At 38.6% G+C, this 103,364-nt stretch overlaps 1 protein-coding gene across 3 annotated transcripts; it reads left to right on the forward strand.

Moving 5' to 3' along the window:
* The first annotated feature begins 3,885 nt into the window (after positions 1-3,885).
* Positions 3,886-93,224, forward strand: cpne5b (copine Vb). 3 transcript variants are annotated; one of them, XM_086087092.1, is made up of 21 exons: positions 3,886-4,418; positions 25,323-25,363; positions 25,695-25,741; positions 31,064-31,167; positions 32,365-32,404; positions 33,586-33,600; positions 35,350-35,426; positions 58,523-58,586; positions 64,483-64,586; positions 66,770-66,874; positions 74,630-74,671; positions 74,758-74,833; positions 76,588-76,641; positions 77,227-77,288; positions 80,058-80,104; positions 81,562-81,743; positions 81,825-81,952; positions 82,687-82,789; positions 86,745-86,802; positions 87,253-87,326; positions 88,931-93,224. In XM_086087092.1, the coding sequence occupies exons 1-21, from the start codon at positions 4,300-4,302 to the stop codon at positions 89,120-89,122; spliced, it is 1,734 nt and encodes a 577-aa protein (XP_085943218.1). In that variant the 5' UTR covers positions 3,886-4,299; the 3' UTR covers positions 89,123-93,224. The 3 variants fall into 3 exon arrangements, with proteins under 3 accessions (XP_085943218.1, XP_085943219.1, XP_085943220.1); XM_086087093.1 differs by lacking the exon at positions 33,586-33,600; XM_086087094.1 differs by lacking the exons at positions 3,886-4,418; positions 25,323-25,363; positions 25,695-25,741; positions 32,365-32,404; positions 33,586-33,600 and having other exon boundaries at positions 31,062-31,167.
* Positions 93,225-103,364: the final 10,140 nt, after the last annotated feature.

Below are 103,364 nucleotides of genomic sequence, written 5' to 3' on the forward strand. Positions count from 1 at the left end.
CATTTTTAAGATGTAGGCCTACTTTAAATAGTATAATTAATTGGATTCACGTGTTAAATCTACTCAAATAAGCATCTTTGAACATACAGTATCTTGCTTGACAGGACATTCATCTGTTTGTGTCCTTGGAAAAAGACAGTATTTTTGGACAGCGTGACGCAAGAAAGCCTAAACATAGTAATTAGCTCTTACAAAGCTGCAGGAAGGCGGAAATAGGAAATAGATGGAGGGATGTGAATCCCCTACGGTGTTATTAATGTCACCACCAGCACAAAGCATTGACCACCTCCTGCTCCATCGCAACCGGATCGAGCACAAGCATTCCAAGGAGGAATATCTGGCATTTTGCTGATCGGTATGATCGATTACGCAACAGAACTGCTTGGCCTTGATTGCCGTTATGAATTGCCATCTGCATTTTGCTCTTCGCTTTCTCTGTAATAAGCTGTTAATTGCTTTATTTAAGTATTTTTTCCCCCATATAGTGTTTGTGGAATTGTTACAAAAAAACTGTATCTGCCATTCTGAAGGTCTTTCTATTCACATTCCTTTTTTTTTTTTTTTCCTATCCTGCCAACCTCAGCATTCATGTATGCATCCACACTGAACCCTCAAATACATGAATCAGAGAAAAAGGTGTGCATGTGGACATGTGTGTACTTCTTTATGGGTTGTTCAGTGACATGCCAGAAGATAAATTGTTTTTTATGTGCGAGTGTGTGTTGTGGATGTTAAGCTGGAGGGCTGTGTGGGCAGAGGCATCCTTTGCTGGCATAAATTGATTTCCAGAATCCAGACAACTATAGCTGCTTTTTGCAGGAAAGCCATGTGCTTCTCGATCCATTTATGAGTGAAAACTGTGCAAAGCTGTGTGTGACTTTGTGTGCGTGTGTGACTGTGTGTGTGTGTGTGTGTGTGTGTATGTCAGCAAGAAAAGAAGCTGGAGAAGCAAGACAAACTACAGATGTGTGGTCTCTGCTGCCGTATTAAACGGAAAATGCCAGCTGTGCTCGGCGTAGTCCTTTAAATGTGATGCTTTCGCCCAAGAGATTGTGTGTATGAGTGAGGTAACAAAAGCTAAATGCAGACTGGCTGCATGTGGGAAGTGTACTTAGCCCAATATAACAAACCCATCTCATTATTGGCAGGCACATGCACCAGTTTTGCATATTTATTACAATAGTTTACCGGGTCCAAAGTCTTAGCAGCAAACAACCGGCTAATGATAGATGCATGCCATTAAATATGTAATTCCCCTCCGTGTAATTAATATTGATTTTACCTCAACCTGCTTGAACATATTTTAATTGGTAACTGCACTTCTTAAAACTGCGTGGTCGGGTCTGGAAAGTGAGTACCACCTTTACACAGTAATGCTTAGCTTTAATTTGCACTTTCAGAGAAATATATTAATGTAAATAATATTTTTTTTTATTGTGGGTGTAAATGCAGTCTATCGTACAGAGAACTGTTGCTAACATCGTTAGCCTATAATAGCATAATTGCCCAAGTCGTATTTCAAGGTGTTTGGAAAACAAGAGAAACACAACATTCAAACAAAGGAAGAGTGCGGTTGCCTTAATTGAATTATCGTAGATTACCATTACTGAATCTACTCCAATATAATGGAAAAACATCATTTTTGTCATGATTTGTATTTTGTTGATTTAATAATTAAAATTTTGTCTGTTATGTATTTTCCTTGTGTGCTTTTTTTTTATTATTATTTTTGATCAATATCTGTTTTATTGTGTTCACCTGAGCTTGCCAACCTGGTCCCTTGTGTCATCCAATCAACTCCCTCGACCACATGTGACTTGTCCAGGTGTCTCTCGTTGTCTTGTCAATTTGTTTGTATTTAGGCCCCGTCTATACCAAAGCCAGTTTCAATGTATCCTCACAAGTTTCTTACCGTTTAAGCCGTTCGTCCACACGACGGCGCGGTTTCGGAGCTTAAAAGCCGATCACTTTTGAAACCGGGCTCCAGAGTGGAAAGATTTCAATACGCGCCCCGTACCCGTCCGTCTGGACACCATATGCAGGATATTCCTCCAGCGATGACGTAATAGTCGCAGCTCGATGACGACGCATTGTCGCAGATTGATGACGTATGCGCCAATTCTCGCGTGACCCGTCAGTCTGTCAACAACAATGGCGGATAGCCATGTCGTAGTCGTTTTGCGCAGCCTCCTTAGCTTGCTTATGCTTTTGCAGCAAAATATTTTGCTTCTTTATTCCCACCTTCAACAAGCGATGTTGTACTTGAATCACCCGCCATTGTCACTTCTCTTGTGTTCGTCTTTTTCATGTTTTTTTGATACATGCAAAGCCATGTTTGTTCTGTAGATTGCAATTAAGTTAGGGGGGGAAAAAAAGTGTTCGTCTTCTTCGCTGATTCTTCTCCTACGCTTTCCGTTAACTCCCTGTGGCTGCGCTACAGCGCCACTCCGGACTTGGCATATACATTACAGCCGTTAAACGTCCTTAGCGTCTTCTTTTGGACACATGCAAGTCTTGAAATGCTTCTGTGTGCACGAGATTTGTTTGAGGAACGAAGCCGGCTTTGCTTCCGTCTGGACGGGGCCTTAGTTTACTTTCTTTCTTTCAGTCCTCGAAGGTTTGTTGTACGTGTCACAAGTTGTTTTTGTTTGTTTGCCGTCTCCGTTTAAGTGTAGTTCGCATCCCAGTATTTGTTTGTACTTTGTATCTTGTTTTGTTGATTTTCAGTTTTTAGGAGTACACAATTACCTTGTTTGGCCTTTTTTGTTCTTGTTAAGTGAATTACTTTTTGTAAACACACTTGCCTTCCTGCCTTGCTTTCCAGCATTTGGGTCCACATCCACATGAAACGACATGATATGACAGTTTTGACAATATTTTTTGCTTAGCTATTTTTTCGATTTATCTTGGGGAAAAATGTGCAAGAACTGAAAAAATATACCTTGATATATTTCATGTTTATAGCAATATTTACAACACGTAGGTATGTCCATGTTCAGTACAAAAAGACGTAACGTGTATGTATACTCACTTGCCGGACAATAGTTCAGACAGACAATGGCAAAGAGAAGGACACAAAGAAAAGTAATGCCATAATTTTATGTTTCAAATTGGTATGTGTTTTGTGGTTTTTATTTTTGGAAATGTATCTTGATGTTCATCTTGTAATCTAATGTGTTTAATCATTTGTTCGCATCTTTAAAGCACTACCATAAAAAAATAAAATAAACTTCTCCTGTCTTACTGATCGGCATGGTGGACAAGTAGTTAGCACATCCACTTCATAGTTTTGAGGTTGGGGATTCGAACTCAAGCTCCAACCTTTGTGCATGGAGTTTGCATGTTATCACTTTGGGTTTTCTCCAGGTAGTCCAGTTTCCTCCCACATTCCAAAAACATGCATTAGGTCAATTAGAATTGTCCTAGGTGTGAACATGGGTGTCTGTGTGTGCCCTCCGATTGGCTGGCTTCGCCACTTACACAAGTCACCTGGGATAGGCTGCAGCTCATGTGACATTAAGCAGTGGCTGGTGGAATGCAATGAAGTAGTACAGTATTTATCATATTACCCAGCGTTTTTGAGGGCAGCTTCCCCACCCCCCAAATACATTGCATTTATCCATCATATAAAGACAATAGAATACTGTTAAACTAATATAACCTAATTTTAACAGAAATCCAATACTTATGCAACAAAGGCAAACCAAATGCACATCAAGCCGTTTGGCTCGTCATTCTAAGCTATATCCATTATTTGTACCAGCTGCAGACGCTGGGGAATGCCTTTTTAAAACGCGTTTAAAGCCTAATTGACAAACCGTTTTTTTGATCACGTCAAAGAAGTCCGCGCATAACCGAGCTACTATAGCGCGCACACTCGCAGCAGCATCAGCAGTGGGCTTTGCATGGGCAGGGTCGCCAACACTTGAGTGTGATTCATTCAGGGAGGAGGACGATACGTTCGAGTGCATCTGCTGCGTTTCCTCTCCACATGCTCCACTGTGCACACGGAGCAGCAGAAGAACAGTCATCGTCTCAGCGCACAACCACTCTGCAAAACTTCCCCGGCTGTATGGACACATAACCAACTGCTCGTCCCTCTTCGCGGTGTGTCCACCAGCACATTTCCTCACCTTCATCTCCTGACTCAACGTCTCTGAAGTGGCTGCCTCACCGGGTCGGACCGGAGGCCACCCGGTCTCTGATCTGGTCTCCGGAGTCGGTGGAGACTCGACGCGCTCCATCGGGGCCAGGCTGTGCGCCTCCCGGATCAGACCGGAGCCACCGCGCGCTCTCGAGATGGACGGGATGGAGAGGGAGGTCATAGACAAGCTGGAGGACATGTCATCCGTGTGCGACTTCGACCCCATCACCGGCAACATCCCCGCCACCAAGGTGGAAGTCACCGTCTCCTGCAGGTGAGTCTCACCGCTGGTGGGGAACGCAAAGTCGGGGGGAAAGTTGCGGGAGAGGCGCCGCACCCACTCTCAGACTTTTGCCTTCAATTCTTATTAAGGCACATAAAACCTATTTGCTTGAAAACGTTTGGTGTTTAAAGTTGATACATTTGACAGGTTCTTACGGTGCAAGAATGTAAATGAAGATGCAATAATTTAAAATCAACTTAAATCTGCATGTGTTGTGACTGATTGTTTGCACCTGATATATTCATTATCATACAGCCTTGCAGTTTTCATTCGGGCAAACTGTTAAATGTGAAACCAGAAATTACATCTGTCAAACACAACACGTGTTCAGTTAGAATAAATGTTGCGTTCAATAGTCAAAAGGTTTAGAAAGTCAAGGCTCTCAGCGAACCTCTCAGGCTTCCATGCACAGCACCCTCACTTGCATCCTTTCATGGTGGGTTTTTAGGTTGTTCAAGCGAGCCAGTTTGAGCTCTGTGTGCATTATTGATGTACTGTCTGACTTACAGAGAACTCTGTGCCACATCCCTCAGCAAAGAGTGATTTAAAAAAAAAAGAAGAAAAAAAAAAGAAGAGGCTGGGAATTTCATTTTAATGAGTGGACAAATGGAGGCTGTAGTCTTGCACTGAGAAAAAAAGAAGTGGGGGGATTTTATTTTTATTTTGGATGTATCATATGATATGATTCATATCGGACTGCAGAATTAAGAAGCATTCAGGTACATTATGAGTGCCGTTTCTTTTAAAAAATTTTTTTTTTTTTTGCAGCCCTGATTGTTAGATGGAACAAAAAGGTGATATATCAGAAAAGCACATTTGCTGCTGGAATCCCACTTTTGGTGATAAATAAGTCAATCAACTTTCATGTCAATTGAAACATACTGTCATGTATTGGGTGTGTGTTGGAGTGTTGTGGTGGAGTGCAGGCAAAACAAAGAATTGGCAAATTGGCAAATTTCCAAAACAAGATACAAAGTAACTCAAGGGAAAGACCAGACTGCCACCATGGAGATTGGAGGGGCTGTGCGGGCACTAAGATAAAATACTGGGTATGCGACAAGGTGATGAAACGGGTGACTTGGGGATGGGTTGTACGTGACTTATGCTGCATTCAAGGTCAGAAGTCGGAATTATCCCAGTTGGATTTTCCCAGATCCAACTTGAAAGCGTTTGAGAAAGTAAACAACCAAAATGGCGGATAGTAATAAATTGTTTTTGTTTGGGTCCTCGAAACACATTTTGACCTCCAGCAAACTTGCCTTCTCGCAATTGATCAAATAGAAGAGGAACAAATGAGGTAAATATTATGTATTTATTTATCTTATTTCGTAAACATTCCAGACAGTTCAGTAGTACACCGCATAATTTCATGCAGGGACAAATAGCGGCGTACTCTCACGTACATTCTGTTACGTGAAGTTATGTCGAATATTTTTATGAATGAAGAAAGCTATCCAGTCTTATACTCGAGTAAATTGTGTTTTACCATTCACGGTCTGTGTTTCGGTAGGTAGGGGTCGCCATTGTAAATCAACGTCACATTGAAGTCGGTTGGCGAAGTCGTGATCCTTTTTTCCCCCCAATTTCGCAAGTAGGATTTCCCAGTTCGAGGGGGCGTTCCCGTACTCACTTCCTGAGTTTGAAGTTGGAAAAATCCAACTTCCCACTTTCCTCGAATGCAGCATTAGATACAGGCATGGTATGACGAGGATCCAGACGTTGAAGGAATTTTGGTTGGATTGTAAACTTCTTCTAATGACGATTTTTTTTTTTTAGCTTAAAATGGCTTACCTTAACTAGTAGAGTAGAGTCTTGGTTGGTTATTGCGCATTTTGGTGCTATAAATAATCATGATGAGAAAACTGGGGCAGAACAACGTGACAAGAAAGGTGCAGTACGAGGGGAAGATGAGTCGGGGTCAGCAGAATGACAATGACCTTTACTTGGACACCTTTGTTGGCCACCATACGGTGGTCCAATATAAATAGCCGAACAGGTAACCAATTAAAAGGTCAGAGGGAAACAAATTTAGCTGGCTCAGTATTTGGAATATGTACGCAAAGCTGACAAGGAGTCGATAATAAACAACTGAAATATCCGGTAAAATCAGACTGAAAATGAAATGAAAATGTGTGTCGGTCGAGTTTTGAAAAGTCAACTAAAACATGCAACCTGGCACTTAGTTTTTTTTTCTTTTCTAGTTATGGGTGGCCTTGCCCTACCTGCCCATTCTTGACATGGCACCTTGAATCGCAGCTGAATAAAAGTGCTGTTGCTGTGTTCCATTCAGAGTCATCTAAAAGCTTTTGTGCGAATGTTGTATGAGTCACGATTGTGAAGAAAGGAGGCTTCCTGCGCATTTGTGTCATGTTCTCTGGAAGCTCTCCAAGCATGGTGATAGCTCTTCCCTCTTTTTGGTTAATACCCCCTATTACAAATTACAACCCCTGCTTTTGACAACACATTATTATCAGGACCAGTGATGGAGAAAGTGGGTGGACAGGGGATAAGTAAAATCAATCGAGATAATAGTAGGAATTTGTTGATCTTCAAGCCAGGGAGGATGCGCAGGATGTGGTATTCATTTGGTGGATTATATTCTTATTAAATTAAATGATGTTTTTATTTAAACAGTGCTAGTAGTCCTTTACATCAAACCTCAGTCGGCTCACAAATATACGTTCGTAAATGGAGCATCACAAGTAAAATGAAGAAAATATTCCAAGTTGTTATTTCAAGGTAAGATGACAACATTTTGAATAATTTCTTGATACTCTTTATATTTAATATTAGTCTCATACATGTCCCTGTCCTGGCTGCTCAGTACGATATTGAAGTATGTATAAAAAAAAGGATGTATTCACTTGTGTATCACTTTTCAAAAAGGAAGACTCATATGGCGTTACACAATTATAGATACATAATTTATTGTTTCAGTAAAAATGTTTCTATCTTTCTTACCATTTTTTGATCACCACAATTTAGCTTACTTAGCCTCTTGGGGGAGGGGCCAGCCTGTCAACTTAGTGCCAGTCACAAGCCTGGATGAATAAGAACCTGAATAAGAACCTGCGGCAAAGCGTCATCCAAAATGGTGAGCATGAATAGCGAAAAGCTGTGAAGAAGAACAAGTTGAGTGCTTAAAAGTGACTGTGTAATCTTTAGCGCCATCTAGTGGTGAATTAAAAATTCATTCAATTTAAAAACCCACTATTGATTTCAATAATATGCAAAACAATGTGTTATATCACATCAACGTACATTTAAAAAAATATATAATCGTAGGTCTAGTAATATGCCTTTGCTAGCTTCTCCCGCTAGCTGCTCATGTTAGCCACTCCGGCCGATGGTCAGACTAACTCCCGCTAGCCGCTTTTGTTAGCTGCTCCGGCTAAATCTGGATCACTCGGTCTTTCGGCGTCGCTCGCTGGGGTTCACCCCGGCTGCTAAATCGCATTCGCTCGCCGAGATGCTCGTTCGCTCACGCAAAATAACATTGCAAGGCTTGCAAAGTAGTGTGCATGCTTCGGCTGCATTCTATGATAGTGACATCTCGTGGTCACTTATTTCACACTGTCACTTGAAATTTGGAAATTAATGATTATATTTCTGTCATTTCTTATGAGATCAATGGGAGAGTCTTGGAATGGATTACGCTGGGGAGCAATTTGAAATGTCCTTTTTGTTGAGTTAGATATGTATTCTGATTAAAACTAAAATTGTAATGCTGATTCAAAAATTGCAGGTCAGTTTTTTTTTTCTAGTACGTCAAGTTTTTTTTCTGACCAATATGCCCTCCAGATAAACAAAATTCCACTGATTAACTGTAATAAGAACAGCTGATTATGATTGGACTCCTCTTCTACTACGTGGCAACTTGCCTGTGCCGTCACAATTGATACTGTGGTGAGAGGTGTGTGCAGCTCTACTATAGTGGTCGTCAATACTATCAATATCTGCAAACAAACTAGCTAACATAAAGCTAACATAGTAGGAATTAAGAGGATTAGTGTTGGCTTTTCTCTTAACCTGTAACCGTGGGCATACCATTGTCACTTCTGTTTCATTTTAATGCGTTTTCCCCCCCAAAGCCTTTGTGTTTTATTTACATACATACATATTTATTCTTTAAGAAAAGGGGGACGCTATATAGCTAAAAAAAAACGCAACATGATAGAGAAAAAGTGAGTTCATCAGTCAGACCTAACTCAACAATAATTGTGTTCCCCAGTGGTATTTTTAAACTTCCACGGTAATTTATGATGCCTACATATGTTTTAGCAAATCGCTAGTTCCAATGGACCAACTGTGCTTTGTTATCTCTGGGTTTGTTTGTCAACAAGCTTTGGATCAAAGTTCATAGTGAGTGAATGCAAAGTAGAGCCAATTAAGCCCTTACATGTAACGGATTGTCCTTTTCTTGAACGTGACACCTAATCACAACCGACCTCCTTGGGATGGTAAAGATTGATCATACAGTATAGCGGATGAATCTCACTAATTGGAGGATTGTGCTCGTCACGCGTTTTAATGATACAGTATACAGGTTCCCGTTCTCGAGCGCCATGTTTCCCCAAGAGGGGCGGGACGTGGAATTTCTCCACTTGTTTCTTTCACGCGAGCATCACACGGCTTTGATTAAATTCCTGTGCTAAATATCTGGATGGTCGACATTTGCATAGAGATTTGAGTTTATGAGAAGTCTGGTTTCCGCCTCGGATAGGTGCTTTTATGAATCTGGGACAGATATGAAAGCATTGCACTCGGTGTAGAAAAGCCCCGGGGAGATCCACAGCCGAGGCTTATCATCACTCTCATCCCCCTCACTCGCTTTCACGCCACATCTCTTTAGGTTAGAGCACTTCTGATGGGAATATTTCCTGCATCATAAAGAGATCCATGGTTCTAATTAACCATACAGAAAAGCTATCTACATATGTGGTAGACCTGTATAAGTTGATGGAATTTGATAGAAAACACCTTTCAGTGTCTTGAGGGGAATTTTCAATTGGGACTGGAAAAGCATAGCAATTTTTTATTTTATTTGATTTACTAATGTATGAGTGCACTTTTATATGCCATGAGGTTTGTTTAAAATGTCATTTAACTCATTAAATCTATAAGTGTGAGTCAAACTTCTATTTTTTATTTTTCTTTTTCTTCCATATCTTGACATGGATATATAACATTTCCTTGCCACACATGTGTCAGTGTTAAAGAGCTGGCGTGTGTGAAGTAGAAAGACAATCTTCACACCTGCTACACTGAAGCCAGTGGAGCCTCCATTTTCTTCACTGGGGGGCTTCACACAAACTTCAATGGTTGCACCTCCAACTTATGTATGTATATCCTCTCATTTTTATGATCAGAGAATTCTTCAGTTGTACTCTTCCTGCACTATGCTGCAGCAAGACTGTATAAGGGCAATATAAAGCTTCCTTATTAAATATGAATGCGGGTTTTCTTCTTGTTCTGTTCCCCCTTGATTTTGCCCACAAGACACACACTGTACAGTGTAATCCTTTTATAGAGCGAGGAATGACATTTGTTAGTTGAATAAAAACAGCACACAGAAGGCAGGAGAACCATGTGAGTTATCAGAGCCAAACAGCAAAAAAAATAAAAAGTAATCATAATGTCAGTATCAGCTCAGTTTTCTCACAAAATTAACTAGTGTGAAATTTGGGCCAATTTAGTTGAACACAACGGGTTCTATTTCCGCAGACAGGCGGACGTGCGCTCGGTGCAAAAACTGGCGCAATGTCATTTTTGTGCTGGGACAAGTCTGGCTTACAGAGTTTGGGAATTTCGCAGGCATGCTGAGTCTTCCGGCGGACCCTCGGTATTTTATTTGACATGTCCTCAGTGCACCTGAGACTAGACTAGACCTTAGACCAGTTAACAGGTCTAAGTTGTGGCACAAGTGGTGTAATGCAAATTTGGTGGATTGGATGATCGTATTTCATTCAAATGTGACAGAAATAAATTAATTGAATGCAATGTTTGGAGGTGGGGAGGTGGCAGACCCAAATGGTCAGGTTGGAAGGCACTCTAATTCTCTTCATAATGGTGATCTGTTGTAGCCTGACCTCATTTGCAAGTGGAGGTCTGCTTGCAGTTCCTTATAGTGTAAATGTACTTTTTGCGCTTTGATCTTCTCCATGGACACCACCGTGCACCTCTTCTGTTTTGAATTTAAAGGGAATGAATAGAGATACTTTCATTGGCCATGAAATAAGTCGACTGTGTTCATTCCCCCAACAGCACAAATGCCCCTTTCTAACCGCACCCGTCTACGAAAACACCAAAAAGGAAGAAAACTCCACCCATGCTGCACTTTGCGCTAAACTTGCCCTGGGCACCAATATATTGCCCAAAGTCTCTAAATGTACTTTACATTTTCTCACTGAACGCTTATGGAAAACTTGGCGACCAAAACTGACAACTGCTGTTGAACATTGAAGGGAACATAAACTAAATGTCCCCGTAAAACTTTCTGCAGCGCAGATTTTCCTTTGTCTTTCTTGTTCGCTTCGCAACAGCCTTGTTTCAATCCTAACTATTATGATAATAAAGAGATGCTTATTCTTATGTTGAGTTATCCATAATCCCCCTCCCGGGTCTGTCGGTAACACTGTTCAGCTGTCAGCGTTTTCACGCTTCAAAATTAATCTATTCTGCGAAGGAATTGTCTGATATCTATCAAATCTTTTGGATTAAGCCTACAAGATGTTTTACTGCACATAAACACGAGAGAGGCTGTTTCAGCAATGGGAAGCAGGTGATGTTTAAGAAGAGGAGGTGTGTATTGATGGCGGTGACATAAAGAGAGGTTGAAGATGTTTTGATCAATTGCTCTTTCTCTGACGCACACCAGCCAAGAAAAATACAAACTCAAAATATAGTTTACCAAGCAGCACTAAATATAGTATTGACGTCGGGCCGAAACCTCCTAAATCACAATTTGGTAACATTTCGCTGTCTCTGTCTCTCTCTCTAGTTATTTGTCCTTTTGAACAAAGTTTTTTTTTTTTTTTTAAATCTACTTACCTTACTTTTCATTTGTGTCATATTTGATACATCCGGTCACAATGCTTTAAATTCGTACATTTATAGCTATCAAAAATATAATAATAAACAGACATATCAGACATATTAATATTTCCAAAAATCAGAAAGAACATTTCCCACTATTATTTATGGTGTCTCTCCTTTTTTCAATTGGGGCGATCTTGCAAAAAAAAAAAAAAAAAAAAAGCCATCAGATGGGTGATACTGCCCTCTAATGGATTATCCGTGCTATGTCAGATCATATACGTCAGGGCTTTACTGAGAAAAAAATATTATACTTATAAAATAGAGGGCTCAGAATGTCTTCTATTTAATATGATACGTTTGGCTTTATCGGGTTAAATACAATATTGTTATTTAAATTAATACTTATTTCGTATGTTGAGACTAGTAAAATGATGAAATGTTGCATATGTTATGCAGTAATAGAATTAGAGACACATAAGTACTATATCAACATATAAAACAACATTAAAATGTGCGGCCTATCAACCTTCTCAGAAAGACAATTAGTTGTTTGAATCTATTGAGGTGAGTCAGGAGCATCAGCCCTCCACCTGACACTTTAATGATATTATATATGGTTAGTGAGAAGTGACACGTCTTAACCCTCAATACACTCTAAAAACAGTTGGATCAAAAGTAACCCAATTATGGATAGAAAATGGACCGATCCACTTTATGGGTCAATTTGACCCAACTATCTGGGCTGTTTTATACAAAATGGCCCAATTTTTTGACCCATGTAAAGGATCTGACCAATATTTAAGAGTTGTTTTACGCCGAAAGCTATTACATGACTCAAAATGGGTCAAATCGACTCAAGTAGATGATCGGTTGTTTTTGTTTTTAGAGTGTATGATACGATAAAATTGTAGGAGGGGTAGAGGAGCGATTTTTAGAAAATGAATGTGAACATAAATGCATAACACCCCGTCTTACTTCTTCTCTAATTAATTCACTTTAATTGATTTTAAAGGTGTCTGCCCACATGCAGCTTACATGCTGTCATTGTTTTATGAAGTCATGGTTGTTTTCTACCCAATTATGTCAAACTCGCGTGGACATCTTGTGTCCATGTGGAGGGTGTCAAACATACTGGGCTTTTTTTTTTTATTACATTATACTGTAATCACTAGAGACAAGTTAAGTAGAATGATTGATATGATATGACAACTCCTTTAACTTTGACACCGCTTGCAATAGAGTGAAGACACTGCAAATGTCATCTAGCATCTCGTAGTAAGCGATGCATGACTGGCTTGGATCGCATGCGTTTCGGTGCCTATTCTGAGCCTGTGCTGCTATTTCAGCTTTGGCTGTGTGCCCCTCTCTGCAGAATGGGATGATTGGGAAAGATGGTCCCGTGTGGGACAGCAAAGCTGGATATGTGTGAAAAAATGTGCGCGTGAGATGAGCGTATTTGATTATAGCGCTGCTGACACCCTGAGGGGAAATGGATAATGGATGAGTGGGAATTTTTTTTGCGTTTATGTGTGTTGGTGTATTGCCTCCTCTACTCATTATATTCATAAGGATGTCATTTTAAGTGTTGTTGTTGAATTCAATGGAACCGCTGTAAATAAAGCTGTAAATACATTTCCCTCTCTGATGTGGGGAAATTCCAAGCACATTTTCATTTTTTTCCATTCAGAATTTATAGATTTGCTCGTGATTTCAGCATCTTTGCACTCTATGTTGTGACATTTCTCTTTTGGACACATTTACAGGTCTCTGAGGAAGGATTCCACAGACAGTAATCATCTCGTGCCCTTTTTTTCACCACCATGAGATTGAAAAGCACCATGTGAGATCGACACTCATGTTTCATAAAAAAAGCACGTTTTCATTCCAAATTTATATGAGTGTGGGTGCGTATGGCAGTCAACAGAAACAGGTCACTTCGATTGGATATAGAAGAACAGTTTCAGATAATAGAAGACTACAGCAGTTACCATGGAAATATGCAAACTATATTAAACTATAACATATGGCGATTCATCAGTTTAAGAATATCTACTGCTACATCCATTACAAACTCTTTCCCAGTACATAAACTTATTTAGTGCTCTTACAGTCATCATATACTCATACTACAAAATATAAGCACATTTTCTAATTTGCTACTCATTTATACTGAAATTCCTTCTCAAGGGTGATTGTTTTGCTTCACATCTACTACTATGATTCAATGCATTTTGCTTCAGGGTGAAACAAATCGGACTAGTGAAGCATTTTTCTTCTTTTGGCCTCAGATTACACCATATCAAAGATTCTTGATGTATTTTACTGATCGTTTCTAGTTGCACTTTTTGAAATGACCCACTTTGGAAAAGTTGTTTTCGCTTAGTAAGAAAAATCGTTTTTATTCATTATCCTTTTAATCTCGCAATCAAATAAAGCAGCCCGTTCTCACAAGCAACTTTATAAGGACTCCAGGGCAAAGTTAATTCACTGTAAATTATGTTCATTCCATTTTTAGTAGTTATTTCTTACAATTTTATTCATGAATATATTATATCCTTTGTCATTGATAGAATACATACAACAGGTATACAACAAAACTGGTAGATGGGCTTGGAGCAACAGCCTTTTCATTAATTGTGCCACAGAGACATACAGCTACTGCCCAATCAGAGTTCACCTGTTTTCTGGGTCTGGTCATGTGACCAGCTGAGCTGATTGTGATGTCATTTTCAGTCGCAGCAAGTGGCAAAATGGCCGCTCCCTGAGCTGGATAAAAATGGGTGGATTTTTCTGCTTAATTCTTATTCCACAAACACAATATTAATGTGAATACTGTGTTACTGTTTACACAAGTGGGGGCATATCTTGTTGAAAGTATTTTTTGGGACTTTCCCTTTGAGGGGCGTGGCTTAGTAGGTGCTATCAGGGACATGGCTGCTGTTTGGACCATTTCATAAATAATTAAAGATTTATTAGTACGGAAACGTATTGCATTCACTTGAAAAAACAAGTCCTGTTTTTCTGACAAATTTTTGGGGGGAGCTTTGTGATTTTTTTTTCTGTTTTATTGAATATTTTCCCCCTGGTTTTTTTGTATTTTTTCTGTTTAAAAAATATATATTTTCTTCTGTTTTTCTGATTTTTTTCAGTTTTTCTGAGTAATTTTCCCCTGTTTTATAAAATAATTATTTTCTAAATATTTGGTTTCCCTGTTTTTCCGAATATTTTTTTTAAAAGGGGTTTTCCCTCAGAGATTAGAGAACAAACCACAACAAAGTATACACAGTCATTCCTTTATTATGAGCCAGTAAGTCAACATGACCATCTTATTGCATATGATATGCGGGAAAGTGTCCACTTCTCCGCTGTAAGCGAGTCTGCAACAAGTCACTTGGAATTCAGAGGTAAAAAAAAAAAATACTCCGAAAAACAAAACACCAGCTCTGTTTTTCTGAAAAAAAAATTCCCTGTTTTTCAGAAAAAAAATGTTCATCCTGTTTTTCTGAATAATTTTTGACGGAAATTTGTTTTCAGTAAAACAGAAAAAAAATATTCGGAAAAACTGAAAATAAAAAAAAATACTCGAAAAAAACAAAGCTCCACAAAAAAAATTGTCAGAAAAACAGGGTTTTTTTTTTTTTCAAGTGAATGCAATACGCTTCCGTACATTAGAGACTGTGGCTTTATTTATTTTTTGTTTCAATCCAGTGTTGATGCATCTGAAGATCACTCAAACTCAAATTTTGACTTGTAACATAAAGGGAAAAAAAAGACCAAGTTACTTCATTATTTTTTGTTTTTCATAACTCAAAACAACTTAATTTTCAGTATTTTGTTATTGGCCAAGTCATTTTTAATTTACTGTATTTTTATTTTATTTTCTGTGCTTTTGCTATTGGGCTAATTATTTTATACGGTATGTAATATTACTTTGGCAGCTTCAAGTTATTACAGCATCCACTGCTGGTTTTCTTAATCAGACATGTACCAACAATTTGGCCTACTTGTGCATAGCATTACCACTGGTTGGTTATTGGTATCACCTATCAGCGATGCACAATTAGCCATTCTCCTAATTAAACAACATGCACATATGCCTGATGGCTGACCTCTGTTGTGTTGGCCAGCAGCGCAATTTTCCCCATTGGGACTTACGGGATGGTCTTAAGCCTTCGCGCCAGGCAGCGAGCTCACTGTGACTGTCTGCCACACTGACTTGGATTCTCCCCAGAGGAAGTTCTGGCCTGAATAATTCAACAGCTGGTGGGATGAATGATCCTGCTTGGGTCTGCCATCGATTTGACACTCAAGTAATGCCAGCATTACAGTTAGGCTCAGGTGTTCAACATTGAATTGTTGATTTCAATTAAATTCCTGTATAATTTTTACATGATCTCTTGAAAATGAATGATGGATGATTATAACTCCATGTGTGTATGCTATGATTGCAAAACAAGGAATATGTTATTGAAATGGGTTAAATAATGAAGAAGAGATGATATTGCAGCAATGATGGCTGGCCCCTCCATGCTCATCCAGCATTGTAAACAGATTGCTCCTCTTTAAAACTTCCTTCTCAATCTGTGCTCCTTTTTTTGTTGTTCTCTTCCTTTTGCCCCCCCCCCCTTTTTTTTTACTTGCTTCGAATTATTGTGCCCACCCCAGTCAGCTCTGTCATCACGGTTACCATGCACACCATCCCTTTCATTTTGTCACACTGACATTACTTTTTCTGGGAGGGTGAGTGTGTATCACCTTCTTGTTATCATCCGTCGTTGCTTAAATATCCTTGAGGGCAACGCGTTATTTATTTATTTATTTTTTCTTTTAGCGGCAGGCTGTTATTGCTGAATGAAAACATCATTGCTCAATGAACTACTACCTTCACACATTCTTGGCCAAAATTGATTTGGAAAGGCTTGCAACTGGAAAACTAGGTCAAAAGTCTTCTCTCTATTTTCTATGGTGAACTTGAATGTGTCATTTTATAGGGCACTCAATACTTGGCATTTTTTCCTCTTGTATTATAATAATGCATCAATATTATTTCATTATTTTTCTGTTCTAGAAAAAAAAATCAGGATTCTACTGCCTCATCGGGTGAGGCATGCAGTGTCCATTGTGAAGACACACTTAAATCTAGAAATATGACTGCCAGCTGATTGCTTAAACATGAACAGTAGGTCACTGAATTGGTGCAAATATAAACTTGGATGATGATTATTTAATTTAATATGGGATACTGTATGTTACAAGACAACACTCTGATCCAGTACTCAGTACCTTTGGAATCGAGACCGGTTCTCAAGTAAACCAGTTTTTGGTAGTTTTGTACTCTCAACCCCCCCCCCCCCCCCCTATTAGATTTTATGTGAATCGGTGCTCAGAAGTACCGACCCAAATTGGTCCATACCACAAAAAGTATCGTCTTTGGTACCAAAGTAGTCTAGATTTTAGACTCACTAAAGCCAGGTCTAACTTGTGGCATGGGAGGTGTAACGTGATTTTTGTGTATTGAGGCAGACGGATTCGGAGCTCAAGCTCCGAGTACTTAAACAATGACTGTGTTTTCATTTTGGATAATGCATGATGTGTTTGATCACATGTTGCAAGGTTTTCTTCATACTTTTCTCGGCATTTATTTTCAAGTTAGCCGTGGTTTCGGTCCAAGTTAAGGTGAAAGCTGTTTACCTGGGTTTTCACTGCAGATACACACACATCTGCACTGATTTTTGGCTTACATTTCCAATAGAAATGTGTCATAATATTGATGAAGCTGATACACTTTGATCACTGACTTTAATTTTTATTTTATTTTATTTTTTTACATATAGTCAGTATTTGGGTTAATTAAGGTCAAAAGTCCAGAAACATTTGGGATAACCTGTTTACATGAAGACAGAGTTACTCCCGTATACATATCCTGATCTGTATTACGTAATATTATTAAGGTTTTTGCGCGTTTACACACAAAACTCAAATATTGCCAATATTGGGGTTTTGAAAGAGTTCGTGACTGCCTATAAATGTAGTCACTGTAATCGTGATATGAAATGTTCATACCAGACTTCCTTGACGCCACATACACGCAACTACAGTGAGCTCATGCTTGAACCTTAGTGTAAAGAATCCCACTACACCCACTCGTACAATACTTAAGCTTCTTCGATGTGCTGGAGGTGCTGGAGATATGAATAAATACTTGACATGGCAATGTAAAAATGAAAAAAAAAAGAAGATAATTGAGAAAGAGCCGCATCCTATAAATTTACTTCATTTATAACGTACTACATATTTTTAGTGCGTAGAAGAAGACTGCGTGAGTACAACCTTAGAGTCTGTCAGGATGAATTTATGCTCACTTTTAGTCTCGTCCAAGTCCCCAAATCGCATCATTTCAAATTTGCATGCCTCTTCAAACGGAAGCACTGATCCCTTGATATTTATTATCTCCTCCTCAGTTTGCACTGGCTGAGCAGAGCAGTTAGAGTGGGAGAGGCAAGAGGAGCCTCCCGTTGGCTTAAAAGAAGCATCTGTCTAATTACCAGGCATGGTGGAAGAGTAGAGTTGCACTATATAAATAAAGTCTGCTAACTTAGTGACTGCATAACTGGGGCTTGGGTTCTCCAGGATGAGCAAAAGAAGCTTTGTTATTCTTCCACAACAATTTCTGTTTTGACTCTCATTCTCAACCCACGCACTTCGCTCTCGCGTTCTCTCTCACATATACGCGCACTCTCTGTGCCACGTTTGTCTGTTCTTCTCCACTTGTGATTGATTTTCTGTTACATTGCTGCTCTCTTCACTCCGCAATATTATCTTGTATACAGACAATTGCTCGCGCATGTGGGGCATACTAACACGCACACACACACACACACACACACACACACACACACACACACACACACACACACACACACACACACACACACACACACACACACACACACACACACACACACACACACACACACACACACACACACACGTACGAACACTGCCTCGGCTGAATCTCAGATCTTTTTTAGGACCTAATTTACATCAGGGAAGTTTGTTTGAAGCCCCTGTAGCATTGCCAGTAGATTGCATAAAACCCAAATGCAAAACTGATGACATATTTGAAATTTGGAATGTCTTAGAATTAGTTAATATGACATTCCTTGTCTGTTGTCAGGACTTTTGAAGCAAGCTCATTAATTTTTTCCCCTTTATGTAACTAGAATTTAGAAAATGAATTCTAGCTTTGACTTCACTTTTGGAAAAAAGTCTCGAATATCTCGATATGCAGCGCTTTCACCTAATTCGGCCTCTATTGCAGCTTATTTATAGTATTTGTAGACATATAGTAATCATACCGTAGTAATAGTACTTAGAAAAAGTAATTTGTTTCATCTCAGATGGAGTCATTTTGGAGTCAGCCAGCCCTCCCTCAAGCGTTCAGTCCTAACTGTAGCTCGTAGTTGGGAGCACATCACTTCGATTCTGGCCTCGCTTCACTGGCTCCTTGTTCACTTTAGAGTTCAGCAAGGCTCTTTTATATGTTTTTAAATCTTCAAATGGTCTCACCCGAGCGTATCTTTCTGAGCTCATCCACCCCTACGCACCTGACGCTACTGGCGGTACCGAGGAACCGATTTTCTTTTGGAATGACCCCCCGCTAAATGTTAGGCAAGCCCCTTCTCTGTCCATTTTTGAAACTTGTCTTAAAACACACGTTTTTGTTATGTGCCTTTTTGACTCAGCAGTTACATTCTCATGCTATCATTTTATTGCTTTGAATGTTTTTGTTTTCGTATGTATAACTTTTACTTTATGCACAGCATTTTGTGTTTTCAAGGTTCTCTATAAATAAAGTTGAGATGATTAGGTAGATAAGAGAAGAAGAAGTAATAAGTACTGGAGAGACCCCAGATGGCCCCATTGCAAGCAGGTTGTAATGGGCAAAAGTGGAAAATAAATTCTTTGGTCTGCACTAATGTGCATTTAGGTAGTAATGGTTTGTTCTTTGGCTCATGCAACACCATTCTACAAAGTTTTTTTTTCTAAGGCACGTTTTTTTTTTCCTTATTAAATAACAACTCCGGGGTCCAGAGGTACCTACCAGAGGAGAGAATATCAGTCAGCAATGCACATAAATAGCATGTGAACACAGTAGGGTAGTGGTTCACATAGCTGACTTTCATGCACGTGTGTTGGATCAAATTCCCCGGGCATTACAAGTACTTTTATCTTCATTGTCCCATTCACAATCACCTGCGATTGACTGGCAAGCAATACAGGATTATTATTTTTTTGCACTGCCTTTCGCCAAAGTCAATTGGGATAGGCTCCAGCTTCCTGGTGATCCTCATCAGGATACGTGGTAGTGATGACTATGGAAAATGGCTGAATAGTACAGGAGCCTGATTGGCAAGATTTGACTTCTGTGCTTTTTGGAGATACTGGGAACCACCAGTAGATCAATACTCTAATAAGGCGCTATTGGCTGTTTAGAAAAAAATAGTGTTTCACCAGAGTAGCAAAACCAGTGCTTGTTCTTCTTCTTTGAGTTTCTAGTCAGCACTCAAGAAACAGCATTGTAGATCCTTTATTTGCCAGTTCAGCAAGGCCCATATTAAAACGATTGCCTAAAAATAGCACATTTTAATATGGATATTGGATATGTGTCACACTACCCCAACTATTTGTATACAAGTAATAAAATAATCCCCATTTGTAATTAAAGGTCCATATTAAAGTCTGTGGTTTAACTAGTTTCATCCAAGCCTCTGCACTTTGTTGAGCATTGTATTTGATAACATTTGGGAGAGTGAAAGGTTGCCTCAAAATTTAGGGCAGGACCATTGTTGATGTGGGGTTGGCGTGTTGCTAAGCATACACTGCAGGGGCCACACTCGGCACAGGGTAATAAAAGAATCGCTTTGATGAGAATTCATTTCAGCAGATCTGCTTCTGAATAGATGAGCTATGCCTGCTTGCTGGGTGCTTCCGTTTGAAGTTTTGGTTGATGTCATCTTTTGCGTTTACCACCCGAGAGGCCCCTTTCACCAACGGGTATTGATGTGACTGCCTGACGCTGAATGTGTACTTTGCCATTAGAAGAGTTTCTAAGGGGCTCCAGCCTCATTAACAGGACTCACTGACATGGGCACATTATGTCTTCTCCTGTGCATGCATGCATGTCATCTCAAAGCGGTGGGTGTCAATCAAGGAACAATTAGAACAGTTTTCTTTTTAATTAGTTCATCATAAAATCAGTGGGAGAGAATTGCTCCTTTTGATTAAGGTTGATTAATATCCTTAATTAACAATTTAATATGATTTACAGAAATGTACTTTTTTTAATCGAATGGCAAAAAGGAAGGGAAAAAAATGCAGTGAATAACATGCACCCGTGCATTAATACGCCCGCTCCAAATCATCCTTAAAAAGCACCCCCCCTCTGTACTTGTGTATAATATGGTCCCCCAAAACGTATCAATAAAGTGTAAATGCTTTTAATTTCATTCTCAAAACTATGTTCTTTGCCCAATCCTATGATTTGGTTTTTCAACGTATTTTAAAAATCATGTTTTCAAAAATCTCGTTTTTGCATTGTGCATTATTTTAGTAATTTTACTAAGCTGTCTTTTTTATTTCTTTACTCTGCTTTTAAATTTCTTTAACCCTGTTTGTGAAATATATTAGGTATGTAAATCAGTGATTCTTTTTTCCTTCTTGCTTTTTTTCTACCCCTATGTAGGCTACTGCCTAGCTAGGTACCGGTAAATATCCAAATAATGTGAAAAAAAATCATTTTTTATTAAGCCCCCTGTATAATACTCCTCTCGATTTGGGATTTTTATTTTGTTTTATTATATTTTATTTTATTTTTATTTTTTTGGGTGGGGCAAAACAGTGTTATTCATGGTATATATATATATATATATTTTTTTTTTACAGAAACCACTTAAAGACATTGACATCACCAGACTCCATTTATACATTTCTGGTAATGTGATATATTACATTTGTTGAGGTTTCTAAGGCGCAGGACTTAAATGTTAGAATTTGCAGTAATTTTAGCTTGGTGTGAAGGAGGTTTCTTGGAGTTGCATTTTGAATTTGTTAAGTAAAGCAACAAATTCAAAGTTCAAAGCCAAACCACGGTTATAAAGCACCTTTCCTTCAAGCAAACAAGAGCGAACATACTCGCAGGATGTTTTGTTAGATTCGTGAACTGTCACATACATCACTATGATGATAAAGTCAAGCTTCAAATCATAACATTCAATGATATGCGTTTGATGCCCAAGATACTCAGCGTGGTGTTCCTTTAAGGACAAGGACAATAAATGAATCAAATGTTATCAACTTTGCTTAAACAGTCGCAGGGGCGGACAAGACGTCGGGAATTTCGTGAGTTTTCAGAACGACCGGTCTCCCTCCCAGCGATAAATAGTAAGGTAGTAGTAATTGCTGAATGTCGGCTGCAGGGACACGGTCGTCCACATCCCATCCGAATGGCTGCATTAGAGCAGAGGAGACAAAGTAATCTTAATCAGAATATTCACTTTTTTTTTAAAAGTATAAATAATATTTTTAAGAGTATAAATAACACTTTTTGTATTTCCCCCTCCTACATAGCATTAAAATACAAATATTCAACTGCAACGTTTATATGATCTAAAAGCATTGAATTCTCTCACCTCACATCATATCAAGATGTGAGCTCACTCTGGCAAATATTATATTAGCCTTTCCGTCAGACACATTTTGGTGGGTAGTCTGACTCAGTAAAAATATCTTTGACATTTACCAGCTCACACTTACCTGACTTTTCCGAAAATGGGAAAAAAACAACAACAAAAAACGACCTGTTCGCTTTGATAAAAGTACCGGAATTTCAGCGCTGATGTACAAATAGAAAATGAGACGAAATGAAAGGTCAAACTTCTAAATGCTCTCCAATGGGCCAGTATAATTTTTAGATTAAGCTCTATTTACTGCACCACATGTCTTTATTCATAGAAATATATTCCATGCATGTTGAGACCAAGTATATGATTGAGTTTAAAAAAATAATAATTAAAAAGAAAGAAAAATAACAGCACATAAACGGAGGATGCATTAAATGATTTTTTAAAACAGACATTAAATTCAATGTTTTTTTTTATTTTTATCTTTGCATAACCACTTGATAATTCTAATTTCAAGCGCCATTGAGACAAATAGACCACTTTTTAGCATATAGACACAATTCAAAGACCCCATGGATGATATACAGTAAAGTTGGCTACAAGGGGGTCACAGATCTGTGAAGTGTTGATGTTAAATGATTCAAGGGTTCCATGCACGCTGTTATCATATTTATTGAATGAAATCCGGCGGCTGTGGCTCAGGGTGTAGAAACGGTTGTTCAGTAACCAGAAGGTCGGCTGTTCGACCCCTGCTCTCCGCAAGTCAAGTGTCGTTGTGTCCTTGGGCAAGGCACTTCACACACATTGCCTCCTGTGCTAATCATACTGGTGTATGGAAGGTGCGAATGTTTGCTGGTGGTCGGAGGGGTCGTAGGCGCACATTGGCAGCCACACTTCCGTCAGCCTGCCCCAGGGCAGCTGTGGCGACTTACCACCAGGGCTGGACTGGCCACCTGGTATATAGGGCAGATGCCCGGTGGGCCGGTCTCTTTTGAGGACGAAGTAGTGCTTTTTAATGATTATTTTCCTACATTTGACCCTTAGAGATTGTATTTGTATTGTATTGAGATGTATTTGATGGTTTACCTCGGGGTAAAGGCGTCCCTGGAGGGTGGGTGTAGGAGTGGAATATATGTTATTGAGCAGAGAAAATATCAACCTTGATTGAGGCTGATGAAAGGACACAGCACACGATTACAGTAACTGAAAGAGCAAATAAAACAAGACAGGAAGCGAAAGTAGAAAGACAGAGAACAGCAGGCGACGGCATCTCGAGTGACCATGTCAGTGTGGCGAGCAAGCCAACGGGAAAAAAAAACATGATGGGTAATCATGTAGGTAGGGTGCACACAGGCCTCGGGCAGGCATTATGAAAAGGTCAGGCAAGTAAAACAGAAGTGTAGCTTAGACACAAAAGTGAGATGGACCATGGAGGTGGACACAGCTTTTATGGAGGAACTTTTGTTATGTGCATTGAAATCACAGAAATACTAAAACGCACAAAACGCCATCAAAGGAATACAGTTTGATTGAAGTTGGGTTTTAATTTTGTGTTTTATTGTCAAGAGTGATGAAACGGGCACAAAATTATCAATACAGTACAACTTTTGAGGAGGGTAGACATACTGCAGTTTTTCAAATTGGTTGAAAGAGAGTTTGCCGGAAAGATCAAAAACAAACTTCATTGTCCTGCTATTTTTCTTTCCGGTGAGCCATTCCTCTTCTTTCTGTGCCTGATCAAGGTTTACTGTTCCAAGCTGCACCAAGCCAAGCCGAGCCGAGCTGAAATGCATCGCTTGCTAGGAACTGGCTTCAGTACAGTTAGACAAGGGGAACTTTTAGGATTTGAGCTTCAAGGGTGCACAGCCCCCAGTGAGAATACTAATTATACAGTCTCTGGTGAATGGTACATTAATAAAATAAGGATTTTAGGTACAATTATTTGAAACCATATTAAGGAAGACAGTGAATCAATGGAAACATGCTTAACTGTTTTGATTTTTGCAAATCAAGCCTTTTCCTCTGCTTGTGGTGTCTGAAAGTAATGAAAAAGGAATAATGGTGGATCGAACCATATAACGGGACCATGCGACAAAGACACAAAAGATAATAAATATTACAGATTAATTCTTCACTTCAAATTTTGTTGACTGATTAAAAGTTAAACCTGGAGTTCCCATTCTATTATTTAAAAGTTCATCTTACGCAATGGAGCAATTTTCCAAATACTTTTTGACCACAAAGGCTACCTAATGACGTACATACTCGATTGTGGACCGGCAAAATGAATAACCACCTCTTCTTTTTTTCGACAGAAAAAAAAAATATTAAAAAAATAATAATTTAAAAAATAATAATTAAAAAGAAAAAGAAAAAAAATGAATAACCACAAGTGAATGAGTCACACAAGTGTCAGAATGTAGAAGAGCTAAAAACATGAAAATAAATAACGTGGAAGCAATAACAATGCCTGTAGGTCCCAATAAAATGATCATCTTTTATCAAGATTGTCTGACTCACTGGCTCGAGCAAATCTTTCTGAGATGCTCAAGTGCACTCAGAGAGCGGAGCTCTTTGCCAAGGCATAAACATTGAGTGATTGCAGACCATTTGCAATCTTCAGAGCTCAGGGATAGTTACAATCACAGCCAGAATTTGTTCTGGATTGCAGGGAACAAAATATGATAATAAGAAAATTATACAGCTGGATCTAACCCTGAGCCTAATCAGGATCCATTCCAGATGAAGATCAGTATCACATAAATTCCAGTTTTCAGCCGCAATAATGTTTCCAGATGACTTCAGGCAAAAGGCAAGGCACACCCCGGTCCTGTTACCAGCCAATCACAGATGGACTTCCCTTCACTTGCGCACAGCTCTCAACAAAGCAGGCTTACTTAAATGTAACCATTTATTGTCTTACAGAAATATTTCAAGCCATGTTCATTAGCCTAATAAAGCCTACTTATTTGAAATGTATTTAGTATTAATAACGTAAAATTACTTTTTTTTTTTGTACATTTTTGGGATGTCTGCATTCATTTTCATCTAAAAAATGTTTTAAAAATGAAAGAAAAAAATGGACATAAGTGTTTTTCGAAAATGACGACCATGATGTCATCCTGTGAAATGTTCTTTTGTGTAAGTAACAGTCGTTTGTCTTTTTCATTTACAGAAATCTTCTGGATAAAGACACATTTTCCAAGTCAGATCCACGTGAGTGTTTAGTGTTCTACTCTTTCATCTTCTTGCATATTTATTCTATTTTCTTCTTTGCAAAATCCATTTTCACACTGTGTTTTGGGAAATCGTTGTTTCTCCCTGACTCCCATAACTGTTAGTTCACTGTACTGGAGCTAACCTCCCAAAAACAAACGCATGCACGCACACATGCACGCACACATGCACGCACACATGCACGCACACAAATTGATTTATCATTTGGAGGCAGGCTTCTTCTGATTGATGACTGACTTTTTCCTCTCTCTGTCTTTCATCCTTCGCAATCTTTTATCTCCCTCGCTGCTGATTTTGTCCCGCTTCACAGTGTGTGTCCTCTATACACAAGGTGTGGAAACCAAACAGTGGAGAGAGGTAAGTGGATTTCTCCACTATAACTTTTTAAACCGCGAAATACACTGAAAACTCTTAAAGTGAATGTCTCTGAGGCCGTGCAATGTAATTTTGAGTTAATATTTTCCTGTTAAGCCACAAATAATGCATGAAATCGCCCGAGACGCCGGCTTAACTCACAAGAGCTCAATTTAGTCAGCAGTTCACAACGTAAAAATGTGGCTTAAAACGTTGCCTGGACAGTTGATAAAGGTTTTATGATGGCGACAGTTTCACTTAGACTGTTGCCATTTCCTCTGGGAAAAAAAACTCAACTTTAGATTCTAATAATATAGAATTAGCTCTGAGTGAACATTTTCATCTTTTCAGCACATTTCATACGCAAATGAAACACTCATACAGGTGCTTCCGTCAAAGGAGCAGCACTCAAACGCTGTTAAACATAATGAGGTCACAGTAAGCGTTCATAAAATGACACACGAAGGAGCGAATAGAGTCGAAAGTCAGACTTTCTCAACTATTGCCTCGCCTGCTAAAGCTCGCACATACGGACGCAGATGCTGTGAGGGGTCTTAATGCACTTGCTTTTAATCATCATGTTCTGTTAACAGTTGACGTACTGTATGCCCTGAAGTTCCTTTCAAAAAGCACAATAATCATATATATATATATATATATATATATATATATATATACACATATAGTATATATTCTAAATGCGTATCATATGTTTTTATAGCATGGGATGACCCCTTATCCGCCTGCTTGTATGTTTACTTGCTGAGAACAGATTGCTGTGTGGGTTGACTTTCAGATGCTGCTGAAGGACTGTTGGGTGTCTTTCAGAACAGTATACGTTGTGCACTCTTAGCCTGTATACGCTGAGTTTACTAGAAATTCGTGTGATTTAACCAATTCGGTTTTTACATGTAGCAAAAACGTAATTGTAGTAAATACGTTTTACATAAAAACACATTTACTATACTGGAAAATTGGTATTCATTTTAAAGATGCGAGTGCATCAAATCGAACCGAATTGAATCATTCCACTTTAAAGTATAACAAATCGTCCTTTATTGGATCTTTGGAGGAAATGCCACATTTACAGTACTGACATGGTCATTAATATGAATGTAAAATGAAAACAAGAAACACATTGCATCGTATTCTCTCAAAGTAACCGGCACCATATTGAATCGAATCTTAATCCCACTGAATCAAATCATTCTACTTTAAAATCAAGCCATCCTTCAATCATATCGCACCCATGTATCAAAAATCGTCTTTTATTGGAGAGATGCACACCCCACGCACGAATTGCAGCACTTACAGCAATAGCACTTGCTATTCTCGTTCACGTTAATGAGCAAGTGCCGAATAAACTCGAATCAGTTACTTATTGTACTTTTCTCAAAATACGCTTATAGTCCAACAGAGGAAAAATCCAATTCGATCAAAAATATTAAATGGTAAATGGAATGCACTTGAATAATGCTTCATCATACGTTCACAAGGCCATATTCACTTATCTCATACTAAGTGCCTACACTGGCTTGTGATCGTACAAACCCACAGAAAAGTTTTCAAATTAACTTACTTTAAGGTGTCTGGCCAACAGCAGAACACATGATCTTGTTTTCTCTTTGGTCCTATTTTAAATCTATTGACATCGTGAGGAATTAGCTTGTTGTAGCCTCGCTTTAGCTAACGCTAAGCTAGTTTGTCTCTCCGGCAGCATTCACGTTTGCAAACTCTCTTTGGTCTGTTGCTAAATAGTTAAATATCAATCACTCAAATAAATACACTGCAGCTGTGCTGAACTGTATGCTGAGTTCTAGTAATTCTGGTTTTCTTTATGTTGAATATTAAATCAATGCATTTAATGGGACAGACTTTGAACGAAGCTTGGTCAAGTGTTTGTCACGGTTAGGGCTAAGAGCATTCTCCAGGAAAATGTAGACTGTAAGGTGCGGAAAACAGATGTGTGTGTGTGTAGACATGGGCAGGGTGTCAGTCAGAGACTTCCCGCCAGATTCTCATTAGCCAGCCCCAGCAGCCCAGTAGTATCTAATGAACTCTGGAGCTTGGCATTGTCTCTGCCACTCAGCAGGGAAATCACATTATGGAGCTCATCTTTGCCATCACCTGCCTCATCACGAGCATGTGCTCTGTGTCTCGTCAACACCTCTGGGCCTTTTGCAGTGTCTGGCCAGCCCAGAGATTGTGAATCGGCTATTCGTACTCACTGAAGTAGATTAGTTCATTTTGTTTTTCAGAAAAACATTGCTTTCAAATGAATATTAAAGAATATTTTCATTGTTATTCTGTTAGTTAGGTAGACTATGATTTCGTTTGGTACAACTTGTGACATTTCCCCTAGATTTTAATTGGTTGTTCCGATTTCGGTTTGTGAAAATTCACAGTTATTAAAAACAAAAAAGTCAAATGAGTCACTGACATTGATAATGGCAAACTTTTTAAACTTCTAATCTTTTGAGTTGAATATAAATTGACTGTCAAAGCAATTAAGGAACCAATTATTATGCATTTGGTAGCAATTTCAAAGTAACATGGAAAACCTAATTAGACAAGGTAGACATCTTTATAAATGTGTCAAATATCATTAGGTCAGGGTTGAAGCCAGTTAGAATATTTCTTCTGACTCCAAGGACAAAAATGGTAAGAAATGTCCTACCAATATGTGGCAGGCAATACTTGTATCTACCAAGCAATGGTGGAGGTCTATGCTCACCAAGTGCTCTTGATATCCTAATGTTATCTTGAAAAGACAAGATTAGTTCATGCACACATCCACCTCCACAACCTGCACTCCACATTGTGGAATAAGATCCATGCATCCGTGCACGTCCACTCCTTCACGCTCAACTTGCAAATAATGGCCTCGTGCCTATTGTTTGAGCTCCAACAGCTTGTCAGCTTGTGACAATGCAAAGAAGTGACGCTTGCCTCAAGTGGACAGAAGACGGAGCACACAATTCAATTCTAAATGCACGCGTGAAAATGAATCATGAGACATTGATAAAGGTAAGGGATTAGGGCGAGTTTGTGTGTAAGGCAAGTAATGGATCATTTGGAGAGGAGTGAAGAGAAATACAGCATATTGTTAAGCAAAAAATATCACATGCAAATTCTAGTCATTTGTGTTTAAGGTTAATTATTTGAACTGGATAACTGGCAGGGGAATGTCTCAGTGAGGTAGGTCCTCCAGGGAAACTAATTATCTGTTGATTTGTCACACAAAATTAGGTTAGGAATAGTGGGAATCGACCCACCAAATAGGTCGATGCCACACAATCCTGCGGACCCGGAGTGCAAATCTATTATTCAGTTGTTTGCTGGGCCTCGTTAATTCCAGCTAACCTCTAATTAAATTAGTGTTCATTTGGATTATTTAAAAAGACTCATGAATTCATCTTTGTCTCGGATCACAAAAGGAACCAGTTGCATCCCTTTGGCAAAAACTCTTGCAAAACCTCTTGATACCAAAGTTCGGGATGCATTTTGCTAATTCAGTAACTTTCAGAATAAATTTCATTAGAGCGCTTTCACAATAAATTAAATTAGACTCATTTGTCCCAACCGTAATAATCAATGAATTTAGCATGCATTTGCAAAGAAATTTTCAGGTGAGCTGGTGAGGACCCTGGACTGGTTTCCACTCAATCGCATTGCTCCCATAAGCAAACAACTATTCACACTCACGGCCAATCTAGAGGAATCATTTAAGAAGCACTTTTTTGGCATGTCCGAGCAAACTGAAGCGCCTGAAGAAAACCCTCGCGAGCAGGAGACACAAACTCCACACAGAGGTGTTCTAACAGATTTGAAACATGCTAAACACTATTTCGCAGTGCTTTCATCAACATTTCTCATACAAAGTATGTGTAAGATTGACCACACGGGTTAGCAAATGTTTGTATTTGCTTTCCATGGCAACCATCAGGATTAAAAAAACGTCAGTCCAAATGAGAGTGGAATAAGTGGAACGTTGGAGTAGGATTGATGACAAAAATAATTTCAATCATTTATTTTGAAGTAAAAACAGGAGTAGCATCACCAAATGTTCTTCTCCAAAGGTAAACAGCTCAAAGATGACCCCCTAGTTAAGCCTGAAGAAACCAATCTGTAATTCAATCCAAGTAATAATCTTACAGATATTTCTCTGTCTGTGCTGCGTGGAACTCAGAGTTCAGGTTGCTTGTCGTCATTGCACCTCACTACTTTAAATTTTAGATTTTTGATTTCTCCTGACCGACAGCCTATTAAATCACTTGCGTTAATTTGCTGTGTGTATTAGATATGCAGTTTAATTCCAGCCTAAATGCCCTTTCGGATTTTTTATTGTCAAGTGGCCTATAGCCGATATCACTATTTATAATTCTAAAAGCAAAATTAATAAACAAACTAAAAGTTACATACTGTTTGATGTGCCTCAACTTATCCCAGTTTGTTTTGAATGCAACATTGGCATGACTACCTGGCCACTATCGTTTAAAATAATGGTCTGTGCATATTTAATGTATTATATTTACACCATTTTTAATGGTGTATTTTGAATTCATCATGTGCATGTGGTTTGAATAGATGTGTGCATATACATCAGCTATAGCAATGATGTCTGGCTCACTTCGAGAGGGTAAATGTGTCTGTAACGACTGTCACGTGAGAAATTGGACCTAAAAATAGCCGAGATTATGATTTCAAAAAAAAAAAAAAAACATGTTCTGAACTATGGCAAGAAAAGTCTACCAGACCTTGAAAAGTTTTTAAAATATGTTTGAAATTTGAATGCAGCAGCATAAAATATTTTTTTATATATATTTTTATTTTGTCATATAATTTTATTTGGTTTACGGACGTAAATACAGTATGATGTTATACTTCATACTGTACGTGGTGTATGTTTTCGCTCACCTTTTCATTGTGTGAGACACATTGACGGTGAGATTCCTCCTAATTAGGAAGTCTCAGTAACAACTTTTCAACTGCATGGTCATACTTCTTCAGCCACTCTCTCCCCCTAATTTTCTTTGCAGGCAGTGTTTCTGCCCCTATTTCTTGACTCTTTCCCGCTCGGGGGTTTCAAGGGAGATTTATCTTGCTGTAATTAATGTGGGAGCGGTTTAGGATCAAGAATCCCGAAACAGACCCTTGGTTTCCTTTTCAACGTGTGAAAGCAGCACCCTTAATCAGGACTCTGACAATGAAGGTGTTCGCACGTGTGTGATGACGGAAAAAAAAATCCCAATTGAAAGTGTGAATTTTGGAGCGTTGCGCCTTTCTACTCTCATCTGACATCTGTCTGTCTTTCTTTATTTGCAGTTTGGCAGGACTGAAGTAATAGACAACACCCTGAACCCCGATTTTGTTCGGAAGTACATCTTGGACTACTTTTTTGAAGAAAAGCAGAGCCTTCGCTTTGACTTGTGAGTCTGTTTTCATTTGAAGTCGATACAGAGTCTCTCCAGCAGAGATTTCTTTCTCCATTTTTTTTTTAATTCGAGAACTTGAAGTCAGAGGGAGAGCCAGTTTTATGAAGCATCCAGGCTTGCTCTTTCTTTGCCTTATGGATCATTTTTCATGTCAATTCCTTTTTGACACACTTTGCATTTTTGGTCTCATACCTCTTGAGAGGCCATTTGGGTAAACATCCAATAAAATTGCTACACTCATCAATAGTGGCCAAAGGCGCAACTATGATGAATACCTGCATGCTGTCCAATTGTGCTTAATTAATGTGTAGGTGAACATTTAATTAGTAAATCACATATGCACCATTTCACTTGCTTTCATTGCTTTTTAATTATATGCAAATTAGACCAGAGCACTGCTCATGATTATGGATGAAGAAAAAGGATCCGACTAAACCCGAATCACATTGCCCACCCATGGTAATGTATGGAAAGTGGCAAAGAGGCCCATGATAGTAGATTGACACAACAAATGTTCAATGTGTGATCAAGGTACATTAAATATAAATTCAATATATTGAGAGAGGTCAAACACAATCAGGACATTGGGCAACCACTGATTTGTTAACATTTAACAACAATTTTGCTCACAAAGCAAATACTGGTAACAGTAATAAACAATTCCACAATTGTCAACCTCATGCAATCATTATTAATTGTACTAACATACCAAACTGTCCAAAATCGAAACAGTCAATTGACATAAATAATATCAATCAAATATGCAAGGGGACATTATTGCTTATATCTTTAATGTCATGAATTCACATTTTTACTTGCATGTGAATAATCCATGACACAATGAACATGGCAAGCACACAATGAAGCAAAGAACGACGATGCGTTGTCATCCCAATTGTAATCTCTTTGCCATCACTGGCCCCCTTCGGTGGCGGCATCACCAAAAATGGTCACAATCAAGCCAAAGAAAAAGCAAAACTGACTTGTGGAGTTAAACCTCACTGAGGTGAAGTCACATGAGATTTGCATCACGCGCGAATTGATTTTTGTGTGACTGTAGAGGTGAATGATTTCCCCCAAAATGTTGGCCTAATTCTAATTTCCACTATAATTAATCCAAATATCCCCATTTGTGTTTATTACAATTGTGTAATGTAGAAATGGCCATTTTGCCTTTGGGTTTCATTTCAGGTATGATGTTGACTCCAAAAGTCCAGACTTGTCCAAACATGTGAGTGCACATTGTACTGTATTATATGTGCGTACCACTTGACACCACAGATAAGTGCAGACACCGTTTCGGCTGAATTCCACAATTTGGATTTGCTAACTTGATGCATGAGACAAAATAAAATAGTGCATGCTAAGTCAAAGTGTGGCAATGAGCTGAGTCTCTTTATCTGTGGTGTTGCTTCCAATTAGAAGCTGTCTAGTGCCTGTTGTTACTTGATGGAATAAGGCAAACCCTTTCTAGTGATTGGTTTGTACCAGTATCCAAATACAGAATGTTCTGTTTTCTTCGTTTTCTTCTTTTTCTCATCATGTAAACAGTTTTACATGAACAGATCAGTTTGAATTAAGTTGCTTTTTCTGTTCATAGTTAATCAAGAACTTCTCGTTCAACCATGTAGAAGGACTTTTCACACTGACTTCAGACCACTTCCGCTTTTTCTCCTGGAGTTATCTTTACTTCCAATGTGTCTCATTATTGGTTTAGTTAAATCAATGAAAAATGGATGCTGGCCTTTATGTTCAACTCCAACAACATGAAATCTAGTGCATACTTTTACGACTGAAATATTTAGCCTGGAGAACTAAAGCTCTCATAAAGCAGCTCCATGCACACTTGTATTCACTTTACAACAAGCGTGCATGTTTTCTTGGCTGTAGGATATTGAAATTGATTTATTTTGACACCTCTGATAGAAACTATTCATCACGTACTGTACAATATGAATTTGTTTATGTCAAATGAAGGTAGTGAAAGAGAAGGTAACTCCAGAAAGAGACCGTACGGCAGTGGTGTGACATCACAATGAAACGTGTCGATTATGCAATGCTTTTCGCCATTCACAAACTCTCAACTTCATTATTAAGCGCTGTATTGGCTTTCTTCGTGCAACTGGAAATGATGGTGACGGAAGCATTGGCATTTTTTTTTGTAATCATCAAATGATGATTATTGGATGTATTTGGATTATCAGGGTTTGCATTTTTCCCATCATTATCTTTTTTTCTGGGTGGCACAAGCATGTTGTTTTCCCATTTTTTTACCTCATCACCTTGGTCAGCTTTAGTAGTACTTTGTTCTGGTCAAGTGTCATGTTATATGGTATATGATGGGCCTCTATTGTTGTTGTTATTGTTGTTGTTGTTATTGTTGTTGCTGCTGCTGGCCAACCTTTCTGGAAGCCTGCAGAACTCAACGTAGGTGCTAGCATCGCTTTCACCTCTGACACTGCATGGCCGCTGTCTCTCATTGGCTCAAGAGGAAGAGCGATGTCTGAAGGGCACGGCAGCAATCTGTGCAACCGTTCAACACGCTCGTGGTCTTGAAGGGTTCCAAGATGGCTGCATGATAACGGACTAGTTTCAGTCATGACTTAGTTTTTGTTTGATCACACTTGGGTTGGGTTCACTACATCACAGCACGCCAAAGAAGGAACTCTTTGGTCTGGATTGCTCAACACCTTTGCTGCTTTTAATTATTATTATTTTTTAATATATATATATATATATACATATAAAAATAGTTGCGATGAGATATACAGTACTGTGCAAAACGTGCAGGCCACCACTATTTTAGCTTTAATATTTTTCTTTTTGACAGAATTTTGTTGTTTATGAGGACCTGGATAAATAGGCGCATACATTTTTTTTTCCAGTTTGAGTGACTGTCATTAATGAAACTGTTCACAACCTCAGAATCACATATGGCACCGCCTGTTGCTTGATCATCCTCCATAAAGCTGGAAGTAGCGGCTAACTAACCGACAGATGGCCAATAAACCCACAAATAGAACACTGACTTTTGTTAATAGTTTTTGTTCTTGGTGGAGGTCTGCACTCTGCCAAGTGGCAACTTCAATTTAAAATTAGTGTGGAATAAGAGGAGGACAGGAGAGCCAGCATTTATTTGCCTGTGCCTGTGGCATATTAAAGGCAAAAATATTCATATCTTTTAAAACACTAGGGCAAGAAAAGTGAGTGTCAGATGTTAAAATTCCCACCTGATCAGAATCAATTTATTTCCCAAGTATGTGAAAACACGCAAGCAATTTGTTTTCAGTCACAACCTTTCGGAGAAGCATGAAAAATAAAAAAACGACCAACAGTGGGAGGCGCAAAGGGGAGTCCGATGGTTTGCTACATAGTGCCCTGAGTTTTCAGATGGAAAAAAAGGAGAAACTTCAGAAAGTGGGAAGGGAAAAAACAAGGCAACAATCTGTGTTCCTTTAAAGGTGGGCACAGTATAGACCTGGAAAAAAACCTCTATTACTTCATAATGCAGAAAATCCCGATTTTGCCTCCACATCCTGTGAAGTTGCAGTTTAAACAGAACAGCTACGTTTGTTTCTTTGTTTGGGGGGCTGACATTTCTGTCTTTTAAGCATAATGTGAAAGGGGCTTACGTTGCAGCATTTCGAAAACACCAACACCAACACCAACACCAACACCAACACTAATGCGTGCACAGTACTGTCGAGTATGTTTTAATGTATTTCAGTAACTAAGCGGTCATGAATCATCTTGCTTGTCATTATCACTATGCGTTCGATCTCATCCATCTGTTGTGTTTCCGTTGTAGTCCACAGCTCACTGCAGTGCGCTTACTGTGTGACACACCTCCAGTTATTATCCAACAAAAGATGCCAAGACAGCAAATCTGCTGTTGAAATCATCATAACACTCAAAAACAAGCTTCTTCCAAAAGTGCAAAGAATCCAAATGCACTGCCCACGTATTCAACTGACTTGAATTTGATGCACAAAATAAGTTTGATCTGCAGTTCAGTCTTGAATTTGACCTTTGCAGGGGTGTCCACAGTAGAAAGAAGACAGCAGGAATATTCCTGCTGATCTGACCTCTCTTTAAAAAATAAATAAATGTTTTTTCAATTTCCACAAATGCCAACCTGCCTCGTTTAGTCCCTTCTTTGTTTTCCCACATGTTTAGGACTTTTTGGGTCAGATGTTCTGCACTCTCGGGGAGATTGTTGGATCACCAGCCAGTCGACTGGAAAAACCTCTCGGGTGAGTGAACTTATTCAACCCATTTATCAGAATAAATGTTTGCTTTTAATTTTAAAATTGTAATGTTAAAATTCCACAGTTAGATTTGTGTAATTTTAACATTTTGAGAGCTAAATGGTTTCCAGGGTAGGTGTTATTTCACAGAGATTTAGATTAACTCCATAGAGTGTTAGCCATTTTTCTCCTCCTTTCCTCCTTGCTTATCACTGGGAAACAATGCCAATCAAACGAAAACAGTTTGGGCCCATGAAGTCATTTTCACTCTCAGAAGAGAAAGTGGACAACAGTAACATGTTTGAGGTGCTCTCTTTAAAATAGGTGTTCTCAATTAGTTGGTTTAAAGTTGATGGTCTTGTTTGCAGTGAAATGATTCTGAATGACATTCCAGTTTTATTGCATAACTGATATTCAGTGTGAGCCTAATATGCTGGATGCACTAAATGCAGTGTATGCCTGTTTTTTTTGTTTTTGTTTTTTGCTTATTTTTTAACAATTACAATCCCTCAGGGAGAAAATTAATTCCCAGCTATTTTCACTGAAGCAACCCCCTTCTCTCCCGGCTGTTTTACTGGATTCTGACTGATTTTGCAAGGTCCATAGAATATTGTGTTCTGCTGCTGTAAAAACATGGAACTTACCAAAAGAAAGATTCTGTTCTTTCATCAGGTATAACAAATATATTTGTATTTGTTTCCGTTTGGCAGCAAGTAGCATTAGAATAAAGCTAAGTTTCTTCATTATTTACAAACCTGTTAAAAACACTGGGGAAGAGAGCTTATTGCAACATGGCCCCCCTGGTTGATCTCTGATACTCTGCTGCCACCTGCTGGTCGTTTTTTGTAATAACTACCATTGCTTTAAGCAATCTCTTCATGTCAGCGGCTGCATCAAAGCCTTCTGTATGCTCTAGCATAAAAAAACTGAAGTTAAAAACGTATAAAAAAAAATCTGGGACAATGGCAATATTTAAAATTTAACGTTTTTATACGTTTTTGGGAGCAAATGAGTTAACCTCACATTATGCTTTTAAGCTAGTCGATTGGGATCGTTTACTTGCTTAAGGGCACCTCAACAGGAGTCAGGAATCAAACTAGCATATCTACACCAACTATTTCCATTTTAAGTTCTCCGCTGTGGGACTTGAACCATAAACCTCTGGTTCCAAAGCCCAAGTCCTCCGAGATGAATTTCTACCTGAAGCACATTTGACCCATAAGAAAAACACAAAATATGACCTGATGCGATGGTGATTTGGAGTCCATCTCAGAGTCATCTAAATTCACAACAATACACTATATTGAATTCAAACAACAAATAGCAACCACAGAGCATTGTGTGTTATCTCAAATAGGCTAAACAAAATAAGTGAGTAAGTTTTAAAAAACAAAACGAAAAAGAAATGTGACCACAAGTCAGACAATGTTGTCTACTGATATGTTTATTAAAGAGCCACACTTAGAGAAAATAAATTGCCTCAATAACGGTTAAAGTCCTCAGCTAGTGCTTTTTACAATGGTTGTCAAATGACTGTGTTAATTGGATGCCCCTGATCTCTGTCGTTACATTCATTATAAAGTTAAACCTAAGAGCTAATTGGAACGTCCAAATACAAAATATCTAACTGGACAAAAAAAAGAAAGCATGTTACAAAGAAAACAACATTGTGTGTGTATCGACTAAGCTGCGCTGAATGGAAACGTATACGATGACAGCCAAAGAAGGCTTAATTGGGAGCGTCGGCCTGAATAATGTTTTTGCAACTTTTATATTAAGAATTATTGATTTGTGAACATTTATGGTTTGGCTCGGCTCGAAAGGGATTTTGTTTTTATTGGTGCCAAATAATATTTTGGGACAATCTGCAGCTGAGCGATAACATGAGTGCTTGCCAAGTGTTATTTTTGTGGCTGCCTTGAATCTTTTTTAGTAGGAATAAATCTTGTTTTCTTTGGCTTGAATTTGTTTGCTGTCTTAAAGCCACATTGGTTTGTAATGAGTCAATGGCCAGTGGTTTTTCTTAAGTTATCATAAAGTGGATGATCATATCAACACGATGTGCACTATACATACATTTGATCCCTTTTAGGTCCGACCTTGGAAGGTCTAAATTTCTGTTTGTGAATCTAGCATTAATCATTTAGATGCTAAGGTGTCACACGATATGCTCATGGGAGTTGTTGTTGTTTTTTCCGAGTGATGCCATGCATGGATTGAAGTCTTGATTTATTTATTTATTTTGCGAATTTAGAGGTATATTTATTATTTTTCTGGTGCCTTTGGTGTAGTGTGTGATTTTGCTGTAAATACAGTTTAAATCTTACATTAGCCTTTGATATTTGACATCACAGTACTGATGCGAAATTGAAGAAGAGAGACATTCCAACCCAGCAGTTTGTTTTCATGTTCCTGTGGTAACAAATAAAGATGATTTATTATTACTTCGAAATGTCACGGCATTTTTCTGAGCCTTACTGGCTTGATGGGATGTTTTGAACACACACAAAAACCACACACGCCCATGAATGTTTTCAGTCGATATGAGGACAAGCATACACACCCAAACTAGGGGAATTGGGATTTCATTGATTGATTTGAACTTCTTTGTCACTTAAATGCAACATAAATACCTGTGGATTTCGTTGTGCTCCAATTCTACTCTTTCCGTGGCGATTAGCTGTGCTGTTAATCTCTGTCTATTTAATTAGGCAGCGGCCATTGTGCTTTTTCATCAGTGAAATTGTCCTGCAGAATAGATGGAATGAGAGTGAGTGTGACAGAAAAGCAAAAATGCAGAAGAGTGAAGCTGATGACAATGAACAGCTGGCGTGAATAATAGTGTAAATTACTTATAAGAAATACAGTAGATGAGTGGTGTGTCTTTGGCTTGTTAACTGTATCGTTTACAGATTTCATCCGAGACCACTGAAGCACAAAGTAAACACAAAGTCATTTTAGATAAATTGCCGACATTCTATTAGCGCGTTTGTTTGCGTTGTATCTCAACCGCATTCATGCTCACTTTTGCCTGCCTGAGTCGTAAATGGAAACAGAAAACAAAGCCACATCACAATATAATTCAACACTGTCGGTGAAGACAATTTCCGGCCTTATTAAAAATGAATTTCTATACTTCTTGTAAAATTGTGCTCTGCATTGTTTTCCCCAACAGCATCATATAAACATGAATATTAAGACAAATGCAAATTTGAATATGGAAATGAGAAACTAAATCTACACTGGTAAGGAAAACATCCCGTAAAAGCATATTATAAAGAAATTATGATTTACTGCCATATCTTCTTTCATTTTTGGACATTTTGTTTAATAATTGAGCTCATTTCACCCGACCTGCTTTTACAAATATTTAGAAATTAACCAAGTTCATAGCATGTTTGTAGATGACCACTTTGCATTGTATGCCACGAGACAGAGATATACTGTCAAGCTCTGTTTTCCAGTCTAGCGTCTAAATCTGCATGGGGGCAGGTTCAACCTTGTGTTGGTATTTTAGCGCGTGCATGCGGGCACACCGTGGCGGATTTAAAAAAGTGTTTTGTGCTGTTGTGGGTCACCTCTCATTCTATTTACATGTTTTTAATGACTCAAGGGGTTCGATGCAGACTGTTGACATGAAATATGAAATATAATGACATCCACCACACATTTTCTGTCTGCCTATGCCCTGATCAAATTCACCAAAATTCCTCCGCCAAAACTTAGATGTGGTTCCATCAGGACTGTCCGCTAGAACGCCCGGTACAGAGAGATCCAAATCAGAATCAGATTTATTGGCCAAGTATGTAAAAACACACAAGCAATCTGTCTTCACGGTCACAATCCGTCCGAGAAACACAAAAAATAACAATGACCAACAGAGGGAGACTGAACAGGGAGCCTGGCGGTTCACTAATTAGTGCCCCGAGTTTCTTAGGAGTAAGGGGGGGGAGACCCTTGCACATTGCAACCCAATAATGACGTTAGATACAACACATTTCAAAGATTTGCACGTGAGTCTGGTGGGGGGGGGGGGGGGTACATTTTCAAACGGGCCCAACGAGGCTCGCACCGGCATGATTAATCGAAATGCGCCAGTTATAACACTCAAGTGTCTACCAAAATCGAGCACATAGAGATTATTTGCCAGCCTTGTAGAAGGGAAGAGAAATTGTCGTTAAAGCTTTCTCGTGTTGTTTCCAGTCATGATGACCCTGTTGATTGGTTACCCATGCAGCCTAAAGCTTTCACTTAGCCTATCAAATACGTGTGCATCGACATGATGGGTTGGATTTAGAAGCTGGCCATGGGTGGGTTGTTGTGTCCCAGGAATAAATTGTATTCAGTGGTTTTCTCCATGGCTCGGACGGAGACGGATCAGCTAATCTGGAGTACATGAAGCTGGTGTGGCTTCCTGTGGGAAACATGGTTCAAATGACTCACTTGACTTGTTGACTGTTAGACTAATGATTAAAAAAGAAAAGAAACAAAGAGTCACTTTCCATCAACTAATTAGTTGACTTCACACTATCCCTTATGGAGATTTTTGTCATTTTATTTATTTATTTATTTTTTCACAATTTTAGTGTCATGGAGCTGATTGTATTTGGCTGCGTAGGTTTCAGTGCTCTAAAATGTTACAGTTTTGTTCCATATAGACTTTTTGAGCATAATGTTTGTACTTGTTGAAATTTTAATGTGACCTCATGCAATATGCAGGCTTTGCTGTTGAGTTTGGGTGGGAAAGGATGGGAGTATTCATAGAAATACTTCTTTTGGATCCGCTGGGTTTTTCATTGCCGACTGACACTTACAGCTGACGAAACTTTATTTATCATCGACGATGTTCAGACAGACATGGAGTTAAAAGCGAATGAGAGGCCACAGCCAGAGGAAAGAGGAGGATTGAAAATAACAGCGTATACGCCCGCAATATAATCGCAAAGGAATTGCCTTTATTTTAACAGAGAGCGCTTATTTTGCATGCAGGCTGTTTGTTTTGAGGCGCTCACCAGGTGTAAAATTGAACCTCCAATCTCAATGAATTGTGTGTGCAGCGAATGCCTGAGGAAGGAGGGACACATGCTGCATTAATAAAGTGCTTATGTTCATGTTTCAAATAGCCACAGTCAACATGTTTCATTTGAAGGCAATCATTAGTTTAGTAAATTGGCAATTTGAACTTCTGAACCGGCACTGTTCACACGCATCATTTTGAGCATTTACAGGCCATGCGAAGAGAAGCTATTTATAGCAAGATATCTGAATAATATTCTTATTTACATTCATTCCTGTAGTTTCATGGGAGTGAAATTCAAGCTTCTGAAATAGTGGTGACATGTTTACGAAATGTTGACGATGTGTTAAAGCACAAAACAGTGACAATGCAATTGTTTAGGAAATTGTTTATAACTTTATAAAGTGACATATAATTTATGTACAACACTCACATCAGCCCTCATTTTAATAATTTCAATGATTTTAAAGGTGCTTTGTGCAGTTTAAAAAGGTTTTATTAAAGCTTTTTCTACATCATGCATGCGCCACCAATGCCCATATGGGTACGAAGAGCCCTGACTGTTTTACTGTGACTGAATCAGCTTTTATCTTCCCTTTATAATATGCGGACCATCACACTCACATTCCTTGGGGAGGGGAGGGGCGGAGTTTCTCTTACCTCATTTGAAGTTATCTCTTCGTTTGCCAACCGTGGCTCTCGCTTTAAGATCGTGCACGTATTCGCACGCGCACCATGAACGAGCCAATTAAGCATATTTTCTTACAATTCCATGAAATAAATGTCAATTTCCTATTTTTCTACTTTCTGTGTTTCATTAAATGGCCCGATACCGATACTTGGCATCTGTACTCACCCATCCCTACTGATTTTACTGGCTCCTGCTCATTCTAATCTAATTGAACACACATTTTATTTTAAAGCACTCTGAAAACTTCATAATACTCAGTTTTAATAGCCACTGCCAGTGCTTTGTTCTTTACACTCACGAGGTTGTATATAATATAATATATAACTAAATTAGACAACCAATATATTACACTGTAAAAAAAGTCATAAAAATAAAGCGTAATATTTGAAAAAAAACCTAATAAAGTTTTTTCACTCAGATGTTTTAAGTAAATTTTACAAGTTGGGTTTTGAGTACGTTTCACCCAGTTTATTATTTATATTTTAGTATTTAAAAAAAAATAAAGTTACTCAAGCGTTGAGGAACGAACTCATGACCTTCAGCTTGGGAGACAGCTACTCTACCACCTGAGCCATGCCACTCTTGCTGTTTGCCCCAATACTGCATTGCTGGTGTGTCCAAAATGAGACCAAAAACGGGCCTAGGAGGTTTTTAATTATTTATTTATTTTAAATAAACTGGTAAAATGTACTCAAAAGCTCTCCTTGTAAACTTTATTTGGAATTTCTGAGTGAAAAAAAACTTTTACTAGTTTATTTCAAGTAAATATTGCTCTTTTTTTTTTTAACAGTGTACTAGTACCGAGTGTTCTATACCACTCTACAAATTTACATTAATAAACATTTTCCCTCACAGTGTCAAATGAGTTTCTTTTATTTGATATCATTTGAATGGAATACATGTGAAGGTGTACATATTGAAGGAGGCTTACAAAATATAGACGTCACAATTATAGAACCATGATACCATATGCTAATTTTGCAATTACAATGAGAAATATTTCCTTCACGCGCACACACATTTTTTTTTTCTCATTTTTTGAGGTAGTGGGAGAGCGGAGCTGCAGTTGTCAGCAATATGCTCCGACAGATGATTCAGTATATGAGCTGCTTGAAGTCAGACATCTGAAAGAGGATCTGAAGCTCCAATTTACCAAGCTGCTCTTTGTGGTAAAGTAGCGACAGAAGTGAATACTTTGCCCAGTAGCGACTCATTCACCTTATCTTCGCAAATCTGCAGCTTTGAGATATTGGACAAGTGGGTTCGCTTATGCTGTCATCAAACTATTTCGGAGGGTGCCTTGCAGTGGTGTACTGTATGTTTCCCTGTGGCTCATCATTACCTATCTCGGATATGCAGACGTGCCACGGCACGGACGAGTGGAAGGAAGAACGCCTGCTGAAAGTGGTCCAGCTGGCATGTTCTCTGAGCGATATTGCTCTTGTGTACTTTTGGCTGCTCGGGAAGGGGGAGGGGAGGGGTGGGGGGTGTAACAAAAACGGTGTCATTTTGTTTCCGTTACGGGGATTTGGTTGTTTGGTGAACCATGGATTTAAAGTTGTTGCCTGCTTTGGTGTGTGGGCGAAGGCATCGTTTTTACATACAGGAATTTCTGTGCTGTGTGTTACACCGCCTAATGTGCCAGAAATAATCACAGAAAATCATTCCGAAATCTATTTCCCCGTGACTGTGTATCCGTGTCCAACTAGAAATGTTTGCAACAAGTCCTCTGGGTAAAGCATCAGGTGTAAGAGTTGCTATTTTTCCAATCTAGAACCTGGCAATCATTTCTGTGAGAGATTCCCTCATTAAAATTGGTTGCTCACATTTATGAATGATATTGGCTATTGCCAGCCCCCTGGGCCAGGCCAGAAGATGGACGAAACTCAGCAGCCAACCCAATTATATACAATCTGAGATGTTGACACTTGTGTGAGAACCATAATCCGTTTCCATAAAACAGATTACCAATTGAAGAGGCAAACTAAACCACTCCCTACTAAAAAACTGAATGTCATTATACACAAAAATTTCAGCTAAACATAAAAAAATGCCAACATTTCTTTTCAGAATATTAATATATGACCTCCATTACAAATAAACTGGTTCATTTACCAATGGGCTATATGCCACGGAGGAGGCGGGGCTTCCGACACAAACCACTCCAACCATGATGAGGTGATGGCTCACGGATGGGTACAGCTCATCCGTGATCACAAATATGTTAGCTTCTAGGAAAAGTAGACGACTTATCAAACTATAATAGGGCCCGGCCGGTTATATCGGCCGATTTTGTCCCTTCAAACATCGGATGTACTCTAAGCAGTTACACCAGTTCACATGTGACACCGGTCTCATTATTTATACCACATAAATCTATACCATAACCTTGTATACCTAAATACTGAATATTTACTAAAGTTTGTTGATAAGGCCATCCTATGGACTTGTCATTCAAAATAAAGCAAATTCTTATTTTACTAATTAGTAATACTTAAGTAAGCAATGCAAGTTATGCAACAAATTGTCTTGGATGTCACTATTTTACACACAACCTAAAGCCATGGTTTGTTAAAAGAAATATAATGAATATGTCCTGTAATGAATATGTTAATGTCCTTATAACTTCATGAATTAAATGCATTACGCCGCACAATGCATTCTGAGATGCTTATTGAAATGCATTGGTGGAAAAAAAACATATTATTATTATTTGGGCATTATGTATTTTTTTTAATTAATAGTTTTATTAATCTGTAATCTGTATTTTTGTCAAAACTCTGCATCCTCAAAAAATCTATATCGATCTTGCCAATATATCAATTCAATGTATTTCTAAATTACAATAAGAATCAAGGCATTGAGACATTAAAGCTAATTGTGGGGGGAAAAAAGACTTCGATATGGACTCTGGAGAAGTGCAATTGGATCGTGCGGTTTGATGAGCGTGACCTCATTCCAGTTTGATTGGCACATCAGAGTAAAAAAAAAAAAAGTTGGGTAAAGAGCAGCCAATTCAAAAGAGTTTATCTTTTGTAACATCTTCCTGGCTGCAGAGTAAAAGAAACCAAAATAAAAGCATGTACAAATATGCACATACAACAAACACAATATGTAGGGGAGACCGGGGCTAATTGTATCACTTTTTATACTTTTATATATTTCTTGGAATCAGTACATCATATATAAACAAAATGTGTACTAGATGAAAGGCCAAAGTCTTAGGTATATTTTTGTATTCGCGTCATTTTCATAATACTTTGTGTCAGAGTTATAAGCCATCAAATAGAGGTAGTGAACATGTGACATGTTGCCCCACCAACAGGTAAGTTGTCACACTATATGGGTTAATATGTCACACTGGATTTTGCAACTAATAAAAACAAGAACAAACGTACCCTGTTTTTTTTGTTTGTTTGTTTTTACAGCCGGAGAAATTATCATTGATCTAAAAAATTCAGCGTAGTCAATGAGCAAACTTTATCATAAAATATTAGTAAATGCATTAAAGTACTTAGGAACTGCTGGCATTTTATAGCTCTCAGCCTCAAATGCCTGTATCTCCCCTCTTAAACTGGAAATTTGAGATTAAATTGAATTTCAAAAAAATTAATAAAGCATTTTGGTTCATGGACGGATGGTTCATCATGAAACTTAAACCAGTCCTGACATTTGGGCATACTGTAGTTGCAATGACTGGAAAATCAATTATTTGAACAATGAAGTGGTAGAGAATGAATGTGACTTTATGAAAAATGGGAATCAATGTATCTGTTAGTGCCTCTGCCAAAGAGGTTATGCATCACCTGCTTCTCTTGGTTTATTTGTGTGTTCACATTATGTGAAAACACGCTAATAAATCATTTTGTGGCAGTCCTTTAACATAGTGAAACTTGCATTTATTTTATGTCCACCTCAGTAAGTGGCCAAGTTGAGTGCATGTGACACAATTGTAATGTAAATAATAGCACTGAACAACTTAATTTGTGGGTGAAAGCACGTTTTAAGTGGCTGTTAATTGTATTTTTGTATAGTGCTCGTGTCCACAAAACACCCTCACATACATCTGTTGTCGTCCTCGAGCGAGGTGTGCTAATGTAGGTCTGGAATAGTGGACAGATAAAGCTGTCGTGATACCTTCTCTCTGCTTCTTCCTCTCTAGCATAAAGTGATAAATGAAGTGGCTCTAATGGTGTTCTTTTACAAAGTAACATTTCACATAAACACACACCGCCGAAAGATGCATTAGATGCTTTTGTGCGCGCGATGGTTTTAAGAGGCTAATTATAGCTTCTAAACACAATTGTCTCCCTGTTTTATTCCGCCATGTATCATTCATTCTCTCTCTTTTGCACTCGGTCTACATTTGACTGAATCCACAATGCAGCACTTTGCAAGCTCTCCATTGGTTGTCTGGGTCTGTGATACAAGGCTAATATGTATTCTTGGAGTAACTGCAGTGTAGTGCCAGGTTTCCTTCAACCATACAGTAAATACAAGTACCAGACTTATTTCCTTGGGGAGCGGTTTGCTGGTCAGACAAGAATAATGGTCACGAGTGTAATTACTACTTGAGGGCTTCTTTTCCTTCGTCTCCTACCTAAACCTCTCCTGAAGCTCGATTTATCTGTCTTTAGGGCCTTGGCAGATGGGAAGCTGGTGTTTTGTTACAGGCTCCAGCTGTCTGTCTGTCTTCTGGGAACAGTTCATGGAATATTTAACTAGAGCAGACCTTTGAGGCTGCATCTAGATCTTTGTAAACAGGTCACACAGTCAAAACCAAGGCACAGTTTAACAGTTCGCCTCATCTTGAGGTTGTGCGGTTATGTCACATAGAATGTGTAGGAGTTGTGAATATTTACTGGCTGGTTGCTCAGGTATGTCCGTTTTTTTGCTAGTACTTCACAGGTTTGGTTAAACTTTTGTTGCACCATTTGTTTGAGTGAGAAGGCTACAATAGGAAACCTTGGTGTGTACCAAACAAGAAGACCAAGACCATTTGAAAGACTAGGTCGGCGGGGGTCTCGTGGGGGGCGCAGGGGGCTGCGGGGCCGGTGGGGTGCCTGCCGCGTTCCAACGCTCGCACCCCCACCCCTGCGCTCCCCAAACGCGTGCTCGCACCCGTCGACGGTAACTGCAACCGAGGGGCACAAAGGCGGAAGCGTATGTACTGGGCCCACATGTCGCAAACCAGAACGAGAAACAAAGCTGATGTGTGAAACCCGGAAGTCTGAAGTCCCGCCTCCTCCGTGGCATAAACCCCATAGATCCAGCTTTCGAAAGCAAGCGTAGAGCCATACAGCCATAACTGGACTGGTCATCTGGCATGCAGGACAGATGCCCGGTGGGCCGGTGTCTTTTGGGGCCGATGCAGTGCTTTTTAATGATTATTTCCTTCCATTTTACCCCAAGAGACTGGCCCACGATTTAGAGGGACCAGTCCATGAATCCCTTTTTAATATAGACAGCAAAGTGTAACAACATCAATCAATATTAGTGCCAGAATTATGTGTTAGGCAAGGGTGATTTTTTTTTGGTGTGCCAGTCAAGTACAGTGGTCAGAACAACTCTACTGTAGTTATAGTTTTTATTCCCATCACAGGCCACTATATCATAAGAAAAAAAGGAAAAAAAGAAAAGTGCTATGATCTTTTGGTCATGACACACATTGCATATCTGTTTTTGTGTTTGGTCTTCATCACTACAAATATTTTGAAAATGTTAAGTTCTCCCAAATGCAATTGAGCCCACCCCCAAAAAATCTATTCATTTGGAACTACTGACAATATTTAAAGCACAATTGCATAAAGCAAATATTTTCCTTTGTCCGCATTCACTTGAGTCGCCATGGCAAGGAGTAAAAAAGGGAGGGAACCGATGGACTTCTTCCCACTCCAACTCCATCTTTAAAATGTACTGGGAAGTCCTTGATGCCATGATGAAAAGTGGCGCCTGTAATGCCCCCAGGCAGTTCATGATTGAAGGGGCTAGGTGATGGGAAACGGATGGTTCGAGGCTACTGAGCTCTGTAAAAATGTGTCTGACAGCGAAGGGGCTGCCCCACAGGAACGTCAACTCCTTGATCAGAATCAAAAAGAAACTGTTTGAACAAGGCTTTGTGGAGCTGACATCCCCACAGTGCCTGTGTGGCTGCTCATTAAGAAAAAACATTGAGACGACTCCAATCTTTATCCTGGTTGAGAGTAAGAAGAAGAGCCAGATCGAATCCAGTACAGCAAATAGGCAAGTGAATTTCCCTGCAACATCATTTTGGTCAAGAACTCTAAAATGCGATGGGCGTTACTTAGTCAGTCAGTAGTGAAGAAAGATGTGTTTATCTTCTTTTTTTTTGTTCTTTGTAGTGGGAGTCAGTGCCACTTTTTCAAGGAAACTCTTATATCTGTGTTCTTTCAAGATTATTATTATTTTTTAATCAAAGCATTTATAATGATCATCAATTATATGCAGATTTTTGCCGGCCCATTCCATATTCCCTGTGAATAGTGGGAGTCCATCGTAAAATTTGGGAGGATGAGAGCACCCCCAAGAATCAAAAACTATTGATAGTCGTAACATAAAAGTCCTCTTCAAGCTTGGTGGTGGGGGAAGGGGGTATTAATGAAAAGGTATGGAGAAGCTGAAGTTATTCCTCTCTGTAACAGAGTGCCATCTTCTCCATGCCTTTTTATGATTAAATCAGAATTATTGGAAATTGAGATTGAGATAGGATCTAAATAGTTTTGACATAGAATTAGAAACGGATTCATATCTCTGAACTTAACGTCTTACAATATGACATGACTGTATTGTGTCATTTCGCCTTGCCATTGCCTGGTGACTGGTCGAGTTCAAAATCCATCTTGTTCTGTAAATCAGCTTGAGCCGAATACTGTACGCTGAAGAGAAAATGAATGGATGGATGAAAAGGGGAAGCATCTTGTAACAGTTCTAAAAGCCTTTGCACTTCACAACAGTTTGTCTTGCCTGCATGTGAATGTTCAGCGACATGACAGAAAGTTGTGTGATCTTCCAGCATTGATTGTGTCCTAAAACTGAGTTAAAGTCCATTTCCTCTTCCTTGCAGGTAACAATCGATCACTCGTCTCTCACTGAGCCGGTCTGTTAAGAAAATTTCTGTCCTTGTGGATCTAATTTGAAATCTCAATCTACGAGGCAGCTCAAACACGCTGCACTAAGTGTACAAATGCACGGATGTCATTAAGGATGCGCTCTTTTATTTGGTTATTCTGCACCTTGCAGTCATGTGCTCGGGAACGAGCAGACAGATGGGAATCCGTAGAACGTTCTACTCCTACACACCTCACGCAAGGCTCAAAACACTTCGAGGTGACTGTTTTAGCAAATGAGATTGTTTTCCCCTCCAAAACAAATGAGAGGGCCCAGCATCATTGATTGCAAACAAAGCGTGCAATTGGCTGCCGTTGTTACGATGCTGATTGCCTAAGGTGTCGTTTGCGCCCCACTGAGTGTTAGTGCTATTGGAAGCGATAAAGGAGTCTGTTGATTGTGTGTTTCACTTTGTTTCTTTCAACGCCCCTGTCTTGTTTCAGCCTCCAGGTCAACGTGCTTCTTCTGGCCAATGGAAGGTCAACAAATAAAATATTTACTCCAATCTGAATAATAATAACTGAATATCTGTCTCAGCTGGGTGAGAACAAAGCTCTGAGGAAAATGGCAGCATGTGCTTTATTTGAGAGCATGATGGATACTGGGTCACTTTCTTCTCACAGGCACTCATTTGAGTCAATTTCTTTACTTTCATGGTGGCTGGCTGCTAACACTTTCCTAGTACAATTTGATTAATGGTGCACTTCCACTGGTAGTTGTAATAAAGTTAAATGAGGTCATGAATGGCTGAGGCACTGTAGAATCCGCAGTGGGTAATTGAGGAGGTTGGAGTCTCCAAGTTTATTATGTGTGCGTGTATTCTCATCCATTCCTTCCCTCATATGGTGAGGGCAGTAATTTTGTTTAGCAATGGTTTTAAAATTGGTAGAGAATTAGTGAAATCAATGACTGCTCACATCTAGCATGAGATGGATTTTGCACTGGGATTTCATTGACTTAAACAAAAAAAAATATATATATACAGTAATTTGACTGAGATGCATGCATGTCACATTACTACTTGTTTTGTTTTACTACTACTACCACCACCACAACTACTTATAAGAATAAGAATAACATTGAAATTTAGGGATGTCCGAGACCATTTTGTTTCAGACTGATACCAGCATGAGTACTCACTCTTGAATTGTCACTGATACAGATACCAAGTATTGATACCACTAGTACTTTCGATGCATAAAATTTCTCCAAAAATACAATGACAGATCATTTTAAAGAAAGACCTATACAGTGGTACCTCGGAGTTTGAACATAATTCGTTCCTGCAAAGGGTTCAAAGTCCGAATTGTTAAACCTCCGAAACATTTTTTCTCATAGGAAATAATGTTAATGCAATTAATCCGTTCCCAAGCTCCAAAAACGGAAAATTCCTATTTTAATTTATATTTATGTTTTTTTTTACATTTACAGTACAGTACAGTATCTAAACAATAAAAATACCTTACCTTACTTGTTGTGGTGTGATGGCATCAGTGGATGATAAATGCTATGTTAATGCTAGCTTTAGTGCAGTGCTGAGTTTGTGTATTTTACATTGGGCATATTGTTGGACTACAAAGCGGTCCTTGCGTGCGTTGTTTAACGTCAGGCACGTTGTTGAACAGCTAAGGGGGGTCCTCGTGCCAATATTTACAGAAGTAAAGGTTGTTACAACGGCGCGATAATCTCCTTCCTAATTCCACTGTAGTTCGTAGCACTGTATGTTTTTCTTTGCTGCCACTGGCATTGTTGTCTTTCTTTGGACCCATGGTGAAGAAAATTGTTGTGGAAAAATCAAAATGCGATCGCGAGTATGGACCTCCAGGAGTATTCACGATCTGACTGGAAATGAGCAGTGCATCGTCTCAACTACCGCAACGTGAGCTTCACTCGGCTACCTGTTTTCAAGGTATGTTCGGCTTAGCTTGCTTTGCTTGGGTGTTCAAACTCCGAAAATGAGTTCAAACTCCGAAAATGAGTTCAAACTCCGAGGCATTTTTTTACTCCGATATTTTGTTAAGTATGTAGGATTTAGTGCTATTTAGTGGTGAAGTAATAATTAATTAATTTAAAAAAAAGAAGTATGTTTTATTACATCAACATACTTTATAATTGTAGGTTTAGTAATCGCTAATAAATATTATATTATATTATATTATATTATATTATAATAACTGTGAATTATACTGATATGTTCCCTCACCATATTTCTGCAACAGATACAGAAAGTAGAAGAACTTTGCGAACGTGGTGCTTCCAGCTCGTGTATTTCATGTTCAATGAAATCCCAAGACAATAAAGGCAATCTGGAGAGAAATGTGCTGTCCAGTCAGCTATACAGACAGCTTGGTCTCAGCTGTAGGTCATGGGTCCACGGGATAGTAATAAAAAAAACACACACACAGCTAAAACCTAAAATGCTGAGGAATAAAACATTGGACTATTCTTAAGTGGCCTTGCATGCACCCTTATTTAAATCTTATTGAATATCTGGTGGTCCTGAAGCAAGCAGTCTGGAGAAGGCTCCTCTCTTTCACAAAGTACTCAACAAAAGTAAGGCATTGCTTCACGCGCAACTCGTCTCCCCTTTTTGTGTTAGTGCTGTTAATACATAGCAATGATCTGGGAAAACGAACGTCTTGACTTGGCAGAGTAAAAGGGGCTGTTGTGTTTTGATATGTGACTGACTGGTGTTAATTATGGATGCATTTGACCTCATGTGTGGTGTGTTTGATTCTTTTGTTCCTCTTTAAAAGTAAGATTGAGATTCAAGGCTCAAAACAGGATGTTCCGTTCATTCCATTTGGGCGACAGTTTTTCTGAAAATACGATGACCTTTTTCAACAAAAACAAATCTATTCTATACAAATAAAGACTTTTCATTTGCAAAACCTTGAGTCTGATATAATTTGCCGATTTTCTGTAACTGAGAGGTCATTTAAGAAATTCAAAAGACTTCATTGTTCACCCTCTATTTCTTTTTAGTCATGTCAGACCTCTCATTTCTCTGGCTAGATTATCAGAGAAGGTTTGATGTTCTCAGGCGCACTGTTAAATCAATGAGATACTTTGGGTTCTTTTCTAAGCGTGGATCTCTTTGCCAAAGTGCACTTCTGGACGACATCCAGCACAATCTCACTTTCAACAGGTCGGATTATTTCTAGTGCTCCTTATCTGTGAACGAAACTTGACTTTGAACATCTGACTGTGAATAGCTGCCATTACAAAACTGTAGCACTAGTGCTCTGATACAATTGAATAAAAGTATTTCTTTTTTTTCTTCTTTTTTTCTTTTTTTTTACTGATGTTGTGTTGTTTTTAGATAAATGAGCTTCAGCACCCCTAAAAAAGGGCTAGACACGCCTATGTTCAAGTTAACTTTTTTGTTATGGCACGTGTTTGCATGTCACTTGTTGCTCGGCAGGGTTCACAGGGATCAACAATTTGTGCCCTCGAGACATTAAATACATTCAAATATAAATGTCAGCCATGAATACAAAGATGTTTCAATAGCACTTTGGGACTTGAACCATTGCCCTGTATGAAACACGGACTTATTGAAAAGAATCAAACCATGCTGTTTATTTTCATTGCCGTGGAATCTTTAGCGTCTGGCCTTTTCCACGTTTACCTTGAAGTACACAGACTTAAATAAAAACTATATTAGACATCAGTACTGTAGGCAAAGCCAACAAACAAAACAAGCCAATTATTCCTCACTGCTGCTTTAATGTTAGGGGTTCAAAAACTAATGCTGAGTCTTTGAAGCATTGCGCCGACGGATGGGCAGGTTCTATTATACATGCACCGTTTCTCTGACTCCACAGTGACCTCATCTCATGTATGAGATGAGGTCTTTTCTTTCAATCATTCTCAGCTATTGCAAGATGAGCGCTTTAATGTTGCGGCTCTATCACCACCTTCTAGATGCATTTATTAGATGAATGTTCTGTTTCATTGTTTTGGGTCATTTGAGGAAGTTCTATCATCTTGTGCGTCATCCTCGGGAGATCTCGTCTCCATAACTGGAGTATTACTTTTTGCTGTTGCAAATCAATAGTGAGTTTCAAATTTGATTTTCATCTCCTCTTTCCAGTGGTTCTTAGATTGGCTTGGATTAAGGCGTCTAAAAGTGAAACAAGAATTTTGAGGGGAACTAGGGACAGACAGTTGTTTAATGCGGAAGTCAACCTTAAACATTTCTTGACAATAATGGTATATGTGACCTCACTAGGCTAAACACGACATTCTGATTAATATTACATTTGTGGAATAAGACTTGTGAAGCAAAATCCAGCCATTATTATGCATCTCAGGGGGCAGCCATTTTGCATAGCTGTGATTGGCTGTTGCCTGAGCCCTGAGCAACATTGATGTCATCTTCAGTCAACAGCAAGTGGCAAAAAGGCCGTCCCCTGTGATGGATAAAAACGGCTGGATTTTGCTGCTTAACTCATATTCCACTAACACAATATTAACCAGAATACCATATTTAGACCAGTGGGGCTACTTAGAACATATTATTGTAAAAAAATAAAATAAATATGTTGACAGACTCTTGTGAGATGGCCATGATCATGATATGTAAAAATATGTGGCTGTAAATTCAGTTAAGAACGCAAAATGTGACTGACAAATATTTTGATTGAATAATGTATCTTAAGGCTGAATAGAACCAGCCATAATTTCTTGCATATCTTCTGTTTATACGTGGCATTGCAGACCTTAACATTTCATTGCCAAACACTACATTAATACATGGTTGAGGATATATATTGAAGTTACTTGTCAACAGAGTGCATCCATTGTGGGTCGTACTTGTTGATTTTGGGATTTCACAACCTTCAAATAGATCTGTTGAAATCTGCACATGAACATGAGTATGTTTTTCGTTTCAAGGCCAGTGGCTGATAACATGCTGTTGAAATGTTTTGGAGTGGGTGTGCGCATTGAATCTTTGGTGCCAAAAAGCACTCACAGTTTCTCACATCACTTGTACACATGACAGGGATGGATGTTTCCCCTGCGTGAACATTGATGGAGGTCTTTCAGTGTGCAGCTTAAAGGTCTCTTCCTAGTTGACTTTTTACAAACTCACCTCTGCACACAGCTGAAGAGATCACTTTCCATGGCAACATGTCACACATGCTGATCATTTGTAGGCAAATCTATTTATTTAGATAGCGGTGTTTGTGCAGCCACCTCACTCTGACCTTAACACATCTCTGCTATTGCATGTTGTGCGCTGAATGTATTCATATTTATATATAGATGTGGATGTAGGGAAAACAACCGAGTAATTTAAAAGTTCTGCATCTTCTTTTTCTTCATTGCAAAAGAATAACACAAAGTAAATAATATAATAAATAACACAAAGTAAATACCGGTCCCGATGAAACGTGTTGCTTAAAAATTCCCACTTCCTACAATGACGACTACGCTAACACCTGACTTCACTTCTCCAATAATGGCAAGTTGTCACTTAAGTACCATTCACTGCCAAGCGCTATTAACTGCCTCTTAAGTACAGCAATGAGTAACATTTGACAACATTTGAATAGAGATCACATATTTTTCAGTGATGGTCTTCCCTCACATGTGTACGTGAAACAAAACTAATAATTGACAAATAATAAAATAGACGAGGAGATGCCAGTCTGACTTAATGACGCATAAACTGTACACTATGGGCTATATGCCACGGAGGAGGCGGGACTTCCGGATTTTCACCAATCAACTTTGTTTCCGTTTCCGGTTTGCGACGTCCCAGTACTTGCGCTTCCGCCTTTGTGCTCCTCGGTTGCGCGTTCCCGTCGACGGGTGCGAGGCTGCGAGTGTGTAGTCTGTCTCAGTGTCCGAAGCATTTCAGATAGCCGAGGCGCCCTCCAGCCGATGAGTGGGAGTGGGGGGGCGCAGGGGTGGGCGTGCGAGTGTTGGAACGCGGTCAGCAGTGGCAGGAAACAGCGCTTATGTGTAAAACCCGGAAGTCCGTGGCATCTACCCCATAGAATACATAAGAAAGAGGAACTACAGTGCTTACAGCTTGAAGAGGAGCATTCTGGGCCTTCAAAATTAGCGTTCCCATCTGGAGAGTGACATCATGTTAGCCTATGTGTCGTGTCATGTTTCAAGGGAAAACAACAATGAAGGAAGGAAAGAGATTTGTGTTTCCAAGCTTGAAATCTAGTCACTATTTTGAGTGTGTTAACTAAAGAAAATATTAGGGTATGTCGCACAATCTGTGTTCTGGACAAAATGTTATCTAGCTTCAGAAGACTGTATCTAGCAGTATGTTAAAAAACAAAACAAAAACAATAACGTAATAATGATCACAACACATTCAAGCCTAAAAAGAAAGACACACATGGCTGTGTGACTGGGTCATTTTTGAGATACAGTTGAACCCCAGTTTAGATGAAAATCAATAGGTTATATAAATAATATGGAGACTGTATGAGTAGCTTTAAAAAAAATTGTTTACCTCTCACACACACTTTAAACACACCTAAACTTAATATAACATACTTAAAGTTATCAAAACACACATTTAAGCGTCTCAATTTTGTCACTCACACAGTTCTCTGAATATGCGGTAAAGCATGCTTGCGTCAAACTGCCCAAATGACATTTACTGCCAAACTGACACATAAAACAAAAGAAAATTAAACACAGCACAGTATTTTTAAACTAGGGGGTTAAATCTGTTCTAAATGTACAATAAAAATACAATAAAATATTTTGTTGATAAGTTTTCATATTCTTGTTAACATAAAAGTGGGAAAAAAATTAAACTAATAGAAAAATGGCTACATCTTTAAGTCATTGATACAGTAATTTCATAATAATTCATAAAATTGAGTTAAAATTAAAACAATGTACTGTACTGTAAAAAACGAGTGTGAGGTCATTTTTCTGCCACTAGATGGCATAATTGCAGTTCTAAGACTTTCATATTATCTAATCTTTAACATGAAGTAACTTGTGAAATAGTGCACATTTTTAAAATTGTAAAATATAACTTGACCCAGTGAACACAAATATATGCATTATTATTATTTATTACTGCAAAATTTTGACATGGACGTGTTTGCTGCGTTGCGACTGGAATTCCCCCAGTACTGGCTTTCCAGGTAAGGGGCGGTCATTAATTGCGCGATGAAAAAAATAAAGTGCCGTTAAAGAGCTGTGAATTAACTTAGAATGAATGCACTAATTTTGACACCGCTAAATTAACATCATAATTTTCAGCCAAACTATATCTTATCATCTAATTAAAGTCTGCCATCTTAATGCGAACATTTAATGCAAAACACTATAGCTGAGCTAACATAAATTAGCTTACATGTTATGGAGCAGCAACACATACAAACAGAATATTACAATATTATATGGACATTCTGTGCTCTGTGGGAACAAATAATATAAAAACTGTCAAACATCAAACTCTATTACACGTTTTGCTATTAATTACGCTGCATGTCTTCCAGTAGAGCTTGCACTAGCTAGCACTGAAGTTGTGCAACGCTAATTTGGGCATGCTTGATGATAATAGCGGGGTTTCATTTGCTATATTTTATTTACATTAAAATCAATAGAAGCTGACATTTTGCCTCTTCTTGAAAGATATTATAATGTGTTTAATATATATGACTGTACAACTACTATGGTAATATAGGCTTACTGTATATATTGAGCATATTTTTTTGTAAATTATATCATTTAAACTAGATGATTAAGCTCTAATTTGATTTTAAAACTGTTGTGGGCGATTGTTGTAAAACGTTGACTCTGCAGCCCAATTATGTTAGCAAACTTCCCACACATTGACTCATTATTATGTTCTTATCCTCCATGTCCTTGAGATGGCCCCCTGCTGTTACAATCCCGCCTTATGCGATATTTCCAAGCTAATATGACACTTACTTCTTAATATGACACCCAAGTGATTAACAAGGTCATTAATCAACTTGTAAAATATCAACAGCAACCGTAATAATCCTCAAATGAGACACATAAATCATTTTTTATTTCCTGCTGTTTAAAACAAAGTGCTACATTTTCCAAGGAAACAACAAAATGATTGGGCTGTTGTGATTTAAAGGGGGAGCAGGGGATGGAGTGGTGGTTTTTCATGTATTACTCAGCTGGGGTAATCTGCACAACACAGATGACAATACTTTTTAGTAGAGAACAAACGGGAGTGGAACAACCATTTTCAAGACTCTACGCCGGCACAGCCAACAAATGTTTGTCGCCGGAAAATACAAAAACAACTTTTAAGACGACGAGGACCCAGCCAAATAGATAGCCTCTTTGTGGAGCAAAATAGACTTGCAGCCCAATTCGTTTGTTGAAGAGAACCAACTGGGAAGTTTTAATAAGGCTGTTAAAAGTTTTTTGAGTACATTTTCAGCAAGTTGCACTATGTAGAGTCTGGCGCACATTTAATGGTTTTCTTTGGGATTATTTGTTACAGTAAACTCACCAATGAATTATTAAGTAGATGAATTTAATTTTAGTCTACCAGGGAGGCGTTATTATAGCCCAAGCAAAAGCTGCTCTGTAATGTGGGCGGCCAACAACTCTGATCATCGAGGCCCACAGGAAGTTTAAAAGCTAAAATGTCGACAACGGATTTACAAACTATGGAGACTATTATTATTATGGTCTGTTACATTAATGAAATCATTTGACTTTTAACTTTGGTAATCAGGATACTGTGCACAGTTTTGCTTGTGTGTTTTTATGTCGCATTTACTGTCCTCACATCATTTCTCCTCACAATCTGTAACGTACCGTAAATTTTCCGTGTTATGGGCAATATAATTGAATGTAATAAATAAATAAATAAGTGCAAATACAGTATGTATGGTATATTAGATTATTATATGCTGTATATTACAAATGAGTGGATATACTTTCTGGTTCTTGTATCTTCCTTTTTCTTTGAGAATCATTTGATCTGGACAATTAAAAACATGCAAATTCACACATGGCGCGCATGACCTCAATTTGCATGAGATAGTGCAAGCTTCGTTTGATGTTAAATGTGCAATCTGGCACTCACTGTCTTGGCTCATGAGTCATCAAACAGACTTATGTTTGTTCATGTTGCATTTATGAATGGGACAAAAGTATATACGAGAGTGAGAGAAAAATTTAAATGAATCTTTTTCTTTTAAATTGGACCACTTTCCCAACTATTGTAGACTTCATTAGGTACCGGTGCACACTGCAGAGTTATAATACAATATGAGAGCTGTTTCAAAGATTCTGCCTTAGAAAAGGAAAAATGCTCAGGTTTGATTCACACTATTAGCGTGGCTTAATTTATGATTTTAGATGTTTTTTGTTAATGTGGTTGTATTTTGTAGTTGTATTTCTAATATGCATTGCTGCTTTCATGTACCTTGTGTTGCATGCTTTCCATTTGATTGTAGTGTATCAATTAGGGATGGGCGAGTACCGATACCATTTCAAGGAACAAGCTATTAGGAGACTAGAAAATTGTACATTAATTTAATGCAATTTTAACAACAAAGGCTATATTGGGATATACAGGTCTTTCTTTAAAAAAAAATGTCATTGTTTTTTTGTTTTTTTACGAATCAAAGTATTTGTGGTATCAGTACTTGGTATCAGTATTGATGACTTCTCAAGAATTGAGTACTCATACTGGTATCGCTCTGAAAAAAAAAGTGGTATCGAACATCCCCAGTAGCAACTCTTGTGGCCGATGAGTGTCTACTCCAAATGTATAGTAGCAACTAAGATATATTTACGTTTAGACTAGGCTGTCAAACGATTAAATTTTTTAATCAGATTAATCACATTTTAGAATTTTGATTAATCACAAATTATCACTTTTCGTCTTCAACGTTTTTTGATCCACTGCACACACTCATCCTCTTTTTCTAATCAGTTAATTACTTGCATAATTTAAAATGGGGGAAAAAATGACCCCAATATTTTGACATTTGACAAATATTCTAAATCTATGGTCAAAATTAATAGTGTAATTAATCTGCATTAATTCATGATTAATGCGATATTTTTGTGTGATTAAATAATCAGTTAAGGCTTTAACCTTGACAGCACTAGTTTAGACAGGATGTAACATATTACCGGAGATGATAGATAAAGTTTTGACCTTAGCACTGCACAACTGTCAAAGCCACAAAATATAAATTTAATGTTGCCGAGCATGAATTATTGTCTATTTAATTGTTGTAACTGATCATAAAATCATTGGTCTATCTACCCCAGAGGGATCCAGGGGAAGAAATGCGGCACTATCATCTTGTCTGCAGAGGAGCTGAGCAACTGTAGAGTAAGTAAAACATCCTTATTATCACAAATGACCGTTTGGAAAAGCCGCTTGAAATGATTGTAGATATAAAGCACACTTTTTTATTTATTTATTTTTTACAATGTATGAAGTAAAAATGACACCAATGCAGTATGAAACTAAATTAAAAGAATGGTGCGCAAACCAGAATGTGTACAGTAATTTCTTGACTATAAGGCGCACCTGACTATAAGCCGCGCTAGCTAAATTTGGGTAATACTTGAGTTTGTTACACATATAAACCGCACCCGACTGTAAGCCGCAGGTGTTTTAATGTTACCGCACCGGGTTCCCGCTACTTTCTTTTCCATAATAAGGGCGCAAATTGTCTCGCTCTCGTACTGTATCTGTACTGTATTTGGGCTCTCTTGGTTTGTTTTGCTCTGCCTGATGCTCTTGCGCTTCCTTTATAGTGTGCCTTTGTATTAGCCGCAGGGTCGAATGCAAGTGAAAAAAGTAGCGGCTTATAGTCCAGAAATGACTGTACTCATAAGAACAATGTACCGTACTTGTAAGTGTTGCCTTAGATATTTAGATATTTTATGATCATACGTCCATTTTCTATTGCTCATCCTGTTAAGGGTCCCGGAGAGGCTGGATCCAAACCCAGCTGACTTGACTGGACTGGTCGCTAGTCAGTCACAGGGAACATATAAATACAGTCAACCATTGACTATCACATTCATACAGTCACAGAGTGGGAACTGGACCGAAGTCAGGCAAATGTAACTCTACATCATCAGTGACCCTATTTTCGTAGACTGACGCACGTGCGCTCTGCGTAAAAATGGGCACATCTGCATTTTCCTGCCGGTGCCAGTTTAGTTTAGCTTGTTTTGACGATTCTACGCCTCAGTAGGTGTTCCAGCATATTCTATTGCACGCCCCTGAGGAATCTGGCAATTTGGTCACTAAAAGTAGACTAGATTTTAGACTAGCTAAAAGCAGGTCTAAATTGTGGTACAGGTGATGTAACACGATTTTGGCGGATTTGATTGAGGCGCAGGCAGACAAATTCTGAGCTCCGTGAATTTAATTTATAAATATGACAACAACAGAGAAGGAATATAATATATATGTGTGTGTGTGTATTTGTCATAAAATCCTAAATCCTTCTTATGGTTAAATAGATACAACAATATATCAACTTCAACCGCAGTCCCAGCATTTTTTTTAATGATTTATTTCTTATTTGTTACCTGGGGTGAGGTTCACTTTCCTACGCTTTGGCTACAATTTCCAAGAAGGGTATGCAATATTTCCACCAACTAAAACCACTCCCAAGTGTTGTAATAAAATATCAGAGATGCTTTAGTCAAAATACCTGAAGGTTCAATAATTACAGCACTCTTATCACACTTTTTCTATACCTTTTTAAACCAGCCAACCTGTCTCAAATGAGCCACAACTCCTCTTGCCTTCCTTTAATGGGCAGTGTGCCAATTCACACACTGTTTTGTTTTACCATGATGAGCAAGAAAATGGCTAGTGGCTACTTGTGTGAATGTGCATTACGGAAGCACTGAGTCTGAAGGGGTAATAAAACAAAAAGACAAGCATTGACTGTATTTTCACTGGTGGAGTCGTCATTACACTTGTCAATTAGTGTGAGGATCTGTGCATGCTGACACATCACCAGACCCAAATACCCGCTCATTGATATCTACTTATTTTACCTCCCAACCTGCATATGGTCATGTGTTTATGCTGCCGGCTATCTCTGACCCGTTCACCCCTCTCACAACACAGCAGGCAGGACATCTGTTGTCACTCAGTGGAGTGGCACACTGTTGAATGAAATGGCCTCGCAACACGATGAGGTGAATGCTGATCATTCTCCCGACTAAGCCTGCGGTCTGAAGCTGTGGACGCTCCACTGAGCTCGCCGCGCTCACATTAGAGCAGGATATTGGAAAGCAAGAGAGTGAAACCGAACAAATTGTGCAAAGACACAGCCAGAGAGGCAATGAAAGAGGGAGCAGATGTGAAATATTGAAGACAAAAGCAAATGTGCAATTAAAAGATGAAGAATTACAAAGGATGTGCTGTGCATGTGTGTGTGAGTGTCAGAGAGAATGAAACAAAAACAGTGAAGTGAATCGATAAAGGATTATTTCACACCCTGCAGGTACCAGCTCGTACCTCTAGAATCAGCTTGGATAATGACAGCGTGAGGCCGAGATTTGCTTAATTAAAACTCAGCTCAGCTTGACCTTGTCCCCATATAGGACACGCACACACAAACACAAACCCTCAAACTTGCAGACATTATCCTTGAATTAAATCCCTATTTGGAATCTTAAACTATTTTCATCCTTTAGTGCATTTTAGATTTTAGAATGTGGCATCAACAAGCCTGAGACCATTCAGTACTAAACAAGTTTTTTTGTGGTTCAGTTGGTGAGAAAGCAATCTGATCATGACTCAATTGGCAAATGATCACATCATTTTTTAGGCCATCTCTAAATTCACAGTCAGAGGTGATTATTTAAATTCACTACAAAAATCTTAAGTTACTACAGTGTAAAGAAAAAAAATAGCATCTACTTACTATTCTATTGATGAAGCAGTGCAGTCTGGAAGCACTTTGCACATTTCTATGCAGTAAGATAAAGAAAATGCCAAATAAGAAGAAACATCCAGAGAGAAAGAAAAATAATTATGATGTACTTTGAAGGGGAGCAGGATTTAGTAATTGCCGTTTCTTCAGTTTCATTCAAAGATATTGATGTACAGGACACAAACATTCACACACACATACACACATGCATGGTTTAAATATTGATAGTTGATTACCTCTATTTTAACAAATGCTGTTGATCCTCAATCTTAGCAAGAATGTAAGTCCGTGCTACAGAACGTTAATGAGGCAGGGGCCGTTGCATATTTAATATCCCCAACACTGTTCATCGCCATAAATATTTTTATGTGCCTACTATCGCAGCAGCGCTTCCTTTGTATGTGTGTCTTTTTACTCTGGCTGAATCAGGGTAACAGCAGCAGCAACGCACAAGACCATTCAAATAGCTACTTGGAAAGACTAATGAGAACCCTGGAACAAAGTGTTTAATGTGATGAGAAGAAGAAACAGGTCTTTCTTTTGTTATGCCACTTGCTTCCATATTAATTTATCAGAATATGACACGGGTTTGCAAGTTGCCCCAAGTATTCCGTGACTACGCGTACTCCTAAATGCATGAATTGATAAAAGGGTTTATTTTATTCATTTAAAAAGACATGGTTATTGTGTTATACAGTAAAAAGGCAAAATATATTTTTTAAATGGCTGATAATCATCCTCAACCACCATAATGACAATATGAGAATGAGAATTTTGTTATGTCCAGCAAAATGGGTGTCACATAACCAGGTATATTGTTTCACACAAAACTTCACATGCATATGATTTGAGTTGCCATGACCACAAGAGGCAGCACTGTTTTGAGCCCTGAATCATAATTCAATTTTTATTACTATATTATTTGTTGACAAATTGCAAAAACATACACGTGCCAGTAATCAGACGCAAAACACTGCAGCTCTGCTAAACATCTCCCTTTGACATTACCCCACCATCACTCGAAAATGGTGGCTCTTCGCCCTGACGCCTGGTGGGTGGGGCATATTATTTAAATTAGCCCAATTGCTAGCAAACTAGATAGGACGGGCGGGGTTGTTGGAGTAATGCAAAATGCGATCTTTGTTGACAGTTCAACAGCGCTAAGCTAGTCATTGCACTCACCATTATCCAACCTTTGGATGGTAGGACTACATTTCCCATGATTCTTAGATGCAAAAGCAGGAAGTAGTTCGAGTTCAAGTCGGCACCTATTACGTAAGTCCGTCCTGCTATCGATTAGATGCGGATTGACAGACACGGCCCCGGTGCAAAATTCTTTTTGGCCCCTACTCATGTAGCCTCCGTGGACCCCATAATCCGTGGCGAATTTGGACAAGTGTGAAGTAATTGCCTTGTGCTTCGTGCAGAGTCCCCCGATGGAAACAAGGAAAACTAGTAAAAGTACAATTAGTTTTGGAAATAATTAAGTAATTATAAAACAGCATATTATTTGAAATAAAAAGTACTCCATGACTTTTCGAGCTTTGATCAAGACAAATAATTAATTGTCCAGCAATGAAACACCACTTCTGACATGAGCGATAGATAGATAGATAGATAGATAGATAGATAGATAGATAGATAGATAGATAGATAGATAGATAGATAGATAGATAGATAGATAGATAGATAGATAGATAGATAGATAGATAGATAGATAGATAGATAGATAGATAGATAGATAGATAGATAGATAGATAGATAGATAGATAGATAGATAGATAGATAGATCGCAGTGTTACTGCAAATATCGTTGTGCCATTTCTAATCTAACTGTAAATTGCTGGAATGTGCATACCTTTCATTAAAATGCTTTTGAGTCAGCGGTAACTGTCACCTGCTGTTAGCCTTTGAGGGTCTCAGCCTGTGGAGTTCCATGTCCATGAGAAACACAGTGGGCAACTGCTGCTGTCATTATGCAGACATACAGTACGTGCAGTTGCTATCCGCAAGGAAAGACAAAAAGACATTGAGTGCTTGAGTATGAATAATTTTCAAAAATATAAATACCTCTTAGTATAATGCGCTTCACTTTTAGATCATCTTGCATGTTGTATGAGACACAGCTGTTAATGTGTCATACAGTGAGCAGCATGTGAGATGAATGGATACCCAGATGAAATGTAATGAACTCTGCAAAAAGAGTGTCAAATGTGGCAGATGTGCAGTTGGTACTGTATATACCCCCAGGGTGAGGGGAAGGAGGCAGATGAAGTTCCTCTCACTGCTTGTCTGGGAGTGATAAAAATAAATAAATAAATAAATAAAACAACGGCAGGAGGTCATTGTGGGGAAAACCAAAGCAGGAATCTGAGCGGACATCGACATGCATGCACAGAAGCACTCACACAATCTGTCACACTTGGAACCTCACATCCATCCCCTAACTGATTTGCCACCCGGCGCACCGGCTGACAGGAGGTGCAAGCTGTGACATTAAAAAGCTATCAAGCTATCATTAGTGGAGCGTTGGCTGCCTGGTGCACGACCTCAGGCAATGATGACAACAACAGCAATTTATTGTCAAAGTGTGTGAAAATATTGTAATGAACACTATCTCATAGATTAGCCACAGCGTGCATCCAAGCGTTAGTCGGGCTTCTTTTTCTGCAAACTATAAGAGGCAGCCACTGGGAGGGGAGCATTAAGAAAGTACCTCAAGCCTTAAAGGCTTGCCAGTGATTTATATTTGGGCATGCTGTAAACCCTACATGATAAACAATGTGTGGAAAAATTGCACAATAAGGCTTACCTGTTAGAGAGGGAAATAAAAAGTTTATGGCATGAATTAATCTCTCAGCAGTATGGCTGTTTTTGTCCTGATTTCACCAAGTGTTTTTTTTTCTCTTCCAAAAAATGCCTGATTAAAAAAATAAAAATAAAAAATATTTGTGTGGTTGTATAAGGTGGTGTTGATTGTGATTTTTGGAGCAGAAAAAAAAAAACTATAATAAAATAAAGCTAGCTTTAGGAAGGAACCAAGTAAAAAAAAAAATAAAATACCTTGCAAGGGCAATTTTCACATGGAATTACTTGAAACAATACAAAACTATCATTTTGACATTTTCATTTGTCAACTCATTGATTTTTACTGTGTTATGGCTTTGCAGTTGTTGTTGTAAATTGTCACACTATTAGAATGCCGTTTGCATGCAGTATGCAAAGTCTGCACAACATAATCGACATAAACTGTAACACAGTTTTTAATGGTACTTATCATTTGCCGCCTTACTATTCCCCCATCTGCTCACATTCTAGGACAGCGCCACTATGCAGTTCTGTGCCAACAAGCTAGACAAGAAGGACTTTTTTGGGAAATCAGACCCGTTTATGGTTTTCTACAGAAGCAATGAAGATGGAACGTAAGTAATTGTCTGCTTGTCTATCTATCTGTCTGTCTGTCTGTGTAGCTAAGATTGTGTCTACTGTATCTAGCTATTTAGCTAACTAGCTACCTAACTAGATAGCTAGCTACACCGTATCTCATAAAATATAGCTGAATAGCTAAACCCCTGGCAATAAGTCAGGACACCCCTAATTGAAAATGTCCAAATTGACCACTTCCATCCATCCATCCATCCATTCATCCACCCATCCATCCATCCATCCATCCATCCATCCATCCATCCATCCATCCATCCATCCATCCATCCATCCATCCATCCATCCATCCATCCATCCATCTCTGGGCAACGGTACATCCTGGATTGGTGGCCAGCCAATCAGCATATAGACAAACAGCCATTCACAATGTCTTCAAATTAGTGAGGATGTGTATTTTGGGGTAGTTGAAAGATGCTGGAGAACCCGCAAAAAAATTATCATTTTAAGGACAGGGAGAACATGCAAGCGGAGGGCCTGGGCTCAAATTTGAAGCCAGAACCTCTTGACTGTGAGGAACACATGCTAACCACATGGCCAACAAGCTGGGTTTTCATACATTTCGCATTTTGTCATAATGCAAGAGATCACTGATTTTTTTTTATTTTTAAGCCTTTTATATTGGTTTCAATTGGATTTACGGTATGATGACAAAAGCTGTATGCTATACAAAAAAAAACAACCTCAGTACTAATTCTGGCTAACTAACAGGCACCACTATATAGATCAACAGAATCACGGGCTGTATTTGTCACATTGTAACCACTAGTTGCTACAGTGAATTTGTCTCAGCCGAGGGAAAATAAAAAAAATAAAAATGTCATGGTGACGTTAGCTGAATGTTGTTTTAGTTGATAACTTGGGGCAAATGTACTTGCTGGCCCACACTGTAAAAAAAAAAAAGGAAAGGGTGAGCTGGTTCGATGACAGTCCAAAACTTGAACAGTTAATGTCAGTCAGAAGCACACTAAAAGCTGAAGGCAAGCCGGCAGCACTCTGGGAGTTGATAAGCATGTATCAAGCAGCTAATCATAAATTCCATATTTTGTTATTCCAGCCTTGCACAGTAGACCCTCCAATCCCAAAGCCAAGTCCTTACAAATGCAACCACTACTGCCTCTATATGTATGGATGGAAATTCGGGATTGTTAATTTTCAACTTGTTAATTTTCTCTCTCTCTCTCCCTCCCTACCTCCCTCCCTCTCTCTCTCTCTCTCTCTCTCTCTCTCTCTCTCTCTCTCTCTCTCTCTCTCTCTCACTCTCTCACTCTCTCTCTCTCTATATATATAATCGGTATAGGTCTGAAAAAAAAGTGCTATTGAACATCAAACCCTATCTATATGAAATCATATACAGTATATGTAAACGATCTTGAAGGGAGGAGCGAGAAGATGCACATACTGCACTATATGGGCACGCTGCAGTGTTTAATGAGTCACACACAACTCATGCTGCATACGGTACTAGTCACATCACTACTGCAAACAACTAAATATCTCCAAGAGAGCATACTGTATATAGGAGAGGTAATTAATACAAAAAGCCCACATAAAAACAAAACACTTACCGTCAAACGGTACAGTATGTTTAAGCACCGTCCTTTTCTGAGTTTCCCAGCAGCTTCAGCCTTGTATCGAACTGGAGGTGCTATAGCAACGCCTCATTAACACTCCTGTAGCTTTTTTGGGACCATAAAGAAGAGCATATTCGATGGCCGAGACTTACAAGGACTTCAAATGCTCAGGGCACTTAGTGGAGCACAAGTTATCAGAATAAAAGTGACACGCCTTGTTGCCTGGTGAGGGGATGGTTTGTGGTATTTAATAGGGATTTATGCTCTGTGAAGCACTGCAGATAGCAGAAATTCTTTGGTACAGAAGGGCTTGGTTTAGAGAGTCAGACTCAGATATGAAATAATTCTCTGGGGTCTATAAAACAATATAACTGGGAGAGTAGCCAGGAAATAAACAAAGCTGGACACAGCCCCTATTCTGAAGTGTCATACTTGGCTTCTGCATCCGAGTCTCTGTCCCTTCCATTGCACACTGCTCCTCCTCTTATTTGCATACTTATCTCTCATGTCTGCATAAAGAGAATTAATGAGCACATTATTTTCACTGCCACTTTAACTCTTGTCCCCTCCTCTACACTCTTCTTCTACAGGTTTACGATCTGCCATAAAACAGAGGTGGTGAAGAACACATTAAACCCAGTGTGGCAGCCATTTGCCATTCCTGTCCGAGCACTCTGCAATGGCGACTACGACAGGTAAACCTGGCCAACAAAGCTGTTTGTTGTCACTCCATTTCGACATAGTCAGGCATGTCGGATGACCTGCCTGCACACACAAACACAAACACACACACACACGCAGCCCGATAACCCCATCCACATCGTCTGTCCTCATTGATTCCTGCTGCAGTCTATCGATGACCTTCACGGCCTCTATCGGTATACCCCCAACAATGTCCAGTGTTCTGATGGCAGCCATTACTGGACCACAAGCATCCTTGAGTTAAACCAACAAAAATCAATATGGTCTCAACATGTTGCACTGTTTTTTTCCCACAGTCACACTATTTTACTTTAACTACATTCGTAGATTACTGCTCGGTATTGATTCTTGCTGAATAGCACGCAATGATGAGTGCCTTTCTATCGCCACTGGATGCCTCGTTGTGCTCTGCTACAGTACTATCTGTTTTCCAAGATTAAAGCAGGTAAATATAGAAATGACACCATGTATAAATGGGCTATATTCAAATGTGTTTAAAGGGGAAGTCAACCATAAACATTTCTTGACAATAATGTGTTTTATGTAACCTCACTAGTCTAAAAATGACATTCGGATTAATATTACATTTGTGGAATATGAGTTATGCAGCAAAATCTAGCCATTTTTATCCATCTTAGGGTGTGCCCATTTTGCCACTTTCTGTCAACTGAAGATGTTGACTGAAGATTGTTTATTATTGAGTCTTAAGGTTAGTAGCAAAGTAGCCTAAACATTTTGAATGGGGGTGGGATTAATACGATTTTTTAAAGTTTTCTTCTTCTCACTGTTTTAGGCAGAATTTGACTTTATCTTTAGTTTTTGTTTTCTTTTTGTTGTTGATTTTTTTTTCTCTTTGAGGAACCTGACACCAACTGTGTGCTTTGTTATCGCCTGAAACAAAAAATAAAAATGAAATGAAATGAAGATGACATCAAAATTGCTCAGGGCTCAGGCAATGACCAATCACAGCTCACCTGCTTTCTGAAGCTGAGCTGTGATTGGTTGTTACCTGAGACCTGAGCAACTGTGATGTCATTTTCAGTCGAAAGCAAGTGGCAAAATGGCCGCCTTCTGATATTGATAAAAAATGCTGGATTTTGCTGGGAAAAAATATGTGTTTCCCGGAAAATGTATTAAATTTGATCTAAATAGTAAATGGAGAAGACCTATTTAGTGCTTTATCTACACCATACGGTGTCCAAAGGGTTTTTACCAGGCCTGACATTAAATAATTTGAAAACGTATTCACATTTGACACATTGTTCTACCTCCGTAAAAGTTGTGCTTTTAAGTTTCAAATGGCTTACCTTAAATAGAATCTCACGTTCCATTGGGGCCAACAGTTATTGCACACTTTGTGTTGTTAAAGCAAAGTAAATAGTCTTCGCGGCAAACATCCTAAAATGTTGGATGGGTTAGCCTGCATGCTACATGGTACACTAGCTAGCTGTGGAAACCATATTATATATATTAGCCATAGAGCAAAGCTTAGCTTATTGATGATGCGCATATAGCCGCCATCTTGCGTGTGTTTGGCTCCAATAAGTTCATTAAACTCATTGAATTCTTTAGCGAAATTGATGCGGATTGGTTTGTTACAAACATCAGACATGTAGCTATGATATACAAGCTATGTGTCATTTAACAAACGTGGCTTTTTAGACCATCGCGAGACTTACACAACGCAGCGGCCACTCAGAGGGAAGGATCTATTTATTGATATCTATGCGGACAGCTGCTTTCTTAAGAACTTACCTGTTCTGTTTCAATTTTCTCAACGATCACGCAGCATTTTAAAAATATCTTGCACAGCTTGGTAACTTGTTGCGCTGTTGGCGTTTGGACTAAAAACCAGGAAGAAAAAATCCCCTGGATTAACATGTTTGCTTTTTGTCAAATCACTGGAGAAGATTTGCAGGGCGTGTCATGTAAAGATTCAGAGCATTGTCAAAAGAGCATCAGGTATGATGAGGTATGGTGGAGGGACATTTTATTTTCAGATGCGGCAAGTGGAATTTCCACATCGTGCTTATCAGTTACCATGTAACCAAAACGCTGGTTAAAGTCAAATTATGATTGAAATATTAATTTGCCACGCCCACTATAACAAATGAACAAAATACCATTCATTGGTGCACAACTCTACTAAACACGAATATATATTTGTTATTCCTGGTCTGGAATCCTCTTACGTTAGTTTGTTCCATAATATACACACATACATCATTTAATAAATGAGGCTATTCAGTTTCATGTTTTTAGTTAAAGTTCAAGAGTGAAGGGGTCTAACAGGGTCAGTTATTTTATGCAAAACAAAGTAATTAGATAGGCTTGGCATTAGAGAATACAAATGAGAAGTAACACTGAATTACATTGAATTAATAGTTTCCTCATTTCGTTGACCTTTAGCATCCATTGGACTGCGCTGCGACAGAATCTAACGCTTTGATGGATTTCGCTTGTCTTACTTGGCACATTATGAATAAAGACACTTTGTGTTGTAGGGGATCAGAACTAATTTCTCCCCTAGCTTATCTGTCTTCCTTTCATAGATAGAAAGAAAACAGAGTGATGAAATAGAAGTGACAGGCACATTTCCTCTTCTGGAGGGTAAGAAAGTTTTTGTGCAATACAATTTTTTTTGTCATAATGTGTGTGCCTCCAGTTGAATCCTAATTAAGGGGGATTTTGTGAAAACAAAGGATGTGTGTGAGATCCAACCCAAGAAGACAGAATGGATGAAAGCTGCTTGTTCCTACAGAGGAGCTGCAACATGTAACAAAACATTGGGGGAAATTGTGTCAGCCAGCGTATCACACATGGACTCCAAAAGGGGTCAATAACCTGTCAGAGTCGATCATAGACTCGGGAGTGAGGTGGGCATCAAAGGCGCGCAACACACCCGCTTCCATGCGGTGTGAGTAATGGAATGTGACGAGTCACAAGCTGAAACGGTTTGAAATGCTGCAGGTCTTTAAAATATGACCAAGGCAGCACAGAAACAGGTTATACACTTGCTTTGCCTGCGATTTTCCTATCCATATTTCCATTGGGTGTTTGTCATACATACATACATACGGAATTATGAATGACAAGCACCAACAGCAACTAAATGCATTTTATGCCCCATTAAATGCAGGGATCGGGTTGACGATTGCTACATGAATGGCCTCTTATGAGCATGCAATGCGGCCGTTGTCTTTTTAAAATTTACAGTAAGACAGACCAACCACTAGAGTACAGTATTCATAAACGTCAAAAGTTGAAAGCAAGGCTTTTTCAATGCTACCTTAAACTCAGCAGATTCATCAGTTTTGTACTTGTAGTGAGCTTGTTAGATTTTCGTATAATTATAATTATACCATATTTGATTGAAATATTTCTAACTGTAAAAGGACGCATATTAGAATATTAATCAATACTTCATTTACATTTATGATTTGAGGTCTCTGATTATGTGATTCTTTTTGGTGGCTTAGGGCCAAATCCCACTAAGGAGTGAACATTTGTGATGCTAACGAACGTTGATTTCAAGTCAGGGTTCGTTCAAGGTCTGTCATTTACTGCTTGTGTATACGCCTTACTGCCCACTCTTGCCTTGAACAAGACCCTGTAAAGTGAAGTCATATATTTGTTTCTAAATAGAAAATAGATAATTGCTGAAAATGTGCAGACTGACAAGTGACAACTATGTAATACCCAATCATGGTGATATAGCGTTCAATTGTTTTTCACCTTTTTTTCCCCTGATTTTTATGAGCATGGCGTCCAGCATGAGTTGCCTATCCACCATTATATAAGAACGTGAGCTGACCAGTAGCCACGGGTATGCATGGTATGGTAGGCTTTTGTTGTCAATCCATAAAATGTGTGAAACAGTGGATCAAAAACATGACAACAACAAGAATACAATCATACAATACGAACATATATCATAACCGACAAAATCTTCTCCATTTACATCACACACAGACAGGAACAATCGGGGTGGAAGGTGGTCTCCCTGGCCAACTTTACACCATCCACCCGTGGATGTCTGCTTGCAGTTCCCTTATAAACGTACTTTGCGTGCTCCGCTCTTTTGCTTGTGAGTCTCGGCTATGTGCACGCCCATAACGGCGCTAATGCCCCTTTCTGACAGCGCTCGTCTGCAAAAGGGGAGAAAACTCTACCCATGCTCATAATTAGACGGTGTATTGTGCAACACTTGTGCTGGGCACAAAAATAGAACCCTTCGACTTGAATTTCAGAACCCTTGCAGTCTCTATGATTTAAAACGCCCTCTTCTTCCTCACATCAAGTGGGAAAAGGCACTGGAGTGAGTACAAGACCACAGAAGTAAGTAGGGCCACTTAATTAACTTACTATGCATGTTTTTGGAATGTGGGAGTGAACCAGACTACTTGAAGTAAACCCAGGCAAAAACAATGGCAACAACTCAACACTGGAAGGCCAGAGCCTGGATTTGAACCCACCACCTCTTGAGCTGTGAAGAGAAGGTTCTAACCACAAAAAAAATGACCATGCCACCTGGTTGGGTTACATATTACCGTGCTATATTTATATTGATTGTAGCTTCTCACAAGGCACTGTATGTGATCCAAGAATGACAATAGACTTCATTTGGAGAGAGAAAAAAATCTCAGAAAAGAGGCTAATAACAGAAGAGGAATGGAAACATGATGTGTCATGCAGTGTTACAAAAGAGACAACAAAAGTCTTCCAGACTAGAGCAGGCAAAAATCTGAGAAATCAGGATGAGCTAAATGGAAATGTGGACATGGCGTATTGTGTTTCTCGGATATGACCTGAATAATGTAGCCTTCGTTTCTCATAACGACAGTGGAATTTCTGTTCATTTTGAGAACATCGAATCCTCAGATGCTGAAAGTCCAGTCCAATCCTGTCGAATCCTGCCACTGCCAAAAAAACAGGACTTAAATATATACACGGCACAGTAGCAAAATGGTTGGCACATCTGCATCAATAGTTCTGAGGTCATGGGTTCAAAGTTCAAACCTGCTCTTCTCATGTCTGTGTCGATTTTTTCCACTCGGGTTTCTCCCACATCCCCAAAATATACAGTACATGCATGGTGGTTTCCCCCATATATTTGAGCAACAGTTAATAAATGAATGTAGTTCACTGATTTAATTAAAACCTCCCAAAGCTCATTTCATCCATATTAACAAGCATAGTGACTCAGGAGCTTTTGATTTTCATCGGTGGCAAATATTACAAGGCGATCTTTGTAATTACAGCAGGAGAATGGTTCAGTGTTAAATGTACTCCGCTTTTTTTTCACTCTCTCACAATCACATGTCCCTCCATTACTGGAGATGAGTCATTTCATTAAAGAAGCCTGAGAATAGCAGGAGATAACGGTGGCAGATTAGTTCTGGAGTGTATATTGTGCTGTGAGTTCAGGGCGGGCACTTAAGGAGCTGAAAGTCTTATGATCCATGCTAGGAACGTTTTCTTTTAAATCACGATGCAAACGTGTCAGAATAATGTCTTTGTATTGGTCCTTAATTTGTGTAACACAAGCTTTAATTCAATTCTTGTCCACGAATTGGTCTAATGAAAGGTAATTGCCACTTGTTCTTCCTTTCTCTCAGTTTTTAATGCCATCTAATTCAATCCACTGCAATTGAGAGAGAAGCATCGTGTTTCCACCACCAATGTGACAAGCCCATATTCTCTTCCTTACACGCTTGAAGATAACCTCAAAAGAGCAACCTGTCACCACAAAGCAACAGAGGCCAGATGGCGGGGAACTAGTGTGGCTTATTCCAGGCCTCAGTCCTCTGTGACAGCTTTCTTTGAATCTGAGCTGGTGGAACTTCTTATGGAAGGCAAAGTTAGCAAGAACGAGAAGCGTTGGAATGAGATCAATGGAACTCAGCTATGAAGGTGCCCAAAAAGTCGTTTTTTTCTGCCTCTTTGCTCTCCAGAAGAAAAAAAAATCTACTACTCTAGTGCAATGTAGCAGCTAGTTTTCTGATGTCTTACTGAGTGATGGATTTTTACATGTGCTACAGTTTGCAAGTTACATATTTTAGGCAATTTTCCACAAGTCAAAATTGTTACCCACAAGATACAGCATATGTGCTACGGTTTTTGAACAAAGACAAATTCCAATAGAAAGTTGTTATGAATAAAATTACTCTCCTCCACCAAACACCTATTAACTGTGCAATACATAAAACAAATTAAACAGTTACAGTTATATTTTCGTGCCCAGCACAAGTGTAGTGCAGTAATCTTCCTAGATCTGCTTGGAGGCGTGTTAGACAGAGTGTTGGTATTTTTGCAGACACGTACAGACACTTTTTTTTTAAAGGGCGGAAGAGAAAAGGGGGCAAATAAAATAAGACTTGTCTTCTTTCTGCTCCATTTAATTCAAGATTGGAGAACATTTGTATTTATATGATATTGTTTTGTTTTGTTTTTCTTTTATAAATCAAGGGACGCACTGATAGTCCTTGACATGTTGGAAGAAGAAATTGATTTGCTCGAGTCCGGCGGGAATTCGAAGCACACAGGATGTATGTTTATAAAGAACTGCAAGACCTCCACGGGTAGACGATGTAGAGTTGACCAGGCAGATCACAGATCTGTGCTGCAAAGTGACTAACTTTGGGCAAGAGGGCGGGGTGCCCTCTGTAATAGTCGCCAGCAGGCAGGGCACATGGACAAACCACCATTCACGTTAATACCTATGGGAAATTTAAACTTTTTATTGAACCTAATAAAAATGTTAAATCTCATGTACGGCACATTCTTTGCTTTTCGTTTAGTAAAATCCACTAACCATGGTAAATGATAAGTCATCATACCACATTGCACAGCCCATTAAATTATACATGCGGGGCTTGTATTTCAGGAAAGTGTTTGTGGACACTTTCTTCCATGTGATGACATAATTACCTCTTGTCACATACATCATCATGTTCTGACAGTATCACGTTTTGCTTTAAAGAGTTTCCACTTGACACACTATACCAGTAAACTGAACGCCTCTGCGCGTTTACGCAAGGAAAATCTTAGTTAATTGATTGAAGCAGTGGGCGAAAAGGAGCTCAGGTTGGTGGGTAAAAGGAAAATGATATACAATAAAATGCGAATTCCACTAAAAAATTCATGATAAACACAGCAGACATCATTGGGAATTGGAGATATGCAGGCAAATCCACTCTGCCAATCCTCTGGGGATGAAAATAATTTGTTTCATACTGTGTATTGTACTACAGTACGAGTAAAACATCTGCCCACAGAGGACCATTAAAAGCTTATGTTGGTTGCACAAACACTCCCACGTCACACTATGGGCACTAAGCTGATGATTCCTATGCCAACGGATTTTGCATACATTGTTGAAATGCAGAATAAAAACAACTGCCCTCTGTCCAACTTCTCGCCAGCTACGTTAGAATACGTCCCTCCTTCTACTCTACCTGCAGAGCTTCTATATATCCAAATGGAGCTTGTGCAAGCTTGTTGCAGCATGAGTCTTGTTCAAACGTATACATTCAGCATATTGGTATAAATGATTGTAGAATGGAATAATAGAATAGATGCGCACGGCAATGTGACTCTTGTAATGAATTTAAGCACAAAGCAGATTTCATTGACAAACAAAACAGTAGCAAGCTGGTTCAGCTTGGAACATAACGTGAGTAACGCACTTAGCTTACTTTCCAAACAACTGTCTTACATAGCTTATCTCTGTCTGATTCTTTCTGCAGAACAATCAAAGTGGAAGTGTACGATTGGGATAGAGACGGCGGGTGAGTGGAATTGATTCTTTCCTCCTGTAAGATTTTTTGTAACTCACAGGTTGTCCAACTGACTCGCACTTGTTTCCTGTTCCCAGTCATGACTTCATTGGGGATTTCACCACCAGCTACCGAGAGTTAGCTCGAGGGCAGAGTCAGTTCAATGTGTATGAGGTAATTCATTGGTGTTTTTATGTTTGTAGTCAGTGTTGTACCTGAACATGAACTCGTTCTCGAAATTTTTGTCATTTTTTTACTTCAGAAAAAGAGTAGTGTTCAAGAAGAACATGTTCAACATGCAGTGATGAATATGCATTAGGCTATGATGATGGTTTTGAGTGAGTTGTAGAAGTTGAATAAATACGTTTTGAAATCATTGAAGAATGATTTTATTAATTGTGATTTTAATCTTAATTAAAATAATTGTGATTTTTATTATTTTTTTCATAATCGTCCAGCCCTACCAGCTTGCAGAAACACATTCTTTCCATATATCTTCCATTGATTCCATCTTCCTTAAATTAATTTGTATTTGTTCATTTTTGTACGTCAAAATCTGGCACTACTACCTGGATGCTGACACATCTGCATAAAAAAAAGGATAACTAAATCCAGCATCACACTTTTTATAGTGCCTCTCAATGTACAGTAAGATCTTTTGATCTAGATTTCTACTTCCAGAAACAACTCATGGTTCAAAGAGTACATGACATAGTCTATCACTTTTTTTTATGCATGAAGATATTATTCTTTTTTTAAACTCTTTTAATATAGCAATAGCAAATATTTGAATAGGTAAAAAAACAACAAAGTAGACATGTCAGGATCTTCATGCTGCTATGGTTCCCGAGCCTCACCCCCGAGGATAAATACCTGTCTTTTGGATGTCATCTCCATTATGTGTTACTTGTGATTCTTCTCTGCCTCCCAGGGAGTCTGAAAGGACTTTTTACTTTTTGCATCAGCAGATTGTTCAGTGTGTCAGACAAATTGCTATCCCTCCATGTTAAATTAGGGGTTGTCACTTTCATGCCTCACATCCTTAGAGAATCAGCGTAATGAGCTGAGACGTCTTCGGTCTCAAAATTGACATTTCTCTCTTGTTCTCGAGCTAGACGAACGTGAGTCATGCACTTTGAGCCTGCTGTCCACTACATCCATCAAGACACATTGTATTTGGACACTTCAATGTTTGCGTGTCTAATTTGACATGCACATGGTACCAAGAGTAAAGTGTTAAATTGGGTGTTTATAAGTGCTCTTTATTATACCTCATACATGCGTTCACAAACACTCACTCACACACCAAGGCTTTAAGTAACCGGCTTAGCAAATTCCATGCCTCGTCTAAACACGTTGAAAGGCAAAATTAAGAATCAACCGCCGAGACAGTCCCAAAAAGCTTCACTTGGCATACATCCCCTCCCGAGTATAATCAGATTTTGAGGGAAGCTATATGCTGCTTACGCCACAGCAGCTAGCCAGTTTAGGCTGGCTACCAGTGCGCCGAAACACGTTGCGATGTCACTCCTAAGTCCGTAACTATCATGTCCGTGCCGTGGTGGCGAATAAGATACATTTCGGAAAAGTATAATTCTCAAGAAGGGATGCCGAGAAAAGATGGAGAAACCATGCTAATTGCTAAGCTAACCCAAAATTGGCGCTGGCTGCCATGTTTAACACCGGAATTAGGGCTTGGGTGATCAAGTACACAACATCCAACTTTGAACAGCAAAATACGCAAATAATGAAATTAATTATAACAATAAATCGAGGAGGAGTTTTATAAGTAGTGTATATTCTTTGAATGCCACTTTAAGGTCATGCGAATAAAGTATTTCCCCACAGTTTCAATGATATGCATGGGATTTTTTTATATCAGTCCGAGGCAAAGAAGTTCCTCTCATTGGTTCATTTTTTATTTCTAGGTTATAAATACCAAGAAGAAAATGAAGAAAAAGAAATATGTCAACTCTGGAACTGTGAGTGCCTGCAGCTAATTAAGGCTGGAAGTTTGCCTCTTTTGTACTTCACTGTTACTTCTCTTGTTCACTGATTCAGTCCAATTATCACTTTCGATGGAGGGTGTTGTAAAAATTGAGTATTTTTGGTGAATACAATACGGATGGAGCCACAGTATGAGCAGTTCACCACAGTTTGTGCACATTAATTCTGTACATTGGACCCAGTAGTTGACTTGTTTATTGGTTCATTTCAGAATTGTGCCACAAAAACAAAAATCATAGAAGTTCAAAATTGAATCGCAGTCAAACAGTTAGATCACAACGTTAGATGTCAACAAGCAATTTTCCCCAAAACCTTCCTGCGAGTGTGATTGTGTGCAAGTAATGCATACAAATACAAGTGATACAAATCATCTTCACACTTGTCTCGGGGAAAGTAAATCAATCATCTATAAGCAGCCATCGCTTAACTTCTGGCATGTGTGGCGAGTGCTCACTCAACATTGAAAGTCATTTATATGAAGCAGGGTTTCAGTTGTTTGGCCATCAAACCAAACGTGAATTTTGTCCAATCTGATTAGTTTTTTTCGTTCTTTCTTTGAGGTCACCCTGCTGTCATTCTCTGTGGAATCCGAATTCACATTCTTAGATTACATCAAAGGAGGGTAAGTGCACCTTTTTTTTCTTTGACTCAAAATTTGTTAGCACTGCTATTTAAGTTCACTTCCAAATGAGCATAAGATTTGCAATTCCCTCAGACATGCTGAGAGATAAAATCGCCAAAGAATCAACCCATTATATGTTCCAATGTGCACTAGTATTTGAGGATTATGGATCGACATACTGTTTATGTGAGACTATAACATAACTGCCACATCATTGCTTGTCTGGCTAAAATGCAGAACAAGCCTTTAACAAAAAATATATTTTTTTTAGCACACTTGAGTTGTATTTAAAGGGACAGTGTGTATGATTTAGTGCCATCTAGTGGTGAATGAACAATTTAATTCATTAAAAACCCACTATTAATTTCAATAATATGCAAAAATTGTTCTATCACATCAATGTAATTTTTTAAAATTTGATCGTAGGTCTATTAATCGCAATATATGACATAGGTTGTACCGCGCCTTTCAGGAGGCTGACATGTTTCTCCGCCATCTTTCTGCTATGGATACCCAAAGGAGAAGAACTTCGCAAACATAGTTAGCCTCTGGTGGTAGTTGCAGCTCGTGTCGGACGCAATGGGTCGACCGCCGCTTACCTTCCACAGCTGGGGCCTGTAGGTGGTCATCACTGAGGCCCGTGATTCAAGCTCCCGCCGTCTGTCTCCCTCTGCTTTGCTCTCGCTACCTTTTGCTAGCTTTTCCCGCTATCCGCTCTTGTTAGCCGCTCCAGCTAGTTCTTGCGAGCCATTCTTGTTAGCCGCTCCAGAGAGTTCTTGCTAGCCACTCGAGCTCACCGCTCCCGCTAGCTCCTGCTCGCCAGGCTGCTCGCTCGCTTGCTCAATCGCTTGAAGTGTGGTCCCTCTAAGGCACTGTAGTGCGCGTGCTTCAAAATCATTGCATTCTATTAGTTCACCACAAGATAGCACTAAATTATATAGAGTCCCTTTCCCATGTAATTACAATACATTTGTATTTATTATTTGTGTTTAAATCTTTATTAAAGTACAATTTAAAAAAAAACGTATATACAATGCATTTTTTATTGAATTATTTAAGCATTTTATTCAAGTGTAGTTGAACTGTTCAAACTGTGCACACCGTTACAGTGGCTCGTAATATACTTTTTAAGAGTTTAAGTAAAAACTTCTCGTTTTTAAGGAGCACTTACCCATTACGCAGTGCGGGATTGGCTATTCGGCATACAGCGTAGATACCCGGCGTCTTTTGTGGCTGTTACATTGGTATTTAATTATTGTTTATTTTTCCTCTATTTTACCCCAAGAGATCGGCTCACAATTCAGAGTGAGCAATCTGAACTGATCAATGGCGGATTTTTTTGTATCAATCCAGCCCTGCCAGTATGGAATCCTACTTTAATGTTGGTCATTGTGGTGGTACTTGAGAGCAAATTACAATACTTTCCAAGGATGTACTTGGCATAAAAGTTTGAGAACCACTGCTTTATATCAATACTGTGTACGCAGTTTGCTGCTGTATGTTCACCAGCTTGTAACTGGTTGAGGATTACGTGCCAAATATTCACAAAACAGCTCAAGCACTTGTTAGCGCTCTAATTGTGATGAAGTGGCTCAATTTACTGCCGGATTTGGCAACCGTTGTAATCATGAATATACAAACTACTCAGATTGTGTATATTAACAATAAGTAGCAAGCTATGAGAAAATAAAATATTGTCTGTCTGTTGATTTTTTTTTTCCAGTAGGGAATACAGGATGGAGAATGATGAACTCATTTGAACCCTAAATATAATAAAGCCAACAATTGCTCTGTGCTGAAAAAGGTTTAAGACAATAAACTGAATTCGGATGACGCTGTTTGTGGTAAAAGGGGAACTTTTTGGTGAATAAGGAATAAAGGAAAAATATATTGCAGCTATTGCAGGAGGAGTGCAGCTTTGTTTGTGTTCCTGGGACTGCAACGTGAACACATGTCAAAAGCAGTCATTTAACAGGCATTCAGCAAAGTGACAAGAGTCTCCAAAAGATGTCACAGCTTCTTTTCTAACACTGACCTTTAACTTAACAGTCCGCACACACACACACATTGCACAAACAGGCAGGTATACACACTGAATAGTCGTTTCGAAGGAGAGTTTAAAGAATGGCATCACTGTCACAGCATTTCCCGCAGCACAGTTTGCAAAGCTAGCATGCTACGCAGACACGGCAGCAAAAGAGGCCTCATGAATAATACAATCACATGTAATTAATGCTAAGGTTGGCAGGGTCGGGCGTTGGCATATTCACAGTCTCCGCCTAAAACTGAAAGGTTAATGTGAATCTTTAAGTCATTCATTCGGTTATCATTCTCTTGCCTTCCTCTGGGCTGGCGTTCACATGTAATGAGGGGGTGTTATTTGGGCCCCCCGAGATCTCGTCACTGTGCCGTAAATTAAGAAGAAGAAGGCAGAACTTCATCAGCGAGGGAGAATCAGATTATGATTTGTTCTTAAGTGCTCCATCTCTTTAATTACTCGTTGCTTCCACCTTCCACTGCTCCTAGTGGAGGTGAAAGTAGGATAAGTACACGGGTGTAATCACTTCAATCTTTCTTAGCGAACTGAGGGACCGCTTTATGCTTGACTACATATGACAAATGGCACTGACAAATTGAAGTACTGATGGCTTTTGGACCTTTGGCACCATAGGAAATCATTTGTGAAACGTGATGGGGAACGTTTGATATTGCTGCATGTTCGAGCTCTACATTTGTCTCCTCATCTTTTCCTTTCCACCCCCCTTTTAGGACGCAGATCAATTTCACCGTGGCCATCGATTTCACAGCATCTAACGGTGAGTGATACAAAGTGTATATATGTGTGGGGCTGTGTAAAGCGAGAACAGGTACAAGTGCTCTTTGACGGTGGTATGTCCAATTTCGGAATCAATCGCAAACAGATACAAAAGCGGGGGGCTCGGTCGGAAACTGTACAAACATTGTCACCTGCAGGTGATGACCTTTGCTCTATCAATATACGGTAAATAAAGGTAATGGCTGATAACATAGAGGACAAAATCACTGAAGGCTATATGAAAAGATGTTGCTACTCTCAACAATGTGTCCATGCTGTCACATTTCCTTCTTTCTGTCCATTGGCTTGACATATAGACATAAAAAGTCATAGTATTTCATATCATTTGGATGTACATTGTCTCGTAATGAAAATAGCATCTCTCTTATTTGTATTTGTGTTTTCAATATACTGATTTGCCAATAAGGATTAATTGTGAATGACCAAATAGTATGTCATTGCGGTGGGCTTATTTAGAAAGGTCACAGTTATTGACAAGCTGTCCAACAAGCCACAGCATAGTAATGAATGAATGAAGTTTGAACTTTAGATGTCGTAGTAGTACAGTATTCCTCAACAATATTAATGAGTTGTTCATTCCATTTGTTCAACTTATTTCTAATATCTTTGTTTTACTTTGATTATGGGTTCAATTGACTTTACGTAGTTCATATAATATTCATTAGTGGTAGCTGAGTACCGGTACCAGGAGCCGATACTTGAGACGTCGGCAAATACTAGTATCGGCCACTGTCTGCAAATTAGAAGAATAGAAAACAGCCATTCATTTGATGCAACCTTGATGAAAAAGCCTTTCTTTAAAATTATTTGTCATTGTTTTTGTTTTTTTATTTTATATTTTATTATTTTATTTATTTTAACTTTTTAATGGTATTGGTACTTGGTTTCGGTATCAGTGACTAGGGATGATATTTTGCATTTTGAAAAATATTGGCATCAGCCTTTTTACGAATCTGAAGGCTGATAAAGCTGGTATCTCACTGCAAAGTTTGGGTTTTCATCAGGATTTGTAAGATGTTTACAGATAGTTTTAGCTCATCACAAAGAAAATTTTAACATGTTCGGACAATTTTTCCACTGTCTGGGAAGATCTTTTGAAACTTTTTTTTAAACCTGCAGCTGACCTTTTAATTAAAAGAAAAAGTAATTTAAAACAAAATTGACACTAATATTTTCTCTTTTACTGCAAATGATTATCGGCTTGAAATATCGGTTATCGGCCTCCTTGACTACTAATAATCTGTTTTAACCCTGAAAAAAACCCATATTGATGTATCACTACTCAAGACTTGAGTACTCATCCTGGTATTGATCTGAAAAAAAAAGTGGTATCAAAAATCCCTAGCTATGAGAAAAGTAATTAAAGACTGTGCTGTATCTGTACAAGCTGTGCACAGCAGTCAGCTTGAAGCTTTGTGTTGGTTGTGTGATCAACAGGTAACCCCTCTCAGTCCACCTCACTCCACTACATGAACCCGTACCAGCTGAACGCCTATGCCATGGCACTGAAGGCTGTCGGGGAGATCATTCAGGATTATGACAGTGATAAGATGTTTCCCGCTCTTGGCTTTGGAGCCAAACTTCCTCCCGATGGACGAGTGTCCCATGAGTTTCCACTGGTAAAGTCGCTTTCCATTCAGAGACCTTTTTGCATTAAATGCTTTATGATACTCAAGTGTCATTTGGTGTTCCCTCCTTAGAATGGAAACATGGAGAATCCTTACTGCAACGGCATAGAGGGCATTTTAGAAGCCTACCACCAGAGTCTGAAGACAGTACAACTATATGGGCCGACCAATTTTGCACCAGTGGTGAACCATGTTGCAAGGTGAACAAACTATACAGGAATATGATGGCAATATGTGTGTGGGGGGGGGATACCTAAAATATTTTAAAATGTTCATCCTTATTAGTCTCACAACAACGAAAAAATTTGTGTCCTCCTCATACTTGAACATAAACTTAATTTTAACCAAAATGTAGTAGGATTATATATAAATCAAGTGTGCCAAAAATAGTGTCCACAAGTGCTCTCCCAACTCTGTTTTTTTTATCCATCTTTTTTTATCCAGACCAAAAACAGCACAGACTAAGTAAATAGGACTTGACATACTTGAACATGAATTTAGATCACATGACAGCTGTCAGCAGAGGTTTGATTTAGTCGACAGGACAAATGAGAAATGATGTATGAACATTAACATGCACTGACATACGCTATCATATCACTTGGGGGGGTGTATAAAATTTGACATGCTCAAAATACACTTCAAAGCTAATAATGATCTCCTTCGCCTGATGCGATATGCAAATACAGACTGAAAACATCATCCTTTCACATTTTTTCTCAAGCGCTCTTAACAATTGACCGGTTTAAATTTAGCGTATGAAAATGACAAAATGACAATCTGTGAACGGAACAACTTGTTTTGTCCTCCGGAACAGACGCATTCTCTGATTAGTGTTATCTGATGAGCATTTTGTATGACAAAGCAATTAATGCTCGTTTGTTTGCTATTTGAAAACCCTGCGATGTCTAATTGAAGGTGTGTGCACACGCAGGTACGCGGCGTCAGTGCAAGACGGCTCCCAGTACTTTGTGCTCCTCATCATTACAGACGGAGTCATATCTGACATGGCTCAGACCAAAGAGGCCATTGTTAATGTAAGTGCGGGGAAGGCCACGACTCATTTGTCGAAGACACACTTTCATTTCAATGTTGCTCGTGAAGACGGGGATGGAGGTCATTCATTAACATTTTGACACAATTTCCTCCAGGTGTCCAATTAAATGAACAAGCGAAGGATTACTATTATCGTTCCGAAATGTGTGTGCTTGTAATGGTCATTGACTAAAATTAATTTGCCACACAGTGAATGTATTCAACAAGTGTATTAAATACATAAAAAAACAGGATATTTGCTCTCTCCACAGACATCATTCTGCTTTCTCTCTCCCAAATGTATTTTATTTTTCTATCTCTGAATAGAACCTTTTTTTCTCTTCTTCTAAGCACCAATCACCTCCTCCGCAGCCAGCCGCAGGCTCAGAACACACAGCAGACTGGATTTAAAGGGAATTTGCGACTGTTAGTCAACACATTAGAACAGCCACACCTTCCTTTTAAGATCTTGCCTGCTGCTCTATCTCACAGTTTCTTCTATGACTGCTGACTGATGCTTGCCGCTTCCACTTCTTCCGCTTTCACATCTTTATGACTTGTTTTTATACATATTGGCAAGGTGTTTTTTCTCCCCCCAAAAAATAATAACAATGGCATGGGAAAAAGTTGCACGACGTTATTGGAATTTGTCACTAACCTCTGTGTGTGAGAGTGAGTTTACAAATTGTAGCAGTTTTTGTTAGTCTACAAAAAAAAAGTGTCACCTTCCCTCTGGCCCCTTTGCCGCCACCCTTGGAAAAGTGAGACTGTCTCGCCCACACTTACAAAGACTTGTGCCTGTCTCTTTCGTTCTCATCCCCTCTCGAGGATGAAATCCCGCTTTCACCAGACGTGTCACCCCTTTCCCTATAGAACCAAATCCTTCACAGCCTTTGATTTCTTTCGCCCTCTCATCTTCTTATTAACTGTCTGTCTTTATCCTTCATCTCGCCACATATGCCAAAAGCTCTCCGCTACACTTTAGATTGGAACCAGGATTTTCTTGAATGAAACTTCAAGGGCTGCTCAGAAAAAAGAAGGCAAAGCACGCTGGGGGGGTGCTTTATGGGGGTTTTGGGTGATCAACAAAGTGAAACCTAAGGGAAATGCAAGTCCTATCATGATCCATCCATATTCTATACTGCTTATCTTATTTGGAGTCTGAATGCTAATTAGAACATCATGGCAGCAGCGTGGGTTTGCTAAGTTCTAAATAGAGGACGTCGGGTCACCTGAGTAGACATCTTATGCTGAAAAAGTGTGTGCGGGCTTGCACCTATGTCTTGATAAACACCCAATAAAGAAAATGTGTGCATGACATTTGCATTTAAGCAGCACATCCGCAGTGAGTTGCTGAGGAAATGGTTTCTTTGTTGTTTCATTATACTGACTCCAGGCTGTCAGCAGCATGGGAAAAAATAAGGCATGATATACTGCTAGGTTATTTTGGGTTTTAATGTCATAGGCTGTGCAAGTGTGTGTGGGAGGACAGGCACTGACAGAAGTGTTGAATACTGATTATTACGTTGATGTGCGGTTGGGGAAGCAATGGTAAAAGAGGATCTCTAATTGTCCAGATAAATGTCATTAAAGTAAATAGCTGCAGTTGTTACACTAAAAGTCAGGCTGGCCTGCCTTTGGATAATATTGCTCGCCAATAAAGCATGCATTCACCCATTAGTCATCAGATTCAAGAGGGACAAGATGCGGTCTACCATTTTGATTTGTTCTCCCATTTTCATCCACACCGCAAGTAGTGGTTTGTGAAATATGCACTTTACATCATTTCAAACATTTGTGTTATAGCATCTTCCCAAACTCTTTTTCAAATTTCTTAGAACCATTAGCGATTCAATAAATAAAACAAAATGCTGACAAACCCCGTGTAGTAGGCAAAAATGAACACACTTAATGCATTACAGTGATTGATTTGTTATTTTAATTTTTTTACTATTTTTCTTTAATAAAACAAGCCTACTCAAGTGTATCTAACCTCACTATTTTCACCTGTTATTGGCTACAAAATATCCACCAAGGACATGCTAGAATGAACATGTCTTCTGTGGGCGGACATTGCATTTTTCACCTAAATGTGAGCAGGCCAAACTGCAACAAAAAAAAGCCTAAAATTATTACAATGAAGTAAGTGTCACAGCAATAGAGAGGCCCTTAAAGTGTCCTAATCCACCACTTAATAAAACACTATCACGTCACAATTTTACAAAATAATGTACAAATACGCAACATAACAACGTGTGGCATTAAAGACAGAGAGTGAGCAATTTCACTTATTTGGAATGAATACCATTTTTACTACAATATCAATACAACAATATCATTTGGCGCAGTCCACAATCAATATTTTTATAAAACCGGAGAGGGTGATTATTTATAGATCATAAAACCTATCCTCCTTTCTTTGCTTCTGCCTGAAAGATAGCTGTCTACTCAAAATAATAATAATAAATAAAATAATAATAAATAAATCATGTCTGGGTTGAAACAAGCCAGCCAGCAACAGAGTTGGCTGACCTATTTTCACAATGTCCAGTTTTTTCTTGAAAAGATTTAATAAATAATCTATAACAAAGAATACATTTGAATACTCGCTGAAATTCTTCCTCTACCTAATATGCCTCTTTTTTGTGATTCTGAAATCTGATTGGTTGGAAAACACATCCATGGCTAATAGTGTGTACAATATATGGGCCAACACATTACATTGACATGAGATAACACATAGAAGCTGAAATCCGATCTAAAATGCACACTACTTGAAGCTGGGAATGCATAAACTAACACCATTTTATTTCAGTTTTAAAATCTAGGTCAATGCCTCTGATCATGTTTGTATCAGAATGGCCTTGCAGGCTTCTTGACTACAAACCACTGGTGGCGGGAGGTCCTGAACATGGGGCAATGAAGCTTACATAGCTTGCATCCATTCGTGTGATTTGCTGCAATGACGGCAAGCAAAACTAAATTATGGAGTGACTTGACCTATACAACACACTTTGTCTCCCATTAGCGCTGCTTTAGAAGACACATTCACTTTTTGAGACCCTGAAAAAGCTGCTAACCAGAATTTTGAAACGATTCACTTTTTAGTTGCTGTTCATGCAATCACTATCACATACATATCAATCATTACTCTCATAACACAATATGCTATATATTGACATTTTTGTTCTGTTTTTATCTGTGACTGACAAGAGACAGTATTTGTTTGTTTTAGTGGAAAAAGTACAAAGCCTCAATGCAAAGTAAGCCTTTTAAGATGATTGTATTTGTAAATGTTTTGTTCTGATTCTGGTACTTAATATGTTACAATGAAATTGTCATACCTTATGATGCATAATATTTGAGGTCGAATTTTATTGATGTGGACGAGTGGCTTGGGAGTGGATGGGCGAGTGACCGAGGACGGATGCTGTACAAACTGAAGTTGGCATCTCCTCCCTTTCCCTCCTCTCCCAGCTCAAAACAGCTTCCATCCATTCAAAACCTCACGCAACATATTTTATCGCTCATCGCGAGGCTTGCCAAAACTTCCCTCGTGGACTGTTGAACTTGCGCTGCCACAGCAATATGTAAGCAGCTGTTTATCAGTGTAGCAGTTCACATTGTCACTTGATCTCAACTCCTCCTGCATGCAGATAAACATTTTGTGAGCAAAAGCTGATAGCAGGGCACTGCAGTACTTTACTTTCTCACCTTGCTTACACGACGTAATGCACTGATTTTGTCATTCCATACAAGCCTTGTGGGACTTAAAGGTCATTCCGCGAGTTAAAGAGCGATATAGAACATTAGTGTGGCTGTACCATGCATAGCTGAGCATGTAACTGCTCTGATGTCACAATGTCGGTTACATTATACAAGCTTTCCTCCTCCCCGAAATGAAATAAAAGGTGGATATGGCCAATTTTTAATTGCTCTGCTTTGATTATTCTGTAGGGTGCAAAGCTTCCAATGTCCATCATCATCGTCGGAGTGGGTCAGGCGGAATTTGACGGTATGGCGACTTTCATGCTTAAGCCTGCTGCAATGATAAATATTAATCGCCCCTTTAATGTAGGCGGGAAAAACACAGCCACGGTATTATGCAGATATTGCAGGGCTTATACTGTAGAATTGTCCTCGTTTTTCAACAAACCTGTGAACACGTATTTGGTAGTTGTATTTGAAATTGCAGTTCATTATTGTGAGGAAATTGCTGTCCAGAATAATTTGAGTCCGAGGTAAGTGCTTAATTATGAAATATAATGGCTGATGGTAATTACTTGCTTTGCAGTGCTAAGAAGGAAAGATGATTGTGAATGTCAGAGGCCCTAACACAGAACTTTTCAGTTGATTAGATATATATGCAGCTACAGAACACTTCAAGCTATTCGCGCCTTTCGTGAAGTGCAATTTTAAACATTTATTTTCTTTGCTTTCCACTCGCGCCTTTATGTTCTTGCAGCGATGGTGGAGTTGGATGGTGATGACATTCGTGTCTCTTCCCGAGGGAAACTTGCAGAGAGAGACATTGTCCAGGTAACAGCCTTTATCATAGCATAAATCTTTTAGGTATTCGCTGTCGTTTTAGAAACACTATCTAGGTTAGAAAAGGGAAAGCGGGGGAGAAAGTTCCATACCGCACCATTCATTCGAATAAAAATACGTATGCAATGGTGTTGAATAAAAAAACTATCAAAATGAATTCATTTTAAAGTCCCATGTGTGTTTGCCTTTTTGCCACCAGTGACTGACAGTATTGTGTCATTTCCAGCACATTACTGTGCTTAATGTGCTTCTTATTTGAACACCCCTAGACCAAAAAGCCACATAAAACCAAAGAAAAAGCATAACACCCCTTCAAAGTTCATCTCTATGCTTGATAAACTAAGCTCATGTAATGTCATGTCATGTTTTACAGCAATTCGAGCTTGTTTGCTTTAGAATCCAGTTTCTTGGGAAATTGTACTACCTTGGGGAAGTTTAGAAATTAAAAAAAGTAATAATGCTTCGAATAGTATTCTAATTTAATCCTCACGACAAAAGTGCTGCTTGTATTTAACCTGAGAGCTACTTCTTACAATCTGAAGGCTACGAGCCTACCAGTGTATCTGAAATGCCTTTTCCCACCAAGTTGCAGGGTTGGCTGCTTAATTTAATTATCAGTAGTAATAAAACGATATCCATTGATGTGAAAACACTGACCATGTTAATGGTTTAAGAAGATAGGAAACAGATAATTATTCAACAGTTTATTGCTGCATATGGCTACATGTCTACATTTTCAAATGATCACATCTCCAATGTTCATAGAAAAAGACAATAATGGGGTTTTCATCCAAATGTTTTAAAAAAAAAATGTAAACTTAGTGAAAACGTGCAAAAAGAATATGCGAATTATGCCTTTTTCCATTTGTTACTATTTTTTTTTTATATTGAGAAGCGAAGAGACCACGCCATAAGATGATGTCAAATGAGAGCGCCTCTTTACCACAAGACACTCGACTGACTGTCAACAAAAGATTATTTCAATTTCTTTGTCTTCACAAATATACCTTACTTTATCATCCGCCGCCATTTTTTGTCACTACAATGTACGTGTATCCGGTCCTGTCATTGTTTATTCGCAAAACCTATTTCCAGAGTCAAAATTAGCATTTTCCTTTTATCAATGCACTGAAAAATCCACTCAAGTGTAAAAACTTTTTGCAAATTGTAGGCCTTTTTCAAATTTCTAGTATTTCCATTTATATTTTTTGGAAATTTTTATAAAAATAGGTGGATGGAAGCCCACCTAATGTCATTACTGGTGAACTATTTTTAGAACAGGCTACTCATTTGGTCCATGGGGGCAGCCTGGTGTGGCAGTCACAATGTTGGTGACACCCGCCCTGGAAGCATTTTTATGTGTTGTCTTTGAATATGAAAACACAACCAACTATTCATTTTTTACTCACTTCTGTTACTGAGGGTTTAGCTTTTAAGAGCTGTATTTTGATTTATTTTACATCTACAGTTATATAAACTGTACACTGACTACTTTTCGTTGTGTCTGTAATTTTTTCAGTGTTGTCCCATGAAAACATATTATTAAATGTTAAATGTGTTTTTTTTATATGACATTTTGTGTTGTTCCTCCTCAGTTTGTTCCCTTCCGAGATTATATGGACCGGACCGGTAACCATGTGTTAAGCATGGCCCGGCTGGCTAAAGACGTGCTAGCGGAGATCCCCGACCAGTTCATTTCCTACATGAAGAGTCGAGGGATTAAACCCAACCCGGCCCCGCCGCCGTACACGCCGCCCGGACTCACACACCACCACACACACATCTGAGCGTCTGATTGATGACTGACAGCGTGAAGCAGCCATCTTCATCAGGTTGCTTTTTCTTGAAGAGAAGATGCAAACTTTAAAGGACTCGTCGGCTAAAAGCCTTTTTTAAATCAGAACTGCGGCGTAGACTGTTTGACGTCTAAATGGACAGCAGGTCGGTTGAACAAAAAGATCATGTTGTGGTTAAAACTTGTGCCTGTCTGTGCTTGTTTCTGACAGTGTTTCAGGACATGTGAAGCACTACTTGTCAGTTTTTTGGTGTGGCCTAATCCAGTAATATTTTCAGGCACCTTTTCTTGTCTGGAATTAGTTTTTATATTTGGAGATTATCTCCTCATTTACGTAATGATACATCAAGAATGTTTAAGGAAAAGTACCTGTAGTGTCGTTTACAATTTGATTTATTCAAACATCAATCAGGTATTTCATACCCTCAGACCTTGAAAGTTTATAAGGGCATGTTGTACAAGAGTCCCCTTATTTACATTGTACTGTCAAATATTACATTTTACTGTTAAGTATTATTCAAAGTGGCATGGAGAGTTGATCAAACTGAAGAAAAGATAAACCTATTTTTATTTGCTTTACATATATAGACAATTTAATCTATGAATGGTTGCAGGTTAAACGTTACACATGATTATATTTGATTAAAATAATAATATTTATTCAAAGAAATATAAAGCATATTTATTGATATTTTTGCAAGCATGATCAACTTTCTCTATCCGCACCATTTTTTGTTGTCTTGCTAACATATTAGCTTGCTAGCATTTGTTAGCATGCCACAATCAATAAAAGTAACTATTTGTTATTATGATTTGGTTTCAAACATTCTTCGTTGATAGTATGTGGTTGTATAACCTCTTTTTGTTGTTGATGTCTGTATCTACTGGAAGTAAAGTTGCAAGGGTCGGAAATGTTCTGGTACACTTTGGAACCTCTAAAGTCAGCCACAGCCCATTCCACTGGTTTGTTCATATCTTGAAACAATTATGAGAATGAAATGAATGAATGAAACGGTCACAAGGGTCAAAATGACACCACTGGCTGTTAAGCAGCTTGTCGTCTGGTGTAATTCTGTTTGTTGTTGTTTTCTTATTGTCGGCCTTTTGAAACTTGAGCCATATTGAACAAAGAGCCAGGACAGAGACGTATGTAGCGCAATCATTGCTAGGCTACTCCTATATTGTTCTTCTATATTGTATTGTTCATTCCATTTCTAGTTCCTCATTGACATCGGCACCAATCTGTGATGGTCTCATTTAAAAAAAAAAAAAAAAAAAAAAGCCAAAGAAAAAGCTAAACACAGTTTTGTAGAACTTTTAGATGCAAGTCTAAAAATATAAACTCAAGTCATGTGATTTGCTGAAGTACCATGTGAAGGTGATTATTTTCCTCTATTGACTTTAGGGCCATTACAATTTTGAGGTTCCACTATGCTGAATTCTGGAAAGTCCATGCATGAAATAGTTTGTGCTATGTGCAATTGGCTGAGGCTATCAACTGAAAAGGAATAACGTGCTGGCTTTAACAATTGGTTTATGATTGAACATGTGGGAGGAACTATTAAGGTCTCATAGACTAGCAAGCATTTTGCAAAACAATTCCTTTAAATTCCAGTCAGATCTTACATACAGTATTAAAATGTTCCACCTTTTGCAACCCTAATTAAATTATCTAATGGTCACCCACTCACAGTGTTGCTGCTGGGGTAAAAAGTTCTACTACAAAGTGTGGCAAACTGACTTTGAGCTTGTTTAGATGCTTATAATTTTGAGTTAAAATTGCGCCTACACATATCCAAGGAAGCTACCTGACATACCATACATACTCGAAGAGGAATGGATGGCGGATGGAGATTATTGGGAAAACACATCTTGTTTTTGCCATGAGGTTTAACGGTCAGTAAATCTGAACCTGTCACAGTTCTAAACATAAAGTGGTGAGACCCTACCATCCCCCCCCCCCCAGCTGTGAGGCATCAACTGTCAGGTAACCTTCATTCGCACAGACATTGCATCACAAGTCAGAGTTCTTGCCGCCAGTGTTCTTCACTGTGAATTTTCATTTCATGTAGTTGTCCTTCCATTTTTTGCAAATGTGTTGAGAGGCAGGTCACAAATTGTCAAAAGTCATTTGTTATATTATGAACATGCGTGCAATATACAATGTCTCTACAATTGAGTACTGTTCTGTAGCCACCTGCATTCTTCGCTATTGGTTTAGTGAGCATAAAATAGACACTGAAGCATAAAACAGCTGGCACCAACATCACATATCCTCTTTATGGCATCAAACTTGTGACCCATTCTCCAACAACAACAAAGAGAAAAGTGAGACAGTCTTATGATGTGTTGCTTTTTGAATACAAAGATCAATACAAGTCCAGAGAGGAGTTCTGGCACATGGGCACCATTGCCGGAAACAGCTCTGCGTTTTCTGTTGCAGATCCATTGTTTCTTTTTGGGTTCATTACTTCTTGTATATGAGCTCTTCTATTTCAAGCTTTGGGCTCTATTCGTGTAGGCGGTGCACAAAAATTGACGAATCCTGATTTTCATGTAAGCGCAAAGCTCGCTGTATGTGTTGGCCAATTTGGCAGATCAGTCTGCGACAAGATGGTCAGTTCTGCAAAACTTTGACATGTGACAATTTGGCGGTGGCAGGAAGTCGGTCGAAACGTACGCCTGCTGAGAGCACATCTAAGTCTTTTGGTAGACTGCTGGTGTAACAAGATTATGGTGAATTTTGATGGAGGCACAGGCAGACAGATATGCGAGCTCTGTGGACTTGTGTGGTAAATGTCAGACATATGTAAACAGCAGGCATCAAACCCTCTTAATCACTGTAGAAATCAATTCTTTGGATCTGTCATTATCCAATCGTAATCAATTCGCTGCAATTTTGCATTGTCCTCATCCGCACATAGATGTTTCGATGCAAGGCTGTCATTGTGCTACAATTAAAGGGAATGAGAGGAGTCACTTCACTGCCACAGCTGTGCATCAGCAACATCCCTCTACTAATTACGCCGGCTTGCGTTCATCTTCAAAATTACCAAAACTCGGTCTAACTTGCCTCTGTACAGATTTTCGCCAGTCACAGAAATAGAGACCTTTGTGTTTAAATTAAAAAGTCAATAGAGAAAAGAGTAACCCTTTATATGAAAACGAACCATATCATACTATAAGCTTGACAATAAGACATTAAAACGATGGGATCAGTGTAGAAACATAAAAACAAAAACATGATGATTAAATAAAATGAAAGAATAGCGTACTGATATGTCATTGTTATAAATAGAACAATATGTTCTTTTATAACTGAATACAACTTTTGCTAATTTTGTCAGCATTCCTCTCAATGTCACCATCATCTCTTTTTTTTATGTGGGGTTTTGCTTTCCACCCTAATATTCCGTGATGATTGCTTTTGAGGTGTCCTTTCCTTTAAAATAAATCACTGACTCATTCATTTAGTTTCCAAATGTAGCATAAAAAGAGACGTACATATGTGACAGTTCATTGCCATTCTTTCACTATTGGACGGCAACAGGTAAATATTTTGTGTAGAAGGAAACCATTTACAATGAAAATGTAAATTGGTATCAATATGCATTAGAATGTAAAGCATACATAAATGCTGATTTGCATATTGATCCTGGCAGCACTTTTATATTAAAGAGTGCTTATTGAATAAGTTTGATATTTTTCGAGAAATACTGTTTTGAATATTTTTTTGTATTGTATGAAAGGCCATTACTCCTGCCATCAATTACACATAATTTCCCTTTCTGGTTGGATTTTCGATATGGATGGACTGCATGCGTCCTTAAGTGTTTTTATACTGTCACTGCCATTTTAGGAAATAGAAACCAGCCCAACAAGACAACAAGCATGTCAGTTTCTCCTCTGTTGTACCTGCTTCTACAATTCTTCTCTCACCAGTGGTTAAAAAAACAACAACTCAATTGTAGCATGTAATTAGCATGTTACAGTTTATTTTTTAATGCCACAATTTATCTTTGTCGTTTATAAAGCATTTATTTCTCTAGTTTTTTTTTTTTTTGCATGACACTCTTCCTTTCCTTTGTTGTACATGATTATTGTCAAATGGTTGGTTGTGAAATGCTTTGTAATGGATTGCCTTAAATTAAAGTTCAATTTAAAGAAAAAAAATCAACACTTGTAGTGTCATTTTATGGCATCTGTGATTTCAGGGTGGCCAAATAAACCTTTTTTTTTGGTCTGATTTGTTGGCTGACCAGTGACAGGAGCAATCTGACTGATGTTGTTACCGACCTTGACTTTGTCGATGAGGTTGTGATACTTGCGGCATCAGTGGAAGTCCATGATTTTGATTTTCAGATTTTGCATTAGATCAATGTTGAACACGCACACACACACAATCAGAAAGTGTGTAAAATCCAAACTGAGAGATTAGAATGAAGTAGCGATGTAAGTCCCCAACAAAAAATCTAATTTCCAGGACAACCTGTCCTATCCATTTATTACCTTGGAAAATGATAAATCAATAAATGTTACTACTTATCTTGAAATTCTGCAGAAATGACAGCCATCTCAGTCCAATATCATAACCACCCCCCCCCCCCGAACTCCCATCCCCCCCCCCCCCGTTTTGTTTGTTTGTGTATTTGTTGTTGCTTGATCACTGCCCGCTTTCTGCTCATGGGAAATATCTGGCTCTATGTCTATTCATACGAGATCCGTGCTGCCTTTGTATAAGGGTGAAATAAATATGGTGATATTGTCTATAATGGACATGCCAACGTCATCTTCAAGTGTGTTGGACACCATGTTGTTGATGTCCTCCTCGTCCTTCCACATCTCAGCATGTCATTCATTCACCCTTATAGAATCATAATACATTTGATTATTTATTAAGCTTGTTTCTTTTGGAATTCTTCCATTTGATCATCCGTATAATCTGTCATTGGAGCAACAACTTTTGATGTTGAAGGACAGGAGACAATGGGTGGTATTTGAGGACACCGTGTGTTTGTTTGATGGATATATTGACTCGCATTCCAACACTATTTGCATTTTGCTCTCTTCACTAAAACAGAAAAATAACTGGCCTTGCTTGACCACTACTCTTCCATCGGACTTTCTCTAGCTGGTAATATAAAAGCTCATGAGTAATTTTTTTGATTGTCCCTGCTTTTTCATTTTCATGCAAATTTGGCACCTTGACTTTTGACTCACCGTCTGCTGCTGTTGTAGATGAGAATATAGCATCGCCAGTTTCAGCTATTCCAATCGCCAATAATCGTAAAATATTCATTCCAGCAGGACCATAGGACTGACGGCAAGGAATGAGGGCAGCAGCGTCAAGTGAAGCTCCATCTTCTCTGCCAAAATACTGCACAGGCAACAGCTGTGTGATAATGACAGCGTTATTCATATTATAACACACACCAACAGAGGCCAGTACCCTGTAGCAGTGGCGTGCACAGAGATTTTGGGGGGCAAGTGCTCCGGGGGGAAAAAAAGGGCATTTTTGTGCACAAGGAATATACCTTACTGACAATTCCGAGATGACGTCACAAGTCAAGATGGCCATCAATTTGGTGAACGAAATCTATCTGCTCATTGAAAAGCGTTGGACTTTGGATTGTTGTAATCTGATTTGTGAGGATTATTTTGATTTCAAAATGTGATGACATGTCGTTTGTATGATAGTCACAGGAAAAAGCATTACAATCCGCTGCTTGTTTTCACCGTATAAAGGAAGCATTTGCATTGTGTTGCATTGGAGACATATCAGAAATGCCCGAATGTTCAGAAATGTCAGTAGAAGTTTTAAAATAAACATTACACGCATAATAATAATTAATAATACCCCACAGCTAGTTTTAATAACAGCCTATTAGGGCAACATGACTTGTAGCATAAAAGTAATTTACAGTTATGGTTTGTACTAAATTATAGCTAATAATTTAGCTAAGAATAGCTTCATGCCTGCTGATTTAGTACAAACTACTTTTAAAAATTATTTAAAATGGGATCTTTAGAAGGTGCTAAACTCTAGTTATCATGACTCTCTCTGGCCTTGACTCTGAGTCTGACCTTTCATCTTCATGCGTCTTTTGATTTCATCCAAGCTAAGCCATCCGAGCAGAGAGAAGCTTCCCCTGACTCATTTTCTTTTCCCCTTTCCAGCCTCTCCTTTCTAGGCATTATGCTACAATTACTAAATAAATATACCAATTGTAACCCAACAGACCAATGGCATGAGAATGAATAAGACTGACTGTTGTCATTACAAGAAGGCAAAAGGGTATTTTTCACAGGCAATTGACAATTGCAAACATCCGGGCATTTCTGATATTTCCACAATGCAACTCAATGCAAATGCTTCGATCACCAATGACGGATTGTTTTTTGTTTTGTTTCTGTGACTACTAGCATAACACAAACCAGACACAAACAACAGTTCATCACATTTTGAAGTTGTTAGAGTAAACAATATTAAGTATTGTACTCTTTGCGTGTTCAATTAATTGAATGGTGAGATTCTGTTGAAGAAGTTCCTTTGCAAAGGTTTTAATTACCAGAAGCTTCTGGTCGCACATTTAAAGTCACCCAAGCAGTGCTTCGTTCAAATGTGTCTCTTTCTCTCCAGCTCACATCGTTATTTATTCACAAAAAGGGTTCAGAAAAAGGTCAGCCCACAACACACCTGGTTACAACTGAATACAAGAGAATCCGTTCCCATGGGTATAAATCAGATTAAAAGAATGCAATAATAATAAGCCTGACTCCCTTGGTGACACAGCAAAATCCCCGGAAACCTCCCTTTTAGATTACGAATGAATAGACAGACCCGTTGCTCTTTCTCATGAAAGTAACACAGATAAGAATATAGGTCTATTCATACAGCCATACTGAGTTAACATAATTATAAACGGCTAAAATATAATTTAAAACTGAAAAACAATGTTAATAACTTAACAATCCCTCATTTGAGCTCATAAGAGCTCAACACATTAAAACATTTTTTTTCAATGGTTGTGTGATAAAAATAATTATCCTTAAAACATCCCTTTAGCAGAAGAGGAGGTAATTTAGCAATCATTTGACATTAAAAAACAATTTGATACATTTAAAAGATTTTTAGTGAAATAAGCATAGCATATGTGAGGCTTAACATAAAATGTTGTTCATTAAAAAGTGTCGCAATGTATCGGCAGACGAATATGTGTTCTTTGAAGCCATCTTGTGATGAAGTTCTTTGAAGGTCTTTTTTTTTTTTTTTAATGAAAAGAGTGTCGCAATAGTTCGTCTCTTCTTTAAGAATTTGGGGTAGACTACCCAAATTCTTCGATTTGTCACCTGGGATTATTCTGCCCAAAATGTGACTGATCAAAGGAATGATTGCCCAAAAAAAGGCACTTGCTCTTGATCCGTTGACTGATGTCCTCAAACGGCAGCTCCGGAACCGGGCACGGATTCAGCTGACGTGGCTCCAGGTCGGAGGTGATAAGATTGATGCTCCAGTTGTGGAATTTCGTCTCTCCTTTCAACCTGAGAGCATCAGTTGATGAGATGGCCGAGCCTGGCACGTCTCCTTTCCAGTTGTGGAATTTCTCCTCATCAACCCCCTGGGGCCGTTCTCCTGAGTGCAAAAACTTTTCATTTTTAGTTTCTCATAAACTCACATAAATTTTATTTGGAGGAAAAAACCCTGATAGTTTTTGTTAGTTGGGATTAATAAATGTTATTTGATTAAGATCCGTAGGTCCTGTGCTGTTGGAACAGGAAAAGATCTATTTTTGTGACATTAAAATAGAGCCCAGCCCTTGATTGAGTTGAATGACATTCGCTCATTCATTAATATAAGACAGAGCTTATAAATATTTATCTTTCAAATAGGTTTTGTTCAATAATAGGTAATTTTTTTACCACGACTAAATTTGTTCTAAATTTGCATAACTGTGCCTTTCATATCTCTTATTCTCTTCCCAGAATCCCATGACCGGCCGAATCCTGGCATGCTGGGAAAAACTCACATATCTTCATATTATCTATACTCTTTTGCAAACACTGGGCTCCAAACATTACATTTTTCAAATATGATTCTGAGATAAAAGATATAATATAATATAATTACCTTCATTCGGCGAATATGCATTATTGTCCTTGCTTGCTTCAGACTTACTTTGCGATCGATTTCCTCTGATAGATTTCTTCAAACTGTGGATTATCATTTTCAAACTCATCCTGTCAATTGGAGTGTAGGCCGATACCCCACAACCTTTTTAATTTCGTTTTTAATTTTCTAACTCGTCTACATTGGTTAAATTCTTAAACATAAACTCCCTCATTTGACAAAGATCCACTGATTTTTTCAAACATGTCAAGATAAAGGGAGGACAAAATAGAGACCTCATGACTCAAAAGACGTCATAAATAACTCAACCCTCTAAATCAGGCTATGAGATAAACAAAAGAGCTACAAAACATTATAAAACTAAACATAAGCAGATATAACTTAAGACACTAATATATGATGACTTTGGGGCCATAAAAATAGAGGTAACCATATTACTCTAATTCTCCTAGAGTCCCGAAAATTATTTAAACTGCCAATTCTCCTAGAGTCCCGAAAATTATTTAAACTGCCAATCAACCTCACCTCTTTTATAGATTAGTGGGGCTGAGGATAAAATCATCTTCAAACTGCTAATCTTTCACATATTAGCGGGGCTCATAAAAAACACAGCACACAAAATATTTCTGGGATTTATAAATCACAGTGCTGTTAAAAAAAAAATCAAACTTAGCCATCAAACTCTTAGTTAGTCTTTTACTCGTTACTACTCATTCTATTCTATTATTTATTTTATACTATAGCTGCAGCTGGACGAAGTCCAAAAAAGTTCCTCACGGGAAAAATAAAAATATATCATATCATAACATATTAATAAAATTCCCATTGTACCAATTCAGAAACTGATTCTCCCAAAAATATAGGCAAAAATTTAGTAGGCTATAGATTGAAATAAATTTTCTCAATCCCTCATTTCAAATTTACATATGTCGTTTTTAATTTCCTGAAATATCTTGCTATAGATCACAGTTCCCCACTCAACACATTAAAAATGCCTTGCATATCACCATGTAGCATTTTACTGAATGGATCACATCTCATTCCGACCACCAACTTTCTTTGTCCAGACCCCCAGCAAAAGGCAGGACGGCAGCTGTTGTCAATGTTCAGTCCTGGCCAGCATGGCGGCTGTTGTGGCAGCAATGTTCAGAGCAGGCATTTAGATTTCCTCTGGATGCAAAACAGCCATAGGGGAGAAGTCACTAGAATGAGGCGTATACACAGTCACTGGGCATTGAGGAATTTGAACATCATGTTTTTCTTAGGCACAGGACGAGAAGACTGTTGCTCTGCGGCTTTTGACCTTTGATCTCTGCCACATCCATTCAGACGCTGTCTGCAATGTGGATCCGATGACACACAGTCTTTCTGAGAGCTCACCTGATCAAAAAATGCACATTCGTTGATACAATGCTTTAAAAATGCCAGACTGAGGATATGGGATCATAGCAAGACAGTTCACTCCCTGCTTTCTCAAAAATGTTTCGTAAAAAACACAGCCTCTTTATTCATTTCTCTTTTTTTTTTCAATACCCCTTCAAATAGCTACTAGCCATACAACGTATCAGCAGCTGGGGCGCATCAGTGAAGGCCATCAAACCCTCATCTGCCTTGGAACTCAAACATCAGTTTCTGAAATGACACACTCAGAAAAAAATATATATATATATTAAAAATCATTATCAACATGTCAATTTCAAAAACATTCATAACTCCTTATTCAACTATCTTACTTCCAGCCACAGCTATAAAGATGTAGGCATAATTATATCAACTCTCAAACAAAATGCCATCATTTTATCATTACTCTTTATTCATTTGTCCCGAAAAGGGAAAGTTAACAAATTAACCATCGTCATCAATCATTAAAGTGTAAAGATTTATTAGCTCAGTCAAATACTATTACTTATTTTATATTGTTTATCATTCCTCTCTTACCATTTTGACAAAAAAAGAGTCCCATTACGAGGACACATTATGCTCACAGCGCACAGCTCAGCCCCCACCTTTTTTTCTAACCTAGAAACGGGGGAAGGGGGGGGGGAGGAATCTTAACATTATAAATCGCAAAACCTATTTTATCATATTCCCATTAATAAAACAAACGCCACTATCACAACAGTATCATCTCACACAAAACAACACCAAACTTAGTTAAAATATTAAAGAAAAACAAACAAAATCCCCATATGCACACTTCTCACTTACAAACCCCCACCTTTTTTTAGAAGCTAGGTCACACACTCAAATGCATACGCACACACTCTTCAGTCATTATAAAAAAATAAACGTTGTTATTCCTTCAATTCGTTGTCTACAAATCTTATAGCATTTAAACTACAGTTTTATACGGTGATTTCAGTAAACGGGTAACTTTAAACAACCCATCCGTAAACTGCTCCACAAATGCTGGAGTCATTTTAGCATCAAATTCAGCCTTTTTCCATTACCAACAAAGAAAATACAAAAGTCTGACATACCATTTTGTCCAGCGAAAGCTTTGTATACAATCGATCCATAGTTCGTTTTTTCATTGTTCATCGACGCTTTTATTTTTCGCTGAACCGGAAGCGCATTCAGGACAAACCATTCTGTATCCGGGTCAAAATCGCCTCCATTTTGTTTATAGTTTTTGATGTATACATTCGGTTTTAATACAGTGACGTCTCACTTTTAGTATTAATAGTTCAATATGTTAACACATATGGCCACACACAGACAGACATAAGAACTACGTGACCTCTCGTTTATACACAGCGGTTACCCAATCCCGCTGAGCTAAACTGTTCTCCATACATTGCAAAATTTCTGCAAGGCACTCATTTTCAAAATAAAATGTCACGTACCATCGAATTTAACCGTAGAACAAAAGGAATTCATACGGTAATCCTGACCCCAAAACTACAAAAGTAGGAACGCCAAAACTGAAATAAAATCTTTCACGTAATCTCTCGATTGCAAATACAGTGATACAAAAATCCAATCATCGCTGTAATCAACCTGGACCCCTTTCTGTTCAATTTCAAACAGGCGCTTTTTCAAATAAAATACATATTACGTGTAGAGAACTTTCACACCAAGAGCCATGAACAATTATGTTACTTGTCCTCAAATCCGGCCAAAACTGCTTAAAAAACAGAAGCGCGTACCATAATCTTCGCGATCCTTAGTAACAAGAAGGACTTGTTACGTCATCCGGCAAACCCTTTTATTCAATATATATTATGGTCTAAGGATTCTTCATAGCGTTGACGAAAAACAAAACAAATCAAAAAATTAACCGCTATTTCTTCCTGTACAAAAAAAGCTTCATCACTTCGAGTCTGCATTACGTCACCTGCAAATGCACCACTCCACGACGTGTTTAGTTCAATATCGTCGGAATTATCACAACTCACAATAGAACGACATCAAAACTACAACTCGTTCACACAGATCTCTTTAAATTTAGATAATTTGGAAGACGAAAAAACCAGCTGCAGCGGACCAGACAGACAAAACTTCTTCTACGTGGATAAAGATCTCCACTTACCGTACTTTATTTATTTAGGCCTAGAAGTTCCGCCCGTCCTTGAACGCCGCAGCTTGTTCCACGTCAGAATAACACCTTCCGTTTGGTTCAACGGAGGAGACCATTCGTTATAATTCAGCGTCGGCGGTCACCATTTGTTAGAGTAAACAATATTAAGTATTGTACTCTTTGCGTGTTCAATTAATTGAATGGTGAGATTCTGTTGAAGAAGTTCCTTTGCAAAGGTTTTAATTACCAGAAGCTTCTGGTCGCACATTTAAAGTCACCCAAGCAGTGCTTCGTTCAAATGTGTCTCTTTCTCTCCAGCTCACATCGTTATTTATTCACAAAAAGGGTTCAGAAAAAGGTCAGCCCACAACACACCTGGTTACAACTGAATACAAGAGAATCCGTTCCCATGGGTATAAATCAGATTAAAAGAATACAATAATAATAAGCCTGACTCCCTTGGTGACACAGCAAAATCCCCGGAAACCTCCCTTTTAGATTACGAATGAATAGACAGACCCGTTGCTCTTTCTCATGAAAGTAACACAGATAAGAATATAGGTCTATTCATACAGCCATACTGAGTTAACATAATTATAAACGGCTAAAATATAATTTAAAACTGAAAAACAATGTTAATAACTTAACAAAGTCAAAATAATCCCCACAGATCAAATTACAATGATCCAAAGTCCAATGCTTTTCGATGCACGGATCACAGAGAGCTTCCTTTCACCGTCATTAGTCTTCTTCTTAATCTATTATTTAATTAGCATATCGCATTTTAAACTAGGTGGCTAATATTGGCTAATTTATGCTCAGTTGTTTGTGCTGTATGAGACATGCTACTTCACAACAAAATGATTTTAGTTATGGAATAGAGGGCAAACAAACAATACAATTTAACTGAATTCACAACAAAGTTACCTGGCTGGGGTGGAGCAGCAGGGGAAGGAGATGCTGGTGTGTGTGTGTGTGTCTGTCCCACACCGCGACCGTGGGTAATTAGCGTTCACGTGACAACGGAAGCGAGAGAGAGAGAGAGAGAGAGAGAGAGAGAGAGAGAGAGAGAGAGAGAGAGAGAGAGAGAGTGTGTGCAGCTTTTCTAAAAGATTGTGTCAACAATGACCTGTCCTCAGTGAAGTGTTTATTTAAAACAAAAAAAACGAACTTTCCAAAGGGCACTTTTTTTTAGAGAGAGATGGCAGAGGGGCAAGGGTGTGAGCTTGTGTCTTGTGTCTGTCTCTCACAATCTGCTTTTATCTCACACTCAGGATGTTCATCCGTCTTGCTTTCCTGCTCTGTATCCTGTCTCTGAAAACTCCGAAGTTCTTTGGCTCTTGCTCTGTGACACTCTTAACTTGCAGCTCTCCCGACACCACCATTCGGCTCTGTCATTACCTGCTATTCCTCTTTATGGTGTAGAAATGGGGTGTAAAGTTATGTCCTTTTTCTTCTTCTTCAGTGTTCACTATAGACAAAAAAAAATATTAAGGAGGAATGCCAACATTTTCAGCAACCCAGTCTAAAAATAACATTTATTATATTGAGCTAATGTTGCAGGCCTGCTTGGTTTGGTTGTTGTTATAAGGTTAGCTAACATTAACTATGTTGTGGTATAGGTTAGGTTTGAATGTGTCTTTCTGACACAACCCCAGGACCAAGTCAGGTCCTTCTGTAAAATTGGTCTAGAAGTGCGAAGCAAAGGTCAAAAGAAGCCCATCTCCATAATTTGCATCCAATTATCATTACATTGTGCGGTCATATAAGTGGAAAGACCAACAATGTTATAGGTGAAAAAGTCGCCTACGTAATAATTCATGAATGAACTTGGAATTCCGCCTGTTCTCCCAATGGATCAACGAAGTTCGCATTTATAATATGATCCACAAACTTTTAAATCCAAAGTAGGTTGCTGAGTGATGTAATCTCGCTGTCAATTAGTTCAGCTTTAATGATTTATGAACTGCATCTTCATCAGTGGATTCGCATCTAAATGAATAACTCAGCTTTAATTATTAATGCCATCCAACCCATCTTAATCCAGACATAATCAAGTATATAACAATCCATATATATCAGATGCAGTACCATGAATGCAATCTAATGTCTTTAACACCGGGGGGGCTGCAAGAATACAGTCTTAATGTAGCAGCAGGGGAGAAAAAAATCTGTCTGTCTGACTTTTGAAACTATACTTCTATTGCATCAAGCAAGAAAAAGAAAAAAGAAAAAAATATATATATATATATTAGCCTCGCTGCCTTCTGCTTTCTTCTCACTACTAACATTAACATACCGTTTTGGTGTAAAAAAATAAAATAAAATAAAAAAGAATAAAAAAAAGAGACCATTACAAATTCCACATTCTGTCGCCATTTTATCCAAGTAATCACTACTGCAGGACAGCAGGCGTACATACATAGTTTTTACTTATGAAAGATGGTTCTTGTGCCATTTATTAACATCACAGTGATGCTATTTATACCACTAATATTCGCTTCAATGGGCCACTTTGAAAATTGCCTCATTTCATTAAATTATTCTGTATTGCAACTTGTGTGATATCAAAAGCGTGATTTTTCA

Source organism: Leptonotus elevatus, chromosome 10 (assembly GCF_054856555.1).
Source record: "Leptonotus elevatus isolate MCC_2025b chromosome 10, RoL_Lele_1.0, whole genome shotgun sequence".
Lineage (NCBI taxonomy): Eukaryota > Metazoa > Chordata > Actinopteri > Syngnathiformes > Syngnathidae > Leptonotus > Leptonotus elevatus.

Coding starts and splice junctions, on each gene's coding strand:
- cpne5b (XM_086087092.1), top strand. CDS start 4,300: ATGGACGGGATGGAGAGGGAGGTCATAGACAAGCTGGAGGACATGTCA. Junction 31,168..32,364: donor CAGAGCCTTCGCTTTGACTT/GTGAGTCTGTTT, acceptor GTTTCATTTCAG/GTATGATGTTGACTCCAAAA. Junction 64,587..66,769: donor AGAAGCAATGAAGATGGAAC/GTAAGTAATTGT, acceptor CTTCTTCTACAG/GTTTACGATCTGCCATAAAA.